Source organism: Taudactylus pleione, unplaced genomic scaffold (genome assembly GCF_031769625.1).
Source record: "Taudactylus pleione unplaced genomic scaffold, aTauple2 ptg000008l, whole genome shotgun sequence".
Lineage (NCBI taxonomy): Eukaryota > Metazoa > Chordata > Amphibia > Anura > Myobatrachidae > Taudactylus > Taudactylus pleione.
The window spans coordinates 7,602,593-7,746,771 of NW_028284411.1; the positions used below are offsets into that span (position 1 = coordinate 7,602,593).

General features: G+C 44.7%; 1 protein-coding gene across 1 annotated transcript; it reads right to left on the reverse strand.

Moving 5' to 3' along the window:
• Positions 1-40,631: 40,631 nt before the first annotated feature.
• GPAM (glycerol-3-phosphate acyltransferase, mitochondrial) lies at positions 40,632-95,092 on the reverse strand. Its single transcript, XM_088464445.1, has 21 exons — positions 95,014-95,092; positions 91,353-91,520; positions 87,081-87,203; positions 85,904-85,977; positions 80,821-80,934; positions 77,671-77,811; positions 75,285-75,384; positions 75,062-75,198; positions 73,046-73,145; positions 71,818-72,030; positions 68,778-68,891; positions 63,930-64,015; positions 63,068-63,177; positions 61,780-61,850; positions 61,420-61,684; positions 59,670-59,812; positions 54,886-54,963; positions 52,898-53,035; positions 47,332-47,521; positions 44,443-44,501; positions 40,632-41,431 (listed from the first exon to the last, which is right to left on the reverse strand). Exons 2-21 carry the CDS (start codon positions 91,449-91,451, stop codon positions 41,315-41,317), a joined length of 2,472 nt encoding a protein of 823 aa, XP_088320571.1. The 5' UTR covers positions 91,452-91,520; positions 95,014-95,092; the 3' UTR covers positions 40,632-41,314.
• Between the last annotated feature and the right edge of the window lie 49,087 nt (positions 95,093-144,179).

Here is a 144,179-nt window from a genome sequence, read left to right on the forward strand (position 1 = left end):
CATTTACCTGGGGCAACATGAGGAGCCGCAAAGTCTGGCATGTCAGTATCCATGTTCGACACGCCAAACACCTCCTCATCCTGCACACACCCCTGGGCCAGATCCTCCAAATCCGTGAGCTCAAGTGACACAGGAGTGGGACCCCCACCTGTTCCCCCTGCATGTCTAGCCCTATCAGCCATTTTTTGTTTAAGCCGATATTTGAAGTCGCTCCATCTGTTAGTTAAAAACTTGGCATTATTACTGCAGTATTTGGACCTGTAACCACTTTTCAGTCAAATGTAGTTTTTACGTACCGGCGTTTGACCTCCCGGGTTGAACGTTCAAACTCACCCACCCCATTGACAGCACTGGCTATGTCGTCCCACAGTTTCCATCTCTGGGTTGCACCCATATTTCTTGGTGCCTGTGCCAGGTTGTCGTTGCACATTTGCACCAAAACCTCCATCTCCTTCCTTGTGAATTGTGGCTGCCTTTTTTTTTAGGCCCTAGTTTGCCTACTAGGCCCAGCAGCCTCTTCCATGGCATCCTCCACACCTTTTTTTAAAATGGTATAAAAATGTATAAAGTACTTTGCTGCTCTGTACTCATTGTCTTTTCTCAATGTAGCAGACCAATTTTGTCCTTCAGTGATGTTTTTATACATGCATCAGCATTATTTGGCCGCATCATTCCTTGTGCGCTCCTATTGTCCGTCATTAATTTGAGCCGGAAAATAAAGACTATTTATGGCTTGGTGTGACTCCATTCGAGGTGGCATTTTTGGATTGTTGGAGGTTTCTCGGTGTACTGGTTGATTCTTTGTTTGTTGGTTCGTGAAGGAGTAGTTGGTATTTTTTTTAAGGAGTGTTTTTTTATTACTTTCTTTGTTCACGTTAGCATTTTTGCATTTCATTTTTTTTTTTTTTAGATTTTTGAGTAAGTATTTCAATAATTCCCCAATATATTTATTATTAAATTGTTTTAAAATTTTTAAGGTTTTTTTTTGTTTTTTGTTTAATAGTTATTTTGGCTTTGACCAAGTGACCTTTTCGAACTTTGGGATATTTGTCTGTTTTTGGTAAGTGTTTTTGGTTTGATTAATTAACAAATTAGATGTGTTGGTCTTAGCATATGTTTCGCTAAGTAACGTGTGCTTGTTCAGTATAAAATCCTGTCTTAACTCTAAATGTAGCGTACTATTTTGCGAACTAATGTGTGCTTGTTCAGTGTAAAATCCTGTTTTAACTTTAAATGTAGCGTACTATTTTGCGAACTAATGTGTGCTTGTTCAGTGTAAAATCCCGTCTTAACTCTAATTGTAGCATACTATTTTGCGAACTAATGTGTGCTTGTTCAGTGTAAAATCCTGTCTTAACTCTGAATGTAGCGTACTATTTTGCGAACTAATGTGTGCTTGTTCAGTGTAAAATCCTGTCTTAACTCTAAATGTAGCGTACTATTTTGCGAACTAATGTGTGCTTGTTCAGTGTAAAATCCTGTCTTAACTCTAAATGTAGTGTACTATTTTGCGAACTAATGTGTGCTTGTTCAGTGTAAAATCCTGTCTTAACTCTAATTGTAGCATACTATTTTGCAAACTAATGTGTGCTTGTTCAGTGTAAAATCCTGTCTTAACTCTGAATGTAGCGTACTATTTTGCGAACTAATGTGTGCTTGTTCAGTGTAAAATCCTGTCTTAACTCTAAATGTAGCGTACTATTTTGCGAACTAATGTGTGCTTGTTCAGTGTAAAATCCTGTCTTAACTCTAAATGTAGTGTACTATTTTGCGAACTAATGTGTGCTTGTTCAGTGTAAAATCCTGTCTTAACTCTGAATGTAGCGTACTATTTTGCGAACTAATGTGTGCTTGTTCAGTGTAAAAACCTGTCTTAACTGTAAATGTAGTGTACTATTTTGCGAACTAATGTGTGCTTGTTCAGTGTAAAATCCTGTCTTAACTCTGAATGTAGCGTACTATTTTGCGAACTAATGTGTGCTTGTTCAGTGTAAAAACCTGTCTTAACTCTAAATGTAGTGTACTATTTTGTGAACTAATGTGTGCTCGTTCAGTGTAAAATCCTGTCTTAACTCTAAATGTAGCGTACTATTTTGCGAACTAATGTGTGCTTGTTCAGTGTAAAATCCTGTCTTAACTCTAATTGTAGCGTACTATTTTGCGAACTAATGTGTGCTTGTTCAGTGTAAAATCCTGTCTTAACTCTAAATGTAGCGTACTATTTTGCGAACTAATGTGTGCTTGTTCAGTGTAAAATCCTGTCTTAACTCTAAATGTAGTGTACTATTTTGCGAACTAATGTGTGCTTGTTCAGTGTAAAATCCTGTCTTAACTCTGAATGTAGCGTACTATTTTGCGAACTAATGTGTGCTTGTTCAGTGTAAAAACCTGTCTTAACTGTAAATGTAGTGTACTATTTTGCGAACTAATGTGTGCTTGTTCAGTGTAAAATCCTGTCTTAACTCTGAATGTAGCGTACTATTTTGCGAACTAATGTGTGCTTGTTCAGTGTAAAAACCTGTCTTAACTGTAAATGTAGTGTACTATTTTGCAAACTAATGTGTGCTTGTTCAGTGTAAAATCCTGTTTTAACTCTAAATGTAGCGTACTATTTTGCGAACTAATGTGTGCTTGTTCAGTGTAAAATCCTGTCTTAACTCTAATTGTAGCATACTATTTTGCGAACTAATGTGTGCTTGTTCAGTGTAAAATCCTGTCTTAACTCTGAATGTAGCGTACTATTTTGCGAACTAATGTGTGCTTGTTCAGTGTAAAATCCTGTCTTAACTCTAAATGTAGCGTACTATTTTGCGAACTAATGTGTGCTTGTTCAGTGTAAAATCCTGTCTTAACTCTAAATGTAGTGTACTATTTTGCGAACTAATGTGTGCTTGTTCAGTGTAAAATCCTGTCTTAACTCTGAATGTAGCGTACTATTTTGCGAACTAATGTGTGCTTGTTCAGTGTAAAAACCTGTCTTAACTGTAAATGTAGTGTACTATTTTGCAAACTAATGTGTGCTTGTTCAGTGTAAAATCCTGTCTTAACTCTGAATGTAGCGTACTATTTTGCGAACTAATGTGTGCTTGTTCAGTGTAAAAACCTGTCTTAACTCTAAATGTAGTGTACTATTTTGCGAACTAATGTGTGCTCGTTCAGTGTAAAATCCTGTCTTAACTCTAAATGTAGCGTACTATTTTGCGAACTAATGTGTGCTTGTTCAGTGTAAAATCCTGTCTTAACTCTAATTGTAGCGTACTATTTTGCGAACTAATGTGTGCTTGTTCAGTGTAAAATCCTGTCTTAACTCTAAATGTAGCGTACTATTTTGTGAACTAATGTGTGCTCGTTCAGTGTAAAATCCTGTCTTAACTCTAAATGTAGCGTACTAGTTTGCGAACTAATGTGTGCTCGTTCAGTGTAAAATCCTGTCTTAACTCTAAATGTAGCGTACTATTTTGCGAACTAATGTGTGCTCGTTCAGTGTAAAATCCTGTCTTAACTCTAAATGTAGCGTACTATTTTGCGAACTAATGTGTGCTCGTTCAGTGTAAAATCCTGTCTTAACTCTAAATGTAGCGTACTATTTTGCGAACTAATGTGTGCTTGTTCAGTGTAAAATCCTGTCTTAACTCTAAATGTAGCGTACTATTTTGCGAACTAATGTGTGCTCGTTCAGTGTAAAATCCTGTCTTAACTCTAAATGTAGCGTACTATTTTGCGAACTAATGTGTGCTCGTTCAGTGTAAAATCCTGTCTTAACTCTAAATGTAGCGTACTAATTTGCAAACTAATGTGTGCTCGTTCAGTGTAAAATCCTGTCTTAACTCTAAATGTAGCGTACTATTTTGCGAACTAATGTGTGCTTGTTCAGTGTAAAATCCTGTCTTAACTCTAAATGTAGCGTACTATTTTGCGAACTAATGTGTGCTTGTTCAGTGTAAAATCCTGTCTTAACTCTAAATGTAGCGTACTATTTTGCGAACTAATGTGTGCTTGTTCAGTGTAAAATCCTGTCTTAACTGTAAATGTAGCGTACTATTTTGCAAACTAATGTGTGCTTGTTCAGTGTAAAATCCTGTCTTAACTCTAAATGTAGCGTACTATTTTGCGAACTAATGTGTGCTTGTTCAGTGTAAAATCCTGTCTTAACTCTGAATGTAGCGTACTATTTTGCGAACTAATGTGTGCTTGTTCAGTGTAAAATCCTGTCTTAACGCTAAATGTAGCGTACTATTTTGCGAACTAATGTGTGCTCCCTTTTCTAAATTTTCGACAACTATATTTGGCTTAATTCCTAGTTTATTAAATTAATCCTTAAAATATTTTCTACTTTTGAAATGTAGGTGGAATTTCACATGACACGATCCAGGCCTGTAAGAATCTTTGGTTTTCTTTGAAAAGATAAGTATATTTTTCTTCACACATTTGTCTAAAGCAATAACTACCTGGCTTAACATTTCAGGTTGATGTTGGTCGTATTATATGGGCCATGGTTCCAGAACCCGACCAACCTCAACTTCGTCCCAGGCATAGGCCTCGTAGGCGTGCAAGGCCCCAGATATATAGAACACGTGTCACCATTTTGGGAATGCCAGATGATGAGGTGTTAAGGCGCTACTGTCTTCCGCCACAAATCATCATAGACACTCTCTCATTAATAGAGAGTGATCTTGAACGGCAAATTGACAGTCCTACAGCAATACCACCACTTACGCAATTAATGTCGGTGTTACATTTTTGTGCCTCAGGATCCTTTCAAACCACCGTGGGAATAGTGGCAGGAATCTCCCAATCCTCCTTTTCAAGAATCCTGAGGGCAGTGATGGATGCACTTTTTAAACACCTCCATCATTTTATTAAAATGCCATTGGATATGGGTTCCCTTAATGTGGTGAAGGCTAATTTTTACCAAATTGCTGGCTTCCCACACATCATAGGGGTTGTGGATGTCACTCACACCACTTCAGCCTCCAGCAAGTCTGGAGGCAATATTTAGGAACCGCAAGCACTTTAATTCGATGAATGTAATGGTGGTATGTGATGCCTCCCTCCAGATCCTGTCCCTGAATGCCAAATTCCCAGGCAGTGCACATGATTCCTTCGTCATCCGGCAATCAGGGATTAGGCAAAAATTAAACAAACTACAAGCTGGTGATGCGTGGCTTCTGGGTAAGTTGACACCTTCTGTTGAAACCAATGCAAAGCTTGGTACACAATGGTCCTGATGTTGCTTTTTATATTTTCACAGGAGACAGTGGCTACCCTTGCATGCCCTGGCTGCTCGCTCCTTATTTGTTTCCCACACCAGGGCCACAAAGTCAGTATAATTCCACACTTACAGCCACCAGGCAGGTGGTGGAGCGCTGTATCGGCCTTTTAAAATACTGATTCAGATGCCTCCACCGCTCTGGTGGCGACCTCATGTATTTGACGGCTATGGTTTCGAAAATTGTGGTCCTGTGTGGGATATTTCACAACATCGCCATAAGGAGTGGTGTCCCAATGCAGCCAGAGGATGCCTTGCCAGAGGACGGCCCCCCCGAGGTTGGTCAGAGGTCGGTATGTGGAGGGGCCATACGCGATGAAGTTGTTGCAAGATTTTTTAGGTAATTATTTCCACAAATTAATTTAATTGACACAATGTAGACATGTAATATTTTAATGTACACTTTTAACTTTTGTTTTGTTTTGTTTTTGTTTTATTCCCTCAAATGACCATAAAAATCCATGCATACTACCTGATCAACACAAATGACTTTATGTGGACACATTGGATAGAACAATGATTTCTTCTCCTCATTTGTGGATTCATGTTGGCATGCTACTTCTTCAAACAGTTCCTGATTTTTTTTTATTTTGGGTGGATTTTGGTGTTGTTTTGAATTTTGTGTGTGTTTTCAATGTGTGAATTTATTGTGTCAATTCACTTGATGTTTATTATTTGTGTGCATTAAATTTATTTTTTACGTTACCCAACCATTTACTTCGTAAATTACAACCAAGTGTAACCTGTTCCAAAAAATGAAAACTTGCTTAATGCCTAATACTGTAATTTCTAAATTTGTAGACTTTTGTACCCTGCTTTGTTGCTAAAACCAAACAACAAAGGTATTATGGTGAATCAGTATGTTTTCAATTCTAGGCCTAAGCAGGTAGCTTTAATTTTTACATTACCCCCCCAAAAAAAAAAAATTTTTTTGAGGTTAATTCTACAAACCTATTGGTATTGTTATGTGTTTAATGTGCAAGCTTACATACTTACTTGAGATTTCTACAAACAAATTTACATTACTTAAAACTCAGGGACAAATAGTAGACTTATGTAAGGTTCAACAATCTAAGATTTACAGACAAGGAATGAGACTTAAATAAATCTAAAGAAACTTTATTTTTGGGTTTGTTTTTTTGCCGAGAAAAAAACTTAGTGGCACAGGAGCGCCAAAAGGTGGTCCAATGCCACCAGCATGGCAATAACATGTCCCCTGAGATCCAGCAATACGCCAGCAATTGCCTCGTAATGCCTCTGGTCCTCTGTGGGTGAAAAAAATTTGAAGATTACTAAAATGACACCTTCATTTAGATTTTAAAAACCAACAAAAAATTCAGACTATCCCAAAAAAAAACATCAGTTAGTAAACCATGTCCAAAACAAAAGGAATGCAAAACAAGAAAATTTAAAACAAATAAGGGCCCAAAATGAAAAAATAAAAACGATAAAAAAAAAAAACTAAGCAAAACTACTACTACATTTGTTGGTAACATAAACAAGAAAGACACAAGTGTGAGTGTTTGGACATGTGTCATATGTGTAGGGGAAAACATCCTTGACATTGTTTCCCAAAGATATATATAAAAACATTTGAACTACTTTACTATTTGGAACTGCACAGGCAAAAGGACAACATCAACCAAAATATAAAAATATGAAAAAGAAATATAGTTTAAAATGTAAACATACTGCTGCTGACTGGGCCTGGAGTCCCGACTGCTGACTGGGACTGGAGCCCCGAATTCCTCCTCATCGGACGTGGGGCAGTGGATCATGGAAGGAGGAGGGGTCATGTGGGATGAAGTGGAGGGTGAGGAAAAGAGAGGGGGGGTTTGAGGGGAGGGGGAAGTTGGAGGGATGGTAATGTGAGGAGAGGGAGGGGACTGACGGTTGGCAAGGTCTGGGGTGGAGGGGGAATTTAGGGAAGAGTGGGCAGAGGATGTTTGGGTGGGAGTGGGGGATAGGGGACGCGCCTCACATCTGCGACGTCTGCGATAACCTTTTTTTTTATCCAAAATTTTTTAAAAAACAGGGCTATACTGTAAACATGCACACGCAGGTATGTCCAAAATAAACCAACAGGGCTATACTGTAAACATGCACACGCAGGTATGAGCCAAAATAAACCAACAGGGCTATACTGTAAACATGCACATGCAGGTATGTCCAAAATAAACCAACAGGGATATACTGTAAACATGGTATAGCTAAAGAGTAGATAAGAAGAAGACTGGAGAGCCGCTGTCAAAGCAGGTCGTTCGAAAGGGGTGTGTCAAAACCCCAAATATACACAGAAAAGAGAAGGAAAAAGGATCGAACAGCGCTTATAATAATGGTACCAATCTAACACTAAATAGCTCCAAATCTAGTGAAACAACACCTAAATGTTATACATATTTAACAATTAATATAATAGAAATGGTTCCCTGAATTAGAATCCAATACGGCTTGGTTCAAAATTCAAACATTTAATAATAATAGAATTGTGCCTAAAAATAATAATAATAACAATCACATAGATATTAAAAAACAGCAGCACATATAATAATAATATTCCTACATAAAAATGGATGAGTTAACTCAATTCATGAGAGTCTCTTGTCCATATAATCCCCTGGGATTGTGGAAATCAGATGGAAATGTCACAATGTCACAGAAGGAAAGCAACCTACATGGAGAGAGACGGAGTAAAGGTGGGGCAATCTGGACGATTATCCACCAATAAGAGATATATTACCAGCCCGCAGAGATGATCCTGTTTATGGCTGGTCCAGTTAGCCAACAGGGGCCGCCGCTTTAGTGGCAAAAGGTGGTGGAAATGTAAGATGCTGGTCCGGAACTTCCCAAGTGCGTCTCCAAATCAATCCTGATATTCTGAGGTGCTATAAGTCCTGGGGTGCTAAACGTGTTTCATTGTGGAAACCCCCCACAACTTCGTCAGTAGCTCAATAAAATAGTCCTCTCAAGATGGGGTTTAAATACCCTAATAGTAATTGTAAAATTAGTGCAGCTGTAAACGCCCTAATTGGTCTGAACCAAGCCGTATATAGATTTATATAGATCGCTATACACATAATCTAAGGGAACTTAAATAAAAGTAAAAAGCGTATTTGATTCTTATTATACAAAAATAATATAGTACTTACAGAATCAATAGCAAATGTGCGCTCCATTACTTCCGGGTCACGTGACTCAGATGTTAAGATATGGTCACACGAATCACCGGAGGTAATAGCCAGTGATCCAGGCATATCGGGGATCACATGGTGTAAACACAATCAACGTGCGTCTGCATCATGACCGCCGAGTGGTAGCGGTCACGTGATGTAAACATACCTACGTCATAAACTACATCAGTGGTCATGTGTCTCCACATGCCGCTCGGCATCCATCTATCTCAGAAACCACCCAGTTAGCGGCGGTCACATGATATAAACATGCCTAGATTCATAAACACATGTATTAGTACTAATGGAAGATCCACTGAAAGATTACTTTGCTTATCCATTGTTATAAATAACAATGGTTAAGCAATTAAATGGATAAGCAATGAATAAGGCATTTAACTGGGAATTAAACCAGTTAAATGCCTTATTCCTCAATAAAGGCAAACTTTCCATTCATAGAGAAAATCATGACAGGTTAAATGGCATGTCCCTCCAAAAAATTATTAACATACAGAAGTAGTGTACCCATAAAAAAATAAATAAATAAATAAATAAATAATTAATAAATTAATAAACACATAACTATCTAAAGAAACTTAATAAACTAATTAAATATTATTGATAAAGAGTGAATAATTCTACTCCTATATAAACATACATGAAAAATCTCAAATAAGGATAAATAGAAATCGGTGGTGAACACCCCATCTGTCTGTTTGATCCAATTAGCTATGTAGGAACTAAAAGATGGAGTTGAATTCTACTGATTCATTTAAACCACCCGGATACAGCAAGTTCAGTTTAAACATCCAGTAGACCTCTTGTCTACATAATGTCCTAAATCTGTCTCCCCCCCCTAGACATTATATTAATAGACTACAGTCCAACGATCCCTAAAGTTTGAGGATCTTTATTATGTTTATCTAGGAAATGTAGAGATAAACTATGTGTTCTCACACCTATAATGGTATTCCGACGGTGTTCCATGAACCTCATTCTAAGTGATCTCGTGGTGTGGCCCACATACTTCAGACCACAACCACAAGTAATGAGATAAACAATATAAGGTGTATCACAGTTCAAAAAACTGACAAGTGTGTAAGTATCCTGGTCTGTACCTAAAGGGATGGTGGTTGTTTTCTTCTGTGTATGTGTACACATTGTACATCTCACTTTCCCACATCGGTGGAAACCTGGAGGTCTAATTGGTAGCCACTGTTCTCACTAATCAGAGACATCTGTCTCTGGATTGTTCTTTTTATCGGTCTTTAGATAGCTGGGGGCTAGGATATATTTGAGGGATTTATTCTTCCTGTAAATCACAGCCGGTTTAGAAGGTAAGACATTCCTCAGAATGTTGTCTTGTTGTAAAATTCTGTCATTTCTAAAGATAATCTCCCTAATTTACTTAAGTTTATTATTAAATTTACATATAAACGGTACATTATTTCTGTTAAATGGCTTTTCTTTATTACAATATAAATCTTTTTCTTTGGGGTATAGTATATCTAATCTCTCTAACTTCAAGACCTCCTCTAAGGCTTTTTTCAAGATATGTGGGGGATAGCCCCCTTTCTCAAAGGAGGTAACCATCTTGGATGCTTGTATTTGGAAAGTTTCCAAAGTGGAGCAATTTCTCCGTAAGCGCATCAACTGTCCCTTGGGGATTTTACTTTTCCAAGGTTGGTAGTGAGCGCTTTTAAAATGTAGATATGATTGTGTATCCACTTGTTTAGTAAAGTTAGAAGTATGAATAATACCATCACGGACCTCAAGGGTCACATCTAGGAAATCCATACGTGACGGATGATATTGATAAGTGAAATAAAGATTATAGTGATTAGTGTTAAGAGATAAAGCAAAATCAGAAACAGAAGATAGATCCCCATCCCAAATAAAAAATAGATTGTCGATTTTACGGCCATAGAAGACCAGGTTCGCAGCGAACTCACTCCCCCACACATGGTGGTCCTCAAACTCTCCCATGTATAGGTTTGCGTAGCTCGGTGCAAACCTGGTCCCCATGGCCGTCCCCATGACTTGAAGATAAAAGGTGTCTTGAAACAAAAAATAATTGTGCGAAAGTATAAAGGAAATAGAATCTAAGATAAAGTCCCTGTGTTCCAGTGATAGGTCGTCATCTCGGGACAAACGGGCAGAAATATTGGCAATGCCAAACTGATGTGGAATGTGTGTGTAAAGAGCCTTAACATCCATAGTTAGGAAGGCATAGGAAGACTTCCATTTAATAGACTGAATACGTTGAAGAAAATGACTTGTGTCCCGAAGATGCGACCTCAGAACCGGAACATAGGGTTGGAGATAAGTGTCTACGTAAAAGGATAGATTAGACGTGAGTGAGTTAATGCCCGAAATGATGGGGCGTCCCGGAGGTGAGACCAGAGTTTTATGGATTTTGGGGAGGTGATAATAGATGGGAATCACCGGGTGTGGATTAAAAATAACCGATGGACTTCCCTAGGTATGACCCCATTGGTCAGTGCTGCATCCAGAAGGATCTTAATCTCTGAGAGAAAAGCAGTGGTCGGATTGTAGGATAGGACCTCATAAAACGAATGGTCACCCAACTGGTTAAGGGCCTCCTTCAGATAATCGGCCCTATCTTGAACAACCAACCCCCCCCCCTTGTCCGCCTCTTTGATGACAATGGAGGTATCCTTAGTAAGGATCTTGAGAGCTCTTCTTTCCTTTCTAGAGAGATTTGATGGTGGTCTAGTAGTCAAGGATCTAGAACATAATGATTTAAAGTCCTCCAAAGTAATTTTATAAAACGACTCTATAGTATTACTTTTTGCAAACAATGGATAGAATTCAGATTTTAATCTCAATTTATTATTCAACCCTTGTGTATTAATATCGTAAATTTGTACATCGGTAGATCGATTGGGGGAGGTGACATTACCTTCCACACATAGATCCTCCAGCATAGAGAGAGGGATAGAATCAGTAGAATCCAATATAACGGGAGTCGAATTATCATCATTCTTTCTGAGTTGTTTGTTCACGAAAAACCTTTTGCGGCATGTCGCGAACAAATTTATTTAAATCAACAAACAATTCAAAAATATTAGGATTAGCAGTAGGCGAGAATTTCAATCCTTTACTTAACAAAGTTAATTGGCTCTCATCCAATTGTTTAGATGACAAATTGAATACATTTGGAGGATTCCTAACATCATTGACATGATGATGTTCTCTATATTTACATTTTATATTCTTTTTGGATTTTTCTTTGGAGCGTAGACCTCCTCTTCTACCTCTAGGCTTATATCTCTTAATTGGGATGGAGCCCTGTGTCTCCATTCCTAGTGATTTGGGGGAGGCCCCTCCTCCTGAAAATCCTCTGACTCAAAACGTGATCTTCTTGGGTGAGTTCTAATTGATTTCTTTTTAGGTCTGGCTTCCTGATCTATTACTTGAGGGGATCTGTATGGCTCTGGCATGGAAATATTGGTGTTCTCCCTGAGATAATGTGATCCTTTAGTGTTAGATCTCTCGACAAATCGATGTCTATTATCTCTTTTATAGGTTATTCCTCTATTCTCTCTAATCATATTAGAAGAAGGGTAGTGAGATGTATGTAGGTACAAATCCTCTCTCTTCTTAAAGGATCTGACCTTATTCTCCCTATAATCTTCTAAATCCCTCCTATATTTCTTCTGTTTATTTTCAAAAAGTTGTTTTTCAAACCTTTCTATTCTGTCATACACAACCTTGTCTCTATCTATAAATTCGGTTGTTTTACTCACAGGGTCCAAAGAAATTTTCAGATCTTCTATTTCCTTTTCTAATTCTTGGACTTTAAGTGTTCTATATTTAATAACCATTTTCATCAAGGACACAGTCGTCAAGTATTTTTTCCCATTCCAACTGAAATCCTGAGTCCTTAGGAAAAATGGACGGTTTGAACAATCTCAGACTACGGGGAATCACTCCCTTGTCTATAAGTTTTTGGAGATGTAAACAGTCCAACCAGTGTTTGGATTCAGCTCTCATAAGATCTTCCAATTGATAGAATTTTTTATGTGAATCAGCATTTTGTAATTCATTTATAGGATCTACATTAGTCTCCCATTGTGTTAAATATGTCTGTCTTCTATGTTTTCTATCCGAAAAATTAGACATGACTGCAGCCTCCAATCTGTTGACAATATACAAGGTATAGCTAAAGAGTAGATAAGAAGAAGACTGGAGAGGCGCTGTCAAAGCAGCTCGTTCGAAAGGGGTGTGTCAAAACCCCAAATATACACAGAAAAGAGAAGGAAAAAGGATCGAACAGCGCTTATAATAATGGTAGTATTGATACCAATCTAACACTAAATAGCTCCAAATCTAGTGAAACAACACCTAAATGTTATACATATTTAACAATTAATATAATATAAATGGTTCCCTGAATTAGAATCCAATACGACTTGGTTCAAAATTCAAACATTGTGGTTGCGGTCTGAAGTATGTGGGCCGCACCACGAGATCACTTAGAACGAGGTTCATGGAACACCGTTGGAACATCATTAAAGGTGTGAGAACTAGGGGTTAGCGGGTTCGGATTTCTGAAATCTGAACCCGCCCAAGCCCCCACGATCCGAGGCCGATCCGAGTCAGGCTCGACTTTTCCCGCCTGACTCCGATCTGAAATCGAGGCAAAACGTTATCATCCTGCCTTCCGGGTCTTGCGGGTTTTGGATCCTATATAAGGTACCCGCGTCGGTGCAATTTTCTCACTCGGCTGTGGACAGTGAAGAGGGAGGGTGGGAGATAGGGCTGGCTGGGCTGTGTACTGTAGTGTAGTGTAGTGCAGAGTAGTGTTGTGCTGTGCTGCTGTTGTCCATAGGGGCTGTGTCCACTACTTCAAAGTCCATAGGGGCTGGCTGTGTTGTGCTGTGCTGCTGTTGTCCATAGGGGCTGTGTCCACTACTTCAAAGTCCATAGGGGCTGGCTGGACTGTGTTGTGCAGTCAGTTGTCCATAGGGGCTGTGTCCACTCCAAAGTCCTGTGCAGTGTCCCAGTCCTAAAGGGGTGCTGTAGTGTTGTCCAGGGGGTGCTCTGTCCGTCAGGAGTGCTCCCCCCAAGTGCTAAAAAAAAAATATTTTTTCTGTGTTTGTGAATTGTGTGCGCAGTAGCCGCACGTGCATCAACAAAGTAGTGCCAAGCGTGCGCCTGTGTCATAAGTAAAAGGCCGGCTGGCTTGACCGTTAAAGGGTGCTGTAACCCCCAAAGTACACTCCAAACCAAATAAAAAAATATTTTCTGTGTTTGTGAATTGTGTGCACTGTGGCTGCACGTGCATCAATGAAGGAGCAGTGCCAAGCGTGCGCCTGTGTCCCATAAGTAAAAGGCCGGCTGGCTTGTCCATTAAAGGGTGCTGTAACCCCCAAAGGGCACTCCAAACAAAATAAAAAAATATATTTTTTTGTGTTTGTGAATTGTGTGCGCAGTAGACGCACGTGCATCAACAAAGTAGTGCCAAGCGTGCGCCTGTGTCATAAGTAAAGGGCCGGCTGGCTTGACCGTTAAAGGGTGCTGTAACCCCCAAAGTACACTCCAAACAAAATAAAAAAATATTTTCTGTGTTTGTGAATTGTGTGCGCAGTAGCCACACGTGCATCAACAAAGGAGCAGCGCCAAGCGTGCGCCTGTGTCCCATAAGTAAAGAGCAGGCTGGCTCATTTCTTAAAGGGTGGTGTAACCCACAAAGTGCACTACTCTCCAGCAAAAATAAAAAAATATTTTCTGTGTTTGTGTGCGCCTTAGCCGCACATATATATCAATATAGCATAAATGGAGGACCAAACTTTCTCCGATAAAAATAAAATAGGGAAAGATCAAGAACCACTTCCTCCTAGTGCTGAAGCTGCTGCCACTAGTCATGACATAGACGATAACATGCCATCAACGTCGTCTGCCAAGGCCGATGCCCAATGTCATAGTAGAGGGCACATACAATCCCAAATGACAAAGTTCAGGAAAATGACCTTGAAAAAAACATTTAAATCATCTGAAGAGAAATGTAAACTTGCCAATATGCCATTTACGACACGGAGTGGCAAGGAACGGCTAAGGTCTTTCCCTATGTTCATGACTAGTGGTTCAGCTTCACATGACGATGGAAGCCCTCCTCCTGCTAAAAAAATCAAACGAGTTAAGCTGGCAAAAGCACAGCGAAGAACTGTGCGTTCTAAGAAGATATCACAAATCCCCAAGGAGAGTCCAAGTGTGGTGGCGGTTGCGATGCCTGACCTTCCCAGCACTGGACGGGAAGAGGTGGCTCTTTCCACCATTTGCACGCCCCCTGCAAGTGCTGAAAGGAGCACCCACAGTCCACTTGCTGATATACAAATTGAAGATGTTACTGTTGAAGTACAACAGGATGAGGATACTGGTGTAGCTGGCACTGAGGAGGAAGTTGGCGAGGAGGATTCTGATGGTGATGTGGTTTGTTTAAATCTGGCTCCAGCGCGTGGCTCCAGCGCGTTCATAAAAAGTTACTGTCAAGATCAGAAACTTTGGCTAAGACCGTAAGCAGTCCAGGGACCCCTAAATCCCTTTTTCCTGTTTTATCCAAGGAATCGGTGGATGAGGAGGATGAGGACGACATCTTGCCTCCATAGAGCCAGTTTGTGCAGGGACACATTAATTGCCAGCTTGTTTTGTGGGGGCCCAAACGAACCAATCATTTCAGCCCCAGTCATGTGGCAGACCCTGGCGCTGAAATGATTGGTTTGTTAAAGTGTGCATGTCCTATTTATACAACATAAGGGTGAGTGGGAGGCCCCAAGGACAATTCCATCTTGCACCTCTTTTTTTTCTTTGCAGTATGTAATGTTTGGGGCCTAGTTTTTCAAACTGCCATCCTGTTTGCCACTGCAGTGTCACTCCTAGATGGGCCACGTGTTTGTGCCGCCCACTCGTGTCGCTTAGCATAGTCATCCAGCTACCTTGGTGCAATCTTTTGGCCATAAAAACAATATTGTGAGGTGTGAGGTGTTCAGAATAGACTGGAAATGAGTGGAAATGAAGATTATTGAGGTTAATAATTGCATAGGAGCAGAAAAACCCACAAATTCTGTGATTTAAGCTGTTTTTATGCTTTTTTTCAAAAAAATACAGATCCAAAACACAAAACCCAGAACCCAAAACACAGAAGGGTGGTTTTGGCAAAACCAATCCAGATCCAAAACACGAAGAAAGATCCAGATCCAAAACCAAAACACAAAACACGAAAAGTGGCCGGAGCACACCCCTAGTGAGAACACAGAGTTTATCTCTACATTTCCTAGATAAACATAATAAAGATCCTCAAACTTTAGGGATAGTTGGACTGGAGTCTATTAATATAACGTCTAGTGGGGGAGACAGATTTAGGACATTATGTAGACAAGAGGTCTACTGGATGTTTAAACTGAACTCGCTGTATCCGGGTGGTTTAAATTAATCAGTAGAATTCAACTCCATCTTTTGTTCACCACCGATTTCTATTTATCCTTATTTGAGATTTTTCATGTATGTTTATATAGGAGTGGAATTATTCACTCTTTATCAATAATATTTAATTAGTTTATTAAGTTTCTTTAGATAGTTATGTGTTTATTAATTTATTAATTATTATTTATTTATTATTTATTTATTTATTTATTTTTTATGGGTACACTACTTCTGTATGTTAATAATTTTTTGGAGGGACATGCCATTTAACCTGTCATGATTTTCTCTATGAATGGAAAGTTTGCCTTTATTGAGGAATAAGGCATTTAACTGGTTTAATTCCCCCTTTATTTATAACAATGGATAAGCAAAGTAATCTTTCAGTGGATCTTCCATTAGTACTAATACATGTGTTTATGAATCTAGGCATGTTTATATCACGTGACCGCCGCTAACTGGGTGGTTTCTGAGATAGATGGATGCCGAGCGGCATGTGGAGACACATGACCACTGATGTAGTTTATGACGTAGGTATGTTTACATCACGTGACCGCTACCACTCGGCGGTCATGATGCAGACGCACGTTGATTGTGTTTACACCATGTGATCCCCGATATGCCTGGATCACTGGCTATTACCTCCGGTGATTCGTGTGACCATATCTTAACATCTGAGTCACGTGACCCGGAAGTAATGGAGCGCACATTTGCTATTGATTCTGTAAGTACTATATTATTTTTGTATAATAAGAATCAAATACGCTTTTTACTTTTATTTAAGTTCCCTTAGATTATGTGTATAGCGATCTATATAAATCTATATACGGCTTGGTTCAGACCAATTAGGGCGTGTACAGCTGCACTAATTTTACAATTACTATTAGGGTATTTAAACCCCATCTTGAGAGGACTATTTTATTGAGCTACTGACGAAGTTGTGGGGGGTTTCCACAACGAAACGCGTTTAGCACCCCAGGACTTATAGCACCTCAGAATATCAGGATTGATTTGGAGACGCACTTGGGAAGTTCCGGACCAGCATCATACATTTCCACCACCTTTTGCCACTAAAGCGGCGGCCCCTGTTGGCTAACTGGACCAGCCATAAACAGGATCATCTCTGCGGGCTGGTAATATATCTCTTATTGGTGGATAATCGTCCGGATTGCCCCACCTTTACTCCGTCTCTCTCCATGTAGGTTGCTTTCCTTCTGTGACATTGTGACATTTCTATCTGATTTCCACAATCCCAGGGGATTATATGGACAAGAGACTCTCATGAATTGAGTTAATTCATCCATTTTTATGTTGGAATATTATTATTATATGTGCTGCTGTTTTTTAATATCTATGTGATTGTTATTATTATTATTTTTAGGCACAATTCTATTATTATTAAATGTTTGAATTTTGAACCAAGCCGTATTGGATTCTAATTCAGGGAACCATTTCTATTATATTAATTGTTAAATATGTATAACATTTAGGTGTTGTTTCACTAGATTTGGAGCTATTTAGTGTTAGATTGGTATCATATACTGTAAACATGCACACGCAGGTATGAGCCAAAAAATAAAAAAGAAAATTAAAAACATACACAGAAAGACTTACTTTGGGCAATCCGGAGACGCAAAAGGGCCAGCAGGTGTGGTGATCTGCGCCGCAGATCCGACCACCTGCGTTCCAATTGGCCTATATTTCGGCGATAGCCGAGGGAACGCAGGCGGCGGCGCACCTCCGCGTAGGCCCTACGCTTCATGAGGTTGGTGATGGGGGGCGGATGGTCCGTTATTCTCTGGTCCGTCACCTCAGTGAGGACTAGGAGCTCACGCCTACAAAAAGCGGTGGCTCTCATGATGGCAATGATTTTTTTTACACAAAACAGTTTTAATAAAGGTCCTAGAAAAAAGTTGATTGGCCAATGTACTTTGTAAATTAACAGGAACAATTCTATTCGTTATTGTATGAGTCATGTGACCTACACCCTCACAAATATAATGATAGGCTTGATGCAGGGACATGCGTAAGCTAATTTAAATATAAAAATTAAAGTATTCAAATCTGCCTAGAAAAAAAAACGCAAGACAATAGTAGCATTCAAACCAACTTTTAATTTAGAAAAACCATCCCCTTGGTCAAACCGTACGTATTCTGCGGGACAAATGACACACACTAACAAGAATAAAGTTTATTGACATTGAAAAAAATCCAGGATTGCAAACATGTGAATAACAATTAAGGTAATTAATATAGTGATTGCCAGTAATCGATTCAAGTATGTTTGCAGAATGAAATAGCAGGCAATCGAAAACTGACAGGGCCACTTCCGGAATTGACTTGTGCGAGCGCCCCCTGCAACCAAAGAAGAGACGGACCGTCGCTATTTTGAACGTTCGCTAGCTAGAGGAGGGGTTGGGAGAATATGGGGCGGAAGGTTAGCTACGAGCAAACATGCGAGCGAGCGCTTGAATTTAAATTTTTCCGCTCGTACAGCGGACGAGCGAACGGCCACTTGCGTCCGCGTCTGAATCAGGCCCAGAGTTTGTGGGAGAGATGTGAATGAGATTTTCAGGATTACTGTAACGAGTATGTGAAATTGATTTTGGGGACTGAGATGAATAGAGTGGAGAGATTGTGCGGTCACCAATGCTGGGAAGGGAACCTTTAGGTGGTGAGTAGAGAGGGGGCTTAACGAGATGTGTATGGAGGTGGGATGAGGTGGCATGGAGAGGAGGGTTGGAGGAGGGATTAGCAGTGGGGTAGTAGGACTATGGTGGGCTAGAAGAGAATGCAAGTGTAGTAGTGGGAGAGGAGAGGGAGGAAGGCAGACAGAGGAGGGGAGATAAGGGAAGGAGAAGGAGGCAAGGGGAAAAGGATAAAGGTGGAGGACAGGGGCAGAGCAGAGGATTAGGTAGACACTGAGTGACGGTGGAAGAAAACATGGTCATGGTGTGGCAGAGGTGGTTAGGGGGAGGAAAACTGGAAGAAGAAATAAAGTATGAGTGTGAGATTTGCAGAAAATCACGTGAGAATACAGTGGAGAAAAGGAGTCTGCACAATGACAAAAGTTTATTATTGAGGGGAGTAAAAGTGGATTTAATAGGTGGAGAAAATGAATGTGAAAGACTGTTAGAAGCTAGATTATATGTGGCAGGGCATAGGATTTAGGTAACAAGACATTATTTCTAAGAAGAAAATGGAAATTGGTGCAGAATACAGTGGGCTTTGAGGTATGTGTAACACCAGAGCTAGGACAAAGTTTAGCGAGTATAGTGTTAAGTTCTTACAATGAGCAAGCAGAATCCAGTGAATAATGTCCTGGCAATGCTGACATCCGGTGTTTGTATTGAATAAGTTGTATTTTGAGCTCTCATTTCATGATGTTACTTTGTCCAAATGTTGTTCAGTTTGCTGGTGAAGTTTGCCTGTTATCCTTCTGTTTGACTTCGGTTTAATGGCGGTATAACGGCACAATTATGTTTAAATTGCACTTTTAATTTCGAACTTCTATATTGAGCATCTACAGCCAGGCTTCTACAGCCATGTAAAGGCTCTTAAGTAATGAGACCTAGCATGTGTATGCAATCACTAAAACAACCCCCAATCCCCACCCACTGGATGGGTAGCAATAAATTTAATTAAACAAACAAACAAACAAAAAAGAAATACCACAGAGCTAAAAACTGGATCTATACAGCTACAACCTAAGACAAAAAACACAATAAAATTTGCCTGTTGTTTGGAAAAAAACATCAGTGAACATCTCGCCTGACATTCGCCTGTTGTTCGGAAAAAAACATCAGTGAACATCTGGTACTCCCTAGGAATTGCTGGTGATATTAAAGAAACTGTTTTCCTAACAGGTCGTATCTTGGGAAGACAGAATTTCTGACAGTCATCCCCCCATGAAAGCATTTGCATCGAACACCAGTCTATCCTGGGATTATGCTGGCGTAACCAGGGTAGTCCTAAAATTATTTCTTGGGAAGCCTCAGGTATCACAAAGAACTTTAAAGACTCGGAATGGAGTGCTCCAATACGGACTAGTACTGGTTGAGTTTTTTTGGTGACCAATCCATTAGCTAGAGGCCGTCCATCTACAGAGGTCAGGGAAATCGCGTGATTGAGAGATGAACAAGGAATCTGTAGTTTGTCAACTAGGCTGGAGGTCATGAAATTTCCAGCTGCTCCAGAATCTAGTAGAGCAGTAACGAAGACAGGTTCAGGCTTGAGATCAATAGCTAAGACAATTATGAAATCTTTAGTATTTGGGAACGGGCTCATAACTCTTAACTTGATGTCCCCAGGGTCAGTTTTACGGGAGCAAGAGGCCACCAGGTGACCCGAATCTCCACAGTATAGGCAAAGGTTTTTTAGCATCCTTCTCTGACGTTCCTCTTTGGAGAGATGGGTCTGGTTCACCTGCATAGGCTCTTCATCCATAGGGGAAGGGGATGGATGGGTAGGCAAAGGAGGAGTAGATGACCTTTGCCGGACAGTTCTATGCTTTTCAGCCTGACGTTCTCTGAAGCGCAGGTCAATCTTGTTGCAGAGTGAAATCATCTCGTTTAAGTTAGTGGGAAGCTCACGGGTGACCAGATCATCCTTTAGTTGATCCGAAAGTCCATGCCAAAAGGCTGAGGTAAGGGCTTCCTCATTCCACTTGAGCTCTGATGCCAAAATTTTAAACTGTACTGCATATTGGCTGACAGGACAGATTCCTTGTCTCAGGGTCATGATACTGGACGATGCTGATAAGGGGTGGAGGGTACTGTCACGGCCAAGGTTTCTCGGCATGTGGTCGATGGGTAATACCTGTGAGCTCGCTGTGGCGGGGGGGGTCTGGCTGGGACGCTGGTGTTTGGCGAGGGGCGTTGGCTGCACGTGGTTCTGTGCGGGCATATTGTCACTCTGGGCTGGTGAGGCCTGGCGGTGTTTCCGTTCCGCTCAGCATGGGCGCCGCCATCTTGCCTCCAACCACGTGATTCAGTTGTCCAATCCTGGTGGGTCATGTGCTTTCTCTGGCCAGTCACAGTGCGGCACTTGGTATTTAGGGAGGTCCAGAGCCTTCCTTCATTGCCAGTGCAACGTGTTTCTCAGCGCCAGCTGAGAGAGAGTTCCTGTGCTCGTTACCTGCCTCCTTGGAAACGCTACCTAGCCTGCTTACCTTGCCTGCTCCAACCGCTGGTCTTTCCTGCACCCTCCATTTACTTTCCCCCTGCCTGAGTACCTGAGTCTGCTGTCACCCTGCACCTTGCCTCCACTTACACTCTGCTGGACTTTGGGCCTGATTCAGAGCCGCTCGTAAGCGGCCGCTCGTTCGCTCCGAGTGATGTTCGCACAACTGCGCATGCGTATGGGTTGTAATACGCATGCGCGAACCATTCATTGCGGTCGGAAATTGTGTGCTCGCAAAATAGCGAATGCCTGCTAATTTGAGTGACAGAATGAGGCATTTGTGGGTGGTAACAGGGGAAGGTGCTTGAAAACGGGGAGTGGTGATCCGAACGAAGGCGTGCCAAACGGTTAAAATGGGCGTTTTAAGGGTGTGCAAAATTAACAAAGCAGCGTCACTTGGTTGTTTCTTAGCCTGAACTGTTCGCATGATTGCGGTAGGAAAATCCAACCACAAGCACTGCGATCAGTTCAGATGCCTTTCGATGTACTCGATTAATCAAATAAATAGCGGAGATGACGTATGATGCGAGCGGCCAGGGTGCGTCTTTACAAAATAGTGAGCGCATATTTCGTTCGCTCGCTCAGACATAGAGGCTTCAACAGACTGCAAAGAGCAAGCGCTCAATTTAAATAGCCGGCCCCTTTATATGAACGAGCGAGCGCAAATAGCGTCCGGCTCTGAATCAGGCCCTATATCTCCTCTGCCTGCATATCATTTCAGCTCACCACACCTGTATACTGGACTGTTCCGTGACTGTCACTATCTGGTCATTCTCCCATTTGCTTCACTACAGTTCCCAAGTGCACTTCAGTGCTTTGCCTGGACTTTCCTTTTGCCATGTTCATCTCTACTAAACCACTCATTAAAAGTTCCACATTTTCATTTAAATCTGCTTCTGTGTCTTCACCTATCACCACCTCGGGTCCACAACAAAACCAGAACCTCACAGTATGATGGTATATAGGCTCCCAACATCGATGCTGCAGAACCAGATTTCCTCTTCAAATGTTGGTAGTTCATCCAACTTTCTCAGCAGTGTGGATGTATCAAGCAAATAATGCTGGTGATCACGGATGCAAGGTTGCACAAGAGTATTTAGGTAAATTGCCGTAGGTTGTAGCAGGTACCCTCTTGCTGTTATTATGGGTCTCCCCCGGGGATGAGAGATTTGTGTATTTTGGGCGTATAGTACAATACCGGGACAATTGGAAATTGTGGAACAAGCGCCTCCTTCAAGGCTTTCTCAATCAAATTATTTTCTACTGCTGACGTAAGGATATCAATGAGTTCTCTTTTCATCATCATAGTGGGATCTGCCGGTAGCAATATGTATGTCAATGCATCAAGCAGATGACTGGCAATGATTTTTTGGTATTTACAGATCCAGGATAACCAGTGCCCCGTCCTTATCAGCTGGACGAAAGACCAAGGGGTCTATGTACTAAGCAGTGTTAGGAGGCAGAGTGAAAAGTGATTAGAAAGTGATAAGGTGCCAGCCAGTCAGCTCCCAACTGTCATTTTTCAAACACAGCCTGTGAGATGGCAGTTAGGAGCTGATTGGCTGGTACCTTATCACTGACTTATCACTGCTTAGTACATAGACCCTCAAGTCTGTATTTTTAGATAGCTGTATCAGTGCCTTATGTTCTTCTTTCGTAAGATTAAATTTGTGTGCTCGGCAACTCTTTGATAGTATCCTCCACTTCATTAGTAATAATCTCATATAGATTTTAATTGAGGGATTTGAGGATAATGGATTGAAAGATGATCTAGGCTGTAATTTTTGCAGTTTAGATGGTAATTGATACATATCCTTTGTGCCTGATGATGGAGTTTTGGAAAAAAATTATTTTAATTTAAGTTGCCTGTTTAATGAGAATTGTTCCACTTGCCATTGTAGGGGGTTAAATTTAACAGTAGGGACAAATGATAATCCTTTGCTGAGTATACGACTCTCTGTTTGGGATAGATGGGAGAGGGAGAGGGACAGGGAGAGGGAGAGGGAGAATACAAAAGCCAATCCTGCCTGAAAATTACTTTTGGACATTTCCAACCAAATCCATATTGCTTGGTTATAATTTGCAATTGGCAACACCACCGGTTTCATTTTCTATGTAAATTCAGTCGGAAATCTGAACCCATTATACCGGCCGTCTCAGACTACAAAGCTTTATAGACAGGCTCCCTGTATAATTGAATTGGGGCAGAGACGTTCCTATACTGTCCATCAGCGGCATCAAGGTTAGTAAACATTTAATTTCAGACAAAGAAGCTAAGAGAATATCGCTTGTATTATGTCCGCCCCATAAAACCACACACATTTTCAGATAGCACCAATTTTCAAACCGCAGGAGAAATAAATAAAATCAAAGCATCTTTAATACATTTTCTTTATTTATATTTTTAAATATTAATCATGTCTTTGCTATGTAATGTACTGTCCAGCGAAAGGGTTAAATCCACTTTTTTAACAGTGATCCGCCTCACCTGTACTGTGTACATGTATTTCCATCCGCTGGGACCCATTCTGGGCAGAAAGGATAGCCCGATCTGTGGGGCAGTTGGAGGGCAGAACTGGCATCACCAACACACAGTTTAGGCAAGTCGAAGCCCCAGTACGCAGAGATCACACAGTCCTACAGGAGGGACTTTGTACCGTCTGACACCAACATATGAGGAGCGCTGTGCAAAGACTGAAGCAATATATTAAGTCAGCCATTACTTCACTGCGTGGGAGCCTGAAGGACCCAACATGATGAGACACAGCTCTAGCAATGATCTCCACACTTTTAGATCACAATGCCTTGTGGTAGGGGATTGGTATGAAATACCGGAAAACGGTTCAAATCCCAACGCTGGAATACCGGCAACAGAAGATCCCGACAGGTAAGTATTTTTACTATTACTAACCCTACCCCCCCCTCTTAACCTTAACCCTCTCTTAGGGGTGCCTAACCCTAACCCCCCATTCCCCACAGCCTAAACCTAAGACTCCGGGGGGGTGGCTAACCCTAACCCCCCCTAACTGTAGTCTAACCCTAAAGGGGAGGTGCCTAACCCTCAGTCTCCCCAGGGAGCTCCTAATTTAACCCTCCCCCCCTGGAGACTTAGGTTTAGGCTGTTCGGTATGCCAGGCGTCAAGCTCCTGGCGTAGGTATAATGATAGGAGTCGGTAAGCCGGTGGTCGGTATTTCGACCATCGGCTTTCTGACTGCATCACATCTAATGGACCCATTGTCGAACGACTTTCTCTACCTGGGAATCCTGGAATTATTGTAGGTCAGAGAGAAAGCACACTCTGGGCCTCTCATTGAGTGGTATCTCCCTAATCTTTATTTTATCAAACATCCACTCAGACTGAAGCTCAGAAGTCTATCACACCTCACCACTGTGACCTTGTACTTGGAACAATGGACGAGGCCGATATAATTATCTTAACGGGCTATGGGCACCTTTCCATATATGACACTTTTAGCAAATGATTCTGTCCTCCTAAGTGGGATAATACTTTCAAATCTACAGCACATCTAGGAAACACAGCCGGGGTGACATCAGGAGATAAAAAGAATAGTCAGTCATTCAATGTTCACTCCATATTGATAGAGAAAGGTAGTTTTACAAACGTACCCTAGGATGGTATATAATAGAGTTCCCTCTGATGCGGTCACTGCACCCAAACACATTGCAGGGACAGGCTTCTTTTTTAGCCTCTGTTTGACCTATTCAGAGTCAGTCGCATGAGCAACTCTGCCGATCCCTCCCCTTGTCATACCTGGGGCAGATGCGGCTGGATTCACACTGGTTATGTGGTTTCACTGCGTCCGGATAGTGCTGAAAATCGCAGGACACGTGGGGACCCATTCATTGATGGACGGATGGAGCAAATAAGTAACCAAGTGGATTGTAGCAGCAGATGTACATAGGAATTTTTATTTTAAGGCTTCCCCTTCCCCAGTAAAGTATGGCACATTCTCTATTTGTATAAAATGGGTGCGCGCCGCAGTGTAAAATCACATTTAAAACAGTGCTGCAGGAATTTTAGGGGTTTTGCAGAAATGGTATTTTTCATGGTGTGCGACCAGTCACGCGGAGTTATCATTATCAGCGCCAGAGTCAGTGCACATCTCCAATCCCTTCAGGATGCTGTGTCTGAGACTTTTTGGTGACTTAAGACACATTTCATGAATACATGCAGTGCACACATCACGTCCTTACTGCACTTTGGCTGTGAACAGACGCTCATTCCAGACCACTAGTCGTACACAATGGCAAGCCATGTTTGCAGCTGAAATGATAAGGACTGCATACATTCATACATGGCCAATAAAGAGAGCATTAACTGGAGACAAGAAAAAAAGCAAATGCTTTTTTTGTCTGACTCTGCATAAGACCCCTAATTCATAGTTGCCTACCTTTGATACTCTCTTCCCGGGAGAAGCCCGGGTAAGAGAAGCAGCAGGGGGCCGACGGGGGCGGGGCTTGACGATTCGCGTCATTAAGCCCCGCACCCTCACTGTAAAATTGCCGCGATTGGGTACAATTTACATAGGGGGCGGGGCCAAATGCTGTGATTCATGCAGAATCACTGCTTAAGCCCCGCCCCCTTCACGGAGACCCGCGATCGCCGCGGGTATTCTCCTCATTCTGCCCACTTCACTAGAAAGTGGGCAGAATGCGGGAGAAATGCCTACCCTTCGAGGGGTGCGGGAGGTTACCCAAAAAATCGGGTGCCTCCCGCGAAAACCGGGAGGGTAGGCATGTATGCCCTAATTTCATGTTCAGTGTTACATGTCGCAGGCAAAGACAATGTGATGGTAGATCTGAGCCGCAGACAAGGGACTCCAGGAATCGGTCTGTAAGGAGGAGATGTACTAAGCCTGGGGCCTGATTCAGCATTGCGCATATGTGCAATGCTGAACGCAGATTCCCGATAATCTGGGATGTGCAGAACGGATCCGGCATGACCGCATGCAGGCCTCTGTATGCCTCTACCCAGGGGCGTTTCTTGAGAGGAGGGGGCACGTGTGCAGTCTCCGACACGGGCCCCCTCCTCACCGCCCAACGGCCGGCGGCGCACTGAGCTGTGTGCTGCCAGCGCTGGAGTTATAGACTGTGCCCAGAGTCTATAATGAATGCACAGGTCACTGAGAAAATGGGCGCGGCAGCCATTTTCCCTGTACTGCACATGCGCAAATGACGGAAAATGGCCGCCGTGGCCATTTTCTAGTCATTTTACAGCACCAGACCCCCGTGCTGATGTGGGACTCCGGAGAGGTAAGTAATATTATAGGTGCAGGGTGTGCGGTATTATGGGTGCAGGGTGTTTCCCGCACACCAGAAACCGGGGCATGTCGTTTCCGTTTTCCAGGAGTGGCAAGGCCAGTATCTGAGTCCACGGATGCAGTTTCCCAGCCTGGCATGCCGGCCAGCCTGAGTATGCTGAGGCTTACTCAGCTGGCCGGTGCGGTCTGCCTCAGTCACAGTGCTGGGATCTCAAATGCAGCAAGGGGTATCATACAGGGGGTGTGATACACCTTCTGCTGCATTTGCATATTTGCAAGGATGGAATTGCAAAACCGCTTGCGTGCAGCAACCAACCAGCTTCTGTCATTTATCTAGCAATCTTTGAAATAACAGAAGCTGGTTGCTACGGGCAACATCTCCACGTTTTCTCACTCCCAAGGCTCGATACATCTCTACTTAATTCAGGAAGTCTTTCAGCTCCTGGTAACCAGAGCAGGTTTTCCACAAGCGAATGTAGTAGCAATGGATCAAAATGCAGAAGTGCCAAGACTCCTCTCTCAGCAAATCACATGGGGAATACAAGTATGAGTTATATGCACTGTCCATCCCATGGAGATTCCCACTACCTTAATGTATTTACTCTTAGAAAGAGAGGACAGAAAAGACATTTCTTCTGTGGTTCCTACTAGTCCTAGAAAGGCTTCATGGCCTCTTCCATGGTGTCCAGGCTTCTAGTTAAAGGGTATCAACCTTACCCTGAATATTGAAAAGCTACATTGTATGGGAACGGAATTACTCAGAGACAAAGGAGTATCAGAGTCCATAATTATTACTACCCTGCAAGCTCAAAGCAGGTATTCAACTATATCTTATTACAGAGTGTGGAGGAAGTTTATTTCCTGGTATGAGTCCAATGTGCATCTGACTGCAGATCCACACAACATTCATGTTTTACAAGATGGACTCTGTATGGCTCTTGCGCTCTCTACAGTAGTCCAGGTATCAGCATTGAGTGTTCTTTAGGTTATGAAGGGCAGGGCTGGATTGGCCCACAGGAGTACAGGGAAAACCCCCAGTGGTCTCCACCCACTCCCCTAGTGCTCAGGTTCCATACTGTGCACTTAAATTATACATATGTTACATTATACTACACTATGGTGTATTTTCTACAATGCATTGTGGTTATTAATCTAGTACGATATCATGCACGCACTCGCAGTATTTACAGATATATTTTTAAAGGGCCCCAGACCATGCACTCTCACGCTGGAGCCACACCTCCTAAGTATGGGGTCCTACCACTGCATTCCCCCAGGGGGACCCTTCATTCCCCAGTCCGACACAGATTAAGGGGTTATATTTATTAAGGAAGGGGGTTGTCAAAGCTACTAATCATCAGCAGCTTTGTCCAAGATTTAAAGCAGCAATAAGCCTGGTTTGGCATCTCCTCCTATTGTCATTTTAAAACCATTGGTCAAAACTGCCACAACCTGCTCCTTAGCAAGTAAACCCCCGAGTTGGCTACAGGTCATTTGTGGCTCCATGATAATTAAAGCACTTACAGAAGCAACGTTGGAGCCATGAACTTCCACCCTTTTAGTCACATTTCAGGATTGAAGGGAGATAAAATTATATTGAGTGAATATCGCGAGAGCAATCACTACCTACTTATCCAGGAGAGGAGGTCTTAGTAATACAGAACAGCGGCTTAGGATTCTGACTGGCACTTGTAACAGCCATGTCCCTTCCAAATAGTCTGCTGCCCGATGAATTACAGATACAGGTATACAAGAATGGTCAAAGTTCCAGAACTCACTTCACTCGCTGGAACCTTACTGAGCACAGAAGCCTCAGGGTCAGGGATTTGCAGGTCAGCAGGGCGGGCATCTAGCCATTATTTGCCCCAGTTATTACCAGTTGGATGCTCCATGCTCGACTGACTAATTTGGGAGACATGTCCTCCATATAGCTGTAATGCCACGTATCCACTAGACTATAAATTGGACGATTAGAACGATTAATATATATCGTTATCGTTCATCGTCCAGTGCATAAGCCATCAACGACTAGTGATGCATGCTCCCGCTGGCCGTTGACGGCATCTTTCATCTCCCGTACTTGCAGGGCAACCTGATGATATAGTCAGGTTCTGCAAGTACGGGGATGAGGGATGGTGACACCCCTGAACGATATATCGTTCAGTGTGAGTGCTCAATGTCGTTAATGACATTGAGCACATCACTGCTGGGTAAATACAAGACTATATTGCTCATGGAGCATATTGTTTAGTGGCTACCTGCCTTAATACCCCACTATGCAAGGTATAATGCCTAATGGCGCAATCCACTACATGATTCGCTCCATGAGTACCCAGCAGTGGTGTACTCAATGTCCTTAACGACAATGAGCACACACACTGAACGATATATCGTTCAGTGCCGGCACCCTCCCTCATCCCCGAACCTGCACAACCTGACGATATTGTCACGTTGGACAGTAGGTTCAGGCGATGAGCGGCATCATCAATGACTAGCAGGAGTGCGCATCATTGGTCGTTGACAGCATATCCGCTGGACGATATAATGAACGATTATATCGTTATTGTTCATTATATCGTCTAGTGGATGCGCGCCGTAACACTGTGTGGACAATTCCCAGCAGCCTCTGCAGCTGCTCAGGAGGGCAGGAGCAGGTCACATGACCAGTGTCAGGCAGGTGACAGTTGGAAGGGAGCAGCAGTTGGCAGTTGGAGTCCTGAGGTAACAGGGAGGAGCAGCAGACAGCGGCGGGGCAGCCAGAGACGCGATAATCTGCAGATGGAACACCGGAGCTACCAGGGACTTCCGTTCCCCGCTGATTAGGGAAGTCTGGATGAGCTGAAAGAGTCGGTGCTTTCTGGTGACGTCTTCCCCAGAATCGGTGTGGGAGTGAAGCCCGAGCGGAGTTCATACAGGACAAGTCTGTTCTACAGTGTGCCAAGCGGAGGTGGGGCAGTGAGTAGTGACTCCACCCCTTATGTAAAATAACCACTTTCCACTTAGCATTCATGAGATCAGTGAAAGGACGGCAGCCAGAGCAACACACCGCTAAGCCACGACAGGGAGTTACCTCTTCACACCCAAGCGCATAGTTCTGCATAGTTTGCCAGCTCTCACTCTATCTGGGGGGGCCCGGAGCCACTCCCCCCCCTCTTACATCACACAGCAGCCCAGCACATGCTGCTGTGTGCTGGGCTGCCCTGCTCGCTGTTGCTAAGAAGCTGAACAAGCTGATCGCGCCCCCCACTGGTTATGTGCCGGGCTGAGGGGGCTCACTGCGCCTCCCCTTGCCAGCGCGCCGCAAAACTTTTTTTTTTAAGCTAAGGGGGCGTGGCCATGCCTCCCGTGATTAGGCCACGCCCCCTTTTTACTGGGGCGTGGCTCTTGATGGGCCTGGATACCCTCAGTGTCTCCAGATAAGGACTGATTCAGCAAGGTTCACTGATGCGATCGCGGCAGCAAGTGCGTACGCAGCTCTGCTGCGAAATTATGCAAATGACTGCAATCGCAATGCCAGCACAGCACAAAATAAAGACCCTTTTACTCACATCCGTAATACCTTGCAAGTCTGCGAAAACATCGGTGCCATCGGACCCTCACTCACAATTAAGGCAGGTCAGGCCTCACTCACAAGCTGCCAAACTTCCTGTTGGTATCTAGAGCTTAGGCTGCCCATGCCGTCACAGGGGCTTACTCATGCCCGCCCGTTAGGGTTTTCCAAACGCACTGACACGTCTGCGATCGCTGTCAGATACTCAGGCTCCTAATTATATATAGCATCACTATACTCACCAGTTCTTTACAATAAAAATGACATTTTACACAAAATACCATAAGTCATAGAAGTCCATGAATTACCCATCAAACAACTCTCTCTCCCGGCATGTATGTATTTGCAGCCCTTCATTATATTCCCTACAGAGACGACAACAACAAGCGACATTTCGTTACATGATTTTATTGCAAAAATGTACAGAACACAAATCAATGTACAGTGAGTGACAGCACAGAGAATCAGACATGACATTGAGGTTTTAGAAACAGAAAAGTGACAAGATGTTATTGTAAGTGAAAAGAACATAATAACAGGGTCCTCCAAGTTATTTCCATATGACATTGAAAGTGTTGCGCCAGACTGTCAGATGACTCCGATATAGAGCAGTGCGATCATCAAACTCCTCGGTGACCAGTTTAAGGCACCACGGGGTCCATGGGCCTGATTCAGACCTGTGCCCTATGCTGCGTTAGCACGTAGCCTGCCGATGTTTGTAATCTGCGCATCCGTACAAGACGCAGAGCGCGTGCCTGAACTAGTCCATGCGATCGGGAAGCATTCGCACCCAGTACATAGACGTTCCGCTAGCATGAGTGACAGGACGTGCCGTTTGTGTGTGGTCGATGGAAACGGGGCTGTGGTGGTGCGAAAGCAGGAGTGTCTGTGCGTCTAAATGCTGTTTCAGGGGCGTGCATAATTAGGACGCAGCGTCAGCGTACGCGTCACATGGCTGAATTACACTCAGTAGCACTCGCAGTGCTTGCGGTAGGGTGTGGTCAGCCACAAGTGTTGCGTATGGGTCCGATGTTACCGAATGTTTAATACATTTCCTGGAGATGACATAGGTTACAAAGGGAAAGTGGGCGTCTTGTGTCAGGCTGGTGGGCGTCTAAATACATACCGCGATCGCACGGCAAGACATAGTGGGCGTGCTAATGTCTCGCTAGCGATCGTGGGATTTGCACACTCAGGCTGCTGGCGGCTGCGTGCGAACGCATCCTAGGTCTGAATCAGGCCCTATGTACTAAGCATTGCATGGCTCCTGCCATGTTACAGGCAGTGTTTGAAAAATGACAGGAGCCGATTGGTTGGTACATTAGCACTCTCCACGGCTTAGTACTGTACACAGATTCCCCCCCCCCCATGTCTGTAACATGGCGATAAGAGACAGGTTCCAACCCAAAGGAAAGGGGTAGGTCGGCGATGGAGCAGTTATCGGTAAAAAACACACAGTACAATTTCTTTCTAAGCGATGAGATCAATGTAGAAATCAGATGTCTTTAAAGTAACAATAAAAATGTTTATACTGTACGCCTCAGCGGCTGGCAGGAGAATGAATACGAGAAAACCGCACGTTGTGATTATACATAAACGTTTATTTTGCTGGTAAACCTGAAAAGCAGGTGGCTAAAATAAAATGAGCAGTGTAAATGGAAATCATGGAGATAAACCCAGATGGCTTTTGTATGTCCATACTATTCTATTGAGTCATTGCTTAATCAAGGAGCCGTAATTAGTCAGAAACTTTTGGAGTGACTAGGACAGAGTTACTGCTACAGCTGATAAATGGCTCATTATTTCTTTATCAGTAAGCAGACAGCTCATAGTCAGCCCTTCCGCAGATACCGGCCTGACAAGCCCATTCATAGCTGATTTATGCTGCGCAAGAAACTTCCAATTAGTCACTTTTTTTCTTTTGGTGGGCTTTTCAGATCACGGTTTTCTCTCTCATCAATAACTATTCCGATTGCACACCTATGTCATTTCCAGACTAATTTATCAGACAAGCTAATTAATCATAGGGTGCTGGAATTGATGCAATTCTCAGAGAGAAACATCGACTATTAGAGAGGAACCCGAACATTTATAATAAAATAGAAAAGGGTTTACGGAAAGACATTACGGCCCGTATTCACTTAGCCGCGAAAATTCACCTGTTTGGGACACGAATTTGCGGCATGCGCGGCCCGCGTTTCGCCCTATTCAGTTGAACCGGCAAAAACGCAAATAGGCGAAAAGTACTGAATACATTAGGGGAATCAGCCTGTACCCCAAAAATAAGACGCTCTGACACAGGAAATCATTACAGATGTGTACTATTCGCCCTAATAAATGTACTTTGTGTCCTTAATTTGACTTAAAAGCTTTCCAGGAGCATATTTGTAAAAGTGGTGAAAAATCATAGAAAACAGTATTTTTGCCGGAAAATAAATAGTCCAGTCAAATTTGGGGTACTGGAAAATGGGTGCTAGCATATTTGTGTTTCTAAAGTGTACTTTTAAAAAAAAAAAGTGAAAAATCCACCTGCAGCATGCACCTGCAATCCTAAAAACACCTGCCCCATCTATATAGCCCCCCCAAGAAACCTGTTTCGCTAGTTTTTATCCTTGTCCCCCCCACTTTTTTCATTTTTGCCCAAAAAAATTACGTCTTTCTTGGAATGTTCTGAGGTAATTTTTTTATTTTTGGGGACCGATTTGTTCTTTGGGGGGTTGTCCAAAGGGTTCTGAATCAATTCCCCCCATTTACACCCCAAAATAGAGATTTTGCACTTTTTTCCATCTGCCATTCATTGGAGAAACTTTTCCGCCTGTGTCAGTGCATTGAGTTTCCGCTTAGGCGAAAACATCCTGGAAATAAACTTGGAGATAAGACGCAAATAAGGGAAAAGTGGCAACAGGCGAAACTTTTTCGCCAATTATGGCTTTTTGCGTCTAATTGAATCCGACCCTGTGTGTTAAGCATTGGAGAGAGAAAGTGGAGAGAGTGCCAACCAATCAGCTCTTAACTGTCATTATTCAAACACAGACCCGTATTCAATTTGAGCTCAGCAGCGATACTTTTCGCCTCACAGACTTTTCGCCTACATCGCGTGTTTTGCAGGCGGAAAAGTATCGCGCACGTGCCCGCGTATCGCCATATTCAATTTGAAAGTAGGCGAAAACGGGACCCGGCGAAACATAACAAAGCGGAAAGTCCTGTCAGTTTTGGGGAAATCAGCCTAAGACCCTCCAAAAGATGCTCTGACATGGGGGTTAGCTATGGTACCTTCCGATTTGGCTTGCTGAAGGTATTTGGTGTTTTTAAACGGGCTCAATAGCTGCTAAATAGCGTTTTTGAATACGTGGTGCAGAATAGTATTCAGGAGTATTTTTGCAGAAAATAACTTATCCCAGCAAATTTGGGGTACATGAAAATGGGGGTCAGCATATTTTAAAGTTGCTAAAGTGAAGTTTAAAAAATCATGAAAAAGCCACCTGCCGCAAGCACCTGGAATGAAAAAAACACCTGGGCCATACTTGGGGACCCCCCCAGAGTCAAGTTCGCTAGTTTTTAACTTTGTCCCCAACTTTTTGTTTTTGCCCCCAAATTCAAAGTGATTTTTTGAGGTGTCAAGTAGTTTTTTAATTTTTTTTTACGCAGTTTACCTTTGGGGGACTGTCTGATGGCTGCACGGGGGTTCCCGCAATGTTGCACCCCAAAACCCCAATTCTGCACTTTCTTCCGCCTGCTATTCATAGGCGAAACTTTTCCGCCTATTACATTGCATTGATTTACCGCCCAGGCAAAAAGTCTTCCAAATTGAATACGGAGTAAAGTCAAACTGACGTCATCGGCGAAAAGTTTCCGCCAGAAACATGCAAAAACGGCTTTTCGCCTCAAATTGAATACGGGCCTTAATGGGACATGTGAAACCGTAAGGATTTTTGTCTATGGAATATACATTCGCTTTTATAGGGTGTACAGATGAATGTGTTAACGGATTGTTGGCAATACCTAACTGATCCACCCATTTATAGTGTGTAGAAAACATTTCTGTTACCTAGGAAAATGCAAGTCAAGCCCATGGATTATAACGCCTCGTATTTGAAATATCTATATGCTAGAGACGTGCGCTGTCCATGTTTTGGTTTTGGATCTGGATCCATCTTAATGTTTTGGTTTTGGATTTAAATTTAAAAATTTTTTTAAAAAAGCTAAAATCATGTCAAATTTTTGCAATCCATAAAGCTGAAATTTGCATTGAAAATTTGATTTTCGAACCGCCGAAAGAACAGAACAGAGACACAGATCTCAACGTTGCACCCCAAAACCCCAATTCTGCCTTTCAAATTGCATACGGAGTAAAATAAAAACAGGCGAAAATGACTTCATCAGCGAAAAAGTTTTCGCCAAAACACGCGAGAACGGCTTTTCGCTCCGAATTGAATACGGGCCACAGTCTGTAAAGTGACAGTTAAGCACTGAATGGTACTTTCTCTCCCCCCCCCCCAAGGCTTAGCACATCTAGCACATAAGTCTTGCTGCAACTACATTACAGGGATGACCAGCTGGTTACAGGCTGCACTATTGATTCCCTGCGCACCAGCTTTTCTCAATGTCCTCCAGGGAGTACACAGAACAACACAGAATTATTCAGTGCAATTCCACCATGCAACTGGAGATTCAGAGCCACATGTCAGGCAGTTAATGGGGAGAGGGGGAGTTAATAAAAAATATATATATACAATTAATATTCAGAAGAGTTTGCAGAAAGTAGACAGATAAGGCTGCAGTCAGTGGGGGAATCCATTTTCTACACACACTACTTGAGTTTCCGGCTGTAGACCTACCAGAGGTGATCTATTAAAGCAGAAGAATGCAGTTGAACAGTGGCTTAGGGTCTGGTAGGATTTGTTGAATGCGAGAATGTGGACAGTGTAATGTCAACTCGAAAATGTCGACACAGTGGTATTTTTATAGTAGGCGGGATGCCTCAATGGAGTTTTTGAGGTCAAACTTATGAAAATTAAGTTTTTGGAGGTATGGCCGCTTACCGCACATGCGCCAAGCAGCTTGGATGCGCTAAGGCCCCCATACACGGTGAGATTCAAAGCTGGTAAGATCAGTTGTACGATTTCCCTTGAAATTCTTCATAAGATGTGGTGAAATGGTGTACGATTGATCATTAAGATCATAGGATAAGATGCATCACATCGTACATGATCAGTTGAGATCTCTCTGCAAAACCATCTGATCTGCGATCCAACTAGACGACGGCGGGGATGCGCATCGGGGTCGCAGAAGACTCAAAATACAGCTATTTTCAAACGATTGGTCTGTCCAACGTGTAGAAACTGCCAAAATTGTGTTAAAAATCATCCCATGTATGGCCACCTTTAGGCAAAGCCAACTTTAGATTAGGTTACCCAATAGAAACCTATGGGCTTCTATTTGCAATTTCCTGAGAGAGGTCCAATTGGAGTTCAATCTGACCCCTATGTACAAATTCCAAAAAGCAAAGCTTTTCGTAGTTTAGTCCCCATTCAGATGGCGTAAACTTCTTTAAGTCTATGGAGGCTCCAGGAGCAGGAAAGAGATCTTTCAATCCCTCTCTTGCTGGCTCCAGAGGCTGACGCTATACACATGCGCAGTGCCAACTACCCGCGGAGGAGTACTTCTACTAAATGCCAGGATATAACTCACAGGGACAGCGGTTACCGCAACCGTTGTCCCCGTGAGTTCCCCTTTGTACATGAGAGATACTATGATAAAAAATTTAAATATCCCCTGCGATATAAATACATAATAATAACGGCAGTTACGCAATTATTAGTACATAGACCCCTATAACTTTTAACGTGATGGTACAGCATCATGCCAAACACAGTTAACATGCTTGAAACAACTAGCGTGTCAGCACTGTCTGTTTGACCTATGGGGGGCATCCACTACAAGATCTGAAAACGACGGCACGATTACGACATTGTAATCGTGCAGTCGTTTGTCAGTCGTGTGATGTGCCTGCACTGAACGAGCAGACGTTCAGTGCAGGGTCATCCATCATCTGGAAACATGCGGAGCCTGACGATATCGTCAGGTTGACCAGCATGTTTGCACGATGATAGATGTCTAAAAGACCAAATTTTCAAACGATTGTCAAACGATGTTCAAACGATTATCGAACGATTTTATCGTTATCGTTCACCTTTATCGTCTAGTGGATACCCCCCTTAACAGTAACACTGTCCACATTCTCTCTGGTGATGACCTAACTAGTTTGCACCCCGTTTGCCAATAAAGTCATCAGATTCTGCTCATTGTTATAATGTGATGCACTTACAATAATTTGATATTGCTGCAAATATCACACCAGATATCACAGCGGTCATCGCAGGGGAATATTAAGAGAGGAGGGTTCCAACGTGCAGTCTCCGTCTGGGGCCTCCACCTCTGCCCCCGGGGGCCGGAGTGCAACAGTAAACTCTGGGCACGATTTTGTGTCCAGAGTGTACTGCGCATGCACAGGTCACCAGGGAAATGGCGTGGCAGACATTTTCCCGCTGATTTCCCAACTGCGCATACGCGAAATGCCAAGAAAGTGGCCGCGGCGGCCTTTTTCCAGGCAATTTGTACAGTGAGGCTACCAACGCGGGACTCCGGTGAGGTAAGTATTCAAAATATGGGAGCAGGGTGTGTACATTGCATACCTTGCACCCATTACAGTTACGCCCCTGGATTGTGGGCTGAAAATTACCGTGATCCTGGACAATGGTTCCTCCCGAAACTGTATATTAGGATGGAATATAATGAACACGATATGACACCGGTCACCTTCCAAACGCACCAACTGGCTATAAAGACCAGAAGCGACTCGGACAGTCACCAGGTTGAGACATTCAGCCATGTGGTCATGGATATTATTCTACTATAGACCCAACTGTCTTGAAATTGAGATTATAAGAAACACGGAAAAGGTTAATCAAAATAGGGACGTGGCCACAAAAAATGAGGCATTTTTAAATGTTGACACCTAAACATACTTGCCTACCCTCCCGATTTGGTCGGGAGCCTCCCGAAAATCGTGTGCCGCTCCCGACCTCCCGGGAAAGCAGGCAAGCCTCCCGCGATCAGCGACACGTCCGCCCCCCCCCTGCACTTACTATAAAAATCCCGGCAGCGGAGGGGCCAGTGACGCGATGCACGCTGAATCGCGTCATCAAGGCCCCCGCCCCCTGCCTCACAATGCCTTTAAAACCGGCATTGTAAAGAGGGGACGGAGCCGCGATGATGATGACACGCCCCCATGCTCCGCCCCAAAATGCACGTCACCCCCGGGCCACGCCCCATTTTCGCCGCGACCCGCCCCCCGCCGAGAAAGCCCGACAGCTCCCTCCCGGAAGGAGGGGGTGAAACATCGGCATGTATGCACCTAAAGGACTCTATAAAGTTGCCCAAAGCAACTTAACTAAGCATTAAGTAATTCATCCCCAGGACTACTGGTATTATCCATTTATCACCCACCACAAAAACTAGATCCGTAAGCGGGTACAGTAGGCGGGGGCACAATAGGAGTTGGGTATTGCTTTCTGCTGCCAGCTGTATTACTTGTTATTTAAAAAACAGCATCCAGGCTGCACAGGCACAAACTCTGCTATAAAAAGTTCCTAAAACCTTTATATGTAGGATTGTAAATTTTTACTATAAAATCTTTATACAGACAAAACAGATATAACAGTGCATTCATAAACTGATCAAGATAAAGTTTCTTGCATAAAGTAAAAACAGGCTGCATATCATTCAAGGTATTAATAGAATCTATTCAAGCATTTCACAGTTAATCTTAGGATACAGTCAGATAAACACAAGGACATTGTGTATTATTGCTTAATTAGCTAAGTGGCTACACGAATGCCTTACTGTGTCATACTCGCTGACAATCTACTACGTAACTGGGCGGGGCCCCACCATGCTATACGTTATGGTCCAGGGATCATGCATTACACACAGGGGGGGTTCAGTCTGGGCTACTTCTTGGGTGTTCCAAAAATTGTGCTTAGCCTTAGGTCCTGCATAAGTTCATCGTTCAGGAGCAGAGACCCCGCCCTCATTATCTCCTGTAAATGTAATTAAAAAACTCCCTACCGGTGGTACGATGATTTCAACAGGGCACAGCAAATCCATTAGATTGTAAGCTCACCTGGGCAGGGCCAGCTATCCTTTGTTTTATGTCCGTAGGTGCTTTGTTGTGTCATGATCCAATATTACAGGCAAGATATCAGCTAAATATTTACATGTATTGTGGTATGTCTGCAGGTGGAAAATCATGAGGAGGTGCCAGCCTGCGATAATAACCATGGCCTAATACCTAATGTATGAATCGCATGCCAGGCCTTCCAGTCCTCAAGAATATCCAGCTGGTTATGTTTTCTAAATATATTTAATCATGTACAGGTGAAGTCATCTATTTTGCTGAATTAGTAATTATACCACCTGCTTCCAAAGGAAGAAATCCTGAAAACATGACCTGCTGGGAGTACTTGAGAACCACTGGTATAGACCATTGGTTCTCAAACTCGGTCCTCAGGACCCCACACAGGTCACGTTTTCCAGGTCAGCCAGCAGGTGCACAGGTGTGGTCATTAACCACTGATACATTTTAAAAGATCCACAGGTGGAGCTAATTATTTCACCTGTCATTCTGTGAGGAGACCTGGAAAACATGCACTGTATGGGGTCCTGAGGACAGAGTGTGAGAAGGTTTAGACTTTTTAAATCTCTGCACGATTCACAGCATTCAGCTCTGCCCCCTATCTACGGACCCGCATGTGTCTTGGAAAATCTCCCCATCCTGACCACGTCACTAGAACGTGGGCGGGATGCAGGAGATATGCCTACTCTTCGGGGGTTCAGGAGTGGTTACCCGAAAAATCGGGAGCCTCCCGGGAGAGAGGGCAAGTATGGATAAAGTACCAGCCAATCAACTCCTGACAGTTTACAGGCTGTTTTTGAAAAATGACAGTAAGGAGCTGATTGGTTGGTAGTCTCTCTCTACGGCTTAGTACATCTGCCCCTTAGTAAATCACTTACCAACACTGTTTTAACACACCTGCTTCTTTACAGGGAACCCAGACATCCAATTTGTGAAGATTAGTTAAACTTTCATAGCCCCTAACAGGTAAGTGTGCTAAACTTTACTGGAATAATGTCCAAATAGTCTAATGGAACTTTTATGCCTGAAATCAACTGTTGAAGGTTGAGAAACACACTGTTGTCTCCATCTGGCCATTGTTTATTTGTTTCGATGGTTACAGATGTTGCTAAGTAGAGTAAACATTGCATTTAGTCTTTAGCAGGCAATTTCAGGCAGAAAGGAGTTATTCCAGTAAGTATCCAGAAAAATATAACTCCATTCAATTCTACGTTTAAAAGTGTTTCTATACTTAGGTGTGAGCAATGTAAATTATATGCAATAAGAAAACGCATCAGTGTCAACTAACTAACTCTATTGTTAGATAGTAAATACTGCAGGAAAGGTAAGAAAGCTTAAATGCTACATTTAATAACAATTTCTAAGCGAGATCATCAAATGAGGGACATGAATATAACACAAAACAAAAGCACAAGCCTGCGATCAGATGCCCTTTAACTACCATGACGATTTACATTGTAGCCCTTTGACTCCTGTTCCACTTCAGCAGTTTGGGAGACAGAAGTAAATTAGTACCAGCAGTTTCCATGTTCATATTTACAAAAGGAACTGCAATTAATAAACTCTCATTAAACTATTGCATAAAACCCATTGTATTACATTCCAGCAGTATCTAGAGGTTTCTTTCAGCCAGTTCAGGATTTCATGGTACAAAGCTGCAGATCTAATGCAATAAGGAACCTTAAACCTAGTATTTATGGCAAAAAGACTTAAAACAGAACAATAGAAAAAAAAAAAAAAAGGTTGCCGTAATTTGACTAGAAAAGCCAGATTACATTACAGGAGACCGATACACTGGTGTACGACACATAAATCCCAGCCGTGCGATACACATGAACTGGGAAGTAGCTAAATATTTCATCAGCCCCACAGACTTTGATGAACAGTAGAACAGTAATTTTTTTGCAGTCTAATAAACTTGACGTCTTTTTGTCTGAACCCCGTTATACATCCCTTTGATCTAGTACAGGTGAAGTGGTCAATGGACACAGAAACTCTACCAGCCTATCTGTGATCAAGGCAGTACCAGCCTTAAAACCAGGTATATCATTTCTAAATAGCAGACTCGCATAGTGTAAGCAGCGATTTTGTGGGCTGGACCAATATAGATGAGAAAGGAACCTAAGGAGGGATATTTACTAAGGGGAGAGGTTTTTAGAAGGGGAGATGTTGCCCATAGCAACCAATCAGATTCTACTTAACATTTAACGAGCACCTTCTAGAAGATAACAGCTAGAATCTGATTGGTTGCCATGGGCAACTTCTAAAAACTTCTCACTTTAGTAAATATCGCCCTAAAAATTCACAACCAACTAATGACGTCACAGAGATTAGGGGGTCTATTTACTAAGCAGTGTTAGGAGACAGAGTGAAAAGGGATAAGAAAGTGATAAGGTACCAGCCAATCAGCTCCCAACTGTCATCTCACAGGCTGTGTTTGAAAAATGACAGTTGGTGTCAGCTGATTGGCTGGCACCTTATCACTTTCTTATCACTTTTCACTCTGTCTCCTAACACTGCTTAGTAAATAGACCCCTAGGTAAGATATATTGGTCCAGTCTATAAAATGGCTGCTTCACATTTCCTGTACAACTTGAGGCATCAATAAAAATATCGTGGGGGGGGGGGGGGAATGGCTGCTTCACTTTCAAGTCAGCCACAAGTTTCTAAGAACTCCGTATGTGAAAACCTCTCAGAACATTGGTACAGTCCACACAATGGCAGCCTCCATGTTGTAGACGACAGGTGTGCATTAAGCCCTTTGCGCCAAAATTTTAGGGCCTCACTACATAACCAAACCCGCCGAATGCGAACAAAATGCCAATGAATAAAAGCTTTTAAGATCAAGCTGATCCGTGTTGAGATATATTACATTCATTTGCAGAAGTGACGTCAATGCAGATTATCTGCAATTCATAGACTGGGATTTTTGCAGGTGCATTTGAAAACAGGTCAAGATGGACCAGATACCATAGAAATTTATAGTACAGAAAAATACTTTTGATTTCCCGCCTGCCTGGTAGACTCTATGAAGTATAAATAGTCATTATATTACAATTAGTGTATGGATTGAGGCGCCAGATGCGTTTGATGGTCACAGTGCTGGAAGCTCAGGTTGGCATGTAGCAGGCACTTGTCTGTGGGTGCATAATTCCCAGCAATGGCTCCAGCCATGACGTAACACGGCCGGACCTAGCAGTACCGAGCGGGAGAGCTCACATTCACAGAACCATGAAACTGATGATGAACTCCAGCAGTTTGTGTCGGTTACTTTGAGGTAGGAAAGTGCTGCTCAAGTCCAATAGGGTATTCCGGTTTTCTTCATGAACTTGAAAAACCTTCAAGAGAGAAAATGTTGGTTTGTAATTCTGCCCGATGGGAAAAAATCAACAAATTAACACTTAAAAGGCCAACAAAATGTAACATCGCTGCTGGCCACACGCTGCGATACTGACGACGTTGCGCAGTTGTCATCCGAACAAACCCATCTGGATCACTATTGGCCCTAGTTACGCCTGAAGGGACCCTGCCACTTGGCACTGCGGGCAGAATGCCGCTCTCCATTAATGCCTAGAGGCATGATCGGCCCCGTACGTGGTAAAGACAATTTTGCAGATTGATCCCTGTAAGAATCTTGTTCAGTAAAAAAGCAGATGACATATTACAGATGAGAAAAGCTCTGCCTTTATTCTTGTTGCCCTTGGATGTGACACAGATCTGCTGAACTCCCCACATTGGATTCAACTATAGCCAGAGAGCAGCTTTGTGTTGTATCAGACGGTAAAACCACAACCCTGAGGAAAGTCTGCTGTAGACTGAAACAATCGCAGTGTATGCGAGCAGCTACTGTGCTTATTACAGTGCTGCTTTGCTGTTGACGAGTTGAAATGCCGGCTGGCGGGATACAGGCACTGGAATCCCGACACCAGTCAGAATCCCAGCGCCTGCTTCCCGACGGTAAGTACTGGGGTTAGGGGAAGAGTTAGGGGTTAGGCACTAGGAGGAGGGTTAGGCACTAGGGGATGGGGGTTAGGATACTTACTGACAGATGTCTGTATCCTAACCCTGCCAGGATGCCTGCATCGGGATTCTGATCGCAGGGAACCAGTGCGCAGGTGAGTCGGCCTATATACAATTCTTTCGATCTTCGCACGGTGATGTTGATATGTTTTTGGAATATTGAGCACATTACCACTACCAGTATTAAGGGTAATGAGGCAACTTCTGTCTGTGTGTTACTTACCAGTACAAAATTGTTAAACATACTACAGCTGAATGGGAATTACATTTAAATTAGTAGAGGAAACATTAATTAAGAACATTAATGTGGTGTTATGTGTATATACCTTTATGGACACCCAAGACCTAAGTAAGGCTAACATGTGAGTCTATATAACATTATACATAAAACAAAAGGAGCTCTCAATATACTAGGTGTACAAATGATGTAAGACGATTAGATGATGTTGAGCAATGTAAAGTTATGAAAACATTTGTGCAAAATTACTAGAGAGATCTGTTTTTAATATAAAAGGGTGAAACGGTGATCCCCAATTCATTGTGAGAAAACTCCTGGAGTGGAAAAAAGTAAACAGAAGGAATAACTAGGCTTTGAAAAAAAGGAAACTAAGACGAAACGCGTCGGTAACTCTCGGGTAGAGGGGTGAGTGCACCAGCTACAAATGCTGCCAGCATAGCAAAGGAGAAAACCGGGTTGACCGCATTACGACCTTGTGAAGACAATGCCACATTTGACATGAGGCAGGCACCCTGATGGAGAGATTACAAATGCCGCCACCTGATAAAACTACTATGGTACACTGCAAATACACTTCACTGCCCAGCGCTGAACCATCGGCTGTGACCAAGAGAGGGGAAGTTGCTAAACTTTAAAATTGTCTGGCCAGATGCAGAACTGGTACAATGGCCAAGGCCCACGGTCCATAGTGCACCCACTCCCCGGAGAGCAATGGTTTTATTTTGCATATGTGCAATAAAGGGGAGAACCCATTTTATACAACCCCTGCAATAGTGCAAAGGACCACCAAGGAAGAGCTCTCAGCACCATCAACGCCTGATTGGACAGGAGTGATGACCAATCAGGAGTCGTATACAATGCACAGGACCTCCCTTGCAAGGACAGGTTAAATCTGCCCTGCCTAACAATACTGCCCACTGTAGAGGTCCCAGATCTGAATGCAGGTCAGCAGTGCAAGTCTCTGATGGGAAGGGGGGGGGGGGGGGGCTTTTACACCTAAAGACCACTTGTGGCAGGGACAGAGAGAGGTGCTGGCTAAGGTGGAGGGACCGTGTTACGCTTCGATCAGAGACTGATTCATTTAAAAAAAAAAACCCTTCTCTTATTTAACATGAAGGCAGTGAGGAGCAGAAACAAGTGAGATTAAGGAGACTGAAATAAATCCATGCCAGAATAAGAATATACATCTGGGTCGGTTCTATGCAGATGAACGTTGTGTGTATTCTGTGTGGACCTTACATGGGCATTGACCTCTTTACTCTGTCATATTTTTTCTATGGTAAGGCCCTCCGGTCCCTGGGCCTACAAGCTTAGGGCCCTCCACTGCGACACATCTTCGCTCACGTGAGAGAAGCAAGTTTCGTCAATTTTACCAAAAAGATAAAATCATGGCTTTTTGGGTTTTAAAAGACGTCCGTAAAGAGGCCGGGGATTAAAGTACAACAGGCAGCTCATAGGAGACTCTGCGGAACCCCAGTGTGATCCGTTAGATCTTCATGCGAGTATCACTGGGACGCCTCTTCCGTTCTGCAGACAGATTGCCTCTTTCCTATACTGCCTTCTGCCCCCCTGTTCTCATCCCATGCCTGCCTTACACGTCTGCTCACCAGGGTTAAAGAGAGACAAAGGTTTTCCTTCTGCCATTAGATGAAATAAAAGAAAAACACGGCAGAAGAGTTTTCCTTTTGGCTTTAGAAAATCCGGCAGACAGTGATCCTGGGGGCAACATTGTTCAAAGGAATTGGATTTACAAAGAACAGACCGGCAGCATGAAAAGGTCGGACTCTCCGGCTACAAATGGGCAGGATGATAATTCTCAGAGAAGAAAGCCAGAGAGTTACTTTATGTGAAACGTGCTCCATTCTCAACGTCAACAAGGGGTTACAGCCTGGCAGAGAAGCACCTTTTATACAGCTTTGTAATGCTACATGAATAATTGTAACCACTGACATGTCCCTCCCCCCAGTCCCTGTATAATAAGAGTGTGATCCCATAGACGGCATTGAGTCGGGGGCAGGAATGTGCGGCACACGGAGGAGAATTGGCGATTGTTAAACATGTCAGCAACAGGTGAGGCCCACGGATACTTACCCCAAGGTCTATAAAGGTCTTCACTGCGTTTCTTGCCAGGCACAAGGTGGCGCTCTCAGCTGCGGGAAGAACACACAAAATTACACTCGTCATTATAGTCAGTGTTGCCCTTTACGTGAAAATAATCCCCCCCCCCCTCCCCTTACATCAGATAAAAATCAATATTGATCACTGAAAGGAAACAAACAGGTAGTACAGATGCGTCCGGGTACTTCTTTCCTGCATACGCAACAAATTGCGCCACGCATGGCACGAGGAGTGTGCCCGCGAGCGGATACGCGCACTAACTTCGCACCCGCGCTGCTATAGGAATGCATGGTGCGATCACAGTGTGTGCCGTAGCGTATGCTGCTGCGGGTAATTGCAAGGCACGTTGTGTGCGCACGCATGTAGCATGATCGGCAAAGATGGAGCAGGGCACATCTATGTTTCTAGCATTCGTTTGCAAAGGATTGGCTTTTCTGATGCCTTCTGGTGGAATAAATGAAGCCTATATAAACTTAGGAGAAGACATTACAACAGACTTTTACACGACCAGCGTGATAATGCGGACGTCCGAGCCCCCGCATCCCCCTCCCCTCCCTGTAACAGAACTGGCAGGAAGCCAGAGCTACAATTAGCATTGCACGCCAAATCTCTCTGCACAGTCCTACCGATGCAGAGAGGCCGCCAGGTACATAAACGATCAAAAAAGGGAACAGCATTTGCCATCTACCATGTAAATTGGAGGACAGGATTTTAACCAGAAAAAAACTCTTAAAAATACAAAGCGAAGTAAGAAGGCTGAAGGGAAACATTCTAGTTAAGTGAGTTGTTGTCTCCACCCCCTTCTCCGCCACCAGCCAATCAGAGGTGTCCAGGGTATATGCATATGCAGATCCTGGGTCACCTCCTGCAGTGCTGACTTGTGGCTCCCCCGCTGACCCAGTGCCCCCCATTCCGCTTCATAGGCAAACGCAGGGGAGGGGTGGGGTTCTGGTTGCCTGGAAACCCCTCTCCCCAGCCCACACCATGACCACAATAGAAACAGTAATATAATAGATTATTACTAATGCTGCGTGTTCTTCTAAGTATCACAAATGAAATAATTAGCACCGCCTGTGGATCTTAACATGTGTCAGTCATGCTGAGGATAGAAGAAGTGGAAGCTACAAGTGAGAATGATAATACACAGGAAAATTGACACAGCGCCCCCTGCTGTTCCCTGGCACAGGTCGCACTACCCTGCTTACGGCCCTCGTGGCAAAAATATGAGCTCCTCCTCTTTGCCAGCGTCCTTTCCCGCCTATAGCTGTTGCAGGCATGGCGCGTGATTTGCACTAAGGATATAGGGGCGTTACGGCATAAACTGCTGCTGAACCAAAGGACGGGACGGCTACCCGGGCGCAACCAGTCGGCTTGTTACAGCAGTTTCTGCCAGCTACAAGAATATGAATCTGCAGTGTCCTTATTTGCATTCGCGTGCGCGGTATTAGCCTTTGGTGCAGTCTCTACCCATCTAGTGACCCTTGTAATGGCTGGCATGGACGGGATTGTCAGGGAGTATAACCTGCGGACACCACAGGAGAACCGCTCCAAAAGGCTAACGGTGACCCTAGCACAGAGGAACCTCACTGCAGACAAATACAGCGCCACAACAATACTTAATTGCCTCTAAGGCAAGATGTCTGCAAGGCAGCCTACAGTTCACTCCAGGACCTTTTACAAATAATGTAAGGACACATGTGGGACCTGAAGTGGTAGAAAAACAAAACCAACTGACAAGTTACAGATCTATATCAATATAAAGACAACTGAGGAGAAAGCCGCTGTGAGGACGCACAGAGGAATGGCCAGGGAGGGCTTTCTGCTAATCTGTTCTGCAGCTCTTGCAAACTTGCTGCAACACTGCCCCCTAGTGTTTTCTTCTAATACTGCACCCCCAGAGATCCACTGCATGGTAAACACATCCCCAAGCTGTGAAGCAGTTTATTGCAGAGCACAGGTTGGGAACAGTGTGTAGGCAAAGCTGGGAAGTTCTCACCCAGAGGCCGCTCAGAGATACTGTAACTGCCGTACAAATATGTGACGCTCACATCCAGTACATGGTCAGTCCAGTATACCCCACAGCTGGCAAGCACCCGGGCAGTAGTAATAAATATTACCATGCAGTCAGGGGTTTCTGTCAGATTAAAATGAACTAGTGCAGACCACTGCACATGGCAGAGACGAGACAGACCTTAGCCCCATATTATACAGTTTCGCTTTACAGTGCTTCTTAATAAATTAACACTGGGGGTAGAGCAGAAGCCATATGTTATCCAGCGCAATTCCACCGCTAGCGGCAGGAACAGAATACAGACAGTCAGGACAACTTAAACAGGAAAATATTCCAAGCTAACGTTCGCCCTAAACATGGTGCATCCTTAGGGGACCAACGCCTTCCAATTACAATCTGCGACCTACACCAGAATTAACATCTACGCACCGTCGTAGTGGTATAAAACCATGGAAGATCAATATTAGCCGCTTAGAAGAACGGCAAAAGGAAAAACAGTTTTTAGCTTTTTCTTTTTATAATTATTAAATGATTTACTTGAGTCACAGCGCCTCCTAGTGGGGAGAAGAAAAAATGACTTATTTTCTTTTTTTTAAGAAAAATAGTAAAACAGGTGCAGTAACACTATTGATGGTGGAAGTTTTCCTGATCTGTTAGGTAAACAGGGAGAGAGTAGGGAAGGCTACTAGGGAGTTCTGCAAATAAAATAAAAAATACAGTTTACAAATAGGCGACTGTGGTACTTTCATACAAGCAGGAAAATCAGCAGTGTCTGATTATGTTATAATAACGTAGATTATTAGCAGATAGAGAATGGCCTAGCAGCAGCAGGGACTGGTGATGAGACTCACAATACACAGCGACGTTCCTCTCAGTCCTGGCCAGCAGGTATTTGTGCAGACTCTGGGTGAAGTCCTTCTGTGATACAGGACCAGTAAAATTGTGGATGAATGAGGCTGCGGAGCTGTACGCCTCCAGGTTCGGGGCCAGCAGTCTCTGCAGGAAAGCGATGACTTCCTGGTGCTCCTGCGATGGACTCACCTGCACAACACAGACACGGCACTGTGTGATCGTTATTACTATACATCAGCAAATGGAAACACATTACATGCTGGATAATTGTGCTGCAACATTTCAGCTTCTTTGGTTTGGAATCTCAGTGAGCTTCTCATCCAAACATGGTCATGATTCTGCTATACACAAGCAAAAACCAAACTTACATTGTAGCTTACGTACATGCATTATTATATGGGCACAGTCGTGCCCTTATATTAAGGATGAATACGAACAAATTGAATTCTCCCTCAAAAGCTATTAGAGGTACGGAGCTGAAATTTGGCATGGATGGGTAGAACTGTCGCTCGGGGCTGCATGCCAAATTTCAGGGCAAAACATTAAAAAATTAGTATTTGGGAGTAATCTAATGTTCCTACTGTCACTCTTTTTCTGACACTCTCAGTTAGGACCACTTTTGTGCTGTTCTTTATGGGGGATTTTGGGAAGGAATAAGCCAGGGGTAGAGGGCGAATTTAGACTTGAGGTTTGTTATATTAGGTAGCTATTGTTCCAGGGTACGTGCTTTTGGGGTTCAGGTAAATTAGAAAGTTACAGTATTGAAACTATTACCTCACAAGCGCCATTATACAGATAGGGAGTTTCAACTTGTTGCGCAGCCTCAGTAGGTGCGCCTCCAGCAGGGGTGTGTACTCAAAGTGGCTTCACTTGGGTGCATAAGGATGGCTGTCTTTTGCGGGTGGAGGATGCGGGCGTTAGCTGTGGCCGGGACCCGGGAAAGGTAGCGGGCATTAGTGGCAAACAGAAGCACGGACAGGATCAGTAAGATCAGTCTGTGCTTCTGTGTTTAAAAAAAAAAAATTAAAACCTGTGTAAACCGACCCCCAAAAGAACAACCAGCCCCTGTTGTGCTAAATACAAGGGACAAACGACGTAGGGGTCCCCTGTATTAAGCACAACCAGCATCGGGCTATTCAGAACCAGTCCTGTTTGCCAAAACACAGAGTACAAATGACGTAGAGGTCCCCTGTATTCAGCGCAACCAGCACTGGGCTCTGAGCTGGTTCTGGAAATACAGGGGAAAAAATGCGTAGGGTTCCCCTGTATTTACCAGAACCAGCACCAGACCCTTTCTAGCAGGGGGCTATGCCACAGCCAGAGGAGTCATTTCACCGGGTCCCCCAACCAAAGCATCACCCCTGACTGCTAGTCTGCCCAGGCTAGGTATCCCTGGGGAGCTGGGGTCCCCCCAATAAAGGGGTCTCCCACTCCAGGGCCACCGCAGGCTCAAGCTGATAGCCCAGGGCTATCCCCCGGCACCCCTGGCCAGTGTGTGGTGGGTTGATTGTGTATAGTGTGGTGCATTTAGTGAAAGTAAAAATATTGTCTTTTGCTGTGGGACTACAGGACCTAGCAAGCCTCCCCCGCATGCTGATACTTGGAGAACCACAAGTACCAGCATCCGGGGCATTGCTGGCCTGCTGGTACCTGTAGTTCCACAGCAAATTAAATATTAAAATAAAAACAGGACACACACACAGTTGAAAGTAAAATGTTATTATAACATACATGCACACACAGTCTCTCACATACTCACCTAGTATCCCTGAAGCCATCGTGTCCATTTGTCCAGTAGAATCCATAGGGTACCTGTAACAAAAAGTCCATACTCAACTCCTCCTATGTGCGGATCAAGTCCTCTTCGTTCCATGTAGCATCCCCAGGTTTGGCAAAAAAAAAAAGTTACGCGGACCCACAAACTTAGTACTGCCCTCTAAGGACAGTACGAATGATGGCTCCGCAGCGGGATTTCACTATAGAAATCCCGATGCGGAGCGCTCATTGGCTGAGAGAGGCGAGCCTTCCGTCTCTCAGCCAATGAACGGTTCCCACCATTGACTTCAATGGTGAGAACTGCAAAAGTAACTTAAGGTTACTTATGTGCCAATTTCAAAAATGGCGCCTCCGTCAATTTTGAAATCTAAAGATGGCCGCCGCGAGCCATTCACGGCTCACGACATCATCGCCCCACTGGCTTATATAAGCCAGCGCGAGGCAGGGGCATGGTAGTCCGACAGCGGGGAGGCAGCAGTGAAGAGCTACTGAAGAAAGAAGATGCCATGGAAGTCATGGATGGGTGGCGCACTCCAGGTGAAGACACCGTGCAAGTCTTGGGGGAGGCGGCAGCCATGTAAAAGAGCTTAAAGACTGCCGCCCCCCGGGTGAAAGTGCAGGAAAATAATATATTAAAACAATCAGTGTTCTGGTTTTTATTTTAATATTTCTTTTACAGGGGTACTACAGGTACCAGCGGGCCCTTAAATCCCCCCGCTTGCCGGTACTTGTGGTTCTCCAAGTACCAGCATGCTTGGGAGGCTTGCTGGTACCTGTAGTTCTACTGCAAAAGACGATGTTTTAACTTTCATATGCAACACATTTATACACAATCATCCCGGCACCCACCGGCCAAGGGTGTCGGGGATAGCTCCGGCCTATCAGGCCTGGGGTGACCTGGAGAGGGGCACCCCTTTATGGACCTGGTGAAAGGGCTCCTCTGGCTGTGGCATTAGCCCCCTTCTAGAAAGGGTCCGGTGCTGGTTATGGTTAATACAGAGGACCCCCACACTTTTTGTCCAGTGTAATTACAAAACCAGGACCAGCTCAGCTGTGTCCAGTGCTGGTTGCGCCAAATACAAGGGACCACTACGTCTTTTGTCCCCTGTATTTTGGCAACCAGGACTGGCTCTGAAAATCCCGGGGCTGGTTGTGCTTTATTTTATTTTTTTTAAATTGCACTTGCTTTAATTTATTTATTTATTTTTAACACAGACATGCATCTGTGTATTATTCATTTGTTTTAGTTTCAGATACAAGCCACACGGGTCGCATTGATCCATGCGTGCATCTCCGAATCATTTATTTTACACAGATGCCTGCATCACGGATCCCACTGATCTGTGTACGCAGTCAGCCATCTTTAGATTTTGCACGATAGTTCTTAAGTCAAAATGTGCTGTTTACTATATCGTGTCCTGGAGTGTCGGGGAGTGTACAAGAGAAATCGTTCACGATATTGCATCGTGAGCACATCGATCCGTGTGTAGGAGTCTTAAGAAGCAATTCAGGGCTGGGACCATCAGCGCCAGTGAGCCTTTCTGTCCACCGATGCTGCCCCTGTGCACTGCCCCACATGCCTGGAGCCTGCCCCCTCAGCCGTCTCTCCCTTTGCACCCCCAAAACACCTCCTGTGTGCTGTCCCCTCCACCAAGAGCGCTAGTGTACCATTTTGTTGTCCTTCACCCCTGCAGGTGGCCCGGTTAAGGCCTTAATGATCGGAATTTCATTGCTTTTTTTAAGTTTAAGTGGCAGAAATTCAGTTGGTTTTGTGAAATTTCAGATCATGTCTAAGAAGCCTTAATGGGACATGTGAAACCGTAAGGATTTTTGTCTATGGAATATACATTAGCTTTTATAGGGTGTACAGATTAATGTGTTAACGGATTGTTGGCAATACCTAACTGATCCACCCATTTGTAGTGTGTACAAAACATTTCTGTTACCTAGGAAAATGCAAGACAAGCCCATGGATTATAACGCCTGGTATTTGAAATATCTATATGCTAGAGATGTGCGCTGACCCCCGTGTTTTGGTTTTGGATCTGGATCCATCTTCCTGTTTTCGTTTTGGATCTGGGTTTAAAATTAAAAAAAAGCTAAAATTCATGTCAAATTTTTGCAATCCAAAAGCTGAAATTTGCAATGAAAATGTGATTTTCGAACCAAAGCAAGAACAGAACAGAGACACGGCTCTGTCCGGATTCACAAAATTTGGGTGGATTTGTATGTCTGGAGAAGCGAAGCGCACGTCTCCACTACAAAATGCAGTAGGTTTTCTTGTTCTTTAACATCAGTTCCAACTGATATTCATACCTTAATATATACTAATAATTTGGACCTGACATTATCTGGGTTGCTGTAGTGCAGGGAACTTCCCTCTCTCTAATGCACCTTCCCATCTTTCTCTCCTCATTCTCCCTGCCGCCCCTAATTCTTCCCACTATCCCCCCTTTCCCCTTGTTACTACTGATTCTTTGCTTTCCTTACCTAATTATTGGTTTCCTTCTCCTCTCCCCCTCCATCTTTCTGTCCCCCTCCTCCTCTCCCCCCTGCATTTACTTTCTTCACTACGGCTGCATAGGGTGGTGGGGCCAGTAGACTGCACCATCGTCTGGAGGGATGACATGTGTGCGTTACCACAGGGGCGTGCATCACGTGTGTGCGCGTCTCACATTCCTGTTGGTGTTCTTGGTTGGAAAGGTGTTGGAGGAGTTAGGGAGGTGGGACAGGCTCAGTGGACGATTTACAGGAGCAGCTATAATTGAGGAGGCAGGAAGCGGAGGCAGGCTCTCTGTGCAGATGGATTGACAGGGGCGTGGAACTGGGGCTGTCCATCCACAAGCCAGCAAAGCACCCGCCTGCTTAGACGTGTCTTGTTAGCGGACTGCAGGCGGGTGCATTGCTGGCTCGTGGGTGGACTGCGGGCCGGGCGAGTGAGGTAGGCTGGGCCTTAGGTCTATCTAGCAGCACTTAGAGCTCTGAGGGAGGAGAGGCGGCGCCTCTCCTCATCTCTAGTGCACAACTGCTACACAGAATTCAAGCCCATTATGTAATAGATATATAATTTTATCAATAGCTGCAATTGGTTAGTGGCTGGATATAGCTCAAGTGCACACTCATGAGCTAAAAATAACCTAAAAATAAATAATATGGCAGAAGCAATTAACAAGTAACGTCTCAGGAGCTCCGAAGACCAAGGGTCGCAGACAATCTGCTTCTGGCTCTTGAGCCAAAACCTGCCCAGCTCTAGAAACATTACGTGGAGATCACAACCTCCAGTTGGACTCAAGAGGCTGCGGTTTGAATTCTGTACATTTGGTGCCTCACATGCAAAGCAGCTGCATCTGCGCTTCTTTGCAAACTGCGAATGCGTCCGTGGCGATCCGAGGCCAACGTGTGCGCCACTGTGGGTTAGGCAGACCAGCACAGAAGTTAGCCGGATCTACACATCACCAGTCCTGTCCGATAGTCTTCTTCTGCTCTCAGAGACACTTTTAAGTGGAAGGTAATGAGGACCTCGCACTTGACATAAGTTTGCCATGGGGGTACCAACAGAACTGCGGCCTAAACGTATGCAAAGTTCCGGCATCTCTTACACAAATATAGGACTGGTGCAAACGCACGCTATAGTGATGACTGCTGCTCTCACAAGTGGATGTATAGGAGGGATCGCATAGAACCGTCCTACACTAAACACGAGGAAATTCACCGCTATTTTCAAGTAATAACTGCAGCCACTTTTTGTGTGACTCAGCACCTCCATGTATAACGGAGATACCCTTGTACCTTCAGGTAACGATCTCTCTGCTCCTCCCCAAAGTCACTATCTTCATCCTCCTCATCATTCCTCCATCGCACGTGGTCTAGAATCTTGTTGTCCCACGTGGGCTCTGCAAGGTTTGGGCTCCCGTCCTCCTGGTCTTCCTTAGGGAGACAAGTGTAGAAAAGACCAAACGTTAATTCCCCAGGAGAGAGGAGAGTGTATAAGATGTGGCAATAAAAGGCCACCACGGCAGAGACCACTAGTAGTGGTGCGCGATGGAGACTGCACTCACGTGAAATCTGGAGTTTTCAAAGTCTCCTTGCTTACAAACGCTCCTCAGTAGTTTGTTTCTGAAATATTAAATGGCCCCTAACAAGTTTTTTCAACGGTTGCTGGATGTCTAATGCGGGTGAAATAATCACCAGTCCTGTCCGATAGTCTTCTTCTGCTCTCAGAGATACTTTTAAGACTCTGGTATTTGACCACACCCCCCATTATACCTGGCTCCCAATATTTCCACACCATACCCAAGCTATTATACTGTGACACAATTATCACACACAAATAATACTGTCAGTAGAGCCTTTGGGAGAAGATCGTGGGCTTACGAGGCCATGACAAAAACAATGGCAGTCTACTGAATGGTGAGATCTGCAAGCAGATAAAGTAATAAGCCTATAGAAATTACATAAGGGGAGACGTATCAAATCTTGGAAGGGAAATAAAGTACCACACAATCAGCTTGTGTCATGTTACAGGGTGTGTTTGAAAAATGACAAGAGCTGATTGGTGGGTAGTTTCTCTCTCTCCAAGGTTTGATACATCTCCCCCATAATCCTTAAATAAACATTTTATTATACAGCTCTAAGGATTCTAGACCAGTTTCCACTCCATAAGAAAAGAAAATGTACACACAGAGCCGTATTCAATTTGAGCCGAGCCGCGATACTTTTTCGCGTCCTGGACTTTTCACCTACTTCGCCTGTTTTGTAGGCGGAAAAGTACCCCGTATTCAATTTGAAAGTACGCAAAAACGGGACCCGGCGAAACTTGAACAGACGGAAAGTACTGTCAGATTTGGGGAAATCAGCCTGACACCCCCCAAAAGATGCTCTGACATGAGGGTTCACTATGGTACCCCCCGATTTGGCTTGCTGAAGGTATTTGGTGTTTTTAAACGGGCTTAATAGCATTTTTCTATACGTGGTGCAGAATAGCATTCAGAAGTATTTTTTCCAGAAAATAACTTATCCCAGCAAATTTGGGGCACTTTAAAATGGGGGTCTGCATATTTAAAAGTTGCTAATTTTAAGTTAAACATATCGTGAAAAATCCACCTTCCGCATGCACCTGCAATCCTAAAAACACCTGGGGCATACTTGGGGGACCCCCTGGAGTCTATTTTGCTAGTTTTTAACTTTGCCGCCCTACATTTTTTTTTTTTTTGCCCCCATTTTCACAGTCATTTTTTGGGGTGTCCTTAAGTGTTTTTATTTTTTTAATTTTTGACAGTTTACCTTTGGGGGACTGTCTGAAGGCTGCACGGGGGTTCCCGCAACATTGCACCCCAAAACCCCAATTCTGCACTTTTTTTGAAAGTCTTTCAAATGGAATAGGGAGTAAAGTCAAAACAGGCGAAAATGACGTCATCGGCAAAAAAAGTATCGCGGAGCCAGAATTGAATACGGGCCACAGTCCCATATACAGATCTACCAAATGGAAATTTGTTATCCTTATTAACAATTTTCATTTCAATCACCACATACATTGTTTTCTTATTATCCAGGAGCTCAACAGAATGTACAATTCCATTTTTAATTTACTGGAAACTAAACATAAAAAAAGACCAAAGTCACAAACTGTTGGCACGAAGATTGGCAAATATGCCTTAACCTAGGACGCATGGCGCCATGGTTATAAGTTCCCTATTCCTTGGGGCAGTCTCATGACGGAGACAGAGAAAACTCATCGGAGAACAGAAAAATGACCACACACACGGTACAGTAATTACCTCGGCCACCATGAGGGTCCCGTAGGTTACCAGCCGCTGGACAGCCTCGTGACACACCTGATAGAACATCCGACACGGCTACAAGACAAAACCACAAACACGAGAAGATCAGCGCAAGGGGGACACTGGCAGAGCCAGGTAATCTGAAAACGTCTAGAACTTTTTCATCTTTGGTGATCATGGGATAAATTACACTTTACCACACAATGGGGGAAATGTATCAAAGCTTCTAAAGATCAGAGAAGTGGACAAGTGCAGATGGCCCGCATAGCAAACAAGCAGCTCCTACCCATCATTTTATATATTATATGTACATGATAAATGATAGCTAGGAGCGGATTGGTTGCTACGGGCAACTTCTCCACTTTGATACATTTCCTCCTAATGTTGCTAATCTGAAATCTGGTGTTTCAGAAGCATGGCTGGGCCACTAATGGCTGCTGCAGAGGGAGGGAGGGAGGAAGTGAGGGGGGGGGGGCAGCGCCAGACCCGGGCCCCCGCCGGGCCCCTCTGGAAGCCCGGCCCCGGGTAAACTGTACCCGCTCCTCCCCCCTCTCGGCGCCCCTGCTAATGGCTGCTGCAGCCTGGAGATGGTCTTCTGCGATGACAGCATAGCAAAAACGTATGCTTTGGCAGGACAAGGAGAGGACCAGTATACACAGGAAGACCCTCCTGGAGAGGAGCGAGAACGAACTCCGGGCGAGTAATATTGTTTTCACAATGAACAACTCAAGGAGCTCCACCCAATCTAACAGAAGTGGTCTTTAAGGCAGAGCAGTTGGTTATATGTCTTACAAAGACAACTTAAGGTGCATACACACAATTATTTTTTTATCGATAACGATATCTTTTATCGCTCAAAAAAATCGTTCACTTTCTGAGTTAAAACGATGAACGATTATCGTTCATGCTCGTTCACGTTTGTAGTTTGTAGTTCAGTCAGATTGACCAAGTCAACGATTTTCAGTAAGGGAATATGCAAAATCGTTTGTAGTTCAAAAACATCGTTCATTACATTTAGTAAATGAACGAATTTAGTAAACTATTTTCGTTCATTTTTCCCTTGAAAAAATGAACGCAAATCGTTTACTAAAATCATTCATTTACTAAATCGTTGCGTGTGTGTATGCAGCTTTAGAGTTTTGTAGAATGAGGATGAAGGATCTACAGAATACAGTCTACGCTCCTTATCCAGTCACAACCCGCGTTAGCCCACCCATCATTAGGATAAGTCTGTTACATTTTCACAAGTACACAGTTATAAGGTCGACGGATCCTTAACAACATTAGAAAACTTAGCAAACATATTAAATAAATCATTAATTAAAAAAAAAATATACAGAACAGTATTTCATGTAGTTTAATCGAGAAACAACCTGCCATCGGCGACCTGCCAATCTTGAATTGTTGGTGAAGGCACCAAAGCTGTAAAATGTACTGTGTATGTGCAAAGAAAATAAAAACCCTTGATAACCAATTTTTGACATGTCCACACACCGGGAGGTATTTGCTGAACACATTGTTCTCACACGTACAGTAAAGAAGCGCACGGGACATATTCTCTATATGCAGTATTTTGGCTAAAAGCACAACATAGATAGACTCTACTTTCCCGTCATACGCAGGACGTTTCCTATAGCAGTTGCGGAAGCTGGTTCTTAAAAATATCTGATGGGGCAATTATACAATATTCTCCCATATTTCATTAAAAAGTCGTCAGGGTGTAAAACTTGCACCTGAAGCATGGGGTCCGAGCTTCCACTGAGACATTTGCGCTATAGAGGTAATCGCAGCAAAGTAATATATAAGGAAGCTCTGGGCACACAAGTGTGGGTAACGAAAGCTGCCTAAAGGAACTAGATCCTCCCACCAAATAGAGGAAACAACCAACAATGTATAGAAGAAATATATGTAGGTAAGTATCACAACACACTTCCAATGCCTTTGGAGACTACATAGATCGCTTCCTTAAGGCATCGATGCCTTGAGGAAGTGGAAGTGAGAAGCAACCCAAAAAGTCCTACATATATTTGTTCTATACATTGCTCTATAGGAGGTGTCCACAACAGTGGAAATTCCCATTTATCTGTATGTGCCTCTGGTAAGGGGATAAAGGGGTCTGCAACCTCCAAAACTTACTTTTGTGTTTTCTCCACAACTCTCAGAGCGATGCTTGTTCTTCCTCCTAAACCGTGTATTGCCAGGCTATACTGGTACATCGTTATCCTGGTTATGTAGTACCTGGCAAACTGTGCACACTAAATCATCAGCACCAGGCAGTCTTTGCAGAGTCCTCAGCAAACAGCAACTAATTGCTACACTGTCCTCATCTTGGGAGGAGAACTTGGCATTCGACCCTCCCCCAGACTAGACTTAGGGGGAGATTATCTCACTCCAAGGCTTGATACAAGTGGAGACGTTGCCCATACCAACCAATCAGCTTCTGTCATTTCAAAGACTCTGCTAGATAAAAGACAGCTGGAATCTGATTGGTTGCTTTTGGGCAACTTCACTATCTTTCTCTCAAAGGCTTGATACATCTCCCTGTTGCTTTATGGTACGAAGTCAATGAGAAGTCCTCTAGAATCGTCTCTATGGAGGAGGAAACTTTCACAGAACAAACTGGCTTCACTTGTAGTGCAGCTATGGGGCCTTGTTGACACCTGGCCAAACCCATTGAGATTCATGGAGTGCAGGAGCAGCTGGCTTTAGACTTATTTTAAGTACACAGCTTAAATCAGTTAGTGGAGTAACTGCAAATTATACTGCCGAGGTCACGGATGATGCCCTCCAATTGCCTGTGACTTAGTTTAATGTGGTTCAGCCTGGCTCTGGCATTACAAGCAAAGTTTTAGGCTCTGCAGCCTAACAGGCTCCACCTTAAACCAATCTCATCCCCTCAACGGTGCTGGGTGTTGACACATAGTTAAATGGTTAAACACTACAACCCGTCTCTTAACTCTCTTAACTCTCTGTGCATGACTTGTCAGTCTGAATAAACATCACATGTCTGAGTCAAACTTAAAGGTCAGGCAGTCTATAGACTGCAGACGCAAGACTTGTTTACTTGGCTCTATAAAAGGGTCTGCATGTGCCTAAGCCTGTCACGGTGTTATTGGAGCATCACAGTGCTGTACAGTACTTCGCCCAAGAGAGATTGATACCTTATCATATTGACTGCTGTTTACCTTCTGTCACCTGTATCCTGTTGTCTTATATAGAAAATGCATTGGTCTGTGTGTCTGTCTGTCCGGTTATGCATTCGGACACCCCTGCACCAATTGGGATGAAAGCAACGCGAGTTGGTCCAGTTGGATGCTTGCCAGGTTTTAGCGTATGCTGGGCAGAATGGAGATGGGGAGCCTGTTTTGGGCCTTCCACTGGAGGATTTGGATGAAAACTTCACAGAGGGATGGCAATTGGTCTGGGATGCCTAACTAAATAACTTGAAGATTTATACCTGGGCAACGCCAGGTACTTCAACTAGTCCTCAATAAAACCTACTCTGGTTTGGAATGAACATGTGGACTAACCTCCTTGTTCACATCCGCTACACACCTAAAAACTTGAAGGCAACTGCCAATACCGGGAAGGAGGCAGCACAAGGCTGATGTGGCCGCTCAGAGCCATGGGTTACTACCAGGGGAACATCTTACGTAAGGTGTGGGTTTTCAGGTGTCAAGCACTCCGCATTGCAGACAGTCCGTGACTGCCACAGTAATCAAATAAAAAGTAAGATCCAGGCTGCCTATGCAGAACCCCCCAAAAAAAGAAAAAAAATCACCTTATTCAGAGGACAACAAAAAAAAAAAAAAAGTTCCTGCAGGATGTATAAAAGGAAGGAGCTTAAATACTTGAAGTTGGTGGCAACATCTTAAAGGAAGCTTTATACCCCACTCTCCAGTGCCCCCCCTTTGAAAGATAGAGGGAACAAATATTTTTGTTTCTTCATCCTAATTCCTGGATTCTTTTTTTGTTTATGTGTTTTCTGTTAATGTGGAGTAAGATTATAGGGAGTCATTCAGACCCGGACGTTAGCGCCGATGCGCTCGGACAGGGTTGATGGCCCCCCACAGAGCATGCGCACGACGGCGCTGGCGCCGTCGTGTGCATGCGTGAGACCCGCAACGACCGACAGCACCAGTCATAGCGGGTCTCAATCCAAAGGGGGCGAGCTGTCGATGTTGATTGACAGCTCGCCCCGTTTGGAAGGCAGGCCGGGGGGGTGTCAGCCCAAACGGGGGCGTTCCCATGGGAACACCTACCATTTGGGGGCGGCCCCACTGACATCACTAGTGATGTCAGTGGAGAGCTTCCGGGGCTTACGACAAGGGAGACCCTACCCTAGGGTCTCGTCGTAAGCCCCGATGGTCGCGATGGTCTTGACCATCACCTTAGGCGGTCGTAAGGCTGTGGGTGTTAACCCACAGCCTTACCACCGCAAAGGAGGACGTCTTGAAAATTCAAGAGGTCCTCCCCTCATTCAGACCGACCGCACGCTCTGTGCGACCGGCTCTGAATGAGGTCCATGGTCTACATAATGATTATTCTATAAATGTACATAGAACATTAAACAACAGGGACAAAAGGAGGATCATCCTACAGGCAAGCAGAGGCCACGTTTCCATCCCTCCTCTTTTACAGAATACCTTCATATTCTCCATTGATACAACATCCAGTATCTCCCCATCACACAAAAGACATACGCGATTGAAAGCTGCGTGTGTCGGTCATGCTGGGGAAACATACATTGGTAATTAGCCATCCAATGTTCCCCACCTTACCAGAGCGATCACTCCCTCATTAGAGAGAAGGTAACACAATGTAGCAGCAGTGCGAAGAAGTCTCTCCTGGCTAATCGTCCCATCAGAGGTCCCCAGCGACCCATCTGTTCTCCTCCTGTTCAGTTCCACGTGCAGCGCGCAGGCTGAAACACAGCAGACAACAGTGTGTACTTATCCACCCCGTCACCATCGTGTACAAAAGAACTCCAACCATTATACGTACAAATTACTTTTATCTGTTTGCTGGAAATCTCAAAGTTAGGATGGAAAATACATTCTACCTACATGGGGTTGGGTGACCTCCTGGAACCAGCGAGTCCTACTGAGAGCTCCAACGGTCAAGCTCCGCTCTCCTCCCCGATTCACATGCACAGCGCGGATGATGAAACCTCATCAGAATGGGAAGCTTCCAGGTAAGAGGCAAAATCTCTGCCACTGTCTCTGAAAGACGCTCCCTGAGCAGGGGGAGAGGAGAGAGTCACTGGACTACGGAGGCCCCTAGTGGGACGTGCTGGATTTGGAGGAACGTTTTGACACCTTAGGTGCAGCCGACGCCAGCATCACACCCGCATCTGTCTAGCCACCACCCTGTTACCTCCCCCGACTGATATTCACAGCTCTGCTTCTCCCTGCAGTAACCTTTGGGACACATGTGCAGCCAACTGCGTGCATATCGGCATTGCTCGAATCAGGCCCCAGTCATCGCAAAAAGTCCCTCTCGGCACCAATGAACAGTGCTGCTTGGCTGCAGAGAGCATCTTTTTTTTTTTTTGCTCAAAATGTGCGTTTATTCGCATAAATAAATCATCTATAAGCGACAGAACTGCATTGCTGGCAAACACTGGTCAGTGGGATGTGCGACATTTGTGCATATGGGTGTGACAGTCTGAAATTGTGCAAACAAATGCTCTGACGCGAGCGGACCGTGACTTTTCCCTGCCCAGAGTTCGGTTGTGCTTCATCTGCGACTGTGGGGTCTCTGTACTAAACCTTGAAGAATATATAAAGTGCCAAGCAATCAGCTGCTGTCACTTTACAGGTTGTGTTTGAAAAATGGCAGTTAGGAGCCGATTGTTTGGTAATTTATCTCCACCCACCACTCCTCTCTCCCAGGCTTAGTACATAGGGGTTGTGTATTATACCAATTTCGGTGCAGTTAAAGTTACAGCCCAGCACCTCTAGTACGGCTCAAGTGAGCGGCTTTTTACTGCATCTGCGATGCGACGGAGATGCCAAATTTGAAGATGGATATGGTATGGTATTCCTCTTGGGAGAGTCTCAGTCTCGATGGGCATCTCACGCCATATGGTGTAAAGACGCCCAGGGTATCTGTATTAACTACTCTTCTGTCACTGCCCATTTGGGATCTCTAATACTAATAACAAAATCATTTACACACAAAGCTCACAGGTGATGAGCATCCAGGTCTAGGTTCTCCTTTTCCAATAAATTGGTCGGTCACCTACACCCAGAGTAATTCTCTGGACTCGACCAATATTCACGGGAATGCAGCCGGTCAACTAATTAGTAACTAAAAGTGATGTCGCTAGTTCCTAGCAAACCTTCATCACACTCCCAATACACTCTTCTTGTGGTGGCTTTGTTCCCAACACTCTCCGCTGTCTCTCTTTTATTTATCCCTTATCCTGTGTCTTCATTTAATCTTTTCCCCAATGTTCTTCTGTTCAATAAGCCTACTCATAGACCTCGGAACCCCGACACTGTGTGACAATAATAGCAGGAGTCTCACCAACAATGGCCTCAGTGATGTAGACATGAAGGACTCCGTTACTGTAGAAGTTCAGCTCGAACACGGCCGGGATGTTGGTGTTGGGAGCGATTAAGAACTCGTTGCTGGAGCCGGTGTGGTTGATGTTCACAGAGTTTCCTAGTAAGTGTATGGCGTGCATGACTACATCTTCACAGCTTCCAGAAAAGCCCAGGTCAAAGTCCCGAGCCAGGACCTCCTCTTTCATGGAGAAGAAATCTTCCACCAGCAAGGAAAGACTCACACCCTGTAGGTAAGATGGGGGGGACACACTAGTGGTTAAAGCTCCCAGTTCTAACGCGACTCTAGACAAAGGTAAGACAGACATTCATCATAACTCACCTCCCGATACCGATACAACAGAAGACAGGCCACTATGTGAGTGGACATCACGGCACAGCACTGATCCGCAGCTAGGGGTAGAATACAAATAGAAAAACAATTGTACACTTCCCAACCTGGTATGGCCATAGTTGCCTATCCCATGATGAAGATATAATTTCATGAAGACTAGACAGGCCGGTATCACCATCTACAGAATTCGCACACCAACAAGTACATAAATACACTACTACTCATTTAATGTATTACGTCACATTGACAATGGAGTGAGTCATCCTTGGCAAACGCTCAAATATTCTGTCCAGAGGCACGAAGCCCATCTGCCATGGCCTGAAACGGTTTAAGGAAAAACTTCAAAGGTCCTGGGGCACACAGGTTGGATTTAATCCTTATCACTTAGAGGATTTAACTAGGAGTATGGAGACTCTCCTGTTAATGGTAACGCTAATGATTTGTGACAAAAACCTGGTAGTGGTATATTAACTAAACTGGTTAACTGGGAGACGTGGGGCCACTACATGCCATGGATAAATTACATGAGCTAGCGAAAGTCTATCGTACAAGGTTTTTGGCTATCCATAGCTTTCATGGGACTGGAGGGTTCTCACTCTTTCTATGGAGGTGTAGTAAACAAAAAGTCTTTCCTCCCATCCTGAAACTTAAATTGCAATTATATAGCCTCTCTTCAAACACACAGTTGGGAGCTGGTACAAGGACTAAAAGTCTTTGCAACAGATATAGTGTAGGATGTAACATTCTAACGGTTCTTGCACTAATATCAGCAGAGACAGTAAGAATACTTTAAGAACCATAAAGTTTGGATCCATAAACCTTTTTAGAGTGCCAACTGGTCACAGGGGCAGAAGTATGGGAGACAATGGAGGCGCCTGCCGCCGGGCGCCAGCACTGAAGGGCCACCTCCTCCATCACCCAGAATATATTCACCCCATTTAGGGCTGTAAATATGCGGGATAGGGGGGCACTAAATGATAACTTGCCTCCGGGCGTCTGGGATGAACTTACGCCACTGACTGGTCACCAAGCACATTTCTAGGTGCAGGTCACTTTCCATACAGTTCCAAGGATTGGGATCACAAACCTGCACCATGTTTTATTAATATAAACCCTCAAGGTGCCTCTGATTGCCTAGTTGCCATTGATAGACCTGCAGCATTATTAGAATTACAGGCCCAGAGAGCTTTTGCCCCAACCCACGTGTTTATCGGAGTAATGATTTACTGTGACTTTGGATATCTTTTGCCTACGACCGTAGGAAGAATATACTTACTAAACAACACGTGATTTGCCAAATTTGTGATAATCTGCCTTCTGATGGGGCTGTCCACCCCCAGGTCAGGATTAGCGATGACTTCGTTCTCAGTCACAGGATCACTGGGTCTAAAACCACAGAGACACAAAATACATACAAAGAAACAAAAATAAATTCAGACTGTCCGAAAATCTACAATCAAAACTCTTTGTATGAACCTACATTAAACAAAGTAACCAGGAGGTTAAACTAGAAATACCACAGATTATATATAACAATATACAGAGACAGATTATACCATTCAGCCGAGTGCTAGCGAATAAAAAAAAAAAAGGTGTCTGAAAGATCCTTTAGTAATATTCTCCCTCCTACCCACACACACACTATATATATATATAAGCAATCTTGTATTTTCGGTTTACCTATATAATAAAACAGACTGCTGATAAAGATGTCATCACAATGGAATAGAGCTGGTGTGAACTCTGACCCCTCCCACATGTGTCAGTGATGCATATCAGAGTGTGAGGGGGTCATGATAGAGAGAGTGGGGAGAAAATATTTGGGTGGGAAAGAGAGAGCAAAGGGGGGAGTGGGAAGACATTTTAGGTGGGGGTAGGTGGTGGGAACAGACAGAATAAATAAAAGCCAGGCAACACCGGGCATTACAACACGTTGTAAATAAAGAAGCAATAATCGTGACAGGTGAAAATTTTTTTCTTTTTTCTTCCGGTGATTGAGAAACTAGTTCTGATCAGCAGAGGGCGATGATTGCCCTAAAGTGATTATGTCCTTTTCTCATTATTAAAGTGACAAAGCCAAAGCAGACTAAAACATTAATAAAATTATAATCTGCCGGGAATTCCCAGCAGGGCCCCACCTGGCGGAGAGGATTGCAGGCAGCAGAGCTTGCTCCAAAGACAGGGGTGCAGGAGACGGCTTCTGCCTCTGGTTCTCTAAGTATTCCTGCAAATACATGACGTGATCACCTCTACTCTATAAATAACCAGACACAGCAATTATACAATGGCAGCTCCGGGCATCTGTGGGAGGTAAGTACCCTGCATTATTGGGGTAGCATGATTGCACAGTGTTTAGCATTGCTGCCTCACAGCTCCGGGGTCTTGGGGTCAGTTCTTACCAGGGCCTTATCTGTGGGGAGTTTGTAGACTGTGCGCCCTGTGATTGTGTGGCTTCTCCCCTCCAACAAAAAAAAAAAAAAAAAAAAAAAAACTTTGCTTCTGACAAGTGCCAACTGCTGACAGTCACCACGGCATGAGAAACATTATGAGGGTAGAGAGAAAATGAGAGTAAGTTTATGTGGCACCTCATTATCCCATCGCTGTGATAAGAGTCTGTGACCCTCTATCCATCAAACACACCTAGGGTCTCATTCAGACCCGCTCGCGAGCGCAGGACGCTCGCAAGCGGGTCGATGCTAACCAAATGCGCATGAGCACAACAGAGGGAGCTCCGTCGTGCGTACGCGCGAGACCCGCATAGCGACATCCAAGCTATCGCTCCGGGTCTCGCACCAAAGGGGGCGTGCTGTCGATGGTGAGTGACAGCACGCCCCCTTTGGTGGGTGTGCCGGGGGCATGGCTGCCAGACGGTAGGCGTTCCCATGGGAACGCCTACCGTCTGGGTCCGGCCCCACTGACATCACTAGTGATGTCAGTGGGAGTGATTTTGGCTCTGATAAAGCCAAAATCACTCCAGGGCTTGCGGCAGCGAGACCCTACCGCAGGGTCTCGTCGCAAGCCCGATGGTCTTGACCATCGCGACCATCATCATGGACGCTCGCATAAACTGTGGGTGGTAACACACTTTAATTTTCTCCTAGTTCCTGCAGTGCTTCTCAGCCACATCTTTCTGCCATCAGGCAATGGTTTATCTACTACTAGCGACCTGCCCAGGCTTCTCACGGAAGCAATTTTATCTTGTCCCCTGCACCTACACCATGCCACCACAGTCCCCTGCATCTACACCATGCCACCACAGTCCCCTGCACCTACACCATGCCACCACAGTCCCCTGCACCTACACCATGCCACCACAGTCCCCTGCACCTACACCATGCCACCACAGTCCCCTGCACCTACACCATGCCACCACAGTCCCCTGCATCTCACCACAGTCACCCCCTACTGCTGCCCTGCAGCTGGCTGGCACCGGCTACTGGGATGTGCTGGGAAAGGCAGAAGGATCATGGATGATAGATTTGTAGTGCAGATACCGTAAGCACCATCAGCAGCATGCCCCCAGGGCTGGGGCACCGATGCATATTTAAGCAGCCTCCATGCGCACCCTTCCCCGGCTGCCGAACATAGCGATGAGCAATGTCCTTTTTGCACAATGGTCCTGTTCTTCCTGGTCTTCCCGTTGAGCTTCATCTACATGGTGCCCCTGCCTGAGAACAGCGCCGACTTCCATAGGAGGTCCCTCCTGTTCACATGAGGGCGTGTGGCTAAGCGGTAACAGCACGCCAAAGAAGAAGCACGCCTGCAGGTTCAAGGTAGGATGAACATCGGAATCCAGTGGTTACTAACCATCAATGTTTTCTGTTCCTATGGTAGTGTTTGTACCATTTGATGGCAGTGGTTTGATGTTTGCCACCATCGAATGAGTTCCGATGGTTGTTTGTTTTTATAAAAGTCCTGAGAGTTATGCCTCCTCTCGCTCTTTTCTGTCTACTATGTATTCAACAGAGCATCTTCATGGGTACATTGGAGGCTCTCACTCTTTGTCTGCCTCAGACATGACCCTGCACAGTCCCTGACTCCCTCCCCTCTCTTGGCTGTAAGCAACAGGGAACATTGCCATCTCAGATTGGCTCTCACTGGACCTCATTCAGAGTCTGTCGCGAGCGCCAATGTGCTCGTAACTGACTCGATGGTTTGGCCTGCGCACGCGCAGTGGCCACACTGCGTGTGATCAAGCACCGGAGCGACAGAGAAACTCTGTCGCTCCGGAGCTCGTTACCAAAGGGGCGGCTGTCGATGTTGATCGACAGCTGCCCCCGTTTCGTAGGCGGGCCGGTTTCCAAAACGGAGGTGTTCCTTTAAGAACGCCTACCGTTTTGTGGGCGGCCGCACTGACATCTTCAGGGATGTCAGTGGGGAGCTTCCTGCTCCACCAGAGCAGAAAGCTCCCTGGGGCTTACGAGTGCCCAGAGCCTACCCTAGGGTCTGGTTGCAAGCCCCGATGGTCGCGATGGTGATCACCATCGCATCCATCAACCTGGTCGGTCGGTAAGCTGTGGGTAGTAACCCACAGCTTAACGATCGACAAGGAGGCAGCCGTTCAGGATGCAAGCGGCCGCCCTGATTCTGTGCGACCGCTTGCATCTAACGACCGCCTCTGTATGAGGTCCCCTGTTTCTTGCTGATTCAGCACCCAGGCCAGCAGTTGGTGCGAGATTTTTTTTGTGACTCTGCTCCCGATTGTCACAGATGATTGGTTCAAACACCTAAACTTTCCTGAACTAATGCTGTATAGAATAGTGAAAACCCCAGAAAAATATCCAGTGGTTCAAGAGATTAGCTTGAACGAACACAGACCCCTAAACAGAGGACTTTATTTTATATATAGAGAGATGCATGAAATGGCTCTACCGTGATCTGTGCGTGGAATCCAGAGATTAATGTCTAATCCCAGGGTTTACGTCTAACATATGCCACTTACAGCCTCTACAGGTGACTATGAGGGGTCAATCCAATAAGGTACGAATTGCGGGGTGCTATTTTCTCTTTAAATTCGCATAGCGAATTCATCTTGCAATCCATTTAACAAATCGTACTGAACCAGTCAGACTGAATTCGCATTTCCAGATGGAAAGGAAAATCTTTATTTTAAGGGTAAAATGTCGGAACATCGTGCTGAACCCCTTGGACACACCCCTAATTACTAATTAGCCAATTGTAAATTTCCAGTTAGCTTAATTAGTCCATTATTACATGTCATTTATTTTGGTATAAACAAAAATGTCCTCAGATTACCCCAAAATCAATTTTTTTCGTTAGTTTAGGCACCCCAGATTTAATTACAGTATTTTTTAATTGAAAAACAATTGTGGTTTTTTATAATTTTTTTTGAAGTGCCCTCAAAGTACCCCAAAATCCCCTTTTTTCCTACATTTTTTGGCATTTCTCATTTAAGGCACCAGGACTTGGGGGTGGCGCCAATAAAGAGGCAGCTGGGCAATAAAATGAAGATCTATTTAATTCCATCCTGGCGGTGGCCACAGAGCTTAATTAAAAAGCTTCCAAAAAGAAAAAAAGATCTGCAGTTAATAAAGTGGCTGCCGTATTGGTGTGCCGATGTCACTGTGTAACTTACTGCTAAACCCTTTACCTTACGCATATTGTGCCACATCGCCATCTAGGTCAGATGGAGGGCTGCATGCAGTCAGTGTGGGACTGGGGAGTGCAACGCTAGGGGCATAAGGGGTGTGGCCAACCACCAGAGAGGCTTGAACGGCCATTAGTGCACTGTGGACATAACCTGCCTGCAGACAACATAAATACAACAATGCATGGTCTGGGCCCCATTAGAAATATATACTGTGAATACACCATAGTCCTGGAAATGCAGTATAATGCAACGTTTGTATAATTATACACCTCCAACCTGCAGACAATACCCCGCTGTCCCACCCGCAGGCCACAGTGTCCTGCGGAAACTGGTGCACAAGAGGTTGTGTAACCCACAGTAACCAAATGGCAGCTGTAACTTTCCCAACTCATTCAGAAAAATGGCAGAATAACTTTGCTAGCCTCAAGCTTTATCTTCTGGGGCTATTATATTAGAGCCCCTCTTCACGTCCATTAAATTACAGGCGTGAACACATAGAATCTGTGATAAGTTCATGGTCGCTGCACCTGTTAACACGCAAGTTATCGGGAATTTCTATTCGGGTCTAATCCAGACCTATCAAAAGAATCCCCGTTAATTGCAGCCTGCGAGCTGCCTTTGGGGCTAATTGAATAGCCTTGTGGGATCATTTAGCCCATGGTAAGTTACCGAAACTAACTGAATTCTCCCCTTATGCATAAAGCAGGTTATCTGGTTGTGACAGCATAGGACTGCCAGGGCTGGTTGGCCCTGGCAGTCCCCCGTAGGTTTGCGCGTGCTTGCAACACGGGCGTGGCCTCATTATCAAAGGGGTGTGTGCCTGGCCTTGCGGCACACACCCATCTTTCAGTATCCCGGCTGAGCAGAGCACCAGGAGGCAGAGCTGCTAGAACGGGTTTTGAGACCAGACTGGTTCATCAGGCTGTCAGCTCTTCTGGCATTTCCCAGATGGCCAGTCCGGCCCTGGTTCTAATCTCCGTCTGTGACAACGGGATCGGTATGAAATACTGCCGGACGACCGGCACCAGTGAAGATCCCGACAGCAGCTAAGGTTAGTACTAACTAACCTAACACCCCCCCACCACTAACCCTCCCTTAGGGGTGCCTAACCCTAACCTCCCCCCAAGTGCCTAATCCTAACCCGATTATCTCTACTGCATACCGTGGCAATAATAGGGATAGCAAATTTTAATGAACAAAGCACCAGTTGCAGCATCCAGTTGGGGTATTTAACTGCTGACGATTTTCTCCCATTGTATCTGGGCGCTGGGTTCTGCTGTAACATTCTGACCACATCTGCGGCCTATGCAGATAAACACTACAGGTTGTAATGACATGTGTACCACCATGTGCCCTACAGCTGGGCTGGCCTTACTTTCAGGGAGAAGGGCTGTGCGAAGTCCACACGTACGCAGCCGTAGTTCTTCCGCAGCATGGTGAATACCCCTCGGGCGATGCTCCAGAGACTCTCGTCTTTCTTGGGCTTCCCCTTAAAAAAAAAAAAAAAACACATGTAATGATGGGTTATATCTGATAAGGAGCATGGAGGAAGCTGGGCATCGCCACAAGGTCAGGACCAGACTCTGATTGTTTCAAGGTTTTCATCTCTAGTAGAGGGGTGGGGGGGGAATAGGGCCTGATCCTGGATATATTGGGGAGGTGAAAGCAGCAGGACTGTGACCGGGACTGAAAGTTGCGGGAGCAAAGTGAGGGCAGACAAGGAGGACACCCAGGCAGCCAACATGGGGAACAGAGGAGAGGGAGATACTGACCACAGAGGGAGAGGAGAAGGCAATGACTTCAGTTTTTAAAATATAGAGTTAAGAAGGGGAGGGGTCAGTAGGGGAGGGGTCAGTAGGGGAGGAGTCAGTAGGGGAGGAGTCAGTAGGGGAGGAGTCAGTAGGGGAGGAGTCAGTAGGGGAGGGGTCAGTAGGGGAGGGGTCAGTAGGGGAGGGGTCAGTAGGGGAGGGGTCAGTAGGGGAGGAGTCAGTAGGGGAGGAGTCAGTAGGGGAGGAGTCAGTAGGGGAGGAGTCAGTAGGGGAGGAGTCAGTAGGGGAGGAGTCAGTAGGGGAGGAGTCAGTAGGGGAGGAGTCAGTAGGGGAGGAGTCAAGGGAATGGAAGCAAATTTGGGTAACGCCAGCATAGTGTTGATATTAGAAGTTGAAGGCCGATAAGCTTACTGAGGTAAGAGGCAGAAGAGAAGGAGGCAAAGACAAGAGACTTTTACATGCCCACAGATGCCCCCATCATGGCTAGAGGAGAATCTGGGGAGAAGGGGCGATCGCCCAGCTCCCCTGCCCACTACAGCTAGCCACTGTATAGCAGGGAGAGAGCAGAGACTGCTGCTCAGGTTCCCCGCCACTGACCATGGCTGGCAAACCCATGAGCTTCTCCGTAGAATCAGATGAATTTACACAAAAACAGTAACATTACAAAATAGTACTTACAATAAATTCATTAACTGCATTCTAGTAGCTACATTCTATTAACAGAACCCTGTAGGAATAAATGGAATTTGAATATCATGTAATATAATGCACGCTCCGATCTAGCACTGTGTCAGTGTATCAGCGTATGTTCTCCTTAGGTGGTACCCACTGAACTAAAATGTTTACTTCTAACAAGTCACCACCTGCACACCAGACCTAGCTCGCTGATAACAGGCTCCAGGGCTGCGCCGTCACCTGCCACAGGTATGACTGGTCTGATGTTTTGCTCAAACTACCAGACTAACCAGTGTAAATGAAAGCAAAATAAATAAGTGCAGCTAAATAATCAAATACACTGTAGGAGCAGCCAGGCCTGGAATCATTTTCATGTCAGCTCCGAGGTAAAGAGAAGCCAACTTTTCACATTATTATATACCCATGGCTGTGTGCTACTCAGCTGAAAGATGTAAATAAAATAACAGGTGTTTATACTTCACCAAATAGGACCCAAATATAATCAGCACCATGCTCTATCTCATAGCAGACCAGTGACATGCGGTGAGGTCAATGGGTGGGGAGGCACACATGGAGATGGGTCCGAGAGCTGGGAGCCTGTCTTACCCCCTACTCACTGTAACCCTCGCATCACTACACTAAGCTTCAGTGTCCATTGATTCGGCTACCTGCATCACTGTCTGTGCTCTTGCTGCTGCTGACTCAGCTCCGATCTCTAAACACTGGAGTGCACTTCCTTGTCACATGACACATCCAAGGTGTCCATCAGTCCCTAAAGCACGCCCCCATATTGCGAGGCATGCCTCTATTAGATCTTTCTGTGAAGCTTACTGCCTGTGGTGTGGCCCCGCCCCCAGCTCCGAAAGCAGTGTCTGACTATACAGAAGCCAGGCTGAGCTGTTGCTGCCTCTTCTGTCATCTCCCTGCAGTCCCAGGGAGCTCCACAAAGCTGGTGAGTGTGAACTATAAAAATATATTTTTTTGTATTATAATAATAATTTTTATATCAAACCTCAGTAGTATGACAGGGAAGGCTAAGCTTCCCCTGACTGCACGTCACTGCTGCAGACTTCTATGTTAGGGATCTCTAACAGAACAGGCACAGAGTGACTGACAAGCCGGACAAACTTGCTTTGCAGAAACACCATGGATTGGTGGACTCATACACTGGGCCAAGGATGTCACAGCAACACATTTGTAATCTCACCTCTTTGAATTATATCATATACCATTGGGAATACATAAAGGTGTTGGAGAAGTTGCAACTAACTGAAACGGGGCGGGGGAGGAGCTGCAGCTGCCTGAAATTGGGCAGGGGAGGTGCTGTAGCAGCCTGAAATTGAGCAAGGGAGGTGCTACAGCTGCCTGAACTTGGGCAAGGGAGGCAAGACTTCACTTTTTAACAGAACTGCAGTGGAATGCCCATGTAATACAAATGTGCTTTAGTTTAATGATTCACATCTGTAACATCAATTCTGTAATTAATCTGGTCCTTTACTACTTTAACTAATGCACATACAACAAGAATTCGCAACCAAGAAGGAATGACTACTTCAGACTGTTTCACGATTACTAAGGCTCATCAATAGGGCACTGTGTTCTGCTTAAGACAGGAAGAGCTATTGAAATAAAACATTGAAAATATTTTGAGATTAAGCTGCATTATAGTGACTGCAAGAAGGTGCAATGACCCCTGGAATCCACCTCATAAGCTCCAACAATGATTTCGCTGGTTCGTTCTTGAGTTGCTGATTGACAAAAGTTTCCCTTGGGATAAATGTAAAACTCCTGCTATGCCCCTTCTAACACAAAACCTGTAGGCCCTAACGTCACAATCATCTGTCCCATTCACTACCCTGCATAGCCTAGCCACACCCATTATTCTGCATAACCACCCAGAATGCACTGCGCATTTTCTCCCACACCACATCTATCATTAACGCTGCAAGACGAGAGGGAAGGACGGCTCACCAGCTGCTCGCTGTTGTAATGTCCTTCGATGATGCGGTCATAGGAGATCCCCACGGGGATGATGAGGATATCCGGGATGGAGCTGCTACACAGGGTATCCACAATGACGGCGAGCAGGCCAGCTCGGCCGCAGGAGGTCTTCCCGCTCCGAGAACGCGTCCCTTCCAGGAAGATCTCCAGGAACTGCTGCTGGCAGAGGAGCTGCTCGATGTACTGGAAGACGCAACCAACAGCGGTTATATGGAGAGAAGAATGTTACCTGCACCAGGTCCTTAAACATTCACTCAATTTCCAGGACTACAAATCAGGTTCAGACTGCTCCAGGTGTGAATATATAATGAGGATAAACTAAGGGGACACAGCAACGTATACTGAATCAGTTCACATTGTAGAGGGGCAATCACACCCAGCAACTAAAGATGGCCATCGAACAATTCACCATTGATGGTGCCTTCAGTACTTTACATCGATGGCAGGAAACCATTGATCAAACACCATCAACAGTTTAAACCATTTGTAGGCACCACTACTGTGGGACACGCAATTGAGGTTGTCAGTCAGAGAAGGAGAGTGAAGCTAGGTTCCAAGCTGCACAAATAAAAAATAAAAAAGTAATTGACGAGTCACCATCTGACCTCTGCCATTGATGATGGAAATACATTGGACTTCCGCCACCAAGGGCAAAACTATTTCAACAAGGAAGGGGGAGCAAAGCTCATCCAGCGAAAAGAGGGAGCAGGAAAGGTGAGTGGGAGGGGAAGTTGTCACTGCACATCCAGTAACAGGTCATCGGGGGATGGGTAAATAATGATATGGAGACTTACTGCTCTACTATGTTACTTATTTACTAACATTGCATCATTTGTGCCAGACTTGTGTTCTGTCTGACCTGCACTAGACAAATAAAAGGAAATAGTTTACTGCAAATTCTGTACCTTAATGTAACTTTAATAAATTAATCTCTGCGCCCTCACCCTCCATCTCCAACACCCTGATTTCAAGCATTTGTTGCCCAGATGTGATCAGATTTTTTTTAAAAAAGTGTCTGACCTCATTATCATTAACAAAAAAAAAACAATAAAAGCCTCACAAATGTGAATGAGCCCTTACTGCAATGTGCTGCGGTGGGGAGAGCAGACTGTTAGCTCAGGAGTATAAAGAGCCCTGAAAACGAGGGTGATACAGATTTTGGAAACATGGCAGAGAGAGGAGCCTTACAGATACATACCTCGTGGAGCAAGGAACGGTACAGGACATCTTTCTTGCCGTCCGAGGTCTCATCTAGCTTCCGTCGGATAAAGAATCCGCCCAGCAAGTGAATTAAAGTGCTGAACATTGAGAAAACAAACTGGTGTAAGATCATTATATCATTGCACATACTGGAGATCACTGTTCTTTAAAATTAGATTATAAATCCTCCAGAGTGAAGGATAAAAGGGCCGGATTTAGAGTCAGATGCCGAAGCGCCCGCCGCGGCGTCTATTGGCGGTCGCTCATCTGCAAGTTTCTCCAAATACCGCTATAAACTCCTCCCCTCACGTACATCCGTCAGGCCAAATGTCCAAGGACTGAGACGCCCACTTTCAGCATCCGTACACGCTGTAAAACCGATTGGTCCGTTCTTAGACGCCATCATCGGTCGCATCATTGAAAATTGCACCCAGCCCTAAGACAGCTGCAGTTATCCATCCGAGTATGGCCTCCTATGCGCGTCTGAATACGCAGCCACTAATACTGATTCGCCCGCGATACTCCCAGAACACGCCCGCTGAATGGACTGTTATTGCGGGCATTTCTATCCACTCCCCAGTCACCTCCCAGTAAAACTCACTACATAATCACTTAACTTCTCCCTGCGCACGTCTGAAATAATAACTGGAGACAATCGGGACGCATGGACTATATACGCATGGCCAGTAGCAAACAATATCGATATAGCTCCACTACGTCTGACATCGGCTCTGCATCAGGTTCAGAGACTCCGGTAACCTTGTTTTTCGATCAAGACCATCGCACAATCTCACGAAAACAATAAGACGGCCAAACGCACATTCGCTGTCGCGGTCAGCTGTTGCCTAATCTAGATCCTACAGTTCTCTACACGTTAGGTTACTCATAAGGAGCGTACACACTAGACGATATGCTCCCTGAGCGATATCGTCTAGTGTGTCCCCGGCAGGGTGTGCTCAGTGTCGTTCATAACATTGAGCACACCCGCTGAACGATATCATTAACGATATCGTTCAGCGCTATGCAGCAACCTGGACTATATAGTCAGGTTGACCTGCATGTTTACCCCATGAATGATAATGACGAACGACCCGCGGGAACACGCATCGTCGTTATCGTTCATCGTTTTGGTGTTAAAAATGGACGATAAAGTGGACGACTGAACGATAATGAAATCGTTCAGTCATCCACTTTAATCGCCCAGTGTGTGCGCACCTATAGCGTCATAATCTGCTCCTTAGGGGTATTTATTTTGGAAGTTTGGTTGAAAATAAACAAACATAACAATGCTCGTCCATAATATAGAATTTATTCCTTTAGGATTATAGAAGTAAACCCTCATTGGAATCTGCAGAGACATAAACAATAACTCGTTACTCTTAAGGCCCCTACACACTAGACGATATTTTTAACGATTTGGCCGATTCCTACGCATCAAAGCGACAAATCGGTCAAATCGTCCAGTGTGTACGCACTATGCGCGCGCTCACGCAAGTCATTCGTCACATCATCACATCTTTTGTACGTGCAGGAAGATCTGTCAATCTCATTAACGGTTCCCCTCAGATCGTGCAGAGTGTACGCACTACCGGATGATCAGGCGATATGTTTGCATTATATAGTTAACGATCTAACCACCAAACGATGCAAGATATATTGTTTTGGCCGTTTGTTAGATTGCACAGTGTGTAGTCGCAAGACCGTTTGCCCGGGAGTTCAGGAGAAATGGTTGACAACGCATCAAGTCGTCTAGCGTTTACCTAGCCCTTAGGCAGAAGCCAACTGCGCCAAAAACTAAATTTATGTCTCTTTCATTGCTGAGCACTCATGGGTGATATTCAGAAGATTACAGCAGTAATCTGTAGAACCCAAAAGCAGAGAGAAGTGAGGACCTGGATGCACATGAGAGGGGACCTTGTATGAGACGGACGAGTGCGGGAAGCCAGAACATTTATGTACAAAAAAACATAAAAGGTATGTCCAGCACGTTCCCAGAGGGAGACCAGATACTGACCTGAAAATGGGGAGGTTGAGGTTGTTCCCTGCAGCGATGTGCGGAGCTTTGATGTTGTGGCAGAACAGGATGAACGTGAGCAGCAGGTAGTCAATGTGGGACTTGTGGACCGGAAGGAAGATCAGAGGAGCTCGTATCTACAGGCAGAGACAGGGGAACACGATCAGCCGTGGCTGACGGGTGGCCGGAGATGTACAGATGGGAAACAACGCAAGACCGGTACCTCACTGGCCGCTTTCTTCACCATCTCCAGCTGACCCTTGTGGATTTGAACGTTCCAGAAGAATCCATTGAAGAGTTTCAGGAGAACCCAACCAGTTAGTCTGCAAGATATAATAATAAAAATAAAAGATCAAAGAGAACAGAACTTTATACAGCATACTGGTCCTAAGTCCAGTAACATAACTGCATAAACTTATACCGTAATACACACCAGGAATCAGGCTTAATGTGGTTTTAACCACCCTAATCCAATGACATTACTTAGGCATAACGATATCTGGGTTATCTGGTGAAATTCGAAAGGCCTGCTAAACATATCGGCAGGACGGTTACTCATTTGAAACCTACTACGGCCGCGCGCACACATCGCCAATAAGCTTCGAACAAAGCCACCCGGTCATTTCAAAGCAGCGAAGGACCATTAAGCCCTGTCTGCCACTCCTATCCCCAGTCGAAGTATCACTGAGTCAGCGAGGACCACGTACTGTAGGGTTGTTCCCTTTACATTATAAATAATAAAATGAGAACATAAATCTGCATCTAATCAATGACTGGAAGCCTGGCTGCAATTAAAGAACATTAAGTATTTAAAAACATTCCACGAGCTGTTCCTGAGGGCCCATAAGCTATCAATGCTACATTACCACCAAATCAATAACGTGAAAAAGCCGCATTGAGATTTGCCTCGCAACCACGTAACATACTGGTTTTCCGGTGACATGGAGCACAACAAAGCTTATAAAACAAGGGATGCCCGCACAACCCTTCGTCACACATGTAACGGACATTATCAAACTAATTACATCAGGCTGAGCTTTGCTGAAGATCATGATATCCGCAGGGGAACAATACGATAGGACAAGGCAACAATGATTGGCGAGTTATTTAAAAACATTACCCAAACATGCAAATTAGCACTCTATTCACAACCAGTAAGACTTCTGCTTCAATGTAAAACGTGAGCTAGTCATAAGAGCTAGCTGCCGATTGGTTGTTGTCACTTTAGTACATATACACCTTTGAGTAATGTAAGTAAATAAGAGATACGACAAATCCTCTCAGCATCTATTTGGCTCCCTGCTAGTCACCAGACACAACAATCTCACAGGCAAAGTGCTCGTGGAAACTAGAGATGTGCGCTGACCCCGGTGTTTTGGTTTTGGATGTGGATTCAGTGGGCTCTATTTACTACAATCCGCATATTGAATGCGGATTGTAGTGTGATATTACCGAGTAAATTCGCATTGTGAATTCAGGCAATATCACAGGGATTTACTATAAATCCCTTGCAGGGACAGAGTTTGCGATAAAGCTCTGTCCCTGCGGATCCCATCCGCACTCTAGTCGCGGTATTTTCGGACAAAATACCGCGACTAAGAGCCCGCGCATGCGCCGACCCACCGTCGCTGCTACCCCCCACGACGCTAAGCCCCGCCCCCCACGACTGCGGACCCCCGCGACCCCCCCCCCCTCCCTCCTCCGTGACCCCCCCTCCCTTCATTACACTTACCTGCATCCTCCTGGCCTCCGGTGATCTTCTCCGGGCTTCCCGGTCAGGAGATCTCCCATACTGCACTGGGACCCGATCACCTGATGACCGGGCAGCAGTGCACTGTGGGAGACCAGCTGACCGGAGAGGAGCCATCACCGGAGACCCGATCACCGGTCCCTGGATTCAGGTAAGTAAAAAAAAAATGTTTCCATTTTTTTTTTCTTTTTTTTACAGCAATCAGCTTGCGGTCTGTTTAGACCACATAGCTGATTACTGGTACCGGCTCCCGCCTCTGCTCTCCCCGTTAGAGCAGAGTGGGAGCCCGGTAACCGGAGGAGACCCTGGATAATCCAGGTGGCGTTATTATCACAGGGCATCCCCCGGTATTTTTTTACAATTTATTTTTAGTAACTCTGGTCGGATCACATTTCCCATTACAATTATGGGAAATGCGATCTGTTTTACTAAAAATAAGTGATACTTAGGGGTTGGAGTAGAATTTTACTAATTCTACTCCAATTGCCCTGTAATAACTATAGGTGATACTAAAATAATGTGAAAAGGGTGTGAAAACACCCTTTTTCACATTATTTTAGTAAAAATAATGTTAATAAATAGAGCCCAGTGTCTTGTTTTGGTTTTGATTTTGCAAAACCACCCTTAAGTGTATTGACAGCTAAAACCATGTAATTTTTGCAATCCAAAACCCGAAATTCGGATTTAAAATCCAAATTCAGAACTGCGTGAAGAATTTAACCACAGCTCAGATCCGTCCAAATTCAAACACTTCGGATTTCTGGAGAACCGAAACGAACATCTCTAGTGGAAACAGAGATTGGTCTCTTTAGGTTCTGTAAAACAAACCACGGTTATCCAGCACAGCTGAATCTCCTACCTGATCATTGCTGGCGAGATACAGGCCACCATTTCTTGCAGAACTTTCTTGGCTTTTCTCCTGACCTTGTTGGTGGACTTTGGGTCTGCGGTCCCTGTCGGGCTGCTTTCCGAGGCCACGTCCTCAATGGCTTTCATTACCCTGGCATGAAGACAGATGACACTCACAAATCTGGAATAACAATCGTAGGTCGGATTGTAAAGATTACAAACATGAAGCGTGAAGTGGGAGAATGAGCTCAGCCGGTCCCTTTCACATCGGGGGAGAAGCCTGGTGAGAAAGTACATTTGTTTCCCCTGGGCACACACCTCCTAGACCAGGGATGGGGAATCCCGGGACACACAATGCCGGCGGTCAGAGTCCTGGCTCCAGGACCCCAACAGCTGTGATCCTGACTGTATTAGCGTTAGGATTAGGCACTAGAGAGTTAGGCTGCAGGAACAGAGAGTTAGGAGAAGGGTTACCTGCAAGCGTTGGGATTTCCACTGTTGGGATTACGCTGCGACCGAGGTTGTAGGCTGGGATCACCATCGTGACCATAGGTCGCAATTGTGGATGGCGCCGGCCTGCTAGCCAGCTGAGTAGGCCTCAGCTTACTCAGGCTGGCCGGCTTGAGAGGCCAGGAAACTGCATCCGTCGACCCTTTGCCTTGCCATTCCCGGAAAACGGGACAGACACTCCTCCGTTTCCGGGAACGCCGGCCGAACCCACTTCGCCACTTAAATGCCTCTGCCAAGCAGAGGCTTCAAAACGGTCTGCGTGCGATTACGCAGGACCCATTCTGCACACTTGCAGAATGGGTCCTGTGTCCGCGCAGATTCCCAATAATTGTGAATTTGCGTTCAGCATTGCACTTGCGTGCACTGCGGAATCAGGCCCTGAATTTCCACCGACAGACTGTTCCTCTCTTATAATAGTCTGTTAGTGTAGGGTAGGGTTGTCTGCAGTAGGTGGGATTCAGTTTCAGGACGGTTCCATATTCACTGATTTAGGAACAGACTCACATGGCTGAACGTCTGTTCTCCTGAATAGCAGAGGCACATCACATCAAGAACATTTAAAGAATACAAACTTGAACTCTGCTATATAAGTGTGTAATTAGATGGTAAGCTCTGCACACAGCTGAGAAGACTTTTCCTTTTGATATAGTATATATAGTATATATTTATTCTCTTTACTATAATTAAAATTTGGTATAAACCAAAAAAAAACAATTAATAAGTAAATTACAGTAAACAATGGAATCACCTGTATAAATGAGAGGCACCAATTAATTAATAAGGTCCCCCGCAAAGTGAGACTCATCTGATAATTACGTAACACGTCAGAATGGTTGGGGTCATGTATAAAATGCTGCACTGCCTTTGGGGTCTATAATTAGGGCCATGGTGGCTGAAAGATGATGCCTTGGGGACTCTGGATCCAATTCAGACCCGCTCGCTAGATGCGTTCGCACGCAGCCAAAGTATGCAAATCCCGCAATCGCACGGCAAAGCATTAGCACACCCACTAAGTCTTGGGCGTGCGATCGCGGTGTGCCTGTCTTAAGACGCCCACTTATACATGTCATCTCCAGGAAGTGCATGCCACAAATCGGTAACATCGAGAACCATCGGATGCATACGCAGCACTTGTGGCTAACCATACCCTACCACAAGCACTGCAAACGCTTCAGTGTAAAATACAGCCATGTGACATGTACTATGACGCTGCATCTTAATTATGCACGCCTATGAAACAGCGTTAAGACGCTCAGATAAGCCTGCGTTTGCACCACCACTCCCCCATTTCCATCGACCAACGCCTGTCATCACCCACAAACGCCTCGTCCTGTCACTCAATCTAGTCATGGCGTCTGTGTACAAGTGGCGATCGCATGGACTGGTTCGCGTACTGCGATGCTTACGCATACGCACAGTGCAAACATCAGCAGGCTACGTGTGAATGCATCCTAGCGAGCTGGTCTGAATCGGGCCCTCTGTACGAAGGGAGATTGTTGGGACCTATTGGCAGCTCAACTTGTTAATGTTTCCCCAGCTACAGGGCTTCATGACAAACGTTCCGATGAGAATAGAGAGACGAGTAGGAGGTCTTGGCCAGGTTACAACTCTCCGAGTTCCAGGAGGAAAGAGCCCAGACAATGTGCCGAGCAGCGGAGGAATCATCCTTCTCCATCCTACTGACAGGTGAGCACATTTGTGGCGCCAACCAATAGAACTCTACAGCCCGGGAGTGAAGGGTAGTGGTGGCTCTAAGATTAGGTGTGGAGACATTGTCCTGGCATGGTTTGGGTGCAGTCATTCCCTTAGAAAGCAGGATCAATACTAATCGTTAATAAATGGTACTGAGAGGTAGCCGATGTTGCATTTCTTTCCTTACAGCAGGGATGGGGAACCTCAGGCACGGGGGCCGTGTAAGGCCCCCGGAATCATTTGGTCTGGCCCTCTGAGCTGTTTTCTGCTAGCCTCATCTGGCTAGTGGGGTGCCTAGAATTGCACCCTGCAGCCAGAATCTATGCAGCAGTGCCGCCTGGAGAGTCCTTAGGACGCTTCAGACGGTCACACCGCTGCCCTTACAGCTCCCCGGAGCATCCTCAGGATGCTCCAGGCATTGCTGGAATCACTGGCGATTGTGGCCCCGCCCCCACGTGATGTCACACAGAGGGGGGCGTGTCCTGCACCGGGCCCATCGAATAATGTTATATATATCAAAATGGCCCTCGGCAGAAGAAACGTTCCCCACCCCTACCTTACAGGATGCCAGACAATGACATTATTAATAAGCCACGGCCTTGTGTGTCACCAGATCTGATCTGGCATTTATGAGATAGGGTAGAATAATACCCCATACAGTGTTTTCCATCACCACCAACCAGGCTCCAGTTTATATGTGAGAAATAATTGCTCCGGTCCAATTCCAGACATTGGTAGTCTCAATGCCAATTGCCACCATGCCCCACTGGTCACGTGCTGCAGCTAAATGTCCTTTTAAGTGACTATATATTGGTGCTCCTATTTTATGGTCTGCTATCTGTATACAGTATGTTTATGTTGGAACTCGCTCCAATCAGCAAACAAAGGTCAACAACATCATTATCAATGATTAACCCAATATGTCCTTTTCCCCCGTAGGCGGCTTCGCTGTCCTGACCTGCTCTGGTTTAGTACGGTCTCTGCCATGTTGCTGCAAAACATGCTCTTGTTGACATCTCGCTCCTGCACAAACAGAACATAACAGAGGCGGCGAGCCAGCCAGCCGCGGTGCCTGCAACAGAAAACAAGGCGCTGGTGAGATGCGGTACGGGACCAGCAGCAGGATACAGCAAATCATCTCACCGCACAGTCACCAACTAATACGAATCGTTATACAGCTGAGATTCTCCTGCGAGTTTCTAGAGAGAAGCTCCAGAACACGGCTCACCATGGTCCAGATACAAACACACGTGCACTAGGAAATAGCGGATTATCCACTGTTGCAGCACTAACTTATAACATTAGCATTTTAATTCTACACGAAATACATAATGGGAAAATATATGCAAGTAAAGGTTCCATTAGTGTCCAAGCAAATTACAAAAAATGTCACAAGCTGTGCAATACACCCCCCCCCCCTGCATACAATGATATTGCTGTATTACATTCATTATATTTCACCAAAAAAAGCGTCACATTTCAGGACCATGCAGCAACTGCAGATATGTCAGAGAGGTAGGCGCGCACACACACACACACAACAAGCGCGCGCACACACACACCACAACAAGCGCGCACACCACAACAAGCGCGCACACCACAACAAGCGCGCACACACACACAAGCGCGCACACACACAACAAGCGTGCGCACACACACACACACAACAAGCGTGCGCACACACACACACACAACAAGCGTGCGCACACACACACACAACAAGCGTGCGCACACACACACACAACAAGCGTGCGCACACACACACACAACAAGCGTGCGCACACACACACACAACAAGCGTGCGCACACACACACACAACAAGCGTGCGCACACACACACCACAAGCATGCGCACACACACACACCACAAGCATGCGCACACACACACACCACAAGCATGCGCACACACACACACACCACAAGCATGCGCACACACACACACACAACAAGCGCGCGCACACACACAACAAGCGCGCACACACACACAACAAGCGCGCACACACACAACAAGCGCGCACACACACACAACAAGCGCGCACACACACACAACAAGCGCGCACACACACACAACAAGCGCGCACACACACACAACAAGCGCGCACACACACACAACAAGCGCGCACACACACACAACAAGCGCGCACACACAACAAGCGCGCACACACACACAGAAACACTCTCTTACACACAGCGTGTTCCTGTGTGTGTAAGCGTGTGTGCAAGTGCGTGTGTTCCTGTGTGTGTAAGCGTGTGTTCCTTACACGCACAGAAACACATGCGCACATGGATATTTATAGGTTATTTTAGCGGATCTTCAAAAACACACACACAGAAACAAGCGCGCACACAGGCATTTATAGGATATTTTAGTGGATATTCAGAAAAAGTGGAAAAACTCAAATGTTCTTAGAGATATAATGGATGGAAAAGTTACATAATTTTATACCATTGCATGAACGTTAATTACAATACCACAGGATAGCGCAACTCTCTGGGGTACTGAAGAAATATCAGCGATATTGGACATTTCAAGTTGCCAGAAAAATGGTAAGAAATCCGGCACCTCGCAGTCATTGAAAATATTAGAATGTGCCACTAGGAAGTCTCAGTTTAGGATGTAAAAACCTCCTATTTTTGTTTGTTTTAAAGAAAAAAAAAAAAAAAAAGTTAATTTTCCCATTATGTTCTCTTTGGAAAATAAAAGTGTTCATAGTCACGCTCTCCGCTCCCTTCCGACAGGCTGGTGAATTTCCTACTAAGAGGATCACTAAGTTAAAAAAAAAACACGACATAAATGTGTTTTATAATTATATTTTTAGTTCCATTAACCAAAATGAACTTGCGTTGTTATACAATGGCGATATAAGTTTAGAGAATGGGGAGGATGGCCCATTATATAAATTACTATTCCTTCGCTAACAGAATATTCCGTACACACACCTATAATTACACACAATCACATCTCACACTCAGCGAAGGCCCCGATTACTTTGGTATATCATGATGAGATACACTAGCTTACTTACAAACCTTTATATACATGTTTGTCTTATAAACATCTCACTTTTTTTATAGCCAGTTAGATAAAAAAAAAAAAAATATGAAATAGTTTAATTAATAAGCAAAAAAGAAAAAAAATACAAAAACAACCCTCTAAATTCAGCTGAAAATGGTGGAAAGTCTGTTGCATTTTTGTGCTATAAATGAAAGTTTAAGGAGCTAATGCTGGGAGCGTTCTGTCCTATATTCCCAGGGGAGTTGTCACTATCTCAGCCATATGAGTCATGTTTGATTATCCCCGGAAAACATACATAGGTCAGCGATCTCTCCTATGCAAACAGAGTAAGTCTATAGGAGACCATAGCCAGTGGTTACCGGATATACAGTATGTTATTTGAAAATAATAAAAATAAAACTAAGTGACTGTATAGTGCCGTAATCCTTATAAGTAAAATACTTCGGAGAGTTACCTCTGCTCTTTAGGGGTTCAATTCAGAGTTACACTGAAGTTAACCGCACTCACACTAAGCGCGCAAAACCTGAGGACATTCGCCCAGGGTGCGGAGCTGAACGGATCTACATTGCTGCTCCAGCTCTACCTATTGGGAATAGCCATAATCATTAACAGGGCGCACTTGAGCCAGCCCAATAGCCGGTGCAAGAGTTCTAAATGCCAAGAGAGGGATCTCTACGCCCACACAAATCATCATGGTCCACGGACCCACCTACATACCCCAAAACGATCACCCCACTGCCACGCAGGTACACCGATACACTCATGCACTCGGTTACAGAGCTTCTGAGGGGCTAAAAATCGGAAGACAACCACAAACTAGGCCAACTGAGAGTTTTCGTAGTTTATAGGCAAGACCCAACGCCATTTTCAGATGGCGTTAGTTCCCAGAGGCTCAGTCCTTCCTATTGGAAGGAGTTCAAGTGCAAAAGGGGAACTCCAACAAGTCCAGCCTCCGCCCCCCCGCCACCCTCTCTGTGCCCATGCGTGAACTCAAGTGTAGGCTAGTAATTAGCCACAAAAACAATTCTTTAGTATCCAGCTTGGATACTTTATTATCTGCCCTCGATAATGAATAGGCCCCTTGGAAGCAGACTTTTAGAGCAGGCCGCAGTAAAAACTTTTTCCACCATCACTGGTATTATTGTACAGGTCTGTAGGTCCCACCGCCAGTATAACACATCTAGGGCTTCATGGCCAACACTTAGCTGGGGCCAGAAAGTAAAAGCTGACACTTAGATGACCCGTCCTACTGGCCTGGCGCCTGCTGCTAAACCAGATACCTGGGTGCCAGCGTGGTTAACCCATCATAAAGGCCGGCAAACAAAAAACTACACCCCCTAATATCTTATACTGAACCAGGGATGCCGTACTTTGGCGATATTCTGTCTCTAAACTAAAAAAAAAAAAAAGGTAAAAATTACTGTAAACATATTTAACTGCAAATTGTATTTAGAAGTGAAAATCAATATCAAAGGGGAACCATAATAATATTCCTACTTAAACATTCTTTACACTGTGCGTTATTACGTTGTCTTTATGTTTTTATTATGATCTCCATTTAAATTTTTTTTTTTTTAATGGCTAGTAGCCAAAAATTTCTGCAAGTCCGTCAGTAAGGTCTAATGGCTGTCAGTAAAAGTACTAGCAGTGGAGAGCCATACGATGAACCGTCATGTGTTGCGTGAGTCCGATTTGTTCTACAGTGATGCGCAATGCGAGTTATTCCCATTGAAAGGATAAGCAAATATCTGCTCGGCTGTTTTTTGCTTTGTTTTTTTATAAACCACAGCGCACAGTTGTCCAACGCTAAAGCCTGGAATCAGCTAAAAACTGAAACGCTGACTACTTCAAAATGTAAAACTTAAATCAGGTGGCGTTATGCTACTTCTTATTTTTAATAATTAACACCGACGTCCTGGGTTTACATAAGCGGGTAAATGTCAATATTTGAGGAGGGGGGGGGACACGTCACCATCTATGCAAACAAAAATTTAAAAAATCACTTTTGCTCGGAAAGGGTCATGTGACAGGCAGAGAGAAAGTTATAACTCCAATAAGGAGCCATAATGGTGTATGTGAGAACGTGATTCCCATCTGCCTCCCGCAGGGAACTATGCACACACAATGCGGAAGCAATATCAGTAGTACACTGAGGGACCAGGCACGTGATACATTGCCATTAGCACCTATAACAGTCACAGGCAGGTCACACAGCTGGTTGCATGGAAACACACTCAGACCATGCACAAGAATGACCACGGAAGATTACAGACGATGAGCGCCAGACAGCTCACAGCACACGTACTGACATACATAAGCACAGATTGCCACATTCCGCACAGCAAAGAGGACAATGGTACAACACAGTTTAACGTCAGCTTAAACACATTAAGATGATCTAAACACTTACTGTTTTCAGATTTTTATTTTTTTCTTAAGACAGATGTAATTTCCCTTATTCAGCTACATCAGTGTTTCTCAAACACGGTCCTCAGGACTCCTGACAGTTCATGTTTTCCAGATCACCAGTTTATCTTTTAAAAATGTGACAGATGGTACCTGGCCAGCTAGTCGACATCAATAAGAACAAAATTCAGGATGTTGCCAGTTTCCAAATGGTAACATGGCCATTAGGTCGGCAACCAACGTGTCGACATACAGTCATGTTGACACGGTTAAATGCAGACTTTTTTTCTTGAATGCTAGGGTTATGGGTTAGGCTGAAATAAGCAAAAAAAAAAAAACATGTCGACATTCTGGTGTCAACGTGTTAAATGTCGACAATATGAACGTGTCGGCATTTTAAACATGTCACCCCTAATTGTATGTCGACCTTGGCTGTTAACCTTATGAACATGTCGACATTCTGAACAATGACTAGTCTTACCACACAATAGTAATGAGTACACCATGGCGCCACCTAAGAAATAACATGACCTGTTAGAAGTCCTGAGGACCAAGTTTGAAAAACATGGAGCTACCTAAATGCTCCAAAAACACATTTTGGGTGCAATAAGAAGCTTACCTTGTGTGAGTCTCATTGATGTAGATAACATTGCGGAGGCCTAGCGAGGGGATGCTCGGGTTATAAAACCTATCCTGTAACAACATACAGGACATGAGTGAATACAACAGTCTTCTATTCAGAGACTCGCTGCCATGATGTGGCCACATGTTTCTTTTTAAAAACAAATAAAAATTATATATATAACAGAAATGGAGCATCACAAACAGATGAGGAAAGAGCACTGACCACCAGAGCTCACCATCTAAGCAATGACAGAGATGCATAGCTGCAGGGGAAGGACAGACAGCTACATTGACAACCGATAACGGTTCCCATTCTTAGTAGAAGGGAGATAAATAACTGCAGCTGCTCCATCTCTGATCTGTCAGCTTCCAGCGCAGGGTTACACAACCAAGCTCAGCACAAGGACTAGTACTAGCCCTTACACAGATTTAATGATCCATCATAACAGCTTAAAAAAAACAAAAAAAAACAACATTCAATAAAGCTTGAAGCTATTTATATTAGGGGGGGGGGAATGAATGACTGGTACGGCACAATTATGGCAGGAGAAAGATGCTTGTCGCTGGATTGCGGCAGTTGTAACAAGGGGGGAACCCTCCAAAATGGGCTGAGATCAATTCAATTAGCAGTAATGGGCACAATGTACTATTCTGCAACAGCACATTGTGACCAGTGACATTGCCGGAGGTACCGTAGCTGGTTGAGAAGTGCGCAGCTGGGAATTATAATGGTGCGCAGTAGCACATAGGCGGTAATTGAACTGACCCCTCTATGATTAGTTTTTTTTAAATCCACCCAAATACTGATATTTAGTTGTGTGTAGATTTCGATTGCCTTAAACTAGCAGTTTTTCTGTAGGCAGTAACAAGCGTCTAGGCTAGGGGCGTGCAACCTTCAGCACTCCAGCTGCTGCGGAACTACACTTCCCAGCATGCCCTGCCAGAGTTTTTGCATGCTTCAACAGCAATACTGTGGCAGGGCATGCTGGGATATGTAGTTCCACAGCAGCAGGAAGGGCGGCATGTTACCTATCCCTGGTTTAGGCCGCTAAAGGAAAACACTTTTATACAAGGACAGGTCAGACAGGACTTACACAGGTTACATGAAATGAGCAGGTTTATTCAGTATGTTTTTCTGTATAATCGTTAATCATTTTGCATAAACCTCCTACCCTGCTCTGAGGGGTGCACAGGTGGCAACTCCGGCCCACGAATGGCCTCTTCCGACTCAGCAGGGTCTCCTTCCAGTTCAGAGTGGCAGACGTGAAACCAGCAGGACTGGGGAACCGCTCGCCCTTAAAGAGGATAGGAGCAATGAGAACCAAACAAAGAACCCAAAGGCAATATAGTGTACCATTAGGTTTTGTGTGTGTAGCGCTATACAGTGCTTAAGTGGTCCTACAGAAGTGGTGGAACTCACATCCTCCAACCCTCGGCGCTTCTGCGATAAAGGAACAGTGCGCGCCATAGGCGCGGGCACCGATAAATAGGGGCTTGGGGGCCTATTCATCAAAACTTTAAAATTCTCTGGAGGTAATTATGTTTAGAACTCACATGGAGTTCTACCTAATTACCGGAGGAATTCATCATTCTTCCTCTCCATAACTATCTATTCCGAAAAGCCATAGTTTTTGCGATGACAGCTTTTCGGGAAATAGATAGTTTTCCCTGCCTGCTCTAACTTACCGCAGCTGTAATCTGTGCTGCGCATGTGCTGTTACATCTGTAAAACTAGCGCATGCGCAGCACTGCTTACAGCTGCGGTAATTTTGTGTGTCGCCCCCCCAACCCCCCTTCCCCCCTTTGAAATCCTACCCCCCCTGTCCCGCACTTACCTGCCCGCTGCAGCTGCCTCCGGTGGCTGTTCAGACACGTGTTCTCCTGGCAGAACACTGTACAGTTTAGTTAAAAAAAAAAAAAAAAAAAACTTTTTTTTCTTCTAAACTTTGTGTTCTGCTGGGAGAATACGGTGTCCGAGCAGCCGCCAGAGGACGGAACAGAGCGCCGGAGGAAGACGTCGGGGGACCTCACCAGCTGGAAGCAGGTAAGTGTCACCTGCTATTCGCCACCTCACAGTGGTGGATAGTACCTCCTTCAAATTCCGAAAATACATAATTTTCGGAATTTGATGAATACCATAGTTTCCATATCCCCATACTAATGTACTAATGTATGGGGAGTGTGGAAATTAACGCAGGGGAACTTAACCAGGAGATATCAGTGATATCTCCTGTGTTAAGATACTTCATGAATACTAAAATAACGTTATTTAAGGAAAATTACCTTAAAAACTTTATTTTAGTGTTGATGAATAGGCCCCATGGTCACACAATAGTATTCCCAATTCAAATTACGCCACACAGTAGCACAATCTTATCTACATTACACTGATAGTGCCCTTGATTCACGTTATGACACACAGTAGTGCTCCTTTTACACAATGCCCCCAGTAGTGGGGGTGCCCCTTACGCAGGGGCCCCCAGTAGTGGTAATGCCCCCAATAGTAAAGGCCACCATAGTAGTGCCCCCTGTGGTAGTGCCGCTTACACAGAAAAAAAATACAAAAATTTATACGCTCCTCCATCCGCGGCCGTCCGCCAGGCTGCTCCTCGGAACTATGGGAGAAACGTCATGACGTTTCTCCCATAGTTCCGAGGAGCAGCCTGGCGGACGGCCGCGGATGGCGGAGCGTATAAATTTTTGTATTTTTTTTCTGTGTAAGCGGCACTACCACAGGGGGGTAGATTTAGGGCACCCGGGGGGGACTTCGGGTTAGGCACCCCCCCGGGGGACTTAGGTTTAGGCAGCGGGGAAGGAGGGTTAGGGTTAGGGGGTAGATTAGGTTAGAATATACTTACCTTTAGGACAATCAGGATTTCCAGCGCTGTCGGGCTTCCACTGCCGGGCTCTGCTGTTTTGTCGGACTGCCACTGCCGGGAATCGAACTCCCGGCCATGCGGCAGCCGGAATTTCATACCGATTCCTATTAAAGTGCCTTATAAGGAATATTTCATAATTTGTGCCTTCACTGACCCGATTGAGTGTACATTCGACATTCGAGTACCAAGAGGACACGCCAATATCGCCCTGGTCAGAATTGAACTAATGACCACAGTGCTGCAAGGCAGCAATGCTGACCACTGTGACCAGGGCCGGTACTAAGGTGTTCAGCGCCCCCCTGCAAACTTTAAATCCCATTTCTCTATAAAGGGGCAGCGTGCACCATAAGCACATGCTGCAAAAAGGGGCATGGTCACACAATTAAAATTACACACACTAGTAGTGCCCCTTCTGCAATGCCCACACTAGCAGTGCCCCTTCTGCAATGCCCACACTAGCAGTGCCCCTTCTGCAATGCCCACACTAGCAGTGCCCCTTCTGCAATGCCCACACTAGCAGTGCCCCTTCTGCAATGCCCACACTAGCAGTGCCCCTTCTGCAATGCCCACACTAGTAGTGCCTCTTCTATAATAGGACACACACACACTCAACACTATATTTACCTAAAGCCCCGCTCCTGCGCCCGTCACAGTCTAACAGCTTTTTCACGCTCAGCACTATGGGAGAGATGTCATGACGTGACGTCTCTCCCTACACCCACTGTGGGAGCTGGGAGGCGGAGCTCAGTAGTGCGCTCCAGCCTCCGGCTGTCGCTGCAGGGAAGGAGCCGCCAGGTGCCCGTTGGTGACAAAATCTCAGTGGGCGCCCGTCAAATGAAGTAGGCAGCTGTGGAACCTCTCCAGCCCGGCATCTCCCTGCGGTGCAGTGCCCGCTGAGTGCATTGCGTCGGCCCTGAATGTGACTACACCATGAAAAAAAGTTAATTATATGAAGAGTAGGTTTTTCAGAAGCAATCTAACATCCTAAGGGTCTAGTCATGAAGCAGTGAAAAGAATGGAGAAGTGTGCCAGTGGAGGTTACCCATGGCAACCAATCGGCTCCTTTCTATTATCTTACAGAAAGCACTTGATAAATGAAACCTCAAAAGCTGATTGGTTGCCATGGGCAACTTCTCCACTGACACTTCTTCACTGCTCCATGAATAGACTACATTACTTATGTCCTGAAAACAAAAACAGTGATATTAATGAAACGCGTCAGCTCCTAAACAACGATGGCGCAAAAAGACAAGTTACCAACAGACATTTATCCATTAGCGGCCTGGACTCCTCTTCCTACTCTTCTTCTGCATCATAAGCAACAATGTCTCCATACACACAGTGAGAGGTGACCTCAGGGCCGCATAAAAGTGACGGGCTCATTATTGTAACATGAATATAACTATATGCGAGTATAACTTCATGCATAGTAACTTGCAAAGTAAAGGTGTCAAATCTTCCCGCGTGTACACTTGTTCCATTCATGTAATTAAATGTATCATCGGACTGCTGAGCAGTGAAGAGCAGATATTACATAGATATAGTTGCATATAAATGATTTAATAGGAACCTGGAAAAAATCAGCTTTTTCTTGAGGAATAAAACAAATCTGGAAGAATCTATGTAAAACAGTTTTTTGCAATAAAGGAAAACAAGCATATGACCCAATTTACCGTGGGGCACCTTTCCTTCGAGAGGATTTAAAAATCTAATGAGATTTAACAGAACAAGTTAATCAAAGAACTTTACTTTTTTTTTTTTTTCAGAAAACCGTGCAAGTCGTTCTCAGTTCATTAACACATGTATATGCTATATCATTAACCATCTGTTAGAAAAATTCCTATACATATTCATGGAAATGTTGACACACGTACTTAATTTTCCCCCATGTGCACCAACATAACATATGTGTCTGTGTAAAATAATGATTTATCAGTGAACACGGACAATACAATTACACGACTATAGGCAAAATAGTGATTACATCAGACACTGTTAACAAGGGATAATCCACCAGACGCTTGCATTATGAAGGAAGACAATAATATATTGGTTTTCCAAATTTTATTAAGCTCTCATAGATCTGTAACATGTCACATGCTCTAATAGTACAGCCTTACCCTTATGTATTGATAAACATTGCTTGAAATATTTTAAATATTATGTTTCTATCATCTGATTTATTTATTTTTTTACTTTTTTTTTTAGAAAAACAGTGTAACAAACCAAACCACGGTAGCTAACGTAATGCATTTTCCTTGCACCTTTAAATTACACCACAACATGAAGATTCATCTTTGTATAACAATTACAGAGCTGCCTAATGCACATAAACAATATTATATAACAAGGTGTGACTAATGCAGACACACTGTAACCCATAATAACATATTAGATTAACCCATGAAACCACAGGTCTGATTGGATACTGTGCTCATAACACTTGTAATACTTCTATGATGTCATCAGATCAAACTATTTGTGTTTTTGTAAAGTTTCAGCGGTGAAGGGTAATTGCACAGGACAGAATGAAAGTGATCACCTAGCCCCAATTGTAACACTCACCCACTCCTCAGAGTTCTTCAGCCGCCCGCTGGTGTAATCCATGGCACTGGGCAGGTAGGAGATATCAGCCATGCCCAGGGAACAGCCACTTTCCTCCATCACACTCAGACTGGGAAATCCAGGGCTGAAGCCTCAGTGCACAATGTGCAGCTCAGCAACCACCTCCCCCTGCAGCCAAACAACAGGGTCAGCTTAACACAACACTGGGCACTGGTGAGACGGTCCAATCACCACTAAGCCACTCAGCAGCGGCCGCTGACCTAAACCTCCAGGGTCATGCCTGGGATGCGTGCATGGAATATATATGCACACACAATTATATCATCTGCATTACTTTACAGTCATTTACCATACAGTCATCAAATGTCAGACGTGCACTTCCCTATTTAAAGCAAAATCTACAGTAATACTATACATAAAACAGGATAATGTCAAACTATGCATATTATCAGGATATTATAAAGTCACAGGTTAACATGATTTCCATTCTAGGGTACATTATTACATATGTGCTAATTGTGCATACACATGTATTATAAGTTTAGTGTATATATTAGATACAGGAGTTTTGTGCATTAAATAGCTACAAAGCAGAGCTTCAAATGTACAAGAGATATAAACATTGGGCTGTTTACTGTGTACCTTATAAAAGTTATTATCAATTACAGAACAACTTCACACTATACGCATATGTTATATACCGCAGTGTGGTGTGTGTAATGACACGTCCTATGGGAGGAAGAGATATACTAACACTACACTATACACATATATTATATAACGCAGTGTGGTGTGTGTAATGACACGTCCAATGGGGGGAAGGGATATACTAACACTACACTATACACATATATTATATAACGCAGTGTGGTGTGTGTAATGACACTTCCTATGGGAGGAAGGGATATACTAACACTACACTATACTATACACATTATATACCGCAGTGTGTCTCGAGGCACAAATCTGGGGAAGGGTACAGAAAAATATCTGCTGCTTTGAATGTCCTAATGAGCACAGTGGCCTCCATCATCCGTAAATGGAAGAAGTTCGGAGCCACCAGGACTCTTCCTAGCGTTGGCCGGCCGTCTAAACTGAGCGATCGGGGGATAAGGGCCCCAGTCAGGGAGGTGACCAAGAACCCGATGGTCACTCTGTCAGAGCTACAGTATTCATCTGTGTAGAGAGGAGAACCTTCCAGAAGAACAACCATCTCTGCAGCAATCCACCAATCAGGCCTGTATGGTAGAGTGGGCAGATGGAAGCCATTCCTTAGTAAAAAAGCACCTGGCAGCCCGCCTGGAGTTTGCCAAAAAGCACCTGAAGGACTCTCAGACCATGAGAGACAAAGATTGAACTCTTTAGCGTTAATGCCAGGAGTTATGTTTGGAAGAAGCCAGGCACCGCTCATCACCAGGCCAATACCATCCCTACAGTGAAGCATGGTGGTGGCAGCATCATGCTGTGGAGATGTTTTTCAGCGGCAGGAACTGGGAGACTAGTCAGGACAGAGGGAAAGATGAATACAGCATTGTACAGAGACATCCTGGATGGAAACCTGCTCCAGAGCACTCTTGACCTCAGACTGGGGTGACAGTTCATCTTTCAGCAGGACAACGACCCTAAGCACACAACCAAGATACCAAAGGAGTGGCTTCAGGACAACTCTGTGAATGTCCTTGAGTGGCCCAGCCAGAGCCCAGACTTGAATCCCAATTTGAACATCTCTGGAGAGATCTGAAAATGGCTGTGCACCGACGCTTCACATCCAACCTGATGGAGCTTCAGAGGTGCTGCAAAGAGGAATGGGCAAAACTGCCCAAAGATAGGTGTGCCAAGTTTGTGGCATCGTATTCAAAAATACTTGAAGCTGTAATTGCTGCCAAAGGTGCTTCAACAAAGTATTGAGCAAAGGTTGTGAATACTTATGTACATGTGATTTCTTAGTTTTTTTTTTATTCAATTTGCAAAAATCTCAAAAAAAACTTTTTACACATTGTCATTATGGGGTATTGTGTGTAGAATTTTGAGGACAAAAATGAATTAATCCATTTTGGAACAAAGCTGTAACATAACAAAATGTGGAAAAAGTGAAGCGTTGTGAATACTTTCCAGATGCACTGTATATTATATACCGCCGTGTGGTGTGTGTAATGACACGTCCTATGGGAGGAAGGGATATACTAACACTACACTATACACATTATATACCGCAGTGTGGTGTATATAATGACACTTCCTATGGGAAGAAGCAATATAACTAACACTACACTATACACATATATTATATACTGCAGTGTGGTGTGTGTAATGCTGATCCTAAGGGAGGAAGGGATATAACTAACACTACACTACACAGATATATTATATACTGCAGTGTGGTGTGTGTAATGACACTTCCTATGGGAGGAAGGGATATAACTAACACTACACTATACATTTATATTATATAGCGCAGTGTGGTGTGTGTAATGACATCCTATGGGAGGAAGGGATATACTAACACTACACTATACACATATATTATATATCACAGTGTGGTGTGTGTCATGACACTATGGAAGGAAGGTATATAACTAACACTATACACGTGTATTATATACCGCAGTGTGGAGTGTGTCATGACACTTCCTATGGGAGGAAGGGATATAATTAATTCTATACTAAACACATATTATATATCACAGTGTAGTGTGTGTAAAGACACTTCCTATGGAAGGAAGGGAAACACTAACACTACACTATACACATATATTATATATCACAGTGTGGTGTGTGTCATGACACTACCTATGGGAGGAAGGGATATACTAACACTACACAATACACATATATTATATACCGCAGTGTGGTGTGTGTAATAATACATCCTATGGGAGGAAGGGATATAACCAATACTAAACTAAACACATATTATATATCACAGTGTGGAGTGTGTCATGACACTATGGAAGGAATGGATATAACAAACTATACTATACATGTGTATTATATACCGCAGTGTGGTGTGTGTGTGTGTTAACATTTCCTATGATAGGGAGATAACTAAATACACATTATATACTGCAGTATGGTGTGTGTAACAACACATCCTATGGGAGAAAAGCATATAACACTACACTATACACATTATATACCACAGTGATTTGTGTAGAATGACACATCCTATTGAAGGAAGGGATATAACGCTACAGTATAAAGTGATGGGAGCACATGAGAAGCAGACACAGCTATATGATAGGACATACTGCCACGCCAAGGTCACCCAGCCACACACATAGGATCAGGCTTATTATCAGCTGTGCTATAAATACCTGCAGGGATGTGCTATAGGCTGCACTGCTGATGCAATGGGGATAAGGAGCACAGCGGGTGATGGGACGGGACAGGAAGATACAATGTGACAGCACATCAGGGGTGATACATTGTAACAGCTCATCAGGGTGATACAATGTAACAGCACATCAGGGCAGACACAATGTAACAGCACATCAGGGTGATACAATGTAACAGCACATCAGGGTGATACAATGTAACAGCACATCAGGGTGATACACTGCAACACAGAAGGGTAAAACAATGTTTCATTATATCAGAGTGATACAATGTAACAGTCGGGTAATAGATCTGTTACAGCTCAGGCACAGTCCCCGGCACTCACCTCTCTGCAGCTCCGCAGCCCGGCTCAAGCCTCACACACAGCCCAGCAGCACTGCATCCTAAGCACGCCTCTCTCTCCGCACCCCTCCAGCCGACGCGCTTTCGTGACGTCATCACATCGCACCCGACCCAAGGTGGCCATTTTTATTAAGGGCAAGTTTTTCCATAAATATCTAACTGATCTGTGTGGAGGGGTTGTATAATAATAATTATGATAATTATTATTATTTTATAACTATTAATATTTAATTATTATTCTATTATATGAAAATAATAACAATAATAATAATAAAAATAATGATTACTATTATTATTGAATTAATAATAATATAATAATAATAAAATATGAATTATTATAAAATAATAATAAAAATATTAAAATAATAATAGTAATATTATGATTGATATATTTACTATTACTCTTATATTGTTATTATTACTTTTTTTTATCACTATTATTATTTTAATATTTTATTCTTATTATTTATATTAGTATTTATATTTTATTTTGTTATTATTATTTTAGCTATTTTTATTATTACTGAGTAACATCTCTTTGGTACATGCCTTTGGAGGGGGCAATGCCCACATAGCAGTTAACTTCTCTCAGTCTCTGGGGTATATTTTTTAAAGTGCGGGTATTTAGAAATGGTGATGTTGCCCATAGCAAACAATCAGATTCTACTTAACATTTATCTAGCACCTTTTAGAAGATAATAGCTAGAATCTGATTGGCTGCTATGGGCAACAGCTCCACTTCTAAAAACCCGCACTTTAGTAAATATACTCCTCTTAGTTTAAATTTTGTCAGTGCCTCAACCTAAATCTGTATCTCAGGGGTAATGGGCAGGTCTTCCATCCACCAGAGCATGACTCCGGAAACCTCAGCCCCAACACCTCTAACCTTTTATACTCAACCAGTATAGACCACGCAGGGTTTGTTACTAAATGCCCAGGGCCGTAACTAGGGTTGTACGAATGCTACTGCCATGCAGAGCATAGGGTCCTGTGCGGATGCTCCATGCAGGCACCCTGCAGCCAGGGGAGCTGTCTGGTGCGTACTAAGGGGCTGATTCATATATGGACGCAATGCAGATATCTACGCAGATTGAGCGATTATTTGTCATTGCGCATACGTGTAAGCCGCACCGATTAAATTGCGATTACACTGACACAGAAAATCACTCACAAACTGAGTGACAGGTAGTCAGCATTTGTGGGAGGTAAATGGGAGTGGTTAGAGAAACACAGGCGTGTCGGTAGCGTTTAATCTCGGTTCTCTGGGCGTCCATAAATTGGCCGCTGGGTTCTTGCTGGCAGCAGGAGAGCCCTCTGTGTGTCTGGGGACCCGCTGTGTCTGCGGCAGCTTAGACTTACTCAGAAGGCTGACGGCCACCTGATCTGCGTTCCGTGATTCCGGTTTTGTGTGTGAGCGGCGGATGTGAGATGCTGTCAGGGGGTGGCAACGGACCGTGAGCGAGTCTTTAGCATATGTTCACAATTGCTAATCCATGAGAGGTCTGTGATAGTCATGCTTTGAATTTTGTGAATTTTATCACTTATGTTATTACTCAATAAATTGTGTAAACGTGTTGCACTATTTTGCGTTGATATGCTTTTATCTTCCATATATGAGAGACAATTACCATTTATCTGACACTACACGTCGTGTCAACAGAGGAAACAACATTTAAGGGAGGTAATCGCCAATTGTATTGTATTACTGATCCATGAAGGGATTTGTTACTGATAAAGATTAGTGCCTAATGTCTGGTCATTTTCTTACACTAATTCAGAAATGTATGGTTTACATACATTTCCGATGGTCGCGATGTTAATCTGATGCTGAGTCGTTGGACGCAGGAAAATGGATCGCCGATGCTGACAGGAGGTGTCTTTTTCCTTCACACACCTCCTGCAGTATTAGCATATAATAATAATAACAATAATAATGCTAATAATAATTAATAACCTTTATATCTGATAGCACTCATCAATATTGGATGAGGGTATATCTGTAAGGGTGGGTACACACCTGAACCACTAGTAATTGAACCAATTTTACATCCAATTTCCCTTGAGGCCAGAACATACAATATTGAGCATACACACTGTCCAATATCGCATATGACCGTACAATCTATTGTATCGTTTGATCGTATACGATTTACCACTGCTCCTGTACACTGGCAACATATGACATCAAAATTGGCCAAATCGGACCGGTCATCCGATTGGCCGTTCACACTACATGATTGGCACCTAATTGCATGCGATATCTTCCACTTGACCGGAAGACGTCGCATACGACCCAGGGGAGTGCACAATAGTGCGTACACACTAGCATGTGTAGCCGGCCTAAAACATTATTAATATTATTATTATTATTATTATTATTATTATTATTATTGCTACAATTGAGGCTACTAGTGATACAACCTTTTTATTGTCAGAATTCTGGACAGGGATTATGGCCAGAGTTGTATCTTAAGGTGGGTACACACCAGAAAGATATAACTGCCATTGGCTATGTTACACAGCCGATGCGATATGTCTGTGAACAACGTCATTTACAGACATATATCGCTGGTACACACTGGCCGACGTGCCAATGATATAGTGGACGTTCAATTGAACGTAGGTATATAGATGATGTCTTGTTTGTGTGGAAGATGTATCAATCATCTCTGGACGCCTTTTGTAGTTATTTGAATTCAAATCAGAAAAAACATTAATTAAAATTTTACATGTAGTACAACACAGGTTAATTTTTTGGATGTAAATATTTGAAATGACCATGGAACTAAGGGCCTGATTCTGCAAGGATCGTAATTGCATAGCTGCACGCAGGCTATAGATATGATGTATGCACTCAGGTTATAGATATGATGTATGCACGCAAGCCATAGATATGATATATGCACTCAGGCTATAGATATGATGTATGAACTCAGGTTATAGATATGATATATGCACTCAGGCTAGAGATATGATGTATGCACGCAGGCTATAGATATGATATATGCACGCAGGCTATAGATATGATGTATGCACGCAGGCTATAGATATATGATGTATGCACGAAGCCTATAGATATGATATATACACTCAGGCTATAGATATGATATATGCACGCAGGATATAGATATGATGTATGCACGCGGGCTATAGATATGATGTATGCACGCAGGATATAGATATGATGTATGCACGCAGGCTATAGATATGATGTATGCACGCAGACTATAGATATGATGTATGCACTCAGGCAGCTTTGCAATTGCGATCCTTGCAGATATGGTAATGCAGCAGGAGACATCACGCCCCCTGTGCATTACTTATCAGAGCTGCGTTGTCCAACGCAGCATCGGATAATCTGCGGTCCATCGGCCAGCTGTGGTGACCCATGGGGTCCTGCAGCCGGCCGCCGCAGTTGAGAGGAAGAGGTCAGGAAATCTCCGTCAGCCAATGGAGATCCTGGCTTCTTCCCTCTCCCGCAACGGCGGCGACGCGCCTTTGTTTCGGGAAACGGAGGGCATCGCCGCCCCCTCCCCACCCACAAACGGCAGCAGACTGTCAATCACTGACAATCTGCTGCCAGTCTGCGAGTGAGTTAGCAGGACCCATTCTGCACACGCACAGAATGGGTCCTGCGCCTGCGCAGATTCCCAAACATCGGCGTGCACTGCTCTGCTGAATCAGGCCCCTAAGTAATAATATTTTTTCATGCATCTTTATGTGGACGCGCTTTATGTGAAACTTGACTAAACCCGTTTTTTGCAATTATGAGCGGCCAATATGTCGCCCAGTGTGTACCCAACATTAGGCACATCCTTTTTCTGGACACATGATGGGAAATAAAATTGCTTGCTCTAACAATTAAAAGTAAACCCAACTGATTTTCCAAGGGATGGCACCAGCACCACTCAGCGACCAAAGTGATCTGATCACCCTTGTACACCTGTAGCATTACAAAGCAATGCCTGGCATCATGCAAATTCCTCGTGTTACTGATTCAGAAACCATCTGTAGGGGCGAGAGAGGGGGGAGGGGGGGTTGTGATGTGGATTGAGACCCGACCTACGTGGCTAAAATGTCAGCAGCGGCAATGAAGGGGTTATCCCTCGTGCAGAGACACCATTTTCAAAAAGAGCGAGGTCATCCAGTCACAGGCGGGTTCTGATTACCGAGGCTCAGGCTTGTTGGAGGGGCTCAAATGTCGGCAAGTATGCTATGTATGAAACCCCCCCCCACCCTTAAAATAATGCGGAAACAGCAGTTCCAACAATTTTAGTATTGTTGTTGTCCAATAGCTAAACGCAGGATATATCAAAGGGATCTCCTGCTCCATTCACCTCAGTAATGCAAGTTACCACAATGGGAATTGTTCTTTTCTCCAATTTATCAGGCTCCAATGCCTGAGGGGGTGGGGGTACTAATTACACAGGCCTAGGCTTGTTGGAGGGGCCTTGCAGGGGACCGGGTCTGCCCCACCCCCCCTTCCTCTTACCTGTCAGCAGTCAGCACACACTGCTGTGTGCTGGGCTACAGTGGGGCCACGGAGATTGCAGCTGCTGGGTAGCAGCAGCAGTCTCCTCTCCTCTGCCTGTGGGGGTGAGCGTTCACACTGATTGCGCCCCCCCTGGATTTGTGGCGGGCTGAGGGGCTCACAGTGCCCCCTTCCCCAGCGAGCAGAGCTGCTTTGCGGTACAGGAAAATAGGTTTTCTACCATTCTTTTCCCTAAAGGGGCATGACCACGCCCCCACGTATACGGCTTACGGCCCTGATGGACATTGCTGCGTTCGCTTTGCGTGCAACGCAGAATCAGGCCCTTTATCACCCGATAGCTAAAGGAACCCTGAGATGGAGCCATTGTAGCATATAGGCTGCAATATTCTTTTTTTTTTTTCAGGAGAGATATTTTCAAGCTTGCCTCCCATAGCTGACGCCATCTTCAGACCCTCCCACTCCCGCCGGTGCATGCGCATGAACACTACCGGGACAGAACGTAGCAGTGTGAACGTCTGCCGCAGTGAGAGCCCAGGTTTTGCTTTTCCTAGCATGACTAAATCTATATCCCAAATATATGTATAAAAGGTTACTGTAAAGAATTAGATCATACTCAGTACTCCTGCGATAACACCCACCATGCAGGGGGAACTCGCAGATGGGGGGTACAAGCTTTGCCTGGGAACATTTGGGGCACGATGAGGGATGGGAACCAGAGGAGCAGCCTAAGGGGGATATGTACTAAGCTCTGGAAAGTGATAAATTGGAAAGTGATAAACTACCAGCCACTCAGCTCCTAACTGTCACTTTACAGGCTGTGTTTGAAAAAGGACAGTTAGGAGCTGATTGGTTGGTAGTTTATCAGTCTCCAATTTATCACTTTTCAGAGCTTAGTACATCTGTCCCAGAAGGTTATTAGCGGACGGCTATATGAAATCAGAGGGTAAAGTATAGAACAGGTTGTCAATGAGGCGACATCAGGGGACAGGAAGGATATTCAGATAAGACGGGGATCAAAGTCAAGATGAGTCAACAGACATAATAAAAATGAGAGCAGCACTAAGAACGTGGCATAGAAGGGGTTAATAAAAGTCAAACGACATACACCCTGAGCGCAGGAACATGTATCACCCAATCCACCTTTTCATTTATTTTAAATCAATTGCTGGACGGGTTTATTTTTGCACAGCAAGTTAGATGTCAGTTTGGACACGTTCCCCCCAAGTCTAAGGCCCTCATTCAGAGCCGTTCGCTATTTGCGGCCGTTCGTTTAAAAACAAGGGGTGGCTATTCAAATGATCCGTACGCACATTGTAGTCTGTTCACACCTCTAAGTCTGAACGAGCGAGCAAAACATACGCTCGTTTATTTGTTAAAAACGCCCCCTGGCCGCTCGCATCCTACGTCATGTCCGCTATTTATTAGATTAATCGAGTACATCGACCAGCGTATGAACTGCTCGCTATTCTTGTGGTTGGTGTTTGCTACCACAAATTTGCGAGCAGTTCAGGCTATAAAATAACCCAGTGACGTGGACAATGACGCTGCTGTTTTAAATATACACACCCATAAAACGCCCGTTTTGACCTTTAAGCACGCCTGCGTTCGGATCTCCACTCCCCATTTTCAAGCACCTTCCCCTGTTACCACCCACATACGCCTCATTCTGTCATTCAAAATAGCAGGCACTCGCTATATTGCGTACCAACGATTTTTGGCCACACTGACTGGTTCGCGCATGCGTACTAAAAACCGTACGCATGCGCAGATATGCAAACATCGCTCGGAACGAGCGTACTGCCGCTAACGAGCGGCTCTGAATGAGGGCCTAAGTCTCTCTGCACATGTTACATCTTGTGTGAACGGAAACCAGCACCAGTAGTTGTTTCTGGGCGGTAATTGTGCACATAGCGACCATTTCTAATTAAGTGAATGCAAAAAAAAGTCTCATGGGCATGTTATGGAAGTGTCGTGGGCGTCAGTGAAAGCGGCCACATTCTCACGTGCGCAGCCACAGCCAGAGCAACTACACGTGCCATAGGGCTGGTGCAAGTGTCAATGGTGCGTCAGATGGAGGCGTGTCAAGGATCACCAGCGGTGTTACAGCACGCAGAGACGCTGAAAGTGGGGGTCTCAGTGCTGGCACGTTCAGACGCAGGCGTCTACACCAGCGGTAGGCTGATATTAGCATTTGCATAATATCGCAGCTGCGCTCCGGCAACAGATGTACCGGCGGATGCAGCAGCCTCCACCTCTGAATCACCCCTTTGTTCGGCCAATTGTCGCAGTACAATTTGAAAATGAGTACAGTGCTGCGGCCGTAGGGGAAAGCAGCCGGAGAAGGGCACGTCAGAATCAGGCCCACTATATGCACTGAATATCACGCCAACAGTATGGAGCTACATATCACGCTATGAGAGAGGAGGTACATATCACGTCATCAGAGAGGAGATACATATCACGCCATCAGAATGGAGCTACATATCACGCCATCAGAATGGAGCTATATATCACGCCATCAGAATGGAGCTACATACTGTATCACACCATCAAAACAGAGCTACATATAACGCCATCAGAATGGAGCTACATATCACGCCATCAGAATGGAGCTATATATCACGCCATCAGTATGGATCTCCACATCACACCATCAGAATGGAGCTACATATCACACCATCAGAATGGAGTTACATATCACGCCATCAGAATGAAGCTACATATCACACCATCAAAGAGGAGCTACATATCACACCATCAAAAAGGAGCTACATATCACGCCATCAGAATGGATCTACATATCATACCATCAGAACAGCACTCCATATCACGCCATCAGAATGGAGCTACATATCGCGCCATCAGAGAGGAGCTACATATCACACCATCAGAATGGAACTACAAATCACACTATCAGAATGGAGCTACATATCACACCATCAGAATGGATCTAATATCACGTCATCAGACAGGAGCTATATATCACGCCATCAGATTGAAGCTACATATAACACCATCAGAATGGAGCTACATATAACGCAATCAGAATGGAGCTACATATCATGCCATCAGAGAGGAGCTACATATCACACCAATAGAATGGAGCTACATAACACAACATCAGAATGGAGCTACATATCACGCCATCAGAAAGGAGCTACATATCGCGCCATCAGAATGGAGATACATATCACACCATCAGAATGGAGCTACATATCATGCCATCAGACAGAGCTACATATCACGCCATCAGAATGAAGCTACATATCACGCCATCAGAGAGAAGCTACATATAACACTATCATAAAGGAGCTACATATCACGCCATCAGAAAGAAGTTACATATCACGCTATCAGAATGGAGATACATATCAGGCCATCAGAGAGAAGCTACATATCACACCATCAGAAAGAAGATACATATCACGCCATCAGAATGGAGTTACATATCACGCCATCAGAATGGAGGTACATATCACGCCATCAGAATGGAGCTACACATCATACCATCAGAGAGGAGCTACATATCGGATATCACACCATCAGAATGGAGCTACATATTACACTATCAGATTAGTTCAACACATCATGCCATCAGAATGGAGCTACACATCACGCCATCAGAATGGATCTACTTATCACGCCATCAATATGGAGCTACATATGATGTCACGCAATCAGAATGGAGTTAAACATCGCGCCATTACATTGAAGCAACACATCATGCCATCAGAGAGGAGCTACATATCACACCATCAGAGAGGAGCTACATATCACGCCATCAGAGAGGAGCTACACATCATGCCATAAGAGAAGAGCTACATATCACACCATCAGAGAGGAGCTACACATCACGCCATCAGAGAGGAGCTACATATCATGCCATCAGAGAGGAGCTACACATCACGCCATCAGAGAGGAGCTACATATCACACCATCACAGAGGAGCTACATATCACGCCATCAGAGAGGAGCTACATATCATGCCATCGGAGAGGAGCTACACATCACGTCATCAGAGAGGAGCTACATATCATGCCATCAGAGAGGAGCTACATATTACACCATCAGAGAGGAGCTACATATCACGCCATCAGAGAGGAGCTAAATATCACGCCATCACATTGAAGCTACACATCACGCCATCAGAGAGGAGCTACATATCACACCATCAGAGAGGAGCTACATATCACGCCATCAGAGAGGAGCTACATATCACACCATCACATTGAAGCTACACATCACGCCATCAGAGAGGAGCTACACATCACATCATCAGAGAGGAGCTACATATCACGCCATCAGAGAGGAGCTACATATCACACCATCAGAGAGAAGCTACATATCACGCCATCAGAGAGGAGCTACACATCACGCCATCAGAGAGGAGCTACATATCACACCATCAGAGAGAAGCTACATATCACGCCATCAGAGAGGAGCTACATATCACGCCATCAGAGAGGAGCTACATATCACGCCATCAGAGAGGAGCTACATATCACGCCATCAGAGATACTCAGCCACTACGTTTCTTGACTATCTGCCGCTAGGGTACATGGGCTCATTATACAGTTGGCGACTCATTGACTGCATCAACAACAGGGTTTGAGTAGCCAGAAGTAAAAGAGTATTTTTCTGTGCCTGTCACCTATATAAATACCATTACCTATATACAGGGTGTTTCTGCTCCTTACTTTTTCTCATTTTTTTATTTTTCAGCAAATCTTGTACAAAAATGAAGAATCATTCAGGGAATATTACTACAGATAAGACACAGTGAGGCGTTCTCACGCTAGGTTTGGCAGTGCGGCCGGTGCCATTAGCCAAGTCCTCCGGGAACGGATTCCCATTTGTCGGACGCTGGGGTGACAGCATGCAGAGAGCGAAGGTCTTGTATGGGAATCAGTATGTAAAAGCTGTGCTTTAGGCTGCCTGGCTTTTGCTTCAATGCGGGAGAAGATTGTTTGTAAAACTTTATAGACACAGATTAGGCCGCTGGTGGTACTTTCAGCATAATATGAGAATGTAAGCTCTCATCCCTCATGTGCTTCTCCGTACACTTTCTTCTACTCCTTACTCCCCACAAGGGCACCTAACACTTACACTGCTTCTGTATCAGTGTGTGTGTGTGTGTACTCTTTGTGAGTGTCTATCAGTGTGTGTGTCTGTATATGTGTGTGTAGTCTGTATCAGTGTGTGTGTAGTCTTTGTGAGTGCCCTATCAGTGTGTGTGTGTAGTCTGTATTAGGGGTGAGCGGGTTCGGATTTCTGAAATCCGAACCCCCCCGAGCCCCCCCGATCCGAGTCCGATCCGAGTCAGGCTCGACTTTTCCCGCCTGACTCGGATCTGAAATCGAGGCAAAACGTCATCATCCCGCCTTCCGAGTCTCGCGGGTTTTGGATCCTATATAAGGTACCCGCGTCGGCGCCATTTTCTCACTCGGCTGTGGACAGTGAAGAGGGAGGGTGGGAGTTAGGGCTGTGTAGTGTAGTGTAGTGCTGCTGTTGTCCACTACTTCAATGTCCATAGGGGCTGGCTGTGTTGTGCTGTGCTGCTGTTGTTAATAGGGGCTGTGTCCACTACTTCAAAGTCCATAGGGGCTGGCTGGACTGTGTTGTGCAGTCAGTTCTCCATAGGGGCTGTGTCCACTCCAAAGTCCTGTGCAGTGTCCCAGTCCTAAAGGAGTGCTGTAGTGTTGTCCAGGGGGTGCTCTGTCCATCAGGGGTGCTCCCCCCAAGTGCTAAAAAAATAATATATTTTCTGTGTTTGTGAATTGTGTGCGCAGTAGCCGCACGTGCATCAACAAAGTAGTGCCAAGCGTGCGCCTGTGTCACAAGTAAAGGGCCGGCTGGCTTGACCGTTAAAGGGTGCTGTAACCCCCGAAAGTACACTCCAGTCCAAACCAAAAAAAAAGTATTTTCTGTGTTTGTGAATTGTGTGCGCAGTAGCCGCACGTGCATCAACAAAGTAGTGCCAAGCGTGCGCCTGTGTCATAAGTAAAGGGCCGGCTGGCTTGACCGTTAAGGGTGCTGTAACCCCCGAAAGTACACTCCAGTCCAAACCAAAAAAAAAATTATTTTCTGTGTTTGTGAATTGTGTGCGCAGTAGCCGCACGTGCATCAACAAAGTAGTGCCAAGCGTGCGCCTGTGTCATAAGTAAAGGGCCGGCTGGCTTGACCGTTAAGGGTGCTGTAACCCCCGAGAGTACACTCCAGTCCAAACCAAAAAAAAAATTATTTTCTGTGTTTGTGAATTGTGTGCGCAGTAGCCGCACGTGCATCAACAAAGTAGTGCCAAGCGTGCGCCTGTGTCATAAGTAAAGGGCCGGCTGGCTTGACCGTTAAAGGGTGCTGTAACCCCCGAAAGTACACTCCAGTCCAAACCAAAAAAAAATTATTTTCTGTGTTTGTGAATTGTGTGCGCAGTAGCCGCACGTGCATCAACAAAGTAGTGCCAAGCGTGCGCCTGTGTCATAAGTAAAGGGCCGGCTGGCTTGACCGTTAAGGGTGCTGTAACCCCCGAAAGTACACTCCAGTCCAAACCAAAAAAAAAATTATTTTCTGTGTTTGTGAATTGTGTGCGCAGTAGCCGCACGTGCATCAACAAAGTAGTGCCAAGCGTGCGCCTGTGTCATAAGTAAAGGGCCGGCTGGCTTGACCGTTAAGGGTGCTGTAACCCCCGAGAGTACACTCCAGTCCAAACCAAAAAAAAAATTATTTTCTGTGTTTGTGAATTGTGTGCGCAGTAGCCGCACGTGCATCAACAAAGTAGTGCCAAGCGTGCGCCTGTGTCATAAGTAAAGGGCCGGCTGGCTTGACCGTTAAGGGTGCTGTAACCCCCGAAAGTACACTCCAGTCCAAACCAAAAAAAAAATTATTTTCTGTGTTTGTGAATTGTGTGCACTGTGGCTGCACGTGCATCAACAAAGGAGCAGCGCCAAGCGTGCGCCTGTGTCCCATAAGTAAAGAGCCAGCTGGCTCATTTCTTAAAGGGTGGTGTAACCCACAAAGTGCACTACTCTCCAGCAAAAATAAAATAATATTTTCTGTGTTTGTGTGCGCTTTAGCCGCACGTATATATATCAATATAACATAAATGGAGGACCAAACTTTCTCCGATAAAAATAAAATAGGGAAAGATCAAGAACCACTTCCTCCTAGTGCTGTTGCTGCTGCTGGGAGTTGTTCATCATCCCAGAGAGGAAGTAGGAACATCACTACTTTTACTAAACAATTGACCCTCCAACAGTCCCTAGCGATGAGGATGAAGTACGACAGCAGTCATCCTGAAGCAAAACGTATAACTGAGGCCTTGACTGCTATGTTGGTGTTAGACGTGCGTCCGGTATCTGACATTAGTGCAGTGGGATTTAGACAATTGATGGAGGTAGTGTGTCCTCGGTTCCAAATCCCGTCTAGATTCCACCTGCAGCCTCAAAGCAGCAGCGACAAGCGTGCGTCTGTCTGTTAAAGGGTGGTGACACCCTCAAAGTGTGCTACACAAACAATTAAAATATTGTTCTTTTTTTTTCTGTCTTTGTGAATTGTGTGGGCTGTAGCCGCACCTGCATCCTTAAAGCAGCAGCGACAAGCGTGCGTCTGTCTGTTAAAGGGTGGTGACACCCTCAAAGTGTGCTCCACAAACAATAAAAATATTGTTCTTTTTTTTTGGTCTTTGTGAAATGTGTGGGCTGTAGCCGCACCTGCATCCTTAAAGCAGCAGCGACAAGCGTGCGTCTGTCTGTTAAAGGGTGGTGACACCCTCAAAGTGTTCTACACAAACAATTAAAATATTGTTCTTTTTTTTTCGGTCTTTGTGAAATGTGTGGGCTGTAGCCGCACCTGCATCCTTAAAGCAGCAGCGACAAGCGTGCGTCTGTCTGTTAAAGGGTGGTGTAACTCTCAAAGTGCTCCAAAAAATAAAAAACTATTTTTTTAATGTGTTTGTGACTTGTGTGCGATGTAGCCGCACCTGCATCCTTAAAGCAGCAGCGACAAGCGTGCGTCTGTCTGTTAAAGGGTGGTGACACCCTCAAAGTGTGCTACACAAACAATAAAAATATTCTTCTTTTTTCTGTCTATGTGAATTGTGTGGGCTGTAGCCGCACCTGCATCCTTAAAGCAGCAGCGACAAGCGTGCGTCTGTCTGTTAAAGGGTGGTGACACCCTCAAAGTGTTCTACACAAACAATTAAAATATTGTTCTTTTTTTTTCGGTCTTTGTGAAATGTGTGGGCTGTAGCCGCACCTGCATCCTTAAAGCAGCAGCGACAAGCGTGCGTCTGTCTGTTAAAGGGTGGTGTAACTCTCAAAGTGTTCCAAAAAATAAAAAACTATTTTTTTAATGTGTTTGTGACTTGTGTGCGATGTAGCCACACTTGCATCCTCAAAGCAGCAGCGACAAGCGTGCGTCTGTCTGTTAAAGGGTGGTGACACCCTCAAAGTGTGCTACACAAACAATTAAAATATTGTTCTTTTTTTTTCTGTCTATGTGAATTGTGTGGGCTGTAGCCGCACCTGCATCCTTAAAGCAGCAGCGACAAGCGTGCGTCTGTCTGTTAAAGGGTGGTGACACCTCAAAGTGTTCTACACAAACAATTAAAATATTGTTCTTTTTTTTTTGGTCTTTGTGAAATGTGTGGGCTGTAGCCGCACCTGCATCCTTAAAGCAGCAGCGACAAGCGTGCGTCTGTCTGTTAAAGGGTGGTGACACCTCAAAGTGTTCTACACAAACAATTAAAATATTCTTCTTCTTTTTTCTGTCTTTGTGAATTGTGTGGGCTGTAGCCGCACTTGCATCCTCAAAGCAGCAGCGACAAGCGTGCGTCTGTCTGTTAAAGGGTGGTGTAACCCTCAAAGTGTGCTCCACAAACAATAAAAATATTCTTTTTTTTTTCTGTCTTTGTGAATTGTGTGGGCTGTAGCCGCACTTGAATCCTCAAAGCAGCAGCGACAAGCGTGCGTCTGTCTGTTAAAGGATTACATCGGTGACAGCATCCAAGTAGGCATGTCAGACAGTCCGTACCTGTACTGGCAGGAAAAAGAAGCAATTTGGAGGTCCCTGTACAAACTGGCTCTATTTTACCTGAGTTGCCCCCCCTCCAGTGTGTTCTCCGAAAGAGTGTTTAGTGCAGCCGGGAACCTTGTCAGCGAAAGGCGTAGGAGGTTGCTTCCACAAAATGTGGAGAAGATGATGTTCATAAAATGAATTATCAACTCTTCCAGGGAGACCAGCCTCCAGAACGTACAGAGGGACCTGTGGTTCCAGCAGGGACGAATTAATACTCTGTGAGGATGAGGATGTACACACTGAAGAGGGTGAGGAATCGGTGGATGAGGAGGATGAGGATGACATCTTGCCTCCGTAGAGCCAGTTTGTGCAGGGACAGATAAATTGCCAGCTTGTTTTGTGGGGGCCCAAACGAACCAATCATTTCAGCCACAGTTGTGTGGCAGACCCTGGCGCTGAAATGATTGGTTTGTTAAAGTGTGCATGTCCTGTTTATACAACATAAGGGTGGGTGGGAGGGCCCAAGGACAATTCCATCTTGCACCTCTTTTTTTTCTTTGCATTATGTACAGTTTGGGGCCTAGTTTTTCAATGCCATCCTGTCTGCCACTGCAGTTTCACGCCTAGATGGGTCACGTGTTTGTGCCGCCCACTTGTGTCGCTTAGCATAGTCATCCAGCTACCTCGGTGCAACCTTTTGGACATAAAAACACTATTGTGAGGTGTGAGGTATTCAGAATAGACTGGAAATGAGTGGAAATTAAGGTTATTGAGGTTAATAATAGCATAGGAGCAGAAAAACCTACAAATTCTGTGATTTTAGCTGTTTTTATGCTTTTTTTCAAAAAAATACAGATCCAAAACACAAAACCCAGAAACCAAAACACGCAAGGGTGGTTTTGGCAAAACCAATCCAGATCCAAAACACGAAGAAAGATCCAGATCCAAAACCAAAACACAAAACACGAAAAGTGGCCGGTGCACACCCCTAGTCTGTATCAGTGTGCGTAGTCTGTATCAGTGTGTGCGTGTAGTCTGTATCAATGTGTGTGTGTGCAGTCTTTGTTTGTCTGTCAGTGTGTGTGTGTAGTCTTTGTGAGTGCCCTATCAGTGTATCTGTGTCAGTGTGTGTAGTTTTTGTGAGTGTGTCTGTCAGAGTGTGTGTAATGCTGAACAGTCCATCAAATATTTATATATATATTTGAAATAACGAGTGTTGCTGCTTGCATTCATCTGGTTTTATATCAAATCAGCACCGTTGGACATTAGTAAGGTTGTGGGAGTGCCGGCTATTGGTATATATATATATGTATGTCTGTGGATTTTTTTAATTGGCCCTGTATTCGGAAATTGGAAACCCCCCTTTCAAAATCCTGCGTTTGCCCCTGCTAGCGACTGTGACATGTGCATGTTTTCGCACAGCTGCTGCGTATGGGATTGCAACAGTGACGGTATTTGCATCCAGCTGTTTTGGAAAAGTGGATTCATGTTGAAGCCATGAACCTCAAAATATTTATTTTTGGTGTTTATTAAAATCGCGATCGCGGGGGGCGGGGCTTAGCGTCAGTGGGGGGTAGCAGCGACGGTGGGTTGGCGCATGCACGCGCTCTTAGTCGCGGTATTTTTTCCGAAAATACAGTGACTAGAGTGCGGATGGGATCCGCAGGGACGGAGCTTTATCACAAGCTCTGTCCCTGCAAGGGATTTATAGTAAATCCCTGTGATATTGCCTGAATTCGCAATGCGAATTCACTCGGTAATATCACACTACAATCCGCATTCAATATGCGGATTGTAGTAAATAGAGCCCTAAATAACTCAAAACTAGTGGTAAATATCTATTTTTATGATAAATGGTGCTCCAGCCAATCAGCTCCCAACTGTCATTTTTCTAACAGTTGACAGTTGGGAGCTGATTGGCTGGAGCACCATTTATCAGACACAGTGAAATTTATCACTAGTTTTGAGTGATAAACTCATTGATAAATGAGGCCCAGCTTTGGCAGAGCGGTTTGCATTAATCCTTCTCAGCCTCAATGTGCTTGGAGACTGAAAATGTCCTTGCTGCATGTACCATGTACCGTGGAGCATATAAGTTTGTGGGTAAGGTGTGACGCGTTTCCCCGCCTCTCTTGGAGTCTCAGCGGCTTCCTCAGACAGAAGGAATTAAGCCGCTGAGACTCCATTAGCATGCCCCAAGTAGTATGCCCCCAGTAGCAGTGACCCCAGTAGTAGTGCCCCAGTAGTAGTGCCCCCAGTAACATGCCCCCAGTAGTAGTGCCCCCATTAACATGCCCCAGTAGTGGTATGTCCCCCATTAGCAGGCCCCCAGTAGTTGTATGCCCCCCCTTAGCAGGCCCCCAGTAGTAGTAGTATGCCCCCCATTAGCAGGTCCCCAGTAGTAATATGCCACCATTAGCAGGCCCCCAGTAGTAATATGCCCCCCCTTAGCAGGCCCCCAATAGTAATATGCCCCCCACTGGCAGGTCCCCAGTAGTAATATGCCCCCCCTTAGCAGGCTAGAGGAGCCCTGACGTCGGATTCTCTCGCGAGAATCCAACATCAGGGAGCTGCGACTCGGCCTCGAACGGGGATCCGAGTCAGGCAGGGAACACCCGAACAGCGTTCGGGTGGAATCGGATTCCCAATGTTCGGAGCGGTTCGGATTCCACAGAATCCGAACCGCTCATCTCTACTAAGAATTGGCCATACCCCCTCAGTATTCATCAGGCCCACAATATGTCTTGATGAACCTGAGCAAAGATGTTGGTGTTGCAAGATCAGTAGTGGCAGTTTCAGACAAGACTGCTCTACAATTACCTTTAGACAACAAAGAAGACCTCTAAGATAATTGCTCATACTGCTATACGCAGGGGCATATTAAGAGAGGGGGGATCCCTTGTGCAGTCTCCGTCCGTCAGTCTCTTCTTCTGCGACCATTTTCCAATTTGTACAGTGATGCTACCACCGACGCAGGACTCAGGAGAGGTATTTTATAAATGGGTGCAGGGTGTGCGGTGTGGGCACCCCTGGAGCCTGGGGCCTGTGTGCACCGCTCACCCTCACCCTTTACCAATTATAGATACGCCCCTGGCTACATGCAATCTCTCTGAGGCTGCTTATCCACTGGCATTTAAAGGCTGTGACTGTGTTTAACCAAACGCAAAGCATGAAAATGCTTGTCAAAATAAAACCCAATCTATTCATTGCGACAAAACTCATTTACACACAAAAATCATTTCTAGTGAATTACAGCAATCATTTTCATTGGAACACAATAATATTCCTTTAGAATCAATGACTGACATACTTATTGCAGCTTATGTCCAGCACCTTCACACGTTTCCCTCTATATAGGTAAAGATAAGTACAATCTTTCCTTGAAATCCTTGATTTACATATATTTGTGAACCTCTATTATACCAGGCTTTCCATTTGTATTCATGCATACGTGACAGATGCAAATATAAACATTTTCTGTAAAATGATGCATAATATACAAGTGCTATACAATTAAAGATCAATGATAATAATCATAATAATTATGCATCTGTGTTGCTACAAACTGAATTTCAATACAAGAAACCCTGTATGGAGCAAAATAAGAACCTAATTCTGAGTCACACGTAATGTTGAGCTGCATGCTGTTGACCGATGTTTTAAGTCTGCGCATGCGTCTGAGTTGCACTGCACAATCGTCCCAATTGTTAACGCTCAGAGACACAGAACAGAATCGAATGCACAGTCTGTGGAATTCAGTGGGAGTTCATGGGAGGTTACATGGCGGTGGCTAAGCAGATGCAAGCATGTCACGGATGTGTCACTGTAAGTGGCTGTTTCCAAAGGCGCACAATTACTTACACAGAGCGCCGTTCGAAGACGGAAAAACAAGTTTCGATGATGCGCCTAAAGACGCACAGAGACAGATATGCACCTCCACAAGTGAGGTCTCAATATTCACAAAATCGTCTGCGGCAAGGGACGCACAAAGACACAGCTGCGGTAAACGACACAGCCGCTAACACGTCTCTGTGAGACACAGAATCAGCCGCTAAATGTGCTTATATGTGCACCTGACATACCGTAATATGCCATTTCATGGATTGTACCTGCCATAGTTTTGCACTGTATTTGTTTCTACAGTGCCACAGACTTGAGATCGCTCAGGATTAGCTTCTTTGATCATGTACAGCACAGAAGTACATGACAGCCAGTCCTCACAGTATCTAATGGAGGTGAAATCATATTATTGGCTGTATAAGCAGAGCACTTATAAAAAGTATTAAAACATCCTGTACCTGACCATCCTCTAGCAGTAACGTATATATAATCCGCACTAGAATCTGAAAAACAAGGTCTGTCTGTTGAGCTGACCTAATTTTATGCTATACACATGCGAATATTCACAGATGACATTTTAAAGCTGGAATAAGGGATACAAATCACTCAGGATACAGATCACTCTTTAATACTAGTCATGTACACTGTGGAACACGAAGAAGCTGACGGTGAAATGGACGATTAAATGCATTCAAACTAGGGGTGAACGGGTTCGGATTTCTGAAATCCGAACAACCCCGAGCCCCCCCGATCCGAGTCCGATCCGAGTCAGGCTCGACTTTTCCCGCCTGACTCGGATGCTGAAATCGAGGCAAAACGTCATCATCCAGCCTTCCGAGTCTCGCGGGTTTTGGATCCTATATAAGGAACCCGCGTCGGCGCCATTTTCTCACTCGGCTGTGGACAGTGAAGAGGGAGGGTGGGAGTTAGGGCTGGCTGGGCTGTGTACTGTAGTGTAGTGTAGTGCAGAGTAGTGTTGTACTGTGCTGTGCTGCGCTGTGCTGCTGTTGTCCATAGGGGCTGGCTGTGTTGTGCTGCTGTTGTTAATAGGGGCTGTGTCCACTACTTCAAAGTCCATAGGGGCTGGCTGGACTGTGTTGTGCAGTCAGTTGTCCATAGGGGCTGTGTCCACTCCAAAGTCCTGTGCAGTGTCCCAGTCCTAAAGGAGTGCTGTAGTGTTATCCAGGGGGTGCTCTGTTCGTCAGGGGTGCTCCCCCCAAGTGCTAAAAAAAATATATTTTTTCTGTGTTTGTGAATTGTGTGTGCAGTAGCCGCACGTGCATCAACAAAGTAGTGCCAAGCGTGCGCCTGTGTCATAAGTAAAGGGCCGGCTGGCTTGACCGTTAAAGGGTGCTGTAACCCCCAAAGTACACTCCAAACCAAATAAAAAAACTTTTTCTGTGTTTGTGAATTGTGTGCGCAGTAGCCGCACGTGCATCAACAAAGTAGTGCCAAGCGTGCGCCTGTGTCATAATTAAAGGGCCGCCTGGCTTGACCGTTAAAGGGTGCTGTAACCCCCAAAGTACATTCCAGTCCAAACCAAATAAAAAAATATTTTCTGTGTTTGTGAATTGTGTGCGCAGTAGCCGCACGTGCATCAACAAAGTAGTGGCAAGCGTGCGCCTGTGTCCCATAAGTAAAGGGCCGGCTGGCTCATTTCTTAAAGGGTGGTGTAACCCACAAAGTGCACTAGTCTCCAACAAAAATAAAAAAATATTTTCTGTGTTTGTGTGCACCTTAGCCGCACGTATATATCAATATAACATAAATGGAGGACCAAACTTTCTCCGATAAAAATAAAACAGGGAAAGATCAAGAACCACTTCTTCCTAGTGCTGAAGCTGCTGCCACTAGTCATGACATAGACGATAACATGCCATCAACGTCGTCTGCCAAGGCCGATGCCCAATGTCATAGTAGAGGGCACATACAATCCCAAATGACAAAGTTCAGGAAAATGACCTTGAAAAAAACATTTAAATCATCTGAAGAGAAACGTAAACTTGCCAATATGCCATTTATGACACGGAGTGGCAAGGAACGGCTAAGGTCTTTCCCTATGTTCATGACTAGTGGTTCAGCTTCACATGACGATGGAAGCCCTCCTCCCGCTAAAAAGATCAAACGAGTTAAGCTGGCAAAAGCACAGCGAAGAACTGTGCGTTCTAAGAAGATATCACAAATCCCCAAGGAGAGTCCAAGTGTGGTGGCGGTTGCGATGCCTGACCTTCCCAGCACTGGACGGGAAGAGGTGGCTCTTTCCACCATTTGCACGCCCCCTGCAAGTGCTGAAAGGAGCACCCACAGTCCACTTGCTGATATGCAAATTGAAGATGTCACTGTTGAAGTACAACAGTATGAGGATACTGGTGTAGCTGGCACTGAGGAGGAAGTTGGCGAGGAGGATTCTGATGGTGATGTGGTTTGTTTAAATCAGGCTCCGGGGGAGACAGTTGTTGTCCGTGGGATGAAAAAGCCCATCACGGTCATGCCTGGGCAGAAGACCAAACATTCCACCTCTTTGGTCTGGCAATATTTCTATCCAAATCCGGACAACAACTGTCTTGCCATATGTACCATATGTAAAGGTGAAATAAGTAGGGGTAGGGACGTTAACCACCTAGGAACATCCTCCCTTATACGGCACCTGCAGCGCGTTCATAAAAAGTTACTGTCATGTTCAGAAACTTTGGCTCAGACCGTAAGCAGTCCAGGGTCACCTAAATCCCTTTTTCCTGTTTTATCCAAGGAATCGGTGGATGAGGAGGATGAGGACGACATCTTGCCTCCGTAGAACCAGTTTGTGCAGGGACACATTAATTGCCAGCTTGTTTTGTGGGGGCCCAAACGAACCAATCATTTCAGCCACAGTCATGTGGCAGACCCTGGCGCTGAAATGATTGGTTTGTTAAGTGTGCATGTCCTATTTATACAACATAAGGGTGGGTGAGAGGGCCCAAGGACAATTCCATCTTGCACTTCTTTTTTTTCTTTGCATTATGTACAGTTTGGGGCCTAGTTTTTCAAACTGCCATCCTGTCTGCCACTGCAGTGTTACTCCTAGATGGGTCACGTGTTTGTGCCGCCCACTTGTGTCGCTTAGCATAGTCATCCAGCTACCTCGGTGCAACCTTTTGGCCATAAAAACAATATTGTGAGGTGTGAGGTGTTCAGAATAGACTGGAAATGAGTGGAAATGAAGGTTATTGAGGTTAATAATAGCATAGGAGCAGAAAAACCCACAAATTCTGTGATTTTAGCTGTTTTTATGCTTTTTTAAAAAAAAATACAGATCCAAAACACAAAACACGGAAGGGTGGTTTTGGCAAAACCAATCCAGATCCAAAACACGAAGAAAGATCCAGATCCAAAACCAAAACACAAAAAGTGGCCGGTGCACACCCCTAATTCAAACATTAAACTCTAAAAAGCTGCATGTAAAGGTGCCCATCCACTTAAAGACATGAAAATGATTGCACGATTACGACAATGTAATTGCGCAGTCGTTTGTCAGTCTGTGATGAGCCTGCACTGAACGAGGGGGGACAGTTTAAGAATTGATCCTGACTCCTCCCATCTCTACTCATTGCTCCTCCCACTTACTGTTCTGATCACTCCCATTTTCAGTCCAAGCTCTACCAACTAGGTTTATCTCTCGGCATTTTATGCCACCTACATTCTAAGGCTTTATGTACATTGTGTGATATTGTACTGCTACAGTTAATCTCTCTCTCTATATATATATATATATATACTAGGGGTGAGCGGGTTCGGATTTCTGAAATCCGAACCCCCCCGAGCCCCCCCGATCCGAGGCCGATCCGAGTTTTCCCGCCTGACTCGGATCTGAAATCGAGGCAAAACGTCATCATCCTGCCTTCCGGGTCTCGCGGGTTTTGGATCCTATATAAGGTTCCCGCGTCGGCGCCATTTTCTCACTCGGCTGTGGACAGTGAAGAGGGAGGGTGGGAGTTAGGGCTGGCTGGGCTGTGTAGTGTAGTGTAGTGTAGTGCAGAGTAGTGTTGTGCTGTGCTGTGCTGCGCTGTGCTGCTGTTGTCTATAGGGGCTGTGTCCACTACTTCAAAGTCCATAGGGGCTGGCTGTGTTGTGCTGTGCTGCTGTTAATAGGGGCTGTGTCCACTACTTCAAAGTCCATAGGGGCTGGCTGGACTGTGTTGTGCAGTCAGTTCTCCATATGGGCTGTGTCCACTCCAAAGTCCTGTGCAGTGTCCCAGTCCTAAAGGGGTGCTGTAGTGTTGTCCAGGGGGTGCTCTGTCCATCAGGGGTGCTCCCCCCAAGTACTAAAAAAATAAAATTTTATTCTGTGTTTGTGAATTGTGTGCGCAGTAGCCGCACGTGCATCAACAAAGTAGTGCCAAGCGTGCGCCTGTGTCATAAGTAAAGGGCCGGCTGGCTTGACCGTTAAAGGGTGCTGTAACCCCCAAAGTACACTACAAACCAACTAACAAAATATTTTTTCTGTGTTTGTGAATTGTGTGCGCAGTAGCCGCACGTGCATCAACAAAGTAGTGCCAAGCGTGCGCCTGTGTCATAAGTAAAGGGCCGCCTGGCTTGACCGTTAAAGGGTGCTGTAACCCCCAAAGTACACTCCAAACCAAATAACAAAATATTTTTTCTGTGTTTGTGAATTGTGTGCGCAGTAGCCGCACGTGCATCAACAAAGTAGTGCCAAGCGGGCGCCTGTGTCATAAGTAAAGGGCCGGCTGGCTTGACCGTTAAAGGGTGCTGTAACCCCCAAAGTACACTCCAAACCAAATAAAAAAATATTTTCTGTGTTTGTGAATTGTGTGCGCAGTAGCCGCACGTGCATCAACAAAGTAGTGCCAAGCGTGCGCCTGTGTCATAAGTAAAGGGCCGCCTGGCTTGACCGTTAATGGATGCTGTAACCCCCAAAGTACACTCCAGTCCAAACCAAATAAAAAAATATTTTCTGTGTTTGTGAATTGTGTGCGCAGTAGCCGCACGTGCATCAACAAAGTAGTGCCAAGCGTGCGCCTGTGTCATAAGTAAAGGGCCGGCTGGCTTGACCGTTAAAGGGTGCTGTAACCCCCAAAGTACACTACAAACCAACTAACAAAATATTTTTTCTGTGTTTGTGAATTGTGTGCGCAGTAGCCGCACGTGCATCAACAAAGTAGTGCCAAGCGTGCGCCTGTGTCATAAGTAAAGGGCCGGCTGGCTTGACCGTTAAAGGGTGCTGTAACCCCCAAAGTACACTCCAAACCAAATAACAAAATATTTTTTCTGTGTTTGTGAATTGTGTGCGCAGTAGCCGCACGTGCATCAACAAAGTAGTGCCAAGCGTGCGCCTGTGTCATAAGTAAAGGGCCGGCTGGCTTGACCGTTAAAGGGTGCTGTAACCCCCAAAGTACACTACAAACCAACTAACAAAATATTTTTTCTGTGTTTGTGAATTGTGTGTGCAGTAGCCGCACGTGCATCAACAAAGTAGTGCCAAGCGTGCGCCTGTGTCATAAGTAAAGGGCCGGCTGGCTTGACCGTTAAAGGGTGCTGTAACCCCCAAAGTACACTCCAAACCAAATAAAAAAATATTTTCTGTGTTTGTGTGCGCCTTAGCCGCACGTATATATCAATATAACATAAATGGAGGACCAAACTTTCTCCGATAAAAATAAAATAGGGAAAGATCAAGAACCACTTCCTCCTAGTGCTGTTGCTGCTGCTGGGAGTTGTTCATCATCCCAGAGAGGAATTAGGAACACCACTACTTTTACTAAACAATTGACCCTCCAACAGTCCCTAGCGATGAGGATGAAGTATGACAGCAGTCATCCTGAAGCAAAACGTATAACTGAGGCCTTGACTGCTATGTTGGTGTTAGACGTGCGTCCGGTATCCGCCATTAGTGCAGTGGGATTTAGACAATTGATGGAGGTAGTGTGTCCCCGGTTCCAAATCCCGTCTAGATTTCACCTGCATCCTCAAGGCAGCAGCGACAAGCGTGCGTCTGTCTGTTAAAGGGTGGTGTAACCCTCAAAGTGCGCTCCACAAACAATAAAAAAATTCTTATTTTTTTTTCTGTCTTTGTGAAATGTGTGGGCTGTAGCCGCACCTGCATCATTAAAGCAGCAGCGACAAGCGTGCGTCTGTCTGTTAAAGGGTGGTGTAACCCTCAAAGTGCGCTCCACAAACAATAAAAATATTATTTTTTTTCTGTCTTTGTGAAATGTGTGGGCTGTAGCCGCACCTGCATCCTTAAAGCAGCAGCGACAAGCGTGCGTCTGTTAAAGGGTGGTGTAACCCTCAAAGTGTGCTCCACAAGCAATAGAAATATTCTTCTTTTTTTTCTGTCTTTGTGAAATGTGTGGGCTGTAGCCGCACCTGCATCCTTAAAGCAGCAGCGACAAGCGTGCGTCTGTCTGTTAAAGGGTGGTGTAACCCTCAAAGTGCGCTCCACAAACAATAAAAAAATTATTCTTTTTTTTCTGTCTTTGTGAAATGTGTGGGCTGTAGCCGCACCTGCATCCTTAAAGCAGCAGCGACAAGCGTGCGTCTGTCTGTTAAAGGATTACATCGGTGACAGCATCCAAGTAGGCATAGACTGACATAGACAGTCCGTACCTGTACTGGCAGGAAAAAGAAGCAATTTGGAGGTCCCTGTACAAACTGGCTCTATTTTACCTGAGTTGCCCCCCCTCCAGTGTGTACTCCGAAAGAGTGTTTAGTGCAGCCGGGAACCTTGTCAGCGAAAGGCGTAGGAGGTTGCTTCCACAAAATGTGGAGAAGATGATGTTCATAAAATGAATTATCATCTCTTCCAGGGAGACCAGCCTCCAGAACGTACAGAGGGACCTGTGGTTGTGGATTCCAGCGGGGACGAATTAATACTCTGTGAGGATGAGGATGTACACACTGAAGAGGGTGAGGAATCGGTGGATGAGGAGGATGAGGACGACATCTTGCCTCCGTAGAGCCAGTTTGTGCAGGGACAGATTAATTGCCAGCTTGTTTTGTGGGGGCCCAAACGAACCAATCATTTCAGCCACAGTCGTGTGGCAGACCCTGGCGCTGAAATGTTTGGTTTGTTAGAGTGTGCATGTCCTGTTTATACAACATAAGGGTGGGTGGGAGGGCCCAAGGACAATTCCATCTTGCACCTCTTTTTTTCTTTGAATTATGTACTGTTTGGGGCCTAGTTTTTCAAACTGCCATCCTGTCTGCCACTGCAGTGTCACTCCTAGATGGGCCACGTGTTTGTGCCGCCCACTCGTATCTCTTGCATAGTCATCCAGCTACCTCGGTGCAACCTTTTGGATATAAAAACACTATTGTGAGGTGTGAGGTGTTCAGAATAGACTGGAAATGAGTGGAAATTAAGGTTATTGAGGTTAATAATAGCATAGGAGCAGAAAAACCTACAAATTCTGTGATTTTAGCTGTTTTTATGCTTTTTTAAAAAAAAATACAGATCCAAAACACAAAACCCAGAACCCAAAACACGGAAGGGTGGTTTTGGCAAAACCAATCCAGATCCAAAACACGAAGAAAGATCCAGATCCAAAACCAAAACACAAAACACGAAAAGTGGCCGGTGCACACCCCTACTTACTACCCATGCCAACATTTCAGTTCAGTCTGCAGGGACTTTGCTGCTGATCCAAGATCTAAGCTCAGCGCGTGCAGTACACAACTGCGCTTGGAGCAATTTGATGTCAAGTTTATCGAATTTGATTATAACTTTGTTTTGAACTTTAAGTACTTCTTGTTACTAAATATGATCATTTAGCACCTAATTCAGAGTTGCATGCACAGTAGCTCCGAACATAAGCAAACACAGGGGGTGTTTCCGGTTGCCTGGAAACCCCTCCACTCCATGACCACAATAGGAATACTATATAAAACAATTTTGCTAGTGCTACATGTTCTCCTCAGAATCACAAATGAATGAAAAATGTGTCAGCCAGTAATGAATACACTTGCGTATCACTAAGAGATCTGGAAAACATGTATTTCTAGGTTTTGCTAAATACCATCTATAGCAGTTGTTCCCAAACTGTGCGCCGTGGCACCCTGGGGTGCCTCGGGACACTTGCAGGGGTGCCTCAGGTTGGTGGATCTAGCACCAAATCAAATTATTTGTTGTCAATGTAATGTAAATTTGTGGACAAACAGAAGTGCAAACCTGTAAGCACGATTTATTCACTGCATTTTTTCATGAATTTCTCAATAACAAACATTGGGCTTAGGGGTGTCGTGTGAAAACAATGCTGATTCAAAAAAGTTTGGGAACCACTGGCCTGTAGGCTTAATTATTAATTCTGTTATATAGTGCGTATGACCAATATATTCATATATGTACAGGTGCAGTGCTTGGTTCTTCTGCTGCTCCCCCACACCTCGGACTTGCTCCCATGCTCTGGAATGGTGCCCACATGCGAAATAAAAACATTCAGCTCAGACAGGATGGCCCTACTGCCGCATTTAATGGGTTACTGTGATCACTGGTCCTGTATATGCTGGAATTATGACACACTATACACTATGTATGACACATATAATGGGTTACTGTGATCACTGGTCCTGTGTATGCTGGAATTATGACACACAATACACTATGTATGACACATATAATGGGTTACTGTGATCACTGGTCCTGTGTATGCTGGAATTATGACACACAATACACTATGTATGACACATATAATGGGTTACTGTGATCACTGGTCCTGTATATGCTGTAATTATGACACACAATACACTATGTATGACACATATAATGGGTTACTGTGATCACTGGTCCTGTATATGCTGGGATTATGACACACAATACACTATGTATGACACATATAATGGGTTACTGTGATCACTGGTCCTGTATATGCTGGAATTATGACACACAATACACTATGTATGACACATATAATGGGTTACTGTGATCACTGGTCCTGTGTATGCTGGAATTATGACACACAATACACTATGTATGACACATATAATGGGTTACTGTGATCACTGGTCCTGTGTATGCTGGAATTATGACACACAATACACTATGTATGACACATATAATGGGTTACTGTGATCACTGGTCCTGTGTATGCTGGAATTATGACACACAATACACTATGTATGACACATATAATGGGTTACTGTGATCACTGGTCCTGTATATGCTGTAATTATGACACACAATACACTATGTATGACACATATAATGGGTTACTGTGATCACTGGTCCTGTATATGCTGGGATTATGACACACAATACACTATGTATGACACATATAATGGGTTACTGTGATCACTGGTCCTGTATATGCTGGAATTATGACACACAATACACTATGTATGACACATATAATGGGTTACTGTGATCACTGGTCCTGTGTATGCTGGAATTATGACACACAATACACTATGTATGACACATATAATGTGTTACTGTGATCGCTAGTCCTGTATATGCTGGAATTATGACACACAATACACTATGTATGACACATATAATGGGTTACTGTGATCACTGGTCCTGTGTATGCTGGAATTATGTCACACAATACACTATGTATGACACATATAATGGGTTACTGTGATCACTGGTCCTGTATATGCTGTAATTATGACACACAATACACTATGTATGACACATATAATGGGTTACTGTGATCACTGGTCCTGTGTATGCTGGAATTATGACACACAATACACTATGTATGACACATATAATGGGTTACTGTGATCACTGGTCCTGTATATGCTGGGATTATGACACACAATACACTATGTATGACACATATAATGGGTTACTGTGATCGCTAGTCCTGTATATGCTGGAATTATGACACACAATACACTATGTATGACACATATAATGGGTTACTGTGATCACTGGTCCTGTGTATGCTGGAATTATGACACACAATACACTATGTATGACACATATAATGTGTTACTGTGATCGCTAGTCCTGTGTATGCTGGAATTATGACACACAATACACTATGTATGACACATATAATGGGTTACTGTGATCACTGGTCCTGTGTATGCTGGAATTATGTCACACAATACACTATGTATGACACATATAATGGGTTACTGTGATCACTGGTCCTGTATATGCTGTAATTATGACACACAATACACTATGTATGACACATATAATGGGTTACTGTGATCACTGGTCCTGTGTATGCTGGAATTATGACACACAATACACTATGTATGACACATATAATGGGTTACTGTGATCACTGGTCCTGTGTATGCTGGAATTATGACACACAATACACTATGTATGACACATATAATGGGTTACTGTGATCACTGGTCCTGTATATGCTGGGATTATGACACACAATACACTATGTATGACACATATAATGGGTTACTGTGATCACTGGTCCTGTGTATGCTGGAATTATGACACACAATACACTATGTATGACACATATAATGGGTTACTGTGATCACTGGTCCTGTGTATGCTGGAATTATGACACACAATACACTATGTATGACACATATAATGGGTTACTGTGATCACTGGTCCTGTATATGCTGGGATTATGACACACAATACACTATGTATGACACATATAATGGGTTACTGTGATCACTGGTCCTGTATATGCTGGAATTATGACACACAATACACTATGTATGACACATATAATGGGTTACTGTGATCACGGGTCCTGTATATGCTGGAATTATGACACACAATACACTATGTATGACACATATAATGGGTTACTGTGATCACGGGTCCTGTATATGCTGGAATTATGACACACAATACACTATGTATGACACATATAATGGGTTACTGTGATCACTGGTCCTGTGTATGCTGGAATTATGACACACAATACACTATGTATGACACATATAATGGGTTACTGTGATCACTGGTCCTGTGTATGCTGGAATTATGACACACAATACACTATGTATGACACATATAATGGGTTACTGTGATCACTGGTCCTGTATATGCTGGGATTATGACACACAATACACTATGTATGACACATATAATGGGTTACTGTGATCACTGGTCCTGTATATGCTGGAATTATGACACACAATACACTATGTATGACACATATAATGGGTTACTGTGATCACGGGTCCTGTATATGCTGGAATTATGACACACAATACACTATGTATGACACATATAATGGGTTACTGTGATCACTGGTCCTGTGTATGCTGGAATTATGACACACAATACACTATGTATGACACATATAATGGGTTACTGTGATCACTGGTCCTGTGTATGCTGGAATTATGACACACAATACACTATGTATGACACATATAATGGGTTACTGTGATCACTGGTCCTGTATATGCTGGGATTATGACACACAATACACTATGTATGACACATATAATGGGTTACTGTGATCACTGGTCCTGTATATGCTGGAATTATGACACACAATACACTATGTATGACACATATAATGAGTTACTGTGATCACTGGTCCTGTGTATGCTGGAATTATGACACACAATACACTATGTATGACACATATAATGGGTTACTGTGATCACTGGTCCTGTATATGCTGGAATTATGACACACAATACACTATGTATGACACATATAATGGGTTACTGTGATCACGGGTCCTGTATATGCTGGAATTATGACACACAATACACTATGTATGACACATATAATGGGTTACTGTGATCACTGGTCCTGTGTATGCTGGAATTATGACACACAATACACTATGTATGACATATATAATGGGTTACTGTGATCACTGGTCCTGTGTATGCTGGAATTATGACACACAATACACTATGTATGACACATATAATGGGTTACTGTGATCACTGGTCCTGTATATGCTGGGATTATGACACACAATACACTATGTATGACACATATAATGGGTTACTGTGATCACTGGTCCTGTATATGCTGGAATTATGACACACAATACACTATGTATGACACATATAATGGGTTACTGTGATCACGGGTCCTGTATATGCTGGAATTATGACACACAATACACTATGTATGACACATATAATGGGTTACTGTGATCACGGGTCCTGTATATGCTGGAATTATGACACACAATACACTATGTATGACACATATAATGGGTTACTGTGATCACTGGTCCTGTGTATGCTGGAATTATGACACACAATACACTATGTATGACACATATAATGGGTTACTGTGATCACTGGTCCTGTGTATGCTGGAATTATGACACACAATACACTATGTATGACACATATAATGGGTTACTGTGATCACTGGTCCTGTATATGCTGGGATTATGACACACAATACACTATGTATGACACATATAATGGGTTACTGTGATCACTGGTCCTGTATATGCTGGAATTATGACACACAATACACTATGTATGACACATATAATGGGTTACTGTGATCACGGGTCCTGTATATGCTGGAATTATGACACACAATACACTATGTATGACACATATAATGGGTTACTGTGATCACGGGTCCTGTATATGCTGGAATTATGACACACAATACACTATGTATGACACATATAATGGGTTACTGTGATCACTGGTCCTGTGTATGCTGGAATTATGACACACAATACACTATGTATGACACATATAATGGGTTACTGTGATCACTGGTCCTGTGTATGCTGGAATTATGACACACAATACACTATGTATGACACATATAATGGGTTACTGTGATCACTGGTCCTGTATATGCTGGGATTATGACACACAATACACTATGTATGACACATATAATGGGTTACTGTGATCACTGGTCCTGTATATGCTGGAATTATGACACACAATACACTATGTATGACACATATAATGGGTTACTGTGATCACGGGTCCTGTATATGCTGGAATTATGACACACAATACACTATGTATGACACATATAATGGGTTACTGTGATCACTGGTCCTGTGTATGCTGGAATTATGACACACAATACACTATGTATGACACATATAATGGGTTACTGTGATCACTGGTCCTGTGTATGCTGGAATTATGACACACAATACACTATGTATGACACATATAATGGGTTACTGTGATCACTGGTCCTGTATATGCTGGAATTATGACACACAATACACTATGTATGACACATATAATGGGTTACTGTGATCACTGGTCCTGTGTATGCTGGAATTATGACACACAATACACTATGTATGACACATATAATGGGTTACTGTGATCACTGGTCCTGTATATGCTGGAATTATGACACACAATACACTATGTATGACACATATAATGGGTTACTGTGATCACTGGTCCTGTGTATGCTGGAATTATGACACACAATACACTATGTATGACACATATAATGTGTTACTGTGATCGCTAGTCCTGTATATGCTGGAGTTATGACACACATTACACTATGTATGACACATATAATGGGTTTCTGTGATCACTGGTCCTGTGTATGCTGGAATTATGACACACAATACACTATGTATGACACATGTAATGGGTTACTGTGATCGCTGGTCCTGTATATGCTGGAATTATGACACACAATACACTATGTATGACACATATAATGGCTTACTGTGATCACTGATCCTGTATATGCTGGAATTATGACACACTGGGCCTGATTCAGAGCTGAACGCTCTGACCAGAGCGCTCGCTCTGAATCAGGGCCGTCCTATTGAAATGTGGAGCGGCCTTTTGGACGCTCGCATAGCTGTGGGTTACCACCCACAGCTTATGCGAGCGTCCATGATGATGGTCGCGATGGTCAAAGACCATCGCGACCATCGGGCTTGCGACGAGACCCTGCGGTAGGGTCTCGCTTCCGCAAGCCCATGAGTGATTTTGGCTCTATCAGAGCCAAAATCACTCCCACTGACATCATTACTGATGTCAGTGGGGCCGGACTCAGACGGTAGGCGTTCCCATGGGAACGCCTCCATCTGACAGCCACGCCCCCGGCACGCCCACCAAAGGGGGCGTGCTGTCACTCACCATCGACAGCACGCCCCCTTTGGTGCGAGACCCCGAGCGACGTATTTCCTCCGTCATGCGCTTGCGCATTTGCCCAAAATCGACCCGCTTGCGAGCGACCTTCCCTTGCGAGAGGGTCTGAATAACCCCCACAATACACTATGTATGACACATATAATAACTAAGTTACTGTGATCGCTGGTCCTGTATATGCTGGAATTATGACACACAATACACTATGTATGACACATATAATGGGTTACTGTGATTGCTGGTCCTGTATATGCTGGAATTATGACACACAATACACTATGTATGACACATATAATGGCTTACTGTGATCGCTGGTCCTGTATATGCTGGAATTATGACACACAATACACTATGTATGACACATATAATGGCTTACTGTGATCACTGATCCTGTATATGCTGGAATTATGACACACAATACACTATGTATGACACATATAATGGCTTACTGTGATCACTGATCCTGTATATGCTGGAATTATGACACACTGGGCCTGATTCAGAGCTGAACGCTCTGACCAGAGCGCTCGCTCTGAATCAGGGCCGTCCTATTGAAATGTGGAGCGGCCTTTTGGACGCTCGCATAGCTGTGGGTTACCACCCACAGCTTATGCGAGCGTCCATGATGATGGTCGCGATGTTCAAAGACCATCGCGACCATCGGGCTTGCGACGTGAGCCTGCGGTAGGGTCTCGCTTCCGCAAGCCCATGAGTGATTTTGGCTCTATCAGAGCCAAAATCACTCCCACTGACATCATTACTGATGTCAGTGGGGCCGGACTCAGACGGTAGGCGTTCCCATGGGAACGCCTCCATCTGACAGCCACGCCCCCGGCACGCCCACCAAAGGGGGCGTGCTGTCACTCACCATCGACAGCACGCCCCCTTTGGTGCGAGACCCCGAGCGACGTATTTCCTCCGTCATGCGCATGCGCATTTGCCCAAAATCGACCCGCTTGCGAGCGACCTTCCCTTGCGAGAGGGTCTGAATAACCCCCACAATACACTATGTATGACACATATAATAACTAAGTTACTGTGATCGCTGGTCCTGTATATGCTGGAATTATGACACACAATACACTATGTATGACACATATAATGGGTTACTGTGATCGCTGCTCCTATATATGCTGGAATTATGATACACAATACACTATGTATGACACATATAATGGGTTACTGTGATCACTGGTCCTGTATATGCTGGAATTATGACACACAATACACTATGTATGACACATATAATGGGTTACTGTGATCACTGGTCCTGTATATGCTGAAATTATGACACACAATACACTATGTATGACACATATAATGGGTTACTGTGATCACTGGTCCTGTATATGCTGAAATTATGACACACAATACACTATGTATGACACATATAATGGGTTACTGTGATCACTGGTCCTGTATATGCTGAAATTATGACACACAATACACTATGTATGACACATATAATGGGTTACTGTGATCACTGGTCCTGTATATGCTGGAATTATGACACAATACACTATGTATGACACATATAATAGTTTACTGTGATTGCTGGTCCTGTATATGCTGAAATTATGACACATAATACACTATGTATGACACATAATGGGTTACTGTAATTGCTGGTCCTGTATATGCTGAAATTATGAAACATAATACACTATGTATGACACATATAATGGGTTACAGTGGTTGCTGGTCCTGTATATGCTGAAATTATGACACACAATACACTATGTATGACACATATAATGGGTTACCGTGATTACTGGTCCTGTATATGCTGGAATTATTACACACAATACACTATGTATGACACATATAATGGGTTACTGTGATCGCTGATCCTGTATATGCTGTTATTATGACACACAATACACTATGTATGACACATATAATGGGTTACTGTGATCACTGGACCTGTATATGCTGGAATTATGACACATAATACACTATGTATGACACATATAATGGGTCACTGTGATCACCGGTTCTGTATATGCTGGAATTATGACATAATACACTATGTATGACACATATAATGGGTTACTGTGATTGCTGGTCCTGTATATGCTGAAATTATGACACATAATACACTATGTATGACACATATAATGGGTTACTGTGATCACTGGTCCTGTATATGCTGGAATTATGACACAATACACTATGTATGACACATATAATAGTTTACTGTGATTGCTGGTCCTGTATATGCTGAAATTATGACACATAATACACTATGTATGACACATATAATGGGTTACTGTGATTGCTGGTCCTGTATATGCTGAAATTATGACACATAATACACTATGTATGACATATATAATGGGTTACTGTGATCACTGGTCCTGTATATACTGGAATTATGACACAATACACTATGTATGACACATAATGGGTTACTGTAATTGCTGGTCCTGTATATGCTGAAATTATGAAACATAATACACTATGTATGACACATATAATGGGTTACCGTGATTACTGGTCCTGTATATGCTGGAATTATGAAACATAATACACTATGTATGACACATATAATGGGTTACAGTGGTTGCTGGTCCTGTATATGCTGAAATTATGACACACAATACACTATGTATGACACATATAATGGGTTACCGTGATTACTGGTCCTGTATATGCTGGAATTATTACACACAATACACTATGTATGACACATATAATGGGTTACTGTGATCGCTGATCCTGTATATGCTGGGATTATGACACACAATACACTATGTATGACACATATAATGGGTTACTGTGATCACTGGACCTATATATGCTGGAATTATGACACATAATACACTATGTATGACACATATAATGGGTCACTGTGATCACCGGTTCTGTATATGCTGGAATTATGACATAATACACTATGTATGACACATATAATGGGTTACTGTGATTGCTGGTCCTGTATATGCTGAAATTATGACACATAATACACTATGTATGACACATATAATGGGTTACTGTGATCGCTGGTCCTGTATATGCTGGAATTATGACACACAATACACTATGTATGACACATATAATAAGTTACTGTGATCGCTGGTCCTGTATATGCGGGAATTATGACACGCAATACACTATGTATGACACATATAATGGGTTAATGTGATAGCTGGTCCTGTATATGCTGGAATTATGACACACAATACACTATGTATGACACATATAATGGGTTACTGTGATCACTGGTCCTGTATATGCTGGAATTATGACACACAATACACTATGTATGACCTATATAATGGGTTACTGTGATCACTGGTCCTGTATATGCTGGAATTATGACACACAATACACTATGTATGACACATATAATGGGTTACTGTGATTGCTGGTCCTGTATATGCTGAAATTATGACACATAATACACTATGTATGACACATATAGTGGGTTACTGTGATCGCTGGTCCTGTATATGCTGGAATTATGACACACAATACACTATGTATGACACATATAATGGTTTACTGTGATCACTGATCCTGTATATGCTGGAATTATGACACACTGGGCCTGATTCAGAGCTGAACGCTCTGACCAGAGCGCTCGCTCTGAATCAGGGCCGTCCTATTGAAATGTGGAGCGGCCTTTTGGACGCTCGCATAGCTGTGGGTTACCACCCACAGCTTATGCGAGCGTCCATGATGATGGTCGCGATGTTCAAAGACCATCGCGACCATCGGGCTTGCGACGTGAGCCTGCGGTAGGGTCTCGCTTCCGCAAGCCCATGAGTGATTTTGGCTCTATCAGAGCCAAAATCACTCCCACTGACATCATTACTGATGTCAGTGGGGCCGGACTCAGACGGTAGGCGTTCCCATGGGAACGCCTCCATCTGACAGCCACGCCCCCGGCACGCCCACCAAAGGGGGCGTGCTGTCACTCACCATCGACAGCACGCCCCCTTTGGTGCGAGACCCCGAGCGACGTATTTCCTCCGTCATGCGCATGCGCATTTGCCCAAAATCGACCCGCTTGCGAGCGACCTTCCCTTGCGAGAGGGTCTGAATAACCCCCACAATACACTATGTATGACACATATAATAACTAAGTTACTGTGATCGCTGGTCCTGTATATGCTGGAATTATGACACACAATACAGTATGTATGACACATATAATGGGTTACTGTGATCGCTGCTCCTATATATGCTGGAATTATGATACACAATACACTATGTATGACACATATAATGGGTTACTGTGATCACTGGTCCTGTATATGCTGGAATTATGACACACAGTACACTATGTTTGACACATATAATGGGTTACTGTGATCACTGGTCCTGTATATGCTGGAATTATGACACACAATACACTATGTATGACACATATAATGGGTTACTGTGATCACTGGTCCTGTATATACTGTAATTATGACACTCAATACACTATGTATTACACATATAATGGGTTACTGTGATCGCTGGTCCTGTATATGCTGGAATTATGACACATAATACACTATGTATGACACATATAATGGGTTACTGTGATCACTGGTCCTGTATATGCTGGAATTATGACACAATACACTATGTATGACACATATAATAGTTTACTGTGATTGCTGGTCCTGTATATGCTGAAATTATGACACATAATACACTATGTATGACACATATAATGGGTTACTGTGATTGCTGGTCCTGTATATGCTGAAATTATGACACATAATACACTATGTATGACATATATAATGGGTTACTGTGATCACTGGTCCTGTATATACTGGAATTATGACACAATACACTATGTATGACACATAATGGGTTACTGTAATTGCTGGTCCTGTATATGCTGAAATTATGAAACATAATACACTATGTATGACACATATAATGGGTTACAGTGGTTGCTGGTCCTGTATATGCTGAAATTATGACACACAATACACTATGTATGACACATATAATGGGTTACCGTGATTACTGGTCCTGTATATGCTGGAATTATTACACACAATACACTATGTATGACACATATAATGGGTTACTGTGATCGCTGATCCTGTATATGCTGGGATTATGACACACAATACACTATGTATGACACATATAATGGGTTACTGTGATCACTGGACCTGTATATGCTGGAATTATGACACATAATACACTATGTATGACACATATAATGGGTCACTGTGATCACCGGTTCTGTATATGCTGGAATTATGACATAATACACTATGTATGACACATATAATGGGTTACTGTGATTGCTGGTCCTGTATATGCTGAAATTATGACACATAATACACTATGTATGACACATATAATGGGTTACTGTGATCGCTGGTCCTGTATATGCTGGAATTATGACACACAATACACTATGTATGACACATATAATAAGTTACTGTGATCGCTGGTCCTGTATATGCTGGAATTATGACACGCAATACACTATGTATGACACATATAATGGGTTAATGTGATAGCTGGTCCTGTATATGCTGGAATTATGACACACAATACACTATGTATGACACATATAATGGGTTACTGTGATCGCTGGTCCTGTATATGCTGGAATTATGACACACAATACACTATGTATGACACATATAGTGGGTTACTGTGATCGCTGGTCCTGTATATGCTGGAATTATGACACACAATACACTATGTATGACACATATAATGGGTTACTGTGATCACTGGTCCTGTATATGCTGGAATTATGACACACAATACACTATGTATGACACATATAATGGGTTTCTGTGATCACTGGTCCTGTATATGCTGGAATTATGACACACAATACACTATGTATGACCTATATAATGGGTTACTGTGATCACTGGTCCTGTATATGCTGGAATTATGACACACAATACACTATGTATGACACATATAATGGGTTACTGTGATTGCTGGTCCTGTATATGCTGAAATTATGACACATAATACACTATGTATGACACATATAGTGGGTTACTGTGATCGCTGGTCCTGTATATGCTGGAATTATGACACACAATACACTATGTATGACACATATAGTGGGTTACTGTGATCACTGATCCTGTATATGCTGGAATTATGACACACTGGGCCTGATTCAGAGCTGAACGCTCTGACCAGAGCGCTCGCTCTGAATCAGGGCCGTCCTATTTAAATGTGGAGCGGCCTTTTGGACGCTCGCATAGCTGTGGGTTACCACCCACAGCTTATGCGAGCGTCCATGATGATGGTCGCGATGGTCAAAGACCATCGCGACCATCGGGCTTGCGACGAGACCCTGCGGTAGGGTCTCGCTTCCGCAAGCCCATGAGTGATTTTGGCTCTATAAGAAAAAATCCAGATCCAAAACCATAACCGAAAAACAAAACACGGAGGTGAGGATTTGCAAAACCAATCCAGATCCAAAACCAAAACACGGGGTTTGCACAGATCTCTAACCGTAATTGGTGTCGCTGCTCCTCAGCAGATTCTTATGTCAGTGTGACACATCTGGTGCCCCCCTCACCCACAACATGTCCCACTCCCTGTCCCACTCCATACATCTATGTGCGCTACAAGTGGCGTTACACATAACATGTGAGCGCAGAGCACCTTTTTGTGCAAATATTTCTCTTCAAATGCGTCTTATTTGCACAGCAATGCGATTAGGACACAAGAGCAGCTTCTGCTGAATAAAATTATATGCGGCATGCCTTTGGGTGGGCACCAAATTCGGGCATTTGGGATGAATTTACGTCACTGTCTAGACAGCATAACTTTTCCAGATCTTCTGCCCAATATAGCATTGCCTATAGAAGCCCAGAGGGGGGTCATAAGGATCCCCTCCGTCCCCCTGCATGTGATTTTGCATTAGGACTCCAGAGTGATAAACCCAAAAGTCTGTACATGGCTGAGGCAGTTCTTTATTGGTAGAGCTGTCCTGGCAGGTAGGTTTCCATGCAGTGCAGCATTAAAAAATGCAAGTATGCATGTGGGGAGGAATGTATCTCAGTGCTTTTAAAAGACGAAAGCTGCATAAGCTTGAGAATAAATAAGAATCCTGGGTTTTTTGCTGGTTGGCTGTCTTGACAGTCTTGTTACTAGGCAGATTAGTTGGCTTTTAGTGGTCAGGTGGTTGTTAGCTGACCAATGGTTTGAATTGTTGGTGTGGATGTGCTTGGAGTATAAAAGAGGGGTTGTGCATGTGACCATCCTCTTTGTCGAGTCTGGAGCCCACCCTTCTATCCAAAGCTGTGCTGCTGGTATTATGTTCTACTAATTTTTTATTCCTTGATTCAGGGAAGGCGCAGCATGGCGGGAGCACGCTGCGTCTCAGTGGCTTTATTGTGGCGCAAGAGAGCATTGTGAGGGCGCTGGACCTCGATGTATTATGGCGAGTCTGTCCTTCTCGTACCAGGGGACCCGAGCGCTTTTGTATGGAAGTGCTCGGACTAGGCCCAGGAGAGTACTTCGCAGCGTAAGTGCGTCTTTAGGGGTTTCAGTCGATCCCCGTGTATGTCTCCATCTTCAAAGCTAGAACTGAGTATGCAGCCTCTCCTGGCCACCTCGGTTAGATGAATTAATTGATAAATAAAAGCTGTGACCCTTTAGCCAAGCTGTTATTGTGTCCGTCTCTTTATTTATTAGATAAGTTAAGTGCTAAGCTAAGTAAGGATGTTTAAGGTATTTATAATCAGCAATAAGCCAATGGAGATCTTATGCCATACATGATAGATCACGCCCTACTGAGGAGACGTATCGAGCCTTGGAGACAAATGAAGTGCCGAAGTTGTCCAAAGCAATCATGGCAGGATGTACTAAAGTGAAAATACGGCCCAAACTCTGAAAATTGCTGGTTTTAATGGTTTGACCGCATTCCCCATATGTACTAAGCCCCGGAAAGCAAAACTTTTGTAGCTTGTACCTGGAGACAGCTCCATCTAAAGATGGAATTGCCTATTGGAAGACTATCGGCTTCTTTTCGCAATGTTCCCATGAGAGATTCAATAGGATCATTCCCAGGGTCCTCTGTGACTCAAAAAGATATATAAACAATGAAAGGCGCTGTGGTCAAAAAAATTATATTGAATATTGTTAATCTACCTGCTGCTCTCTATGAGGGCTCTATTTATCAACATTATTTTGACTATAATAAAGTGAGAAAGGCGGTTTTGTGTTTTCACACCCTTTTCACATTATGTTAGTATCACCTATAGTTATTACAGGGCAATTGGAGCAGAATTCGTAAAATTCTACTCCAACCCCTAAGTATCACTTATTTTTAGTAAAGCAGATCGCATTTCCCATAATTGTAATGGGAAATGTGATCCGACCAAAGTTACTAAAAATAAAATGTGAAAAAATACCGGGGAAAGCCCTGTGATAACGCCACCTGGAGGTGGCTTTATCCAGGGTCTGCCCCGGTTACCGGACTCCTGGCCTGCTCTAACGGGGAGAGCAGAGCCGGGTGTCAGTCCCAGTAATCAGCTGTGTGGTCTAAACAGACCGCAAGCTGATTACTGTAAAAAAAAGAAAAAAAAAATAGTTAAAAAAAAAATTGATTTACCTGACTCCAGGTGATCGGGCCTCCGGAGATGTCTCCCCTCCGGTCAGCTGGTCTCCCACAGTGCACTGCTGCCCGGTCATCAGGTGATCGGGTCCCAGTGCAGTATGGGAGATCACCTGACCGGAGGAATGGAGAACATCACCGGAGGCCCGGAGCATGCAGGTAAGTGCTATTAAGGGAGAGGGGGGGTCGCGGGGGGGTCCGTGATCGCGGGGCGTGGCTTGGTGCGGGGGGGGGGGGTGGTAGCAGCAGCACTTAATCATGGTATTTTTTGCAAAAATACTGTGATAAGGCTCCGAAGGGGATTTGCAGGGACAGAGCTTTATCGCAAGCTCTGTCCCTGTAAGGGATTTGTAGTAAATCCCTGTGATATGAGATGTAACAATCAAATTATAAATGGTCATTTATTCCTAATAAATATTGGATTAAAACTATAACAATGTATCACAATAAATGATTATATAACATATATACAAGTAATATGCAATGAACTGAACACTGTTGACATCAGTAAAACATATACATATATTAAAATTAAATAAAACGCAAAATATTGTAATTGTAAAATATTGATACACCTCTGCCAGTAAAAAGAGGTAAAATAGTAGTCTCAAATAATAGAGGTAGAACCAGTGAATATATTCACGGTACAAGTATGTTAGCGGTGGTATTGTGCACAATACAGGCTGACCTTAAAGTTGTGGCTCTCGATTGGAACTTCACTTGAAAACAGAGGGCAGTGTCCGGAATGCCGTTCTGATGTGCCTCTTGCCGTACAATTAATGTTCTGACCTCCTACCAATGTAGGGGAATTGGTAATGAGTGCGGTGGCAAGGAAGATTCAATCGGGGAAGACCGGTGGTCGTCACACGCAAAAGGACTCCCAGCTCATGAACCCGCGAAGCACTTTCATCGCAAAGGAAAGCACATTTCTATGTGTATACTGGCGTTATTCACGTTGCTATGGATACGCTAAGTGGCGGGATGTATCGTATCCATAATGTGATGCTTGACACATCCTGCTCCCCATCAGCTCCTAACTGTCATTTCAAAGACTGTGCTACATTAATGACCATTACATGCTGATTGGTTGCTTTGGGCAATTTATCTCTCTCTCTAAAGGTTGGATATATCTCCCCCTAAGGGCCGTATTCAATTAGATTCGTACCTGCGATAAAGTTTTGCATGCTGGACTTTCAGCCTACAACAAATTTTTTAGCCGCGGAAACTTATCGTGCGCGCCCCCGCTATTCACTGTATTCAATTCCAACAGACGCGAAAACGGCAACACGCAAAGTCAGAACTGGCGGAAAGTGGTATCAGAATCAGGGAAGTCAGCCTGAACCCCCCAAAAAGATGCATAAACATTGGGGATCAATGTAGATGTGCCCGATTAGCCCTAATAAAGCTATTTGAGTAGTCCTGTCAAATTTGGGGTACCTGAAAATGGGTGCTAGCATATTTTTATGTCTCTAAAGTGAAGTTTTTAAAAAAGTGACATTCCTCCCTCATAAAAGCACCTGCAATCCCCAAAACACTTGGCCCCTTCTTAGAGCACCCCCAGAACCTTATTTCACTAGTTTGCAAACTTGTCTCCCCATTTTGTGCTTTTTCACACCCAAATTCAAAGGACTTTTTTGGGGTGTTCTTAATTCTTACAGGAATTTTTTAACGCAGTTATCCTGGACTATCCCAAAGGTTCTGAGTGGTTTCCCCACCTTTCACCCCCAAACAAAACTTTTGCAATTCTTTTCTCCTGCTATTCAGGACCAAATCTTTTTCACCTATTACATTACAGTGAGATTCCGCGTACACGAAAAGCGGCAATCGGCGATACTGTTTTGCGGATCTCGACTTTTCGCGGTTAATTGAATACGGGTCTAAGACCCTCATTCAGAGCCGTTCGCTATTTGCGGTCATTCGTTCAAAAACAAGGGGTGGCTATTCAAATGATCCGTTCGCACATTGCGGTCTGTTCACACCTCTAAGTCTGAACGAGCGAGCAAAACATACGCTCATTTTTTTGTTAAAAACGCCCACTGGCCGCTCGCATCATACGTCATGTCCGCTATTTATTAGATTAATCGAGTACATCGAACAGCGTATGAACTGCTCGCTATTCTTGTGGTTGGTTTTTTCATCCGCAATTTTGCGACCAGTTCTGAGTTAAAAAAAACCAAGTGACGTGATCAATGACGCTGCTGTATTAATTATGCACTTCCTTAAAACGCCCGTTTTGACCTTTAAGCACGCCTGCGTTCGAATTCCACACCCCCGTTTTCAAGCACCTTCCCCTGTTACCACCCACATACGCCTCCTCCTGTCACTCAAAATAGCAGGCTCTCGCTATATAGCGTACAAACGATTTTCGGCCGCACTGACTGGTTCGCGCATGCGTACTAAAAACCGTACGCATGCGCAGATGTGCGAACATCGCTCGGAACGAGCGTACTGCCGCTAACGAGCGGCTCTGAATCAGGGCCTAAGTCTTAATTAAATCTTAGTGGTAACAATACTAATGACGTTGAAGGGAAAGTGTGATTTTTTTCTTGTAGCCCCTCTCCAGGATTCGGTGGCAGTAATGGGCGCTGGCACTCAGCGACAATGTCATCCCATTACAGAGACAGAGATTGGAGGAGGAGGAGGAATGCCCACAAGGAGAGTGAGAGAAGGTGCCAGCAGGAAGACTCAGAGACAGTCTGGGGCACCTGGTAATTGCCGGGATCCCCTGCCAGCCTGTGTATGATGGGACAATGTTAAGAGGCACCCAGTTCTCTGCATCCTCTTCGCATATACAATCATCATTGCTGACATCACAATCAGTAATGCTGACTGAAGGTGCGAGTGCAGAGAGAGCCAGCTGCCTCTAGACCTTGTCCTGACTCCCGGCACAGACGGGCTTGCAGCCGATCCCAGCAATACCCCTGTGAGTCAGTGCAACTCTGCTCAGGGATAGGGATGGTCATCGCAACATGGCCATCAAATAGTGGCGGCCATCGCCACATGCCTTGCAGTGTCATGTAGCCAACGGAAACAAACCATTCAATGGTTTAACCATTGATGGTTAGTTTGTGGAACCAGAAAATGGCGCAATGGTAATGGAGCTGTGCTGTGGGGAACCCTTCCTGTCGTCTGCAGCAGAATGGACTTAGGGCCTGATTCAGAGGCGCACGCTATTTGCGTGCGCTCGCTCTGAATCAGGGCGTCCCTTTTTTAAAAATTCCTGGCTCCGGACCACTCGCACAGCTGTGGGTGACCACTCACAGTTTGTGCGAGCGGCCTGGCGATGGTCGCGATTATCGCGACCATTGGCATTGCGAGCAGACCCTTGTGGTAGGGTCTCAGCACTCTCAATGCCAAGTGGATTTCTCACTCGCTATGGGGCTTTCGAACGCACGTTGCGCATGCCGTGCGTGCGCATTGACCCACCATCGACCCGTTTGCGAGCACAATGCGCTCGCGAGTGGGTCTGAATCAGGCCCTTAATACACCATCAGATGAGGCATCGGAAACAAGCATGCGATGGTGGAGACCTTCGCAATCCAAAAAAAACCGGATAGAATACTGATAGATCCTGAATAGTCTTACGCTATAATTTTTATTTAACATCCATATTAAAATGTTCAAATTGCCACAACCTGCTGCAGACTTTCCTTTGGAGGAAGCATTAACTATGGAGTGTATCAATCGCCCGTCTCTCTCACAGTGTGGGCATGGCGCTAGCGGGAAGCCTCGGTAAAATGCGCACACAGGGCCCTATGGCTTTCCACAACCGAAAGATAATATTGCAAGCTGATTAGTACCTCTGTGAGCGGCTTTCCCACTCATTCCGCCCTTCGCATAATGTCAGGGCTGTCTTAACAGCAGTGTAGGCCCTGGGCAAAGCAATGCACTGAGGCCCCTACCTACCCATTCACGGGAAAATAATGTAAATGGTGAATAAATTGTAACCCTCCTGCATGCCCATCAGACCTCCCACACATGCAGAGAGACTCTGGGCCTCATTCAGACCCACTCGCAAACGGCTGTCCGCTCGCAAGTGGGTCGATGGTGTGCACTGCGCATGCGCACGACGGATGGAGCTCCGTCGTGCGCATGCGCCAGACGCGACGAGCGAAGGACTTTCCTTCGCTCGTTGTGCCTGATCAAAGGGGGCGTGCTGTCGATGTTGATTGACAGCACGCCCCCTTTGGTGGGCGTGCCGGGGGCGTGCCTCCCAGACGGAGGCGTTCCCAAGGGAACGCCTACCGTCTGAAGCCGGCCCCACTGACATCACTAGTGATGTCAGTGGGAGTGATTTTGGCTCTGATAGAGCCAAAATCACTCCAGGGCTTGTGGTCGAAAACCCTGACCACAGGCTTCTGGTCGCACCGGCGATGGTCGCGATGGTCAAGACCATCGCGACCATCATCCTGCACGCTCGTATGAGCTGTGGGTGGTGACCCACAGCTATACGAGCGTCCAGGAGGACACTCCATTTTTATGGAGGACGGCCCTCATTCAGAGCGAGCGCTCTGCTCAGAGCGTCCGGCTTTGAATGAGGGCCTCTGTCTGACTGGTCTGAAGCTGGCGGATGAAGTGAAACAGAGGTGTGTACTCGTCACCGGGGGTGTGGGGATTGGGTGGGGGAGGTTAGATCACCGGCGGCCGGCTTATAAAAATATCACAAATTTACCAACAGGCCGCGGGTGCAGGGGGATGGGTTGGCGGGCCCCTACAAGCTTCGGGCCCTTGGGCAACTGCCCAACAAGCCCAATGGAAGAGATGACCCTGCCTAATGTGTTTGTTATTCCCAACAAGCAGAAGCCTAGAACCGGCAGTAACTGCAGATGGATCACATTAGGCTAAGGCCGCCCTACAAGCTGCATACACTGCTCTATGTGTTATACTCTCAGGGAAGAATTGCTGAGCTCAGGTCTGCAGAGGTTCCTGTGTCATTTCTAATAAATTACCGGGACCAGATGTTATAAACGACTGAAGAAGCAAAAATCCTTTCTCTCGTGTGCAAAAAAATTCCAATCACCAGCAATATGATAAAATACTCTCCTCATAGCGGAAATGTACATGTGTAGGGTAGTTCTGTTCTAAGGGAACAGACAAATTATACCAAATATTGTATTTATTTTGTGGTTTGCCTCCACGATGTCCCCGGATTTTATGAAGAGGGCTATGGGCACACCCTCCATCTGTCCTGATTTCAGAGGGACAGACCCACTTTTACAGAACTGTCCCTCTATGGGACAGTGTCCCATGGGCGGTGAGAGGTTGGGGGGACACTTTGTCACACGTGAATGGATGACGCACGCACCGCCCGCCCTGTGCTGTGAGAGGCTGGGGGATGTACATGACGCACGCACCGCCCGCTCTGTGCTGTGAGAGGCTGGGGGATGTACATGACGCACGCACCACCCGCCCTGTCCTGTGAGAGGCTGGGGGATGTACATGACGCACGCACCACCCGCCCTGTGCTGTGAGAGGCTGGAGGATGTACATGAGGCACGCACCACCCGCCCTGTGCTGTGAGAGGCTGGAGGATGTACATGACGCACGCACCACCCGCTCTGTGCTGTGAGAGGCTGGGGGATGTACATGACGCACGCACCACCCGCCCTGTGCTGTGAGAGGCTGGGGGATGTACATGATGCACGCACCACCCGCCCTGTGCTGTGAGAGGCTGGGGGATGTACATGAAGCACGCACCACCCGCCCTGTGCTGTGAGAGGCTGGAGGATGTACATGACGCACGCACCACCCGCCCTGTGCTGTGAGAGGCTGGAGGATGTACATGATGCACGCACCACCCGCCCTGTGCTGTGAGAGGCTGGGGGATGTACATGACGCACGCACCACCCGCCCTGTGCTGTGAGAGGCTGGAGGATGTACACGACGCACGCACCACCCGCCCTGTGCTGTGAGAGGCTGGGGGATGTACACGACGCACGCACCACCCGCCCTGTGCTGTGAGAGGCTGGTGGATGTACACGACGCACGCACCACCCGCCCTGTGCTGTGAGAGGCTGGGGGATGTACATGAGGCACGCACCACCCGCCCTGTGCTGTGAGAGGCTGGGGGATGTACATGACGCACGCACCACCCGCCCTGTGCTGTGAGAGGCTGGGGGATGTACATGACGCACGCACCACCCGCCCTGTGCTGTGAGAGGCTGGAGGATGTACATGACGCACGCACCACCCGCCCTGTGCTGTGAGAGGCTGGGGAATGTACATGACGCACGCAAAACCCACCCTGTGCTGTGAGAGGCTGGAGGATGTACATGACGCACGCACCACCCGCCCTGTGCTGTGAGAGGCTGGGGGATGTACATGACACACGCACCACCCGCCCTGTGAAGTGAGAGGCTGGGGGATGTACATGATGCACGCACCACCCGCCCTGTGCTGTGAGAGGCTGGGGGATGTACATGATGCACGTACCACCCACCCTGTGCTGTGAGAGGCTGGAGGATGTACATGACGCACGCACCACCCGCCCTGTGCTGTGAGAGGCTGGGGGATGTACATGACGCACGCACCACCTGCCCTGTGCTGTGAGAGGCTGGAGGATGTACATGACGCACGCACCACCCGCCCTGTGCTGTGAGAGGCTGGGGGATGTACATGACGCACGCACCACCCGCCCTGTGCTGTGAGAGGCTGGGGGATGTACATGACGCATGCACCACCCGCCCTGTGCTGTGAGAGGCTGGGGGATGTACATGACGCACACACCTCCTGCCCTGTGCTGTGAGAAGCTGGGGGATGTACATGACGCACGCACCACCCGCCCTGTGCTGTGAGAGGTTGGGAGATGTACATGACGCATGCACCACCTGCCCTGTGCTGTGAGAGGCTGGTTGATGTACATGATGCACGCACCACCCGCCCTGTGCTGTGAGAGGCTGGGGGATGTACTGCTGCTCCCGGAGCACGGAGCAAGCCCCCAGCATGATGGAAAATGGGGATGTGACATGCATTCATACCCCCATACCCCAGAGGCCATGATGCACGCACCACCCACCCTGTGCTGTGAGAGGCTGGAGGATGTACATGACGCACGCACCACCCGCCCTGTGCTGTGAGAGGCTGGACCAGTCATACATAGTGCAGTGTATGTAATACATCAGATATATACAGGACCAGTGATCACAGTAACCTGTTATATGAGGCAGTAGGACCAGCCATACATAGTGCAGTGTATGTAATACATCAGACATATACAGGACCAGTGATCACAGTAACACGTTATATGCGGCAGTAGGGACCAGCCATACATAGTGCAGTGTATGTAATACATCAGACATATACAGGGCTAGTGATCACAGTAACATGTTATATGCGGCAGTAGGACCAGCCATACATAGTGCAGTGTACGTAATACATCAGACATATACAGGACCAGTGATCACAGTAACACATTATATGTGGCAGTAGGACCAGCCATACATAGTGCAGTGTATGTAATACATCAGACATATACAGGACCAGTGATCACAGTAACCTGTTATATGAGGCAGTAGGACCAGCCATACATAGTGCAGTGTATGTAATACATCAGACATATACAGGGCCAGTGATCACAGTAACCCGTTATATGTGGCAGTAGGACCAGCCATACATAGTGCAGTGTATGTAATACATTAGACATATACAGGGCCAGTGATCACAGTAACCCATTATATGTGGCAGGAGGACCAGCCATACATAGTGCAGTGTATGTAATACATCAGACATATACAGGGCCAGTGATCACAGTAACCCGTTATATGTGGCAGTAGGACCAGCCATACATAGTGCAGTGTATGTAATACATCAGACATATACAGGACCAGTGATCACAGTAACCCGTTATATGAGGCAGTAGGACCAGCCATACATAGTGCAGTGTATGTAATACATCAGACATATACAGGACCAGTGATCACAGTAACACGTTATATGAGGCAGTAGGACCCGCCATACATAGTGCAGTGTATGTAATACATCAGACATATACAGGACCAGTGATCACAGTAACCTGTTATATGCGGCAGTAGGACCAGCCATACATAGTGCAGTGTATGTAATACATCAGATATATACAGGACCAGTGATCACAGTAACCTGTTATATGTGGCAGTAGGACCAGCCATACATAGTGCAGTGTATGTAATACATCAGACGTATACAGGACCAGTGATCACAGTAACCTGTTATATGCGGCAGTAGGGACCAGCCATACATAGTGCAGTGTATGTAATACATCAGACGTATACAGGGCCAGTGATCACAGTAACCTGTTATATGCGGCAGTAGGACCAGCCATACATAGTGCAGTGTATGTAATACATCAGACATATACAGGACCAGTGATCACAGTAACCTGTTATATATGGCAGTAGGACCAGCCATACATAGTGCAGTGTATGTAATACATCAGATATATACAGGGCCAGTGATCACAGTAACATGTTATATGTGGCAGTAGGACCAGCCATACATAGTGCAGTGAATGTAATACATCAGACATATACAGGAGCAGTGATCACAGTAACCTGTTATATGCGGCAGTAGGACCAGCCATACATAGTGCAGTGTATGTAATACATCAGACATATACAGGGCCAGTGATCACAGTAACCTGTTATATGTGACAGTAGGACCAGCCATACATAGTGCAGTGTATGTAATACATCAGACATATACAGGACCAGTGATCACAGTAACACATTATATGTGGCAGTAGGACCAGCCATACATAGTGCAGTGTATGTAATACATCAGACATATACAGGACCAGTGATCACAGTAACCTGTTATATGTGGCAGTAGGACCAGCCATACATAGTGCAGTGTATGTAATACATCAGACATATACAGGACCAGTGATCACAGTAACCTGTTATATGATGCAGTAGGACCAGCCATACATAGTGCAGTGTATGTAATACAGCAGACATATACAGGGCCAGTGATCACAGTAACCCGTTATATGTGGCAGTAGGACCAGCCATACATAGTGCAGTGTATGTAATACATCAGACATATACAGGGCCAGTGATCACAGTAACCCGTTATATGTGGCAGAAGGACCAGCCATACATAGTGCAGTGTATGTAATACATCAGACGTATACAGGACCAGTGATCACAGTAACCTGTTATATGCGGCAGTAGGACCAGCCATACATAGTGCAGTGTATGTAATACATCAGACGTATACAGGGCCAGTGATCACAGTAACCTGTTATATGCAGCAG

What these genes read in the sequence shown, in the direction of transcription:
- GPAM (XM_088464445.1), bottom strand. Translation starts at nt 91,451, where the DNA reads ATGGAGGAAAGTGGCTGTTCCCTGGGCATGGCTGATATCTCCTACCTG. An exon ending in CCTGCAATCCTCTCCGCCAG is followed by an intron (nt 63,178 to 63,929) that starts GTGGGGCCCTGC and finishes CTGTGGTTTTAG; the next exon opens with ACCCAGTGATCCTGTGACTG. An exon ending in AGAGAGATCGTTACCTGAAG is followed by an intron (nt 47,522 to 52,897) that starts GTACAAGGGTAT and finishes TGTGTTGTGCAG; the next exon opens with GTGAGTCCATCGCAGGAGCA.